The sequence below is a fragment of the Parasteatoda tepidariorum genome, chromosome 8 (assembly GCF_982258835.1).
Source record: "Parasteatoda tepidariorum strain Cologne lab strain chromosome 8, Ptep-v5.0, whole genome shotgun sequence".
Classification (NCBI taxonomy): Eukaryota; Metazoa; Arthropoda; class Arachnida; order Araneae; family Theridiidae; genus Parasteatoda; species Parasteatoda tepidariorum.
Window position 1 is genome coordinate 51,984,510 of NC_141762.1, and position 144,179 is coordinate 52,128,688.

General features: G+C 28.8%; 6 protein-coding genes across 11 annotated transcripts in view; 2 read left to right on the forward strand and 4 right to left on the reverse strand.

The window, feature by feature from the left end:
• The window catches only part of LOC107450231 (uncharacterized), a 15,633-nt gene extending 13,456 nt beyond the window's left edge, over positions 1-2,177 (forward strand). Inside the window, exons 4-5 of the mRNA XM_016065982.4 lie at positions 723-764; positions 1,837-2,177. Of these exons, the coding sequence (XP_015921468.1) occupies positions 723-764; positions 1,837-2,088 (294 nt within the window). The 3' untranslated portion in view covers positions 2,089-2,177. The remainder of the gene's footprint in view (positions 1-722; positions 765-1,836) is intronic.
• A 19,155-nt stretch (positions 2,178-21,332) lies between these two features.
• Positions 21,333-40,312, forward strand: mh (DNA-dependent metalloprotease SPRTN). 3 transcript variants are annotated; one of them, XM_016065987.4, is made up of 11 exons: positions 21,333-21,664; positions 22,435-22,530; positions 23,894-23,989; positions 27,254-27,343; positions 29,128-29,303; positions 30,385-30,493; positions 32,736-32,780; positions 33,586-33,660; positions 37,847-38,108; positions 39,209-39,664; positions 39,901-40,312. In XM_016065987.4, exons 1-11 carry the CDS (start codon positions 21,623-21,625, stop codon positions 40,149-40,151), a joined length of 1,698 nt encoding a protein of 565 aa, XP_015921473.3. In that variant the 5' UTR covers positions 21,333-21,622; the 3' UTR covers positions 40,152-40,312. The 3 variants fall into 3 exon arrangements, with proteins under 3 accessions (XP_015921473.3, XP_042900499.2, XP_015921474.3); XM_043044565.3 differs by having other exon boundaries at positions 21,473-21,693; XM_016065988.4 differs by lacking the exons at positions 21,333-21,664; positions 22,435-22,530; positions 23,894-23,989; positions 27,254-27,343 and adding an exon at positions 27,599-27,783.
• Positions 40,313-43,178: 2,866 nt separating this feature from the next.
• Positions 43,179-54,050, reverse strand: LOC107450237 (uncharacterized). Of its 4 annotated transcripts, none has more exons than XM_087150307.1 (4): positions 54,015-54,050; positions 51,871-51,938; positions 47,154-47,440; positions 43,179-43,585 (listed from the first exon to the last, which is right to left on the reverse strand). In XM_087150307.1, exons 2-4 carry the CDS (start codon positions 51,917-51,919, stop codon positions 43,262-43,264), a joined length of 660 nt encoding a protein of 219 aa, XP_087006433.1. In that variant the 5' UTR covers positions 51,920-51,938; positions 54,015-54,050; the 3' UTR covers positions 43,179-43,261. The 4 variants fall into 4 exon arrangements, with proteins under 4 accessions (XP_087006433.1, XP_015921477.1, XP_015921476.1 ...); XM_016065991.4 differs by having other exon boundaries at positions 54,011-54,050; XM_016065990.4 differs by lacking the exon at positions 43,179-43,585 and adding an exon at positions 44,722-45,151.
• A 7,266-nt stretch (positions 54,051-61,316) lies between these two features.
• Positions 61,317-70,430, reverse strand: LOC107450239 (uncharacterized). The gene is made up of 4 exons (XM_016065992.2): positions 70,325-70,430; positions 67,857-67,923; positions 64,080-64,372; positions 61,317-61,735 (listed from the first exon to the last, which is right to left on the reverse strand). Exons 2-4 carry the CDS (start codon positions 67,903-67,905, stop codon positions 61,415-61,417), a joined length of 663 nt encoding a protein of 220 aa, XP_015921478.1. The 5' UTR covers positions 67,906-67,923; positions 70,325-70,430; the 3' UTR covers positions 61,317-61,414.
• A 2,246-nt stretch (positions 70,431-72,676) lies between these two features.
• On the reverse strand, positions 72,677-82,319 carry LOC107450250 (uncharacterized). Its single transcript, XM_016066010.3, has 4 exons — positions 82,257-82,319; positions 77,923-77,986; positions 76,409-76,695; positions 72,677-73,087 (listed from the first exon to the last, which is right to left on the reverse strand). The coding sequence occupies exons 2-4, from the start codon at positions 77,984-77,986 to the stop codon at positions 72,743-72,745; spliced, it is 696 nt and encodes a 231-aa protein (XP_015921496.1). The 5' UTR covers positions 82,257-82,319; the 3' UTR covers positions 72,677-72,742.
• An 8,548-nt stretch (positions 82,320-90,867) lies between these two features.
• On the reverse strand, positions 90,868-117,597 carry LOC107450252 (uncharacterized). Its single transcript, XM_016066012.4, has 8 exons — positions 117,417-117,597; positions 107,640-107,839; positions 105,024-105,267; positions 99,755-100,054; positions 97,095-97,255; positions 96,383-96,516; positions 94,999-95,184; positions 90,868-92,173 (listed from the first exon to the last, which is right to left on the reverse strand). Exons 1-8 carry the CDS (start codon positions 117,496-117,498, stop codon positions 91,975-91,977), a joined length of 1,506 nt encoding a protein of 501 aa, XP_015921498.1. The 5' UTR covers positions 117,499-117,597; the 3' UTR covers positions 90,868-91,974.
• Positions 117,598-144,179: the final 26,582 nt, after the last annotated feature.

The window sequence follows — 144,179 nt, forward strand, 5'->3', positions numbered from 1 at the left end:
ATAGCAATTAAAAAGATTATTGCAGAAAGTAATACAGCCCTGTTTCCTCCTCATACCGTATTAAAATCAATGTACATTATGCAGCCTATTTGATTTTATTTGATTGAAGATTCATAGATTCAACCTGGGCCTGACTATAGAAAGCTCTAGCCAGACCATTCTAAGACAACCAATTAGTTTTTGACAAAATAATCTCTTTTTTGCATAAAATTTCGGAAAGGAGCCAAAACTCTCTTTGCAGGAAAACTGCATTCATTCTGTCATTATTTTCTCGTATTGGTCGCTGTTCATAATTCTTCTAATCAGAACTAGTGGTCATCCTCTATGGCGTGAAAATATGTCCAAAGCATTGGTTTTTAAGAAGTTAAAAAATACTAGAAAATTTAAACTTGATTCAATTTATCCGCTCGCTAATGAATAAAATTTTTCTTTCAATGGAGTTATTTTTTTATTGAAGTTCTATTTTTCGTTTAATTAAATGATAAACGCTGAATTTTGAAGTATTTTTTGTTCAAAATATGACCTTTTAGTAAAAAATTTTTTAAGAAAAGGAGAAAAAAAAGAAACTAACCTAGGAGGAAAAGACTTTCAAAATTTTTTATTAATATTACGCTAAATTATCACATACTTTATTTTATCGAAAGAATTTTTTTTATAAAAATGAGTTTTTAGATATTTATTAGAATTCACAACATTCCTAATAAAATTTAAATATTTTTCAGAATATAAACACAACTGTCGACCTATTTGAACTATTGAGAAACGTAAGTAAATTTATATTTATATTTTAATGTTTGAGAAAGTACAGTGCGCAAAATAAATAACAGACTTATACAACTTTTTTAACTCGTTTAAAACATAGGTTGAGGACTTTCTTCGATTCTCACGGTTCGGTTAAAGGGAAAACTTAAAATGTTAATTCTTGCATATTTCAGTCTAAAAATAAAATCCAGAAAGCGGATGAAAAAAGGAATAATAAAATGTGAGAACGCATTCAATTTTGAATAATAAACTAAGAAGGAGGAGATTTTAGATAATGAAATAACATTGAAAAATTAGTTACAGCTTTTTATCTTATATCTATATACATATAGCACAATAGAAGCAAAAATGATTAAAGAAAGAGAGAATAATGAAGAAAATTAAGAAAAATAATAATGAGTTTTATTAACTGCGCAAAAGCTTTCAAGTATATAGAACTCATAAAATAAGTTAAAAATACAGAGAAAACATGGAAAAAATCTAGTAAAGAGTAATCAAAAGAGAAGAAGAAAAATTATTAAAATAAAAAATTTTAAAAATATTCAAAAAAAATTTTTTATTGAAAAATAATATAAACAAAAGATATAATCTCGTCCTCAGGTCATACGATTATATCCACAAAGAGTTCTAACATCGTATTAGTATAGCCAAAGTCAAATATATTGATGTAATGGTGTGGGGAGCACCCCAAAAACTAAAACGAAAATAGGACATATTAAGTAAAAAATATACGAAATGATCTAATAATTCTATAATAATTATTTTAATAATAATTATTTTATTTTCCGACTTTTTAATGTCAAATTTTTTTTTGAATATTTAAAAAAATATTTTAGTTATTTTTCTTTTTCTCTTTTCATTAATCTTTATTAAATTTACCCCCATGTTTTCGGTACATATTGATTCATCGCTCAAATTTTGACTATCGTCGTACTTTTACTCTTACTGATACTTTTGTGACGTAAATCTCTAACTATGTACGATACAGTTCTTAGTAAGGATACATATAATTATTATGATTGTTGAAAGTAAACTTCTGAATAAGTGTTATTAAAATGATGGTATATATTGCAGTGCAGCGATGGCAAAGGACTTCTGTCAGAACTCTCGAACATTGATAAGCTAGTTCCTGAAATCGGTAGTCCACTTATCATTCCACCGACTACAAACGATGCACTCTGCGGAGCTGCATCATGTGTGTCACGTACTATCCCTGCAGATAAAGTGGCTATTTTAAGACATGCCAACAGTGCTCAGCGACCTCTCAAAAGCAGCTCCGGTATCAGCCAGGTTTGTTTGGAATCAGACACACACAAGTTACTTTGAGTAGTTGTTAGTACTCCCATGTATCAATCTATGGATAATGAAATATGAAAATTTTTCTGTAATTTAATAATGAAATTTGTAATAACTGAGCTGTCCTTGCTTTGTTTTCATTTATTATTACGCAATTTTAATTAAAAATAAAAAATCAACATGTCTATATAAGAAATGCACAATACTTATTCATTTATAGTAGTTTAAATTTCGCTTAATATCACATATCTTCATAGGTATTTTCATATGTATTGTTTCACTTATTTTCATTTGTTTTTATGCGTTGCTTCATATTTTTCATGCGTTGTTTGATCCCCTCCCAATATCTTTTCTCTCATTGTGTTGTTCATTTAGCCCATCGAAAACAAGACTTTACGTGTTGCTGTGGTTTAAACTAGCCTACGACTGCTAAGCTATTTTAGGCATGATTGCTTATGTTAGTTACTTAATATAAATTGCTTAGATAATTTTTTATTCTTGATATATTATACAGTGTTTCTGGAGTGACTGCGATCAATATGTATTTTAAGAACTCGCGTCAAAGTAAAAAAAAAATGTGCGCATTAAGACCTTCGTATTCATATTTAAGAGAAGAAAAAAACAAAAACGTTGTTAAAATCTAGCGAATTGTTAGTGAGGAAGGTGGTGAAATATTAAAACCTGATTGATTGCCAAAGGGAGAATAGTTGGAGGTTTTACTAAAACATTTTCAAATGTCATCGGGTAATCATTATTGTAATATTTTCGTCCCCTTCCTCTCTAGATATTCAACAGATTTTGAAAGCGTATATATATATATATATACATAAAAACAGAAAATGCCTTATAAGTCTGGGTTTAACATTTAATTCATTACAAACTATAACTTTTTTCGCGATATAGTTTATAATGAAAGTTACTCACACTATATTAAATTTTTGAGTAAATAGGTTGAAAATTGAAAGGGCAATTTAAAGTCTGCCGGAGACCATGAGTTAATGATTTTCATCAAAATCAGTTATCACTTATCTACAATTCACATATCACTTATTATAAATGCCAAATATCAGAATCACTTACTATAAATGCTTAATATCAAAATGTGTTCTGTATTTTTTGTCATTTCTATGATTTCAAAAACTGTTGTCGAATATGGAGATCTGCAATAATCAAAAATCAAATAAATCGCTTTAATTTTTTTAATTGAAATTGTTTTACTAAAACTGAAATTTAATTTTTAAGTTCCTCTTGGAGCAAATATCAATAAACATTTTAAAAGCTACTTTAGAAGAAACATATTGATTTATTATAACCTACAGTATCTTGTAGAATTATACGCACCAATATCTTACAGAATACGTACTCTAAATATATTTTCATCTCAATGAAAAAGCGTGAATAATAAAACTTTCTTTAGTAGTTGGACGTATTGTAGTTTCGTTTGACAAGTTCATTGACACGATTATGGGTAGAAGATGACTTTTCAGAAAAATAATTACTTTAATGCATCTTTTAAAAGTCCTATTAAAAAAGAGTAATTGGCATATACTTTTATCACAAAAAGCGATTACAGCATTAAATCTGTATTGTTCAGGGACAAAAAGCTTTTAATCAGAAATACAGATAAAAAAAATTATCCCGATAAAATTTTATTCATTATATATTTATCACATAATGCTTGATACAACTCGTTTGATTTCAATTACAACTCATTTAGTTAATGGGTTTTTTATTTACAATTTCGTAAGACATCTTTCACAATATTTTCCAAGAAGAATAGCCTTATAAAAATCATTTATCTTCAAAAATAATTAGTTTACGTTTTCAGCATGTGTCTTTTCTAAAAATTGCTTTTTCCAAGATATTCATTTGATGCAAAATGTTTTTATAGGTAAAACATTTAAAACATTGTTTGCGTTCATAATGTTCATCCGAATTATTAGCAGCATAGCAAACGTTAAACAAAGTGTACAAAATAGTTTTGATAATTACAATGCTCTACACCTTATCCTTTATTTATTAGGAATCAGGAGTTTTGAGCCAAAAGCTCCATCAAATTGTTTCAAGTTTATACAATTATCAACTTCGGTTTTATTCCATTTAGGCTTAATATATAAATTCATTCAATTCGGAGAGCAATTGCTGTTTCTTTGCGACGATTTTCAGTGCAAAAAAGCAAATTTCTCCCGAATTCTTTGGAGAATTGGCATTTATGGAAGCTGGTTATCGCTGCAAATAAAAAGGAATGATCTCATTAATGTATTGGCAAAGTTTCAAAATGTTCGAGGAAGAATTAGAAAAAACTATAATAGATGTGTAAATGTTGCATTATTGATAAATTCTGCCGTCACTCTGGCATTATTACTAACAATACTTTATGCAGCTATTTTTGAAGAAACTCTAGCCAATTCCTGGCTTTCGGAAATAATATTCTTGAGAAATATTACATTACGATCTCCATTGAAGGAAATTAGCATTATTAGCTACTATATACCAGGAAGAATTTTAATTACCTCTATGCTTTCGTTGCTCACAGTATTCTACATTGCATGGTGCATTACATTAGCCAAGCTCTTGAAAGAGTGTTCTTTTTTGGTTACTCATCAATCAATTGATTATTTTATGCGCCAGTACGAATTCGTCCACGATTTGGTCATTTTGTCTGAAGTTGCACTATCAATGAATGCTTTTTTTCTTTGTTCTTCGCATTTTATAGAACTGTCTCAAGTCTTTGCAAAGGCTCTTGGATTTTGGGCCTTAGCGTTTGACGATGTGCGACTTCATTTGCAGACACTAATATTTACAACACTGTCGTGCATTGGATTTTTCATCGTAGCTTACTCCGCTGCAAATGTAAGTAGAGAGGATGAGACTTTGAGAAAAAAAGTAAAGAGAACAGCTTTTCATTTCAGTTTATCAAATGATACCAAAGCTGACGGGAAAAGACTACTAAATTTTCTGAATTCTAGAGAGGAACTTGTACTAACTGCTTGGGGCATGCTTCAGTTTACAAAACATTTTCTCTTAGCTTCTATTGGTATCTTGAGTACATATAATCTCTTGATTTTACAAATAGATACAGATAAAAGTTACAGTAAATAACCGAATGTTACAAATACTGTTTTGTGAAGTTCAAAGTTTTTTTTATAAGTATTGAAATAAACAAAAAAAGTTTCTGCAAAATTGGCATGCAATTTCATTTAAATCTGAAAATTGTTCCTTACTAGCTTTATCTAAAAAGCAAAAAATTAAATAAATTCTTAGTATTTCAAAAAATTTGTTTTGCTTGAGAACAATTTTTTTCGAAAAAAGAAAATGACATGAAGCAATTTTCTTGATACGAGAATAAAGTTTTTGAGATCATTAATTTTTTAAACATTAATAGTATTATCTAAAACGACATTTTCATACTATGCTTAACGTTTTTCAAAAACTAAAATTCATATTTACATAATCCTCATAATACGTAATACATACATAATCTTCATTGAGATTGTATCTATGTTTCCTTGAAACATTTAAAAAATTTCACAACAGTTTCATTCACTTTTATTGAAAAGAGATATAAACATATACATGTTCTAAAACGACCGTGTTCAGTATATATTTTTAGAATCCTTGGAAAAAAAGGAAGTCAAAGTATAGATAGTTAGGATTGTAAATTATAGTTTTCTAGAGGTGAAAAACAAAAAAAAAGTATAATAACTATCTGTCGACCCACTAGTCAGAAAGGTGATATGAAAAACAACAAAATCAGTTTGAGGTCTAATGAAACTTCGATGGGATAATTTTAATTGATCTCAAATGTATTTCAGGGACATTAGAAATAAATAATTAATCACAGATTAATTTCCCTCATATATTCTATTTTTATTCACGTATTTTTTTTTACATCATCAAATCTTTTTATGAATATAAGAACAGTGTTTCTAACAATATTTATCTATTATAATATTGTAACAATATTACTCAAATATAATTTTGCAGCAATATTAAAAATGTCCGAGATTGAACCAGAATGTTAATACATTAAACTATATCGGCATGAAAATTTGCTTCACCTTAAGTGAGATTTTAAAGTAAACCATGCTTTTGTTAAATTAAACATTAATTATTATATAATTAGATACTGGATATATAGTTAAAAAAAATCAGGTACGAAGATATTGATCACCTTGAACCTTATTAAAATGGCAGAAACTTTGTGAAAAATTACGGTTTAAGGAGCAACATTAATTTTAACAGATCACTTGGATCTTTCTATATGGTCTGAAACAATATACAAAATTTACCTGCTTAAAAAGTTGTAAAAAAAAGTTGTTGTTGTCGCTGTTAAAAAAAATAGATAAAAAGTAAGCAACAGTCGACATGTTCCAAGCGCTTCAAAAACAGGCGCCCATTTTCACGACTTGCCAGACGTGAATGAAAAGAAACAAAAGTGACTTTATTTATTATACAAAAGTGTTCCTTTATCGCAGTCTTGAATATATATTTTTGGAATTTTTGTCATGAATGAACTAGAAAAAATAAACACACAAGGGGCAGCAAATTAATGCTGAATGATAATAGAAAAAAATATTACCAAATATCTGATGATCATTATTGAGAAAGGTTAGACTGAAAACATTAAAACATGTTTGATTGCTTTAGGAAACTTGTAGAAGCTGAGAAACAATTATTCGAAGCATTTGGCAATCCGTTTCGATACATCTTTCTTCAATAGTTATTATCATATTTTCATGGAATTTCTTTTCCCTCTTTTAAATAAATTTAAAACTCCTATTTTGTGCATGAAATTTTGACTTATTTTTTATAAATATTCTATAAGTACATATTTTATATATTGACTATATAGCCAATTAGAAGTGAAGTAGAAGTTTTTAATAAGAAGATAACCGATGAGAAGTTTTTAAAAAAGTGTTGCTTTCATATTGCCACACACACAAATAGTCTGCTTATTAGATTGAACATTAAACATCTCAGGCAACTTGGGCCAAACACAAGAACAAGTAACATCTGCATATTAAATTTGATTTATTATTTTAAGCTCATTTAATTTTTTTTACTGATTTTTTCTGACATAGGCTTCTTTAGTGTGATATCACAGTTAGAAGCAATGTGCAAAATTATTTCAGACGATAATTTTAAATTCCTTTCGGTCCATTTTGACCATTCGGGTGAAATCAATATCTCTTTCGCGTGAGCTGCTATGTAATCCAAGGCTGCTTTTTTCAAACATGTATGATTGACAATATCAGCAAAGTAGATCAACTCACAGACGTTTTCCTGAGATAGAACAGTCAATAAAAAAGCGTGACATTCATCAACCAGTGATTGCACTTGATACTTTTCGGCAGCTGCAAATAACTTTACTGCAATCTCGCAAGTTAGCTCATCCACTGTTCCAGTGTATAGATACTCCATGAAGGATTTCATAGTTTCTACGTCCACGTCAACAATGTCTACAACTCCTGTTTGATTTCCGACCATGTTTAGATCAAACATAGTTGAGAAAACAGGTGACCGGGCGATCAAAACAGTTTTGTGAACTGGTAACTCTTGATCGCCGATCCGAAAAATCACATCCGTTTGTTTCTTGCTAGCAAACAGCTCTCTGAAGTCCGATTTCAAAAAAGAAAGGGAGTCGGTTCCATTTGGAGAATCATAGGCATAACTCGATGTTGTTTCAGACACCACATCGTTTGAACCAGAGAAATCGAACAGCAATACAAACATCGCATCAGTCATGGAAATGCTTTCAGAACTATCTAACTGATCAATAGTCAAGGAAGGGAGGGACCAAGCTTCATCTTTGGACCGAAAGAGACGTGTTCCATGAAATACTGATACAGGAACTCCTTTTCGGTTCAAAAAAGATATTTCACAAACAACAAGACAGGGCACTGCAGAAGTACATTCGGTAAGAGAAATGTCAATGACCATGATACTATTCACTAATATTTGCAAGCTGATTTTAAATTGTAACTCTCCCAAATTAAAGAATCTTTCTTGTTCAGGATGATTTCTGCTATAATCTATTTTCCATTGAAAATTATATCTATCGCGATTGATCTCGGAGCAAGCTACACACGCTGTAGCCATTTTCATTTCGGTTCCAAAACTAATTAAACTTCGGATTATTAAGGTGTCTTCCTTTCGTTCTTCCATCTTTTCAATTATTTTATTAAATTCGCCAAATTTTTCGCAACCATTAGAATCCCCTTGATCAAATTCTTTATTCTTTTCCTGGAATGTTTCTAAAATGTCACCTTTACAGTTAATAACTTCCAACGTGTAGTCAACGGTGATATTTCTATTAAATGAACAATCTACCTCTCTTACTAAAAAACAGGAAATAAAATCTATGTTTTCTTTATCAACACCTCTCGGATAAAGTTCCAGATACCATCGACTACCACCTAAACATTCGGCCCCAAACGAAGGACTTACAATTTCATAACCATTCTGATGATAGCAATTCGGAAAGTTAGCAATTTTCCAAGTAAATGAAAAGATTTTTGGTGCTCTATGATTCGACATTTCAGTAAATATTGCTTTTCCCGGTAACAGAAGAGAACATCAGATGTAAGTTGAAATGTAACTTCGAATCGAACCCATTTCAACAGCAATATTCAGACGATAAATTAAACAAAAATTATATATCATTTTATTCAAAACATCTGACGATTTCAACTTGAAAAAGAAGATTCCCGTTATTGTATCACCTCTTAAGCAAAATGGCTTATTGCGGCAAGGCCTTGAGATTTCAACTGTAAAAAAGAAAACAAATAAAAGTTGACCTTATCTTTATTTCATTGGCGCATGTTGTTAATCTTAGAGATAGGTGAGAGAGATGATAAAGAAACGTAAGAAATAAATTGAAGTATGTCTTTGCTCAGAAGCAATTTATAATAATAAAAAAAATTCAAAATAAAAAATTATATTTTTAAAAACCACGTTTTTGTAGTGGAGAATAATAATTAAAAAAAAATTGAAAAACGAAAAACGTGGGGCGCATGAAATACATAACAGTAATGTTATATTAGTGTGGGTATGTGTGCTCTTGAGAATATGTGTATGTATATCTGTAATTGTAACTGTATCTGAATGTGTACGTGGAATATGTTTGTGTACATGCATATGTATGTGGATGTATATGTGGCTGTGCATGTGTATGAGTAAGAAAATGTGTATATGTATGTGTACTGTTATGTATTTCATGAGCCCCACGTTTTTCGTTTTTCAATTTTTTTTAATTATTATTCTCTACTACAAAAACGTGGTTTTTAAAAATATAATTTTTTATTTTGAATTTTTTTATTTTGAATTTTTTTATTTTAAATTACAATTTCTTTGATTTTTAATTTTTATTTTATATTTTTTAAAAATTATTACTTTTCAATTATTGTTCTTCACTACAAAAAACGTGGTTTTTAAAAATATATATTTTTATTTAGATTATTTTCTCAGTCAAGAGTAGTCAAGACTACTACAAGACCACTACTAAAATAATAGAACTTTCATTTCAAATTAGGGATACAAAAATCTTTATAGAAAAACAATACCTTCACGACTTTCATTAGTTTTATGCTGATGACAACCAAAACAATCTGGAAATGAATGAGGAAAAACTGGATCCTACCACGTGATTTTTCAGCCAATAAAAATACTCCGACAATAAAAATCTTCTCACCTGACATGTAATACTAATTTGAAATAATGGAATCGACAACAAAAGACAATCTCGAAAATAATTTTTTTTTTAAATTTTAATTTTATTTTACTTTGTATGTCTTTTTTCTCTTCATTTTCATGCATTGTCATCCAATTCTGAACTGTGTGCCAAATTTGAAGTTTGTAGCTAGTCGGGAAGTTAGTTTAAAATCGATTACAAAATTCCACCCGGACAGACATACACGAAGGCAAGTTTATATAAACGTGGTAAAAAACGAGTTCATTGATCATTTTCAGTAGATTACGGGAGTAAAGTGTAATTCACTCTAACAGTATGATCGAAATTAACAAACTGATACAAATTTGGTTTTATAAGTTCAACAGCGCGGGTACTAGTGCCTTTTTCTAGTTTTTATCTGAAACTCATATTTAAAACATAATATGGGTGCAAATTTATAAAATCCAGTAGATTTTGAATTACAGTTAAAATTATTTTGCAAAATATAGAACAGTTAAAATATTCTCCATATAAGAAATCCTAGAAATTTCTTATCACAATATGTATTATACTATAAAATTTCTTATTATACTCTCCAATCCCCATGATTTCTTCGCAATGATTGTTTTTTCTTTGCAAAAAAAAATTTTTTTTGCGAAAATGGAAATTATTAAATTAAACTATAAAGAAATTGTACTATAAAGAAATTTGCTTGTTTACGCTTAAGCCTCCACTTCCCATTAATTTTTTTAAATTAAATGTTTTCTTATGATTCAATTAAGCTTCATTAGAGAACTTAAATATTTTGCTTTGTGATATTTTTTTTAAATAGCATATAAAATTAAAGGTATATAGTCATAGCAAATTTGGTGAGCTCATAACAATAATTTAATATTTTCATTTATCAAAGAAGCAGATAAATTAAGTATAATTTAAGAATGCATCACATTGTGCATGCATCTGATCATTAAGTTCTCAATCATTTAGCAATAACTGTAGTTTATAATAGCATATTAATGTAATTTACACCAAAAAAATAATTATAAAACGATTGATAAGCTAAGATTTAAGCTAACTGATAAGCTAAGATTGATTAATTTTGTTTATCTTAAAATATAGTGTAATAAGATGATAATTTAAAGAAACAATTTTTAGCTTTAAATTCTTAATTTTGAAAATAATCAAAATAAAAAACATAATAATAGCAAGGTATCATAGGAAAAATAGATGTTGCAAATAAATACATTTAAATTAAAAGTGCAAAAGATATTTTACAGGAAAACAATAAAACAATACCTATATATATATATATATATATATATATATATATATATATATATATATATATATATATATATATATATTTTTATATATATATATATATATATATATATATATATATATATATATATATATATATATATATATATATATATATATATATATATATATATATATATATATATATATATATTTTATATATATATATTTTATATATATATATTTTATATATATATATATATATATATTTTATATATATTATATATATAATTATATATATATAATATATATATATATTTTATATATATATATATATATATATATATATATATATATATATATATTTTTTATATATATATATATATATATATATATATATATATATATATATATATATATATATATATATATATATATATATATATATATATATATATATATATATATATATATATATATATATATATATATATATATATATATATATATATATATATATATATATATATATATATATATATATATATATATATATATATATATATATATATATATATATATATATATGTATGTATATATGTATATACAGTCAAACCCCGCTATAGTGAACCTTCAAGGGACTGAAATTTTGGTTCACTATAACCGGGAGTTCACTAATCCGTTACGCCGGCAATTTAACTAATGGTTCCCAAACTCCTCCCTTTAAATACACATTATTCAGATAAATGACTGAAAAATATTATGTAGTAGCGAAAAATGTGTTATTTTTCATTACTTTTCGTCTTGCGTGCAAAAAAAAAAAATAGTAATTTTTAGCTGATGAGCAATCCTCAACATCAGATATGGAAACACTTCCTGACTCTCAGATAATTTTTCCTGAATTTCTGTTACTCCGCTTTTTAAACCTGTCTAATCTGCCATTCGAGCACATAAAAGTAGTCTCATAATATCGTTTAGCAAATTCATCGACATTTGTCCAGATACTGGATTTGCCGTCAGACAAATCGTGGAAGGTTTTCGTGATTTTGATCTCCATGTAAAGCAAATGCTGAATTGTTCTATCAAAAAAGTCCTCCACAATGGCAAATTTCTCCCAATACTTGATTCAGAAGTTCCCTTATCTTCTGGATTGAGTTCAAAATCATAAGGCTATGGAATTGAACATTAGAAGTCGTAAACCCAAAAAATTGTGTCTGCTGATCAACGACGGTTATAAAAATCAAGTCGTTTGTCACGAAATTCTAGAACCATTACGTACGCTATTTTAATAATTTTGCATTTAAAAAAAATTTAAAAGTGCAGAAAAGTATCAAATTTTGAGAAGGATGAAATGAATCTAAAGGCCTGGTTTCTTAGGACAGGACGCCTTCAGCTGGAAATCAGCGCCAACCTCTGATTGGTCCATTTGTGAGTTTGATAGTATACGTCATCGAACGCTCATCTTGAACTACAATTGCCGTCCAACTCAACTGCAGTTGGATTACAACGTGACGTTAACCACAGAAGCAATGGCGGACAACATCCAACAGCGCATTGAAATCAGCCAAGATTTTGATTTTGACATTAAACATAGCTTCTTCATTAAACATAGCACTCTTCATTTAGCTCAGCTATAATGTGTTTTTTCTTGGACAAAGTCATTATTTGTTCTCTAAAACACTGGTCGACAATAACAAAATCAATGCAAATTCAAAATAAATATTTGTTTACGTTATTAACGCATGCGCAATGAGAGATAATGTCTGCGTTAGACCGACTGCTCACGCTGAGCTAACAAAAAAGTATTTTTTTGGCGTCAGATCTACGTCAACTTTCCGCTGACGCCCAGATAAGGCGCTAGTTCTAAGAAACCAGGTCTTGAGCTAACAAACCAGTATTTCGTTGGCGTCAGCGTGACGTTGACGTCCCGCTGACGCCCAGATAAGGCGTTTGTCCTAAGAAACCAGACCTTGAGCTAACAAAAAAGTATTTTTTTGGCATCCGCTCTTCGTCAACTTTCCGCTGATGCCCAGATAAGGCGCTTGTCCTAAGAAACCAGACCTTCTGTCACTAAATGTATTGAAATAGCTATTTGGCAACGAGTGGTATCTTAATTCAATTAAAAAAAAGTGCGCTAATATGACAGGCTCATCTTCATATTAAAATTTCATACTTCCTATTAAAATTCAGCTAGTAAAATTTCATACATCAACTGAAGTATTGCTGGTAATCTTCTGTACCCATACAACAATTAATTTCCGAAACAAATTTAAACACTAAATTTAAAATGAGAAATGTAATCGTATTCTTTTATACCTGTGTCAATTTAACGATTGCAAAAAAGTAACCACCAAATAGGAAGAGGTATTGACTTCTACTGGGAATTTTAGTACGGGATACATCGGTGCCCAACGGATTATGTTTGCAACATAGTAGCAGAAAGTCTCAATTGACTGATTAGACTCTATTTCGTATTAATTTTTACGTGTTTTCAGTAAGGTCATATTTTTAAACTAGATAAATTTTTGCTTTCTTTATATCTCGGATTTATAAATTTAATTTAAAATCATTTTGACCACTACACTTAATACATGTATAAATCCATGTTAATCATACGCAAGTGTATTTCTGCTTTGACTAGATAAAATATTTCTACTTATAATTTGAATTCAATTGCAGTTTTCCTATTGCTCTAAGAAATACACCTTAAAAGCAACTTAATATAGATGTTTTAAAATAATAAACAATTTGCTCATTGAAATTAAATTATTGGTAATAAACAGAATTAGCAAAAATTATGATTTTTAATAGAAAATTAATTAATTATTTATATTTATCAATCAAAGCTTTACTGAAATATATTAATTCGTAATATTTGTACAAGCAATATTATGTAACTGAAATTCACAATATTTCTAACTTGAAATGGATAAATTTACCAGATAATTATTAAAAACTGGTCACTGAATAAAATCTTAATCGTCTTTATTCAAGATCAACACCCTCAGCAATTTGTAAAATACTCAAGTTAAATATCAAATGAATCACACATAGGAAAATTTATTATTATTATTATCATTTTTTGAATTGGTACAAATGATTGATCTTCATTAATTCGGGTGTATGAATTCCAAATCCGAAATTTGTTTTGTTCCTGAAGCTACAGATTTTTCTAAATGACACTTTTAGTCTAATTTAATTTTTGTCGAATTGTACAAGCTTAAAAATGTTATATATAACATGGAGTCGAGTAAAAAGATTGAGACATACTTCAAAGGGAGTTACGGCATACCATCAGAATTAAAAATGCATAAGAACCCACATCATCGTACGCAACTAAAGGCGCTTCTCTATTATAACCTGTTAAGAAGCATGCGAAGATTTTTAAAAAATTCCATGGCGCTTTCTTTTAGATCTAAGTTTAATGTAGTTTTCAGTTCCATACAGTTTCCTAGCGTAAAAGATTTTAATCTATTTGAAAATCAAGACATAATACAACTTACTTCCTTTGTCTATGACTATCCACACGCTAATGGGATACATGCAAGTGACGTAGTGTAGGTATCTCGATCCTTATTGGTTGTTGAAAAGTGGCATTTGTTTACATTAGCAACTGTTTCGGTGCAACGGTATCAAGTACCAATTCTCTTAAGTAACACAGCCTATATTCTTTCACGAAGATTTCAATTCTACCACTATATATTTACACAAAGATAGGCACGAAAGCATGTACGTAACAAACTTATTATGCATCGAAGTTGCCAGGTACACAAAACAAAAATATATCACGGTTACAATCAAATACATAAACAAATAATAAATTTAAGTTAAGTAAATAAGTAGACTGTAGACTAGGAAGAATTATATTTCAACAAATTCAATGTGCTATACAGCTCTGTATTTAGCTAACTTAACGCTAATTAACATTTTAAGTAATATGGAGAAACTTAGCTCAACTTTAATACTCCATATTGCTGATAAAGATTAGCTGGTGCTGACGTCATAGGTCACATGCGTGGGTATTGGTTGTCCTCTTCTTCTTCTTGGAGTGCAAGTACCCAATTACGAAAGCATACGAAGTGCTGCCATAGGTAGAGAGAGAGAATTCCCATAGGTAGAGAGAGAGTTCTACGCCACCTGTAACTCATTTCGATCACCAATACTGAATCAAATTTTGCTGCTAAACTTTTATACTTTTTGTAATGTATTGTTTTGCTGCAGATATCGATTGCTCTGCTATCTGAAAACCTATAAATATGGATCTCTCAGTACATCGGAATAAATGTAAATAATTGTTGTTGTAGTTCATTTACGTCGCACTAGAGCTGCACAATGGGCTATTGGCGACGATCTGGGAAACATCCCTGAGGATGATCCGAAGACATGCCATCACAATTTTGATCCTCTGCAGAGGGGATGACACCCCTGCTTCGGTAGCCCAACGACCTACACGCCAGAGATGGCCAAAAATGTAATAGATTACATTTTTTGATTGCAGTAATCAATTACTTGTAATCATGATTACAATTTTCAGAAATTTTGATTACAGCTGTAATCATAATTACAATATTGATTACAGTAATCAATTACTTGTAATCGTGATTACAAAGTTTGATTACAGCTGTAATCATGATTACATAGTCGATTACAGTAATCAATTACTTGTAATCATGATTACAACTTTCAAAAAATTTTGATTACAGCTGTAATCATGATTACAACTACAGCTGTAATCATGATTACAATTTTGATTACAGTAATCAATTACTTGTAATCATGATTCCAAGTAATTGCGATTACAATTAATCACAACAAAAACGATTACGAGTAATTATGATTACAAGTAATCAAAATATATGATTACATGTAATCATGATTACATGTAATCTAAATACACGATTACAAGACTATTGTATTCTTATAAATGATTATATTTTACAGTAGATAGTAGAATGTATTTTATAATGATACATTTTGCACGTATTAACATGTACTGCATTTTGTACGAATTTGTATACGTACAAATGAATGTAATTAAAATGTATGTACATATGATTTATCTAGTGCATATGTTCAGACATTTTAGTTTTACACACATGTACATACACTTATATTGTAGGTATAAAATATATGTACGTATGTATATAGATAATAATTACGTATGTATGTGCAAACAATGTAGACATGTACATTTATACACAATGAATATATGCATTTTATGCAAATATTTGTGTATGTAAAATGTATATCTATGTTCATGTACGCATGTATATACAAGTACTTGTGTTTGTACGAACATACATACATTGTCTGTACAATGTATGTCCCATGCATGCATGTGCAATTTATTTATGAACAGTATAAAATATGTATGCATGTACAAATATAGGTATATCTGTAGGATGTACAATATATGTATGTATACAAGTACATGTTATGCATGTCCAGTGTATTTATGTACATATACATAATATGTTCATGCTCAATGTATGTATCCAAATATGCATAATACATTTGTGTACGATTGTACGTGCATTGGGCGTATTTATATTTTACATATATTCATACATACATTCGACATGCATAACGTACGTACATACACACATTTGAGATGCATATATTGTACAGATGTATATACATATAGCGTACAGATGTATGTTCATATAATGTACATATGATGAAATGAGCATATAATGTTCATATAATGTACATATGTGTGTACATATACAGTACATATGTGCATATTGGGCATAATTCTTTCGTACAAATTTTACATGTGTACATGCATGTTATCCCTATCTATGCATACGGTGCAATGTATATATGTCCAATGAATGTATCCACACATGTACAATACAATACACGTATGTTCCATGTATGCATATCCATATGTACTATATATGCACGTACAATACATGAATGTATGTACATACATTGTACATGCGTACATACATTACACGTATGCATATGTACATTAGATTTATGTCTAAATATGTGTACAATGCAATAAATCAAATGCATGTAAGTTAACTTTTAATGTCTCAAGCAAGTTAAATGACAAAATCAAACGATATTTAAATTTAGTTTTCAGCTTTAATTGTTCTATATCATTTTGAAATTCTCTGAATAAAAAATTATTTTCAGGTATTTTCATGAAATGTTTGACAATACAGATTTATTTTTTTATAACATAATGCATGATTCATAGAAATTTTTTAAATGGTAAGAAAATCGGTAAATTTCATGTGTGGAATTTATTCAAAAGAATTAATTAATTATTTTAGAAATTCAATTAATTAATTATTTTAGAATTAATTAATTATTTTAGAAATTCAAAATAAAATTATCGTTTGCTTTCTAAAAAATATGAGGTCGAGTTTCATATGCCTTAGAATAAATTTTAAAACAAATTTTAATAACTTTACTCATATAATTTTTTTTAATGTATGCACAATGTATGCGTATATTGTAATTACATATATTTAAATGTACGCATGTATTTGTACATTACTTGTAATTATGCACATGTATACGTTGTATGTACATGCGTACATTGTGCATATAACTATTTTTTGTACATCCATGCATTACATGCGCATAAGTATTAACAAAGTATGTAGTTATACAAGTACATACGTAAGTTGTACAGGGGCCGTTCAAAAAGTACGTACACAAAAATGGAGAAATTTTAAACATCTCCCCCCCCTTCGTACATTACCGTACATAAGGTCTTACTCCCCCCCCCCTTAGAGTACGTACATTTTATTAGTCTACCCCCCTTTTTCATAAAAATTAAAATAATTATGTTTTAAATAAAATTAAATATTTACTTAAGGAGGGTGTAGGATAAAGTCAAATTTAAATTTGGTGTATGTTTATAAAGTACGTACTTTGTATAATACCTCCCCCCCTCCCCATCGTACAAAACCGTACATAATAGCAAATCCCCTCCCCCCCCTTCGGGATGTACGTACTTTTTGAACGGCCCCACATAAGTACATACTTTGCGTGCACATATATCGATGTACATATAAATATGCATGTATACATGTACGCATTTTATTTACGCAACTATGTGCATATATTGCACCTTTAAATAACATTCTTACACATTGTACGTAAATACGTATAATTTTATATACATGCGTATATTGTATATACGTGCTATTATCGTAAATTTATACAATATATGTACTTAAGTACATAAAAGCATGCAAACGCATAAGCATTATTTTCATATACGTTCATACATACATTGTCTATGTATACAAAGATACAAAACATTGCCTTTTTGTACAAACTAACATACATGCGTACATGTATCATAAAAGCATAATTATATGTACTAAGCATATGAGCATTGCATTAAGTATATTGCAATATAATTATGAATATTGTACGTACAAACAACGTTTGTGCATACATTGTATGTATAGGAATCGCAAATTGTACGTTCATGCGCGCGTACATTCTATGAACATAAAAATATGTAAACACATGAATACTTACATAAAAAATTTTACTATAGTATACAATCGTAATAACTTGTAATCGGATAGTTTGATTTCAAGTAATCACAATTACATGTAATCAAATTACATGTAATCATGATTACATGTAATCTTATATTTTGATTACTTATAATCATAATTACTCGTAATCGTTTTTGTTGTGATTACTTGTAATCGCAATTACTTGGAATTATGATTACAAGTAATTGATTACTGTAATCAAAATTGTAATCATGATTATACAGCTGTAATCAAAAATTTTTGAAAGTTGTAATCACGATTACAAGTAATTGATTACTTGTAATCGTGATTGCAAGTAATTGATTACTGTAATCAAAATGGTAATCATGATTACAGCTGTAATCAAAAAATTTTGAAAGTTTAAATCACGATTACAAGTAATTGATTACTTGTAATCGTGATTACAAGTAATTTATTACATAGCTGTAATTATCTGTAATCAATTACAGTTGTAATCGACTACTGTAATCATGATTACAGCTGTAATCAAAAATTTTTGAAAGTTGTAATCACGATTACAAGTAATTGATTACTTGTAATCGTGATTACAAGTAATTGATTACATAGCTGTAATTATCTGTAATCAATTACAGTTGTAATCGATTACTGTAATCAACGGCCAACTCTGCTACACGCGAAGTCGAGCACTTTACGGTAGAACAGTTTAACGAGGACCAATACCGCACACCCTCGGTCCCTACGCAGACTGATCCAAGTGGTCACCCACCCGCACACTGACCGCAGCCAGTGATGCTTGACTTTGGTGGTCTGCTGGGAACCGTGTCTTAACGATCAGTCCACTATGTAAATAATGAACATTGAGTTATATTTGAGAATTTTTTAAAGTTTTGTATTCTAATAAAATATGTATATCAGACACGAATTATTTTTAATTATCACTAAATTAAGCAATAAAAAGATTAATATATATAAATATATGCCAGTTCAGATTTCGTAAAAAAACGGAAAAAAAACGAACATTTGTTTGATAGAAAATTGACGACTTCAATACAATATTAATACACTGACTTCTGGAGATTAAAACTATTTTAGTGATTTGTGACGTATATACCGATCCAAGTCAACATGTTTCAAAAAGTATATTAAAAGTGGTGTTACGAGTCACCCATTTAATGCAAATCTGTAAATAATTTTGATCCATACTAACCAGAAAATGTCGGACAGATCACAAAATGAAATAAACTGCTTGAGACAGTTAAGGCCATCAACCAACAGTAGTACTAGCAGAAGAAAAAGAAAAACTTACTTGAAATAAAGTCTCATAAATTAGAAAACGCCATTGTTTATTTATTAAACTCTTTTTAATTTGAAAATTTAAGAGTTATTTTTTTCGGTTCAACGATTAGTTGACTCAGCCTCGGAAAATTTTTGTAATTTTAAAAAGTAAAATCTTTAAAAGATAACTAATGATTCAATCGGAGTTTTATGAATTCTTCTGGAACTTTATGCAATGTGTTTTCACCACTTTTAACATGCAATTTATAACCACTTATTTCATCATTTATCACCACTTTTAATATATATTTTTAGTCTTTTGAATGATGAAGTCAATAAAATATTGTGGAAATCTCAATTTAATATTTGCACTTGAAAAAAAAAAATTACTATCGACATCTAAAGATCTAATACTATTGAGTTCTGGTACATTACAAAAAATATTAAAACTTGTTTTTAAAAAAAAATGAAATTTTAAATTTATTTGCTGCCTTGCTCTTCTATCCCCGTGATAAAAAGTTTTCTTCTTCATAGAGGACTTCTACAGCATGCGATTCGCGCATGCATAACCATTTCATATTTTATGTAGTTTCTAAATATTCGTGCCATCCCCTCTGCAGAGGATCAAAATTGTGTTAGCATGTTCTCCTTTCTGCAACGTAAATAAAGTTTTAGTACTATTACAACTACTTTTAAACATTTAGGAAAAATCATTTATGCTGCACTGGAGCTGCACATTGGGCTTTTGGTGACGGTCGGGGAAACATCCTTGAGGAAAATCCAAAGACAAGCTATCACAATTTTAATCCTCTGCAGATGGGATTGCTCCTCCGCTTTAGTAGCCTCATGGCCTGCGATTGAAGTAGAGCACTTCACAGTAGAACAGTTTAACGAGGATACCCACACCCTTGGTCCCTACGTAGGTCGATCAAAGTTTTCTCCCACCCGCTAATTGACTGCAGCCATTGATGATTGACTTCGATTTTCTAGTTAGAACCGTGTATTTACTAGTCCGTATTGTCTGCCGGTAGTAGACTGATTATAAAGACACGGTTCCCAGCAGAGCACTGAAGCCAAGCATCACTGGATGCGGTCAGGAAGCGGGTGGGTGACCATTTTGAACAGCTTACGAAGGAACCAAGGGTGTGCGGTATTGGTCTTCATTAAACTGTTCTTCTGTAAAGTGCTCGACTTCGAGAGAAGGTTGTCGGCTTGCAACTGAGGGGAGCCCCTGCAGAGTATCAAAATTGAGATGGCATGTTGTCGTATTATCCTCAGGGATGCTTCCCTGACAGTCACCATTAGCATAGTGCGCATCTCTAGTGTTCTACCATAACTAAACTGTTCTACCATAAAGTGCTCGACTTCACATGCAGGTCATCGGGCTACCGAAGCGGGGGTGTCATCCCCTCTGCAGAGGATCAAAATTGTGATGGCATGTCTTCGGATTATCCTCAGAGATGTTTCCCAGACCGTCGCCAATAGACCATTGTGCAGCTCTAGTGCGACGTAAATTAACTATAATAACTGAAATGATAATAATAAAAAATAGTGTTTTAAAAGCGTTTTAAAAGCGCGCAAGTGTGAACTGCATTGATGTGTGATTGATCGCATATCCAAATTTATACAGTGAGAATGCTCCTGAAATTGTTATTTAATTTAATTTTATTTAAATAGTTTATTTTAACGAGAATTAGGTCAGACAGAAATAGGTAACATTAAGCGTAAATGTGATATTTAAAAATAAATTTTCTGTTCATGTAAAACTGTTATTAGTTTTATTTTAATTAATTGGTTAATTAATGAACAGTTTTATCTTAGAAAATTTTGTATGGGATTCGGCTTGCTATGAGTTATTTTACAAATGGACTTGTCCGATGATATAGTGTATTCCTTCCAGGAAGAGGTATTTACTTTTTTAAGAGTAAATTTATGGTATGAGGTTTTTTTATTTTAAGTTTTTTTGTCCTTTCAAATATGGATAAATTTTATCAAAGTAAATAGTAAATCTAAATATGTGTTTTATGGATGAGTATTTTCATTTTTGTTATTTGTGTTAATTAACTATGGGAATAGCTTAAAGTACTGCAGAATTAAAATAATTATTTTCATATTTTTTTTAAATCAGAAATAATCAGCCAATGAATACTTCCTAGAAGAAAGATGTCCGGATCGGTATCTATTCTCAAACCATCTCGAAGTTTTTGCGACATTCTGGTAGTGACCAAAAAAAATCTGGACTGTCTAAACTTTGGAAAAATTGCAAGTGACACTGAAGAATTTTTGTTCAAAATTGCCTCCATTTTGCCTTTGATGACAGTTCTTTTAGATACCACAATTTCAATTATAGAATTGAAATTGTGAGTCATAGAAAATTCATTGTAATTATTTAATAGAATATTACTTGAGAAAAATTTATCCATAAATTACTCTTCCATAACATGATATCTTCATTGAATGCATATTAGAAAACTGGCTGTGCCCGGAAGTAACAGTTAAAGAAAAGACAAAGAAACTTCAATATATGTGCATTGTAACCTTTAACTTGAGTTTTTTTTTTAAACCTGTGCAATTATCAACAAAAAGTCTTAAAATTATTAAAGTATTAAAGTTTTTTTTTTCGCTATGTGAACTGTTTAACTGATTTTATTTTATATTCATTTTTTCTTAATTTAGTCCGAAGCATTCTTCAGTGAAATAGATGATGTTGATTTAGATTGTGCTATTGCCTTATCACTCCAAGAAAATTGTGGAGCAGAAATTAAGAGAGAGGTAATCAAATAATCATTTAAAAACGATAGATTTATTTCTATATTAATAATTAAAATATTTATTGAACTCTGGATTTACTTTACTCATAAATAAAATTTAGATTATAAAACATTGTTTGACTTGCAAGGAAATTAAAAAAAGATTATTGTATTTACAACTAGGTTAAAACTATATATTTTTTGAAATTTTTTATTAAGTTCTTATGCCAAATTACTTTTTTGATCCCAAATTTTTTAATTGAACTTGGTTCTTAATAAATACAGTGAAAGCTCCAGGAAAGACATCTCCTTGTAACGATCTCCTCTAGTCATGACCACTTTTGGGTGGCATGTAGTTTTTCCCATAGACTTTGTGTTGAGGAAAACTTTTTGGAGAGACCATTAAAACCTCTCCCAGTTACCCGGCTAGCCTTCGCACCAAATGCGGAGAAAGTTAATGAAGGAAACAGGAAAAAATGTCAGAACAAAAAGTTTTAACAAAATTAATAAGTAGATTAAAATGTATTCAAAATATTTGTGCGAGACTTGTATTTTGAGTGCTTTTTTTGGCAATCTCTGAATGAGATCTACACCCTCATGTTGCAGTCAAAGTGTACTAAAGACAATATTATTAATGATTTGTTTTTAGACTTAAAAGTTAAATTTAAAAAAAAGTCATTTAAAAAAAATAAGCATCTTAAACAAACAAGCTTTAAAGCTAACTAATTTTTATGATGTAAAATTAAATGCAAACTTAAACTAAAAACATAATTGTGAATTCATTTAAAATGGTCCTATCTTTCATATTTGGTAAATTTGTTTTTACACATACCTATATCAGTAGTCATTCATTGATCCGGTTTTCATGGGGCCAACACAAGTGGCATTTCCGCACCAAGAGAATGACACTGACTAAAATTAAAATCGTTTGCGAAAAATCATGTACCTTCCATAATATTTTGAAACCTATAGAGGTCACTCTTGAGAGGTTTCACTGTATTTAATATTTATTTTGTGTGCCAATTTGTATTTCTTTAACCTATGTTGGATAAGTGAATTGTCATTCTTTATGAGTTGTATAAGTCAAGTTATTACAAGAATGCTTGATAGCAGAAAATATTTAAAACAAGACAATATGATATTTATATGATCATATCTGAATAGAATTTAAATTAATTAATACTTTGCCATCTATGAAAAATATCAGCAACTCTCTTTTTAAGCAATTATTTAGAATTCCTTTACTTTAAAAAAAAACATTGCAAAAAAAATTGATTCGGTATGCTTGTATTTTTTTATAGTGAAACAACCTATAAGAATTTATTAAAAAAATTTTTTTTCTTCTAGTTTATCTTAATATTTAAATTTTTTTTTTTATTTTTTAGTCTGATGCATCTTTTAGCAAAAGAAATGATGGTGATCTATATCATGCAACTTCATTATCTCTTCAAGAAAAATGTGCAGTAGAACTAGAAAAACAGGTATAAAAACAATTAAACTCATTTTTAAAAAATTTTTTACATTGAGTAAGGTATTTAGGAAACTTAAGATTTAAAAACTTAAATTGTTTAAACAAATAAAGTGAAGGAAAATTGTAAAGTGTTTTTAGATTGGTAAATAGATTTGATAAGAAAATAATCAATCCCTACATTATATTATTATTGTTTATAATTCAGTTTAGTTGTTTTATTGCATGCAAAAAGATTGTTTATGCATGCATTATTGACACTAATCGATGATTAAGTATTTTTCATATCTATATTTGGGTGTTGATTTCCAAAGTTTTTTTTTTTATTGTCATTTTTTTGAATAAATAGAAACGAAATTTGTATTGGGATATATAGTTTAACTTTTTAATAATAAGATAATAGTTCATTAATTCAATGAATGAATAGTTTATTTTTCTACTAGCTTAGTCATTTTTAGATACGTAATGGGCAATTCCATGAAAAAGGGGAAAAGCATTGGAAAATTCAAATAAGAATAATGTTATCATTTTGGATGTTTTCTGAATTAGAAAGGTTTGAAGTTTGATAATTTATAATTATTTTTTTTGAGAAATTAGTTTTTTAGTGTTGGTAACCCATTGAACATTGGCATTTACTTGTTCTGATTTGGGTAAAGAAGTTGGGTTAGCTTTTGAAAATCAGTTAGTTAACATTATTTTAATTTCAAAATGTTCCAAAGAATAAATATTGTTTATTACACTTAATAGAAATATTGTGCAGTGTCAAAATAAGTTTTTGTCGTTAAATTCACTTAATTATATAAATTTCAACTAAACATTAATGCATGTAACGTAAGTTACCAAAAACTAGAAAAAGTTTTTGTGTGTAAAAAAGAACAAGTGATACAAAAGTAAGAATAATATTTTTTCTTCCTTAGAGGCTAACACTAAATAAGCAGCAATAGTTTTCTTTTCAAATATTACTTATTTATTGTTTTATGCCCCATTCAATATGTGTAACGTAAGTTACTGACATGCATGCAACGTAAGTTACCAATGTGAAATGAGTTTATTCCTCTTGAAAATTGGCATACAAACTAAATAAGATGTATCCAGTTACAATACCAAAGTTTAAATAAATTATCACTGCCCTAAGATATTAATTTTAATGAAACTCTTTGCTTTAAGTTATTAATTTGGGTGTTGGCATTCATATGTTTTCAAAGTTGAACGAAATCTTTCGACAGGCACCGGGAGTTAAGGATGTAGTTATAATTAGAGATGCTAATGGTAACAAAAAGAAAGTACAAGCACGGCATCTTCATCATTCAGTTCGAGAAATGCACCAAATGTTTATGGAAGAAAATCCAGAATGCAAAATTGGAAAAACTAAATTTTTTTGATCTCCGTCCAAAGCATGTCTTGCTTAGTAACAAACTTCCAGGCAATGCTTGTGTTTGTAAGCATCATGAAAAGTTCGGATTGACTAAGGAAGCCTTCAGCAAAATTTATAATGTTCCATCTTACGAAATTCCTTAGAAATTTATTTTATGTTTAGAAGAAAAAGCTGAGTGCGAGTCTCTCGAACAGATGAGTGGAGTGTCTAGTCTATTCTCAAAATTTCCACAGATTAAAAACATTAAGCAGATCCACCATTTAAGAGTACAAGAAGGCATACCAGAAGAGCTTTTTTTAGTGAAAGATGTTGAAAAAGAAAATGATGAATCCAAGATAAATACTGGGGGTTGATATATGGTTAGATAGGAGGACATGTTATATCCTGGTGTGGTAATGTCTGTTGCAGAGAAAGAATTTAAAGTCAATGCAATGGCTGTTGTGGGAATCTATTGTAAATGGCCTGAAAAAAAGAGATGAAATATTCTACCAGAAAGAAAGCATGGTGAAAAGAATTGAGCCCCCTGTACTAGTTAATAACAGAGGACTTAATAAGTTTGCAGTTATGTGTGAATCAAAAGTATCTGAATTTACTTCATGTACACTTTTTCTCCCTTGCACTATACTGTTTAAATAACTTAATTTGCATTTGTACATTATTTGATAAAAGTTTGATACAAAGGGAATTTCGTAACGTAAGTTACTGTAACGTAAGTTACCCACTTAAAAAATTATATTTAATTTAACTTTTGAAATAAAATCTTAAATCTAGGCATAAGAAATATTTAAACATGTCAGAAAAATGATACATATAATCTTAATCATGAAACTTTTGTATAAGAACAGAATTTTGACTTCAAGTGTATTGCAAATTTATGCCATTCCTTTTTCGGTAACGTAAGTTACCACACTAATTTTAGGCTTTTACACTGTTTAAATTGAAAAATAATAATTATTTTAATTAAGATTCCTTTTGGTTTTGATTGTAATTTTAAGAAATCACTTTATTTTAGTATATGTATTCATATTATTTGCTTGCTTCTAAGTTCTCAAAGCAATAAAGTTTATGTGAATGTAACGTAAGTTACCGTGGAATAGCCCTAATACTGAAATTTAACTTTATCATAGAAGTTTTTTGAAGTGTTTCTTTATTTGTAAGGAGTGTTAGGTTATGAATGTAAATAAATTATACTTTCTCAGGGTTTATCTGAAATAACTGTAAAGCTGTTCACCCTGTGGCTTTATTTACTTATTTTGTGATGAAAAGAAAAATATTTTTTGCCTCCTGTTAATGATTTTCGGTGTATTTGTTGTACTGTAGTGTAAATAATTAGAATCTCAGGATATATGTTGATAATATTAATGCAACATTAAGAATAGATTAGACCTATGACTTATTTAAGTTTATTCCCTGTCATGCATGCAGACATATCAGCAACAGGATTAGAATCTATTTAATAGTTTGCTTATCAATATCTTATGTTAATCATTATAATGAACATACATAATTTCGTATATAATCTGTTATGCTGTAGTATTGTATTTCTACTGTCCATGGCAGAACAGATGACATGAGGGACCTCTTATTGCTTATCTACATTCAATTTTTGACCTATTTAAACTGAAAGGATAAAACCTTACATGTTGAACCTTTGTAATTACTTTTAAAAAAAAGGATAAATTTTTCTTCTGTATGTATGGTTAAACACCTGTAGCCTCATCTATCTTTTACCACTATATCATTTTTGAAACTTTCCTGATCTTCTTAAATTTAAAAAATAATTTAAATATGAATTTATGACAATAACTTGATCTTAGAATAAAAATGTTACAAACCGTAAAGTATTGTAATGTTTTCCTCTTAAAAATTTATATTTATATATATATTTTAATATTTTTTTAGTCTGAAGTATTCTTAGACACAATAGATCAAGATTATGATTATGCATTTGCTTTATCACTTCAAGAACTTTCTGAAGATGCAAAAGAAAAAGTAATTAAATTTTATGATTCACTTTCTTTTTTTATATGTCCTTTGTTGCCATTATTGTGTAAGAATTTTAAATTTTTCCTTCAGCTTTTGCTTTATTTATGTGAGCCTTGGAATGGAATATTAATAATTGTATATTTTATTAAGATTCCATTCTAAACATTAAATGGTAAAATATTTTAAATTTTCTTTTCCTTAAATGAAAATGCCAAATGTTGTGTCTATATTTTAAGAGTAAAAGGAAGACATTTCTTTAAATATATGTGTTTTATTTGGTTGATTGCCTATAATGCAGCTAATGAAAAAATAGAATTATTCTATTTTAAAACATGTTTTCGATGCTGTTTATTCAGGGATCGATTCTGAAAGTTTGGTACATAAGCTCATGAGTTGAATGGTGAAATATTTTCAATATTCATTATCTGAAATGAAAATGCTAAATGGTATGTTGTATTTCAAAAGCCAGTTTCTTAAAAATAAAAGGAAGAAAACTCTTGAAATACATGTGTTTAGTTTGTAGATTATCTATAATGCAGCTTATAAGGAAATAGAATTAGATATTCTATTTAACAATTAGTTTTCTATGCCCAGATCTTAAAGGCTTAGTACATAATCTTGCAAGTTGATAATCTAATATCTTATGCTACAGAATTCAATTTGATTCATCCTTTTTTTCTCCTTTGTATTCTTCTAACTGTAATACTTTAATTTCATTGCTTTTCAATTGCATTTTGATCTAGTTAAGTTCCATCGAAAATATATACATATTTTTTGTAACTGATTTTCTTTTTTCTTTCCGATTTCTTGTTTAAGATTGAAATTACAAAAATCATGTCAAGTATATCACCTATAGATTCTGTTTTTTTTATTTTTTTAAAAATTAATTTGCAAAATAAATCTATTTTTTAAGGCATTAAATTAACTAACATCATTTATAACTTAATGTGAATAAAATCATTCTGGAAATTTAAATTACTCTTTTCCTGCACAAAAGATATTTATTATTCAACTAGCTTATTTGGAGAAGTAATAAACAAAAATATGTTAAACTGCTAGTCTTCTGTAATTACTTTTTAGAAGTAATTAACAAATATTTATTAAATTGTTGCTGTTATAGGGTTTTGTAATTACTGTCTTTTCTTATGCCATGCAATAAAGACTTAGAAAAATATGCTAACAATAGTAAGTTTGTGGGTCTTTATTGCATACTTCTTTTCATAATTTCTTCTGAAGTTCAACTTCCTGAATACTAGCTTTTCAGTACTAGACTGCAGAATTAGCTTAAAATTTTTGGATTTAAAAAATTCTGATTTTCTAATTTAAAATAATCTAGTTAAATACTTTTTTGAATTATTAGGTCTATAAATCTAAGTAATAGAATCTTGATATAAAATACTTTATTGTCTAATCTTGTGAGATTATATTCTATTGTGTAATTTTTAGAGGAAATATATTATTGTCTAATTTTTAGAGGAAATAGTTCATATTAAAAGATGTATTGAAATTTAATTAGCATACAAAGGGAAACACCTTTAGAATATAGTGAAAGTTAGTGTTTCATTTTAACCCTCTAAGGGTTTAGCCTTTTCACAGAAATTTCCGCGCTACACGCTATTTTTCCATTTAACAGAGATTGTGCTTTGGAAAAAATCCGGATTTCCAGATTTTTCGCTCACCACTATCCAGAAGTTTCCAGAAAGCCAATAACATTTATGCATAAAAATTCTTATGTGTTCTATAGTTCTATGCTCTTATAGTGTATTTCATTAAATAGTTTTAATTTTTAGCCATTTCCAGTCTCTTTGCCTAAGTCCGCCCACAAGCCTATTGGCATTGTTGATGAGCAATGGGAAGTACTCGATCCTAATCCGGACATACATGCTTTATTTCTTCAGTATAATGTTCAGTTTTTTTATGGTAAATTAGATGGTGTCGAAGTGAAATGGAGTCCTAGAATGACACTGTAAGTAATTTTGAATTATATATATATATTGATTGACAGAGTGTTAAAGATATAAATCAAATAAGTAACTGTAATCAACAATTCAAATTACAATTTTAATCATTTTTTTTAAATCATTGATTTAAGTCATTTAAATAAACAAAAATTAAGCTTATATGTTAGGTTTTTAAATAGATTTTGTGTACTCAGAGCAAAAAACTGAATCTTTCTAGAATAAAATTAAATAATTAAAAGGTTTTTTACAAGCTTCATTGCATATATTTATTGTTAACAGCAAACAAAAGAGATTGCTAACTTTTTTAATGAAATAGGAAAAAAATTTATTGAAATATGCAGATATGTGCATTTTCTGATTTTATATTGAAATTTATATTTAGCACTAAAAGATATTTGTGTAAAAGGTAGTATTTTATTTACCTTGTCAGTCGATTATGAAATCATATATTTTCAAAGTTATTGATTCTACTTATTTAGTAATGTATATTTTGGTCTTATATCGCTAATCATTTTCTTATGATTTTTGTTTACTTTTTTCATAAGGTTTAGCTACATTCATGTAGGTAGGGCATGCATGTGAGCGATGATTTGATTTTTTTTTCATTTCTTCTTCAAGTTAGTCAATTATATTTCATAATTATATAAATGTAAACTATAATCTGTTGCAATTATAGTTCCTAAAATAATATAAGAATGATTTTAAGCAGTTCAATTCTAATTCAATAGTATATTATCTATTTACTAGTTCAAAATATCAATTTTAAATATTTTTTCCTTAAAAACTATGTTTTCCAAGAAATTTTTTTTTTTCTCTAAAATCTTTAATAGCCACTCATTGATCAAAAATGACCTCAATGTACAGTACAATTGGATGACTAGCATTTTCAAAACAATCTTTATTTTATTTTTATTTTTTAAATCTTATTGGTAATTCACATACTGATTGTGATTTATATACTTACGAACATTAAAAAAAGTTCCCCTTCTATAAGAATTGTCTGCTTGCTTCAAAAAATTCACATAATATCTGTTTGGCTGACTTATAGTAAATTGTGTTTATAGATTTATTTCTATTTTTTCGCAGGTGTGCAGGAGTTTGTTCCTATGAGGGAAGGGGAGGACTGTGTTCAGTGCGTCTCAGTTTGCCATTACTAAAGCTTCGTCCTAGACGTGATCTGGTGGAAACCCTTTTGGTAATCTTCCAGAATAATTTTTTTTTTTTAAGATTACATATTTAAATAGTTTTTTTTTTTATCAATAATTATTAAAATCAGAAATTTTTTGTAACTCTTCTATGCAATACTTGAAATTTATCAGCACAATTTTTGAAATCTATCAATTTTAAACTGTATGAACTTGCATTGACTTGAGAAAAATACTTTGTGTTTGTCAGGGTTGTACAAATCTAAAACTTTCTGCATGTTCAGATATTGGATTGAGTGCTTTCTACAATACAGTGCAACATCATGTTTAGGAATTAAAATTTCATTATACAGTAAGGAACCAATTATCCGGAACTATCGGGACCATCGCTATTCCGGGTAACTGATTTTTTCGATTTTCTGAATCGCTACAAAAAGCTGTTTTTTTATTGTTGAACCCAACTAAAAAAAAATTGGAAATAATCTTGAAAAGAAGAAAGAACGACGAAGTAATACGCTAATGATTATTTCCAAAATGATGGTAAGGTGAACATCTTTCAAAAAAGAAAGAAAAATCATAAAATCTTTTGAGAAAAAAAAAAAAAATTTTTTTAAGCGGCGGGAAAATTTATCGAATTTTGTTCAGGTTTTTTGGTTTTCCGGTTTTCTGATTTCTGGATAACGGGTTCTGTACTGTATATAAATATTATTGTTAACACATAACGCTATTTACATTAATACTGTAACCCTATTAAAATTGAATTGAGAATGAATTAAAATAATACTAATACTAAGGAAAAGCTGTTAATCCTTCACAGGAAAAAATGATTTCTTATGGATCAGTTTAATAACAGATTTATGAACAGTTCAATCTTTAAAATTGTTATCTCTTTGCACAAAATGCAAGTCACTCTACTTGAAAATATTGAGTAATTTGCTTCAGAACCAATGATTGGAGTTGTTTTCTTCAAAAGTAAAATAGAATTTCTTTAAATTTTTTTATTAGGACTTGAAAAATTTGTTATAAAGCAATTAAGACGTACTGCACATAGTGTTTAGGTATGCATCTACGTAATAGTTTAGTCTTTATTACATAGAATTTTTAAATTTATGTTTACTTTCTGTTTTGATATTCTGTTATACTGATAAACCAGCGATTACGTGAAAAGGTAAGTATTTGTTTCAACGGTGGAAACAGACCAGTCGATTAGAGGACAGAAGGTATGTGCTTTAAGATTGCATTGAAGTTATGGCCTTAATTTAATTAAGCTTCGTTTTAAGCATCATAAACAGAATTAGAAAACTGATTTTATATATATTTGTTGGCAGTCTTAAAGAATCATAGCTTGCTTATTAGCTGTATTAATTTAAGTTATGGTTTTTGGAAATTTCTTTTTCTTTTAAAAAATGCGTTTAGTGTAAATATTTTTGCATATAAACTATTCTCAGTGCTTAAATATTTTTTGCTTGCTTACATTTGTTATAGAAGTTATTTGTTATATTTTTTTGAGATATTAATTTTGAATTTTTTGATAAAGCTCTTGAACTATTCCATCATTCATATGTATTTATTTTTTTAAATCTTTTCTAATGCTAGTTCAAAAGCTAGGATTACTTTTGCTACTTTATTTTCACATACAATCACTTAAAAGTTTCACTTAATATAGTTACGTGTCTTTTTAAATTTGTTATGTTTTACACATTCATTTTAAATGGTTTATTTAGAATTCAGTGATTATCTCTTGAAATTTTCTTTTTTGATTGTGCAATATAGTTTTGTAAATTTTGCAAGTGCAGCACACAATATATTTCTTCAGTGTGCAATATATTTTTTACAGATCCTTAATTTTATAAATAATAATGAAAAAATAAAAAGGTTAAGTAATATTTGTAATTTTTTTAAAAAAATATTATTTATTGTTCTTAAATTTCTTTTCTGCTTTCTTTTATTATTTTTTTAAAAAATTTATTCCACTGAAACCTGTTAATTGGTCCAATATATTCCAACACCAATTTGGTTGAACAAAAAAAGCTTGATTACTTCTGTGTGCATTGGTTGTATCCCTAAGTTTATTAAACTGTTATCCTGTAGAAGTCAACTTTAACAAGCTTAGTTTTTAATCTTATTATTGTGAATTAAAACTGTTTTGTTACACTTTTTTTGAAAAAGAGATGACTGAAATATGTTCCTAAGTCTCCTGCATAATTTTGATGAAAAAAGTCAGCAAATTTGCTTGATACAAAATTTAAATTATTCAAATAAATTTATTTATTATTATTTATTTATTTGCAGCATGAAATGATCCATGCATATCTGTTTGTAACAGCTAATAATAAGGTAAGCATATTTTTCTTTTGGCTCTTAAATCTCCTCTTTTGCTCTTATAATGTAGAAGAACTTAGACTATTAAACATATTTTAATTAACTCTTTTTGCATAAAATTAAACAAGAAATTTTTATTGTCATGAAACTATTTATCTAATTTCAATCAAAATGTAGTTTTTTTTTTAAATTTAAAATTAAATTATTTAAAAGTATGCACAAATGTTTTTAATTCAAATTAATTTTGTTCAGTAATAGAATAAATAATAATTGATTATTAAAATTTATTCTTAGCATGGAATCACACTTTTTTAAGCAAATTAAAAATCAATGATAAAAGTTAAAGGTATTGTTATTTTTATTATAATTAATAAGAACATGGTTTTCAAATTGCAACCACCCATTTAATTTTCTTAGAGCCTGAAATTTGAATCGGTTGAAAATCGGTATATTTACCCTGTGAAAGTAAATTTATAAAAATGATGACCTGCAATGACTTATTAGCATATTTGAGAAGTACCTTTCGAAACATTATGAATTTTTTTCAAACATAATTGAAAATCTAAAGATTGAATCAAGGATTTTTTTTTTGGGGGGGGGGTAATCAGTTTCTTTAATTTGCTGAATGCATATAGAAAATCATTCTAACGTGTTTGAAATTATTAATAAACTTACAGAATTATTTTCAACTCTATTTGTAAGGGTTTTGACCATAAGAACATTTTAAAAATATTTTGAAGAATTACAGTATTTTTAGTTGTAAATTTTTTTAAAATGGCTTTGCGTTCTTTATTATTTATTTATCTTTTTATATTTGTAGGATCATAATGCCCATGGGCCAGAGTTTTTGAAACACATGCATAGAATAAATAAGGAAACTGGTACTCGTATTAGTGTAAATATTGCTTATATGTCATTGTTATAATAATTTTGCTTTCTGAACTTATATTTAAATACAAATTCCTTCAAAATGATATATTATTAAGTATTTTTTAACAATATTTATTTTATTGTAATAGTTTATAAAGTAACATTTCATTTTTTTACGTATTCATGTTATTTTCTTCTTTTTATATTTTTTGAAACAGTCTTTAAGATTAATTTCTCGTTTTTGAAGTTGTCCAGGAATTCCAGACGAATATACAAAATTGAAAATGCGAGTATTTCAAGTAAATTTGTACAGCTGTACTAGTTTATATATATATATATATATATGTATGTTACGCTTTGATAGCATAAACATTGTAGATTCATAGTGTGGCTGGTGCTTATTGAAAAAGATACAGGAACATGGAGAAATAATACAATTATTTTAAAGTAAGGGCCGAAGCCCCAAAAATGAGAACTCTACATACTGGTGGATAGATAGAGAAGAGCCAATTGACCTTGGAACAAGGGTTTTTATAACTTTCTGGACAATATATTTAAATATTAATAGGTCTTCGTAACGTGGGACTGATCAATTTCCCAAACTACTAAAGATGCATCATCACATTTTCTGAGATAATTAGATCAATATTATTATTTTCTTTGTGGGAAAGGTTTTAAACGATTGCGCATTAAATAAGTGGTCTGTTTATGGATTATATTTAATATATAATTATTTTAACATTACATAATATTATTGATCTAATTATCTCAGAAAATGTGATGACGTGTCTTTAGTAGCTTGAGAAATTGATCAGTCCCACGTTACTAAGACCTATTAATATTTAAATATATTGTCCAGAAAGATATAAAAACCCTCGTTCCAAGGTCAATTGGCATTAAAGAAATGGTCTATTTATGGATTATATTTAATATATAATTATTTTAACATTACATAATATTATTGATCTAATTATCTCAGAAAATGTGATGATGTCTCTTTAGTAGCTTGAGAAATTGATCAGTCCCACGTTACTAAGACCTATTAATATTTAAATATATTGTCCAGAAAGATATAAAAACCCTCGTTCCAAGGTCAATTGGCTCTTCTCTATCTATCCGCCAGTATGTAGAGTTCTCATTTTTGGGGCTCCTGCCTTTACTTTAATAAAATTATATGATTCCTGCATCTTTTCCTGTATCTTTTTCACTAAACACCGGCCACACTACAAACTTACAATGTTTATGCTCTCAAAGCATAACAAAAAGATGTGTCTTTAGTAGCTTGGGATATATATATATATATATACTACTGTAATGAAAATTTTTTTTTCATTAGGTTTCATTCACATTTGATTGTTGAATAATGGTGAATCACTTTTAACAATTTGGATTACAAGAAAATAGTCTCTTTGAAATAAAAAGAATTTTTTCTCTAATTGAATTCACTAATACCAAAATTTTATCTTCCCATTTCTGATAATAATGCAACTTTATTAATAATTTCAAAACATTTAAAATTTAAGGGCCATCCTTTAATCATGCAGATTGTTGCAGGTAACTTTGCTGAATTTATTATTTTTAAATTGTGAGTGAGTTATTTTTCAGAAGAAGTCTATAACTTCATAATCACAGAATTATAATATTACAAATTGGAGTAATAATTAGGAAATCAATAATTGTACAAAATTGCTTTTGGCATCATTGTTGAGTGTGTTCTTTGAAAATGTTTGTGAGTGATTTTTTGAAAAACTTAAAAATTTCCCTAATGCGAAAATCATTAAAATTACTAGTTGAGGGATTCTTCACACACATACTATTTTCAGCAAATGCAAAACAAATTTTGTTATATTGTCTTTGTTTTTAATTCTAAAAATGGAAAACATTAAAGTTTATGTAATTTTGGAAGTTTATGAGGATCTTGTTTTTATTCATTAGATTTTTATTATTATTATTCAAGTAAAATTGCAATAATTTTGGAATTTTCAAATGTGAATTTTGGTACACAATTGAGCTTTTATTTGGAAATTAGTAATATTGATTATTTGATTAGATAGGTATTGAACCCAAGTTTATAACATTTAAGTTTTTAGTATGAGAAATCATTTGTTAGTATTTTTTTAGATTGATATGTCTTTATAAAAACTAAAACTAATCGAAATCCAAAGTTTTAGTATGAAGAATCTTTTAACTAATTGGCTTTTTTTAGTTTTGATAATTTCTAAATTATTAATTAAAAAATTATAAGTGATGTAGCCAACTTGAATAGTTTTTAATTTGAAATAAGTTTTTTTTCGTTAACTCAATTCACAATCTTTATTAATCCATTATACAGACTTGCCAACTTTCCAGATTTCGAGCCTTTTGACTTTTATACTAAATTTCGTCATTTTGTCTTTTTTTTTAATTATTATTATTATTTATTTTTGATGTGAAACACAATTTGAGTTTTCCCACACATTTGCATGACCTGTTTATGTTTGTGTGTTTAAAGAAAAAAAGAAAAAAACAGGTGGTAAAATCTAGTCTGATTGGTTCAATTTTCAGACACAAAAGTAAGTAGATGCTGTGAGAATAATTCCTTAGCAGTGTGAATCATTCTCAATTGTGAGAATCATTCTTGAAAGAGGAAATATTTATAGATCATGAGCGTCAGGAAGTAAAGTGATTTCCTTCTTAGTTTCTGTAAACAAGCATATTGTGTGCAGTTTGGATAATTAAATATGGCAAAAATATATATATATATTTAACTAGAAGAAATATTTAACTTCTTTAATCTCTTATATTTAGAAGAATTTCCATGTATAATATGTTTCAAAAACAGAATTAACTATGCATTTGGCACTTATTGTTTGAATTTTTTAATCCTACAGAAAAAGGGACGTAACCAATTATTTGAAGCAACAAAAACCTATTGATCTGAAAGAGAAAAATTGTTAAAAACGAAACTATTATATTTTCTATAAAGTTATAGCAGTGACGTTCTCCAATTTTCTAACTTAATATGTGTGCCAATGTTAAAATGTTTTTTACTGGTAAATAAAAGTAACTTACTAATTTTCATTTTTTTTTTAATTTTTGAATTTAACTTTATTTCTGTATGTTTTTTTCATTATTAAGTAATTTGTGTTACTTTCTTCCTCGCTCCTTTCTGAACATGCATGAAAAAGTTTTGTACTTTTTCATTTTTCTCTGGTAGGCGCATCTGATTATATTAAATAATAATAATGTTTTTAACTGAAAAGCTGAAAATTCAAAATACTCCAAGTACCATGGCTTAAAGTTATTTTATCTGTAATTTTTTTTTCAGTTTGTAGTTGTGTTTATTGCATTGTAAACAATTAAATTACTTAACATATTTTTCACATATTTAGAATTGGAAATGTCTTTTATCTAATGAGTTTGGTTACGGTTTAGCATTTTATTAATGAACCACTCTAGAACAAATTTTGTTCCTAATTTACACTTTTTTGCTGTTATCTTGTGTCTTTTCAATCATAAATTCTTAAATTGTATTTGATAATAAGAAAAATATTAAAGTCTTAGTTTGTGAAAATTTTTATCTAAGCCTGAAAAATTCAATTCTGCATTTATTCTTTTAAAAAAACAACAAAGAAAAAGCAAACAAAAAAACTTGTACCCGTGTTCCAAGTGTGAACTTGTGGTCACTCTAGGTACATCAATGTTATAATCCAATTCCTGGTTGACTCTTCTCAACATGGTTCTATCAACCGTATTGTGACCACAAGTGATCCTTTCATGTTCTGGAAAATCATGCAGCAAAAGGGTAAGAAAAAGTCTTGTATGTAGCCCAACAAAAATAAATAAATAAATGAAATAAAATTTATTTACAAGAAAATGAATGTCTGGTTAGCATGGGGGCCATGGCAAGATAGGTATATTATCTTCAGAAATTCAGTAACAATGCTGTACCATCCCCACGGAAAATTCTAACCTTCTAATAGCATTTTGTTTGCCTTCCTGCACAATATGATTCATTTACTGCTTATAGTCAAATATAAGTCTCCACCTATTGCCAACTGCTGTTATAAAAAACTTGAATTGTGTCTGTATTTCGAGCAAGACTCGCTTTTGCTTTATTCAGCTTAGTTTTTTTACTGCAGGTTTCTGAAATCCTGGAGGGAATAATTATGAATAGCTGTGTATTTTAGGTTACATATTTAAATTTCTGATAAACTTTTTTTAAATTCTAGGTTTATCATAGTTTTCACGATGAAGTTGATTTGTATAGAAAGCACATATGGAGGTGCAATGGTTCTTGCCAGAAGAAATCTCCATATTATGGTTATGTTAAAAGAGCTGTTAATCGAGCTCCTGGTCCTAATGATGTCTGGTGGGCTCAGCATCAATCTTCTTGTGGTGGGACATTTACAAAATGTGGTGAACCTGAAGGTTATAAGAAGAAATCAACAAAAATAAGCCAAAATGACTCTGTAAAACGAAAACCTTTCAAAAGTATATTTTGCGCAATTTATTTCTTTGTTTTCAAATTTGCTAATATCGTTTTTTTTATTTGCATGTTTTACATTTTTTATAAGGCTAAGTTTTCTTTATTTCACTCTTCATGTATTTTTAATTTTTTTTATTGTCTGTATCAACATGGAAGGAATGTTTTAATTTTTGTAGCTTCGTTAGGCATTGATTTGTTCCAGGCATATACATCATTGTTAGAGTGCGAAACTATGCTATTGAGTAGAATTTTTTTAAATAGTATTAATTTCATAATTTTTCCTTAATTTTTTTCTTCTTATTTAATTTATTTGAATGTGAGTTTTTAATGTTTTGTTAAACTCTTTTCCATTTTAACTCAAATCTGAACATAAAGAAAATTATCAGTTATTTTCAATTTGAATTAACAAAAATGCATATTATTATTAGGAAAAATATATTTGAAATATAAAGTTGAACGGTGTTAATGAGGCTGTTTATGAGGAAATAAAACTCATCATAATTATAAAATTGATTTACTTTTTATAGCCAAGCAAACATCTAGATGCTAGTTTTAGCAAACCCACCACAGCATAAAAATTTTTTTTTCTTTTGCTTGCCTGTTTAAAAAATTTGTAATTTCCATTTTTGTTTTTAAACCTAATTAGTCATCAGAATTTATGTAGGTAAATCTTGTTAATTCATTTCAATATAAATTTAGCTCATGATGTATTGCACTATTCTTTGTGTCGCAATGTGATTGAACTCAAAAATTCTGTTGCAAAATTTAATCAGCAAGTCTTAACAGTGTGTATTTAGTTAAATATCCTTTTAATTAAATGGATTTAGAACTATTAAAAAAGTGCATACAAATTCAAATACATTTTGATCATGTGGCTGTTATGGTAGAACTTTAAAAGAATTAACTTATATGTTGTCTCAATTAATAAACTTCCTTCCAAAAAATGTTCTTTCAATTTATTATTACTTTTTATTGTCTTTTTTAATATCTTATGCTTGGTGAAATTAATAGATTGAATTTATCAAAAAAATTGTTTTAATTATTATTTTTCAAATAAAAGAGCATATAACTTCCAAATGTATTGACTTATTAATTAATTTTATAGATGCTGATAATCAACTGACAAATATCAAGAAATTTCTGAAAAATCCATCATCATCAACAGCAGTTTCTAAAAATGTATCAAATTTTATAAAAAATCGTATTGAATCTTCTCAAGGAAAAGAGGAGAACAATTTGACGGGACGTAACAAATCATTAAACACTCTACATGGAAATTCTGTGCCTGTTTTATGTTCTAATGAATCAAAGAATGTTGCAGTTTTTACTGGAAATGGTTTTTTGCTTGGTTCTTCTTCTGGTGCAGTACCTAAAAGTTTCCTAGCTAACTTACGTCGTGAAATAGCCTCTTCTTCAAGTGCTGCTCCTAAAACGATTTCTGTTCAAAGTGAAATAGCTTCTTCTGGTCGAAAGACTTTTACACAGTCAAGTAAGAATACAGTAAAAGAATCTTGTGTTTTGGGTGTTATCGACTCTACGCAGAATAATTTTGAATATAAAGGTATTATTTATTTTTTGTATAAATTATATGAAATAAAAATCATATCCCTTAATTAAAAAATTGTATTAAGTCATATTATTTACAATATCCTAGCTAAATTTTTTTTTAAAGCTAAGGGGAGCATTGTTAAAATCATTTGTTGTTAACATTTCTTTGTTGTTTTTTATTTATTAATTGATTTTTTTTCAAATTTTATCTACTGTAGTAAAGTAATTATTATATCAATTTTTTTCCAGCTAAGCCTGTAAATAAACATGGGTCTCAGAAAATCACTCTTAACACGTCCAAGAAACCAAGTTTTATTCAAAGCTCCATAGATAAGTTTGTAACTTCACCTTCAAGGCCATTAATGGGAAATAATAATATGAATGATGCAACTAAAGACAGTAATTCAAATACGACACCAAAGGTCAAATGTCCTGTTTGTTTTAAACCTTTCACAAGTTTTGAAATCAATGCTCACTTAGATTCTTGTCTCACATTATGAGGCTAAATTTGCAATAATTTTTGTTTTTGCATTGTATACACATTTGTTTTACATTGTATATTATGTATTTTGCATAATATACTTTATGACTGAATTTCAATGTAAAAATTTGTATATTTTTAGGATTTTATCTCTTGTAAATAAATTATTTTGCCTATGAATTTGAGTAAAGTGTTATTAAATTATATATTTAAGGCAAATTATATGTATATACTTTTAAAATTATTTCTAATAATTTCTTAAACTATTACATTTTAGTGATTTGTTAAGATTTAATTACTCTTGTGTAATGTTATTTGACTTAAATTTTAAAGAGGATTTTTAGTTCATATTATATTAATAATTAAAAAATTCTCATTAATTGGTATTGTCTCTCATATATATGGTAAAACATGTATGAAAATTAAGGTGTTATAAGCTCATAAAGGCATTTTTTTTCTTGCAAATTCTGTACATTAAATGCTGTAATGTAAATAAAGTATGAAAATTAGTAATTTAAATATCAGTTTTTAATTTAGAATTTTATTTTTAATGTTACTAATTTGTTTGTATGAATACAACCAATGGTAGCTCTTTCCAAATAACAACTATTCAACTAGGTTTGAAAGCAAAACAAAAAAATTATTGACATTAAACTCAAAAACTGAATTAATAGTATTTTAATGAAGTGTAGGAAATAGATGTGATCAGGTTGCTGGTAGTGAAGGTAAATGTATGTGATCAGAGGTCTGTTTAGAAGAAATTTGAGTCCTTAACGGACCCTTCGCGAAATAATTTATCTTTTAATCGGACCCTTCAAAAATTTATTTACCTTCATTATTGTTTTGTTAATCGAATAAACCCTCTGAGGGGGGGGGGAGAGACGGTTCGAGACAAACTAAGTTTCCCCAAGTTTAAATTCCAAATGTAGTATTCTAAGAAAATATTTCTACTTTTACAAGCATCGTGTGAGCATTCTAATTAATAATAATCATAATTTTTTTTTAAATAAATAATAGATCGATTTGTATTTATTCATAAAAATTAATAGAATATTATGTAAATACAAATTAATTTCTTTCCAATTTTTAAATAAAATATTATAAATTTAAGAATTGTTTAAGTTTACTTAATGCATAACACATTAAAAGTGATACATTACTAAATTGAGTTATTTAAAATATGTCAATTGAAATTATTATAAATGTGAGTGATTTTGTTTCCATTATTCGTCCGAAATGAATATTCTGTGTTGAGCAATATAGGCTAGATACCAAATATTTGTATGTTGCATCTCTAATTTCGTAGCAGCAATTGTTAAGCAGAATCTTTGCAATTTAAAAACTTCTGGAAAAGGTTTTTAGCAATTTTTGTAATAACAGGACCCTATTTGCACAAATTCACAAGAGCCAGACCCTGGTTGAAAGAATATGACTTAACGCTTTTTTTTATATTCACAAATTATGAATAGTTTTTTCACAATTTTACAAAAACAGGACCTTTCACAAAATATCTGGACAGACCCCTGGTGATGCATCTCTCTTTAATGTGCTGAAAAGCAGTTAAGCCATATCCCCTCCCCCCGTTGTGTTTAAAACTGAAATTAGAATTATCTATATATTTTTATTTGGTGTGCAGAATTTTACTGTTAATGTCAGTTACCCATTACTAATCAATTAGATGAACTATAACTATCCGCGGATGAATTATTTGGAGCTACTGAAATATTTGCACAATCTTAACCTAATATAGTGATTGTTCAATTAAGGTTTGAAATAATTGTATATTCAACAAAAAATACTATTTAAAAGCTAAGTGAGAATGTTTTTTTTTTAAATAAAAAACATTGAACTTAAAAAGAAAAATTTCTTGCATTTTTATCAATTGGTGACAGTCTATTTAACTTAAAAAAACTATGCCAGTTTTGATAAGTTGTGTGTAATTTGGTTATTTTTCTCCAAAATAATTATGTAAGTTATTTTATTTTACTTGTGAATATTATTAGCTTTGCTTTTGATCTTCAGGTTCGAATGCCCAGTTAGCATGTGGATTCGAATATTAAATTAGTATGTGCATAAAGATGGAGAACAAAAATCTATCTGTCAATGAAAATTATTTTTAAAGATCTAGATGAGAGAAAAAAATAATAACAAAAATTAAATATACTCTATAAAAATTAAGCGTAGTAAATCGATTGGAAATACAGACAGGCACCCGATATTGTTTCGTATTTCATCATAAAATATTTGTCTTCATATATTCTTTCAGATGTGACATTAGCAGCTTGGCTCTTCTGCAACTTAGAATTTTATACTTTTTCTCTTCAAATTTCCTTATTATTGTAGTTGCATCTTGAATTGTAGTATATATATATATATATATATAAATTGAATAATGTTATAAACTGATAAAAATATAGTTAACGCACTAATGAAAATTGAAACTGCCAACATCAACTTCTAAGAATTACGAAAATATGTGTTACTCGAATCAAAGTGTAAGTTACGGCCTTGAAAAAGGTTTTTCCTCGAATCTTGCAAAATTGTGTGTTAATTTTTGTGTTTTAAGGATGTAGCCATAAAACCTGTGTCTGTTCTTGTGATAGGTTAAATGCTAAAAAGTCATATTTTATTGTTTTTATGTAATAATTAAAAATGTTGACTTCAGTTAACGTGTTCCTACAAAATATCTCCCATGTTAAAGTCTCCTCTAAAAAAAAATCATAATAGACGTCGTACAGTTTGTCTACGGTAAGAACTCCCCACGCCGCAAAATCTGAGGCCGTATGCTGCAATGGAAGCAAGAATAACGTATTTCAGGGAGGGTAGCTGTTCTTCACTCTAGGGCTAACGCAATTGACCGGAGAAAAAGATTACCCTTCTCTCACCGAAACCAGTCCTAAACAGTGACCCCACATCCCTATTTGAAATAATTATACATCGTTACTATAGTCACCTCCAAAGGTCCATGGCTAGAGTTCTTACTTTTGATAAATTATAGTTAAATCATATTGGAAGGTAATCAATGCGAGAAAGAAGATTCATTCAATTAAAGTAAGTTATTTATTTTACATCTCTGATGTATAAGAATTTTGAATTACGATCCAAGAGAACCAATTTTTACTGAGTATATTATTCAATGTTAATTTCTCGCATTTCCCTCTCTAATGCTTCTGTCACAGGATCTTGAATAGTTTTGGCGATGGTTCGTTGGAAGATTCCTGAAAATTTAGTGGTAAGTTCTCCCAAAGCCCAACCAAGGTAACTAGCTCCGGAGATCTCGATTTTAACATCTTTAAATTTTTTAATCTCGAATCGTTGGAGGCGTGGATGTGCAACTTCCGTCGTGTTCTTCTTGATCAGAACTTCAATATCAGCTTCGAAATCGTGAGAAATGAAAACCACATTACCTTCTTTATTTGAATGTCTCTTCTCTTTGGACCATGTGTAACGACCCTGTGAAAAAGATACGGTTTCAGTTTGTTTTTGCTTTGATATAAAAATTTGTCAATTTAAAATTATCTAAAAAAAAAATTTTTTTTCTTTGAAATGCGGTATCAACTCGGATATCGAAATTTGGCTAAGTTAAGATGATAATATTAAGGCTTTTTAACATGCGTTTCAGGAAATTTGATGACTCATAATTATTTTCAGTACTAGAAATATTCCAATTTTGATGTTGTAATGTCAAAAACATCTATAGAACTTTCACTAAAATTTCATTTAAAATTACATTCTGCAATGAACTTTCCCAATTTGATAGATTTCACCATTTTTATATTTTAGTTGTAGAAAACTTTCGTCCCCTTTTTTTTTCTTTTTTCAAATACATAAAAGAAAATAAAAAAATACGTAAATGTAAGAACGGTGGACGGTAAAAAAGGTTCCGCCAAAAAAGGCCCATGGAGATAAAGGTCCCTAGAAAAAAAGGTACCGGTAAATAGGGTCCTGGTAAGAAAGGTACTTCAGCAGGGAAAGGGACTTTCAGTGGGACGTTTTTCTTTTTTTAAGAGATTAAGATAAAGATTTCTTTTTTTTAGAAACTTTTTTTTACTAATTGATTTTTAATGGAGGATATGTTATTTTAAAAAAATTTTTTGTAGAAAGATTAAATGTTTAGATTAGCTAATTGAAGGGGACTTGTGGGTAGTGCGTATTTTTTCTATATTTAATAAGAGGGAATTATTTGAAATGTTTATTTTTTGAGAAAGATATGTTGTTTTTTAAATGTATTTAAATAATAAAATTTTATTTTTAAATGTTGTTAATTTGAAATAGTTTTTTTTTCTAAATATTTGCTTTAGATTCAAACTTTGAATAAATTTTTAATGAGTAATTCTCATTAATAGGAAAAATTATACATTGAGTCAGTGCAACTACAGAAATTCGACATAAAATAAAACAGCGAAAAGATCTTCAGTTTTAATTTCGAATTCTCGTTCTCTCTTCTCATTTAAAATATTTTTCCCGACACAATTTTCCTGAAACTGGTACCCTTCTACCGGAACCTTTTTTGAATTTTTTTTTATCTACATTCGTCAGTGCATAACTAGCTATGTATTACCAAAATAGTAATAAATAAAAAAGACAACTTTTAAACAAAGAATTGAAAAAATTTATTTCCTCTCTGAAGTACATTAATAAACTTCATTATTCATGATTAAACTATAAGGCTATTTAATTGTAAACAATTTATTCGATGTTGATTTCTCGCATCTGTCGCTCAAGTGCCTCTCTAATGGGTCCCTCCAAAGCGTTTCCAATGACTCTCTGGAATATTCCAGATAACAGAGTGGTCATTTCTCCTAATGCCCAAGTCAAATATCCTAATCCAGTCATCTCAATTTTAGCGTCTTTGAATTTCTTGATATCGAACTTCTCGAGTCTGGGGTGTGTGGGCTCGCCTTCACCTTCATGTCTCTCTATGATAACTTCACACTCTGCCTCAAAATCGTGAGAAATGAAAACAATATACCCTTCCCTGTCACTGTGTTTTGTGAGTTTAGACCAGGTATAACGACCCTGTGGAGAAAAGAATGACCCTTTATTTTAAAATGCAAATATCTTTCGTTTTTTTTCTTTCACATCTGTTTACATTTTAAAACCAACTAGCTCAAGCTAAATGCGAATTAGAAGAAAATTAATGTTTCCAATTCATATTCATGGTGTATCTAAAATGTTGTAATATCTTTTTTTTTCCTTCGTAATACTGCCTTTTTCTTTCCAGAACAAACTCATTTAAAACTCATTCCGTCGGAAACTAATTTTTAATATCGGAATCTAGATTATTATTTTTCTTCTCGAAATCATTGATGACTTTTCAAGTTAAACTGAAATTTAAACCAATTAAAATAAACTCTGAAAAAAATTGAATCTATGTTGGATAACCGTTACATTCCTAATTATTACATTCTTAACACTAGAAAGACGGAAAATTAGGGTATATACCTACATTACCCAAAAGCAGTCAATATGACTGGATTGTGAATGCGTCAATAAATTTGTTTAAAATTAATTTTTATCATTTTTTATATTATTTCAGTTATATAATAAGTTATTAGTAAATATTAACAATAAAAAAAAATATATGTAGTGCAAAAAGTCATAAAATTCTAAGAAATTGTGTCATTATATACATCATTGTTTTTCGAATTGAAATTAAAAGCAGTCAAAATGACTTCCTTAGACAATCTAGTGTTAATCATAATTTTTGACTCCTTGGGTAGTGTAGGTTCTTAGAGGAAGTTAAATCGGTTTGTTATTCATAAGAATTTTAAAAATATTTAGGAACCACCCCTATGAGGATATCGCCTACCTTGCGATAACACCTCGGGATAACACCCCTAATATATATATATAAAGAGAGAGAATCAAAATCAGAGTTATCGATAACACTGAAAGATGTTCTAATAATCACCTAAGACTAATTACAGTACACAATAGGAATTAAAAAGAAACTAATCATTCTAAAATATGATAGGATTTTCACGTACTAGGAATCAAAATAAGGATTCGGAAAGTGATCTAAAACATGGTAATTACTGCATACTATATTTAGTTACATACTATATTTAGCATACTATATAAGTTACGAAATCATGCAAAAAAACGTACTTTCTCTAGAAACATACCTTTTTCGTCGGAATGGAATTTCTGACTTTTTAAATATAAGGAGAAGCCGGAATTGTTTGGAAATTGGAAATATATGGTCATAAAAATTTGGTCAGGAGAGTGGGCGAAAGTTTAGACACCTTGATGTTAATTTTCCTTTTTTTCGCATATTTTTGAGAAATTTTGAAATGCATCGAAATTTTTTTTCTTCTCCCCACAATTATAAAATTCGTTCAACAAATTCCCTACAAAAATTTTTAATAATTAGTTTTTTTTATTTTATTTAATAATAGTCGAAAAAAATTTGAATTGTTAGAAATACCAATTTTTACATTATTTTAAGAATGTAATTTTATGTGGCAATAAGCAAAATTTGAACGAAATCGGTAGAAGAGCTCCTGAGAAGTCGAATTTTAAAAAGCCTTGTATTTAAAATACGATTTCATTCGATCGATTTCGCTCGAATTTTGTTTTAGTAAATTACATTATTTACTATGATGTAAAAATTCGCATGTCTTGCAATTTAAATTTTTTCGACTATTATTAAACTAAATAGTAATAAATCAAAATTAAATTTTTTTTTTTTTACATGAAATTATATTTGGACAAATGAATTTTATAATTGTATGCGAAGCTTTTTTGATTTGCTTAAATGCTTTTCCAGACATGATGAAATGCGCAAAGAGTAAAATTATCATCGAGTGGTCCTAACTTTCAACCCCTTTCTTATCAAGTTATCAACTTTCTATAAGAATAATTATGTTTGGTTTTGTCTTGTCAATTTTAATTTTCTGTAATTTAATTTTGTTTATATTTGATATCTTGTACTAATTTGAATACGATTATGAATTGATTTTAACATTTAATGGAACAAAAATATTATTTATGGAATTAAGAGAATAGACTTGCTTACTTTTAATTCATCAGTAGTTATTTTTCCTTTAATGGTTATAGTATTGCCATCACAACTGACTTCAGTTTCTCCGAGTCGAGTTATGTTAGAAAGGCCCCAAAGAACACCATCATTCAATTCAACAATAGTTGATCTTGGAGGTAAACGCATAGGGTCTGGAAGTTCTTTTCTGGCTTTCTCGAGCACTCGATCCAAGTATTCATTTACATCTGTTTTCACACAACTAGTGTCTCGCTCTTTTTCACTGTCATTCTCGCCAAAAAGACGACTGATGAAGCCACATTCGCCTGCCAAACACATAGCACATGCAATTTAGAAAGATTTTTTCAAAATTTTATTTCATAAGTTTAATTGGATACCAGCAAGTAACGTCATCGTAGGTAAATCGTGGCATTTATCGATTCAGGAGTCAATCAGGCTTAACACACGCTGGTGACGTCACTTACAGGTATCCAGTTAAATATGATTTAAATCACATGCTCAGGCATAATTACCTCACGTATTCTCGAGTTGCAAGTAACCAATCATCATATTATTTGCTTAAATGTTAACATTTTCTGCCATAAAAACATTATTAATAATTTTAATTGTTCACATACTTCAGAAACATTCACTGTAAAATTATTTATTTTTCGAAAAGTTATGATATCTGAAAAAATTATCAATTAATCACGAGAAAACGATTTCATTAAATTGTCCGTAAAATCGTTTGCGAAAAAAACTTTTTTTTTCTTTCTTGTTTCCAGAAAAATTCTTTTTGGTTGTCTCTCTCTCTTTTATTATAACTCAGGATATTTCCGCTTCATCTTTTCTGATTTAAAGCTGACAGTTATAAATAATAATACGAAAATGCAAAAGTTTTTCAGAAATTTACTGGTGATTTCAGTTTTAACAAATCGTAAGTAAAAACTCATTTTTCTTGATTAAATTAAATTTACTCTAACTTTTTAATTTTAACTTTAGTATGACTTTTTCTCTAAAGTTGGTGTATTATTTCAATTGTGTAAGTTGAAATAGTAATAAAATTTTACTTTATATCATAGAATTTGCATTTTAAAATGTATTAAGCAATTTATTTTAAGAGTTAAAAAAATTTAAACCGAAATATCTCATAAGTATTAATTAGTAAGGATCAATAATAATAAGAATGGATTATGTGGGTCATTCTATCGTATTAATGTTAAGTACGAACATTCCCAATCAAGTTTTGAAGCGTTTTCTTTTTTTCAGTACAAAATAAAATAAGAAGAGTATCAATCATTTTAATATATTATGTGCTTATTCAGATACATTAACCTGAAAAAATGAACTAAATTTTTAAAAAAAATATTTAATCAGATTTTGTTGCGAGCGGGGATTTATAAGTCAAATACCGTGTTTTGCATATAGTGTCATAAAAATTAAAATTATTATTTTATAAGAAAAAGGACTAATATTTGTAAAACATCGTTTAAACATTTTTCTACAGTTTGGGGGTTTGGATAGAATTTTCTTATGAATTGATAATTATCAGGCTTAATTAATTAATTACTTGATAATTAATTATATAATTATATATTAATTATAATAATTATTAACTCGATAATTAATTATAAGTTAAATGACGAATAAATTCAAGAATACAATTTATCTCAAAAAATTATTCTAAATCATCAAAATTTACATATTTGTAACTGAATTTCAAAATATTAAACAACTTGTTCAGTAGGTACAGTTTAAATTTTTTTTTCTCACCAAAATAGATTTAAGAAGCATGTTTTGTCCTTAAATTCGTATGTATTAATACTATTTCATGTGTGAATAGTTTTATATGTTTGAATCCTAAATGCATTAGGTATATTTTTAAACTTTCATGAAAACCGATGTGTTATAAATAGTTGTTCGTTATAAAACGGAAATATTTCTGTACTTAAGCATGCTAAATTACAAACAGAATATTTTCGAATTGAAAAAAGAAAGATTATTTTGCTTCTTCATTGGGATTTTAAGTATAAAGCAAAATGCTTGAACTAGTAGGTGTAAGTGAAAATTCTTTATGAATAGTGCAGAAATGTAGGGTGATTCACATGCTTTTAAATTTTAAGTAATAAAATTAAAAAAACTATTTTACTATTTTTTCCGTGTAGAAATCTTCAGTCTAAAAGCATACGTTGAATAATTGTTTTGAATAATTATTTGTTTAAAATAAGGAGATTTTTTTTTTTAAATTATCAGAACACGGAAACTATACGATTCTTCTAAGCCTTTTGATAATTGTGTATAATTTTATGTGTAAAGAAAGATCTTTACATCCACTTTTAGTTATGCTAAATATTTTCACAAATATTTAGCATAACTAAAACCTACTTCATTACTATATAGTAATATTTGTACTAATTACCTAGTGTTAATGCTATAAAATTGAATGGGTCGCCATCTTGATTGATTGTTTTAATGAACAAAATGTCCTGTAACTAATAAGTAAAAAGATACTGATAATCAAGAAATGTAAATTTGCCATTGTAGAAATGGAAATTAAAAGTGAAAAACAAAACAAGAAGTAAGTAAGAGGAACGATGGGGCCAGGAAGAGGTAGATGTAAGATGCATTTCAAAAGTAGAATATACGTTATAAAGTAGTTTTGAAGGTAGGGTGAGAAACTGTTTACAAGGAAATCGGCATTTCCTTGCAAATTCTAAAGCAACAAGATTCCTGAGCATCAAGATGTGCTTATGTGACAGGAATGGGTAAATTCTTTGGTGTTATCGGTGGTTCCAACAATGTGCGGCAATAGATGATCTACTGAATTCTCGATGAAATACATGTTTGCCATGTTCCTCTAATCTAAATTTTAAAGCAAGCCTGGTTTACCCAAGCAAAAGTTCCATTGGCAAGGCATGAGGTAGGATCTCTAAGGGACTTGTTGAATTTTGTTAATAGGCTTAAAAATGACTCGATACCAAAAGTGGACAGGTTATCAGCAATTTAGTATCAAACAGAGGATTAAAACGGTAGAGTGAAAAGTTCACTGACAGTATTGAAGGAAGAAGGGAGTTTGGGTTTAATAAATTTATCAAGAACTGTAGTACATAAGAACTGTAAACTTTTAATTTGCTTATAGAATTTACCATTGAGTTGGGAAGCAGTTTGCAAAACACGGGAATTAGCAAGGAAAAATATATCCATAATTTCAATAAAATAGTTATGATATTCCAGTGACAATACTTATAAACAGTTTAATGATGTTTTAAATATTTTTTAATTGTGACTAATTACTGCAGTTGTATTTAAATTCAATTTGTGATAGCAATTTTGTTTGAATTCTTATGATCTCATACAACGGTCGGAAGTAGCGCACTACAAGGTAGTGAAACTAATGTAGTCACTACTTTTTTTCGTAGTTTGTACTGTAGTAGCTACTTTTTTTCGTAGTTTGTACTGTAGTCGCTACTTTTTTTCGTAGTTTGTACTGTAGTCGCTACTTTTTTTCGTAGTTTGTACTGTAGTCGCTACTTTTTTTCGTAGTTTGTACTGTAGTGTGCTACTTTTTTTTTAAAAAAAGTAGTGTATTGAGTAGTGAGATACAAAAAAAGCAGTTTGTAGCGATTCCTTTAACGTTTGTTTAGAAAAGAAGCATGGTTCTAACGCAACTAATTTTTCAAATTTAATGGTACAACTCTTCGGGGGACCGTCAATGGATACAATGAAAAATATCCTGTTGCTGTAGCTGAGCTTTAACATAAATTATGTATTTAAAGCCTCGTATAACTAATATTTAAACCAGCCATTGCGAAAAATAGACAATTAATCACTTTGGCCACACTTTCACATGCGAATGCACACTTGTGAAACATTGATGTGATTTCAAAGGAAGGAAACATGTTTTCGATGTGCTTAATATTTTAGAGAAAATAAAAGAGCATTAAAGACTTACAAAATTGTAAATATTGGATTATTTCTTAACATTTTTACGATTCGTTGTCCAAGAAGGCATAAATGATTAAAAGTTAGAAGAACTAATTCGAAAAAAAAAATGGTTTTAGAATAACAAACTGGTTAAAGTAAACATGAATAAATACTTCTTAATAATTCCTCATGCTTACATCAGCAAATTTTTAATTAAAAACAATATTGAATAAGGGTGCAAATTAAGTTAGTAAGCATAGTTAATCTCCTAAGTGTAGTTAAATTGTTACTACATTTCAAAATTAGTTTGTAGTCACTACGTTTAAAAAAAAGTAGTTGTAGTTAACTACGTTTGTAACAAAGTAGTTGTTGTAAACTACAAAAATAACGTAGTTTTTCAGACCACTGATCTCATGCATGCATTCACTGCAGTAGAAAATTAACTAACCTAGGTAGTAACATTACACATAATCGTAATTAGTCAACATCCGTTACTAAATGTTTGTATAACTGTTTTTAACTATATATTGCGGCTTCTTAAATTCGTCTGTTCCGTTTACAATCAAAGTAATGGCAAGAATACAGTTAATCTCATAAAAAATTTTGCTTTCTGGCCCTAAAGACTAGAAAGAAAATTCAGTGTGTTGTAAAATGTTCTCCTCAGTTTTTATCTTGATATTTTTAATTTTCAAATAAATATGAAACTTTGGATATGCATTTAAAAAAATATATTTCTGGTTTTAATCTTACTATCAAAATTATATAACTTGAGATTAGTACGAAAAGTTAAGTATGAAGTAAATAAATAAATATCAGTAATAAAAGGACTTACCGCTGCAAAATATAACAGCCAAAGTGCTGAATATTAAAAGTGTCTTCATGGTTTAAACTGTAGTTAAGCTGTGAAAGTTAAGAAACCTTTTTAGTATTTTAAAATCTTAAGGTATTAATTCTATTAATCACAGTATAATACATCTTTCGTACTGTAATATTAAGGATATAAAACTGTTTTAGACATTTAACTCATTTGATTAAGATAATCAATCGATCTGATTAAAATAGGAAACCTTTTTTTAATTGCTTAAAGTTACTGGGCAATTAAAAAAAGGTTTCTTACTTAATCGTACAATTGTTAATATAGCTTAGTTTGTGCTGATTGAATTTTCTTTTTGAGATATAAGCATATCTAAAGGTCATTTTAAAATAGCATTTATAATTGTTCTTGAGTTTCATGTACGGAAAAATTGTTGACTTATTTAATTCTATTTTTTCGTAATAACTATTAAAAAGTTTTTGTAATTTTCCACATTTCAAATAATGGCATTTTTTAAAATTAAAACTCTTTATAAGCTCTGAAGGAATCTATTTGTCGAAAACTCATGAAAAAAATTCGTTTGGGCTTGATTACCAACATGTTACGCATTTTGTTGCCTTTAGAGGGGAAGGTTTAAAATCCTGCATGGCTGTTACATTTTGAATTTCCTGTTTTCTTTTACTTCACTCTGTAATTAGTTAATTAGTTTTCTGAAAATAAGTTTGGAATTTTTTAGCGTCTTTTCTGGTATAATGTTTTAATGAGACAAAAAGTATAGATAAAAAAGTTAATACAGATGAACTAATATCGAACGCAAATTAAAATACATAAATTTTGATACTGGTTTATAATTTCACTTCTTAACTTTCATTTTGGATGAAAGTTATGAGGTTTAATAATGTTTATTGATATAAATCAAATTAAAAATTAATGTTTATTCCAGAAATGTTATCTTTTTTTATATTTTAAGTTTTATAGAAATATCTACCGGATGTTGGATTGTCCTCATATTACTGCATGAAAATTTACCTCAAATTGCGGATTTAATTAAGCAAGTAAACAGTATAATACTGCCATGTAATAGAATCAACCTAAGGCACAAAAGATTGACATTTTTATGCAATTGGCATTTTTGAATGATGAGCTACATATTGCAGAAAAAAAATAAAATAAAAAATAATAATAATAATTTTTTTTAAAAACACATTTTTTTAAAAAGTTTTCTGCAATTCTATTTCTTAGTTAGTATCATTAGCAATAGAAAATAAAGAAGTTGTCAAACCACTTTTCTCAATACGTATCGTGATGCACTAAGCTTTTTTTTTTTCTTCAGTTGCATGGTACAATACATGACTTTACATAAGTTGGAATATTTATTGAAAAATATGGTATAAACATTGATTTTTCCAGATAATTAAGTAACAGATAAGAATTTCCTTTTCTTATATTTAAATTGTGGTATTAGTTAAATTTTATGAAAGCACTATTTCTGAATTCCTATTAAATCAAATGCATTATTTTTATGATAAATGTAGTAATGTTTTGTAAGTAATATCCTTTTAAATATAAAAGCAATTTCTGTTATGACAACATATTTTATATTAATTACCTAATGAATTTTTTTTATTAATTTTTATCACATCTTTACAGGTTCTAAGATCACATACTAAATGTAGCCTTGCTTGAATTAATCTTTTTGGCAGCTAAATTTTTTCTGCTATTAAGTTTTTTTCATCTATAATTCTTAGTCTGTTACTGTGGAATTTCATAAAATTTCGATTTCTATAGAGTATTTGCTTTTCCATGAAGTGTTTTATTTTAAATTTAAGAAAAATAAAAATGCAGATAAAAAGTGACATAATATCAAGTTAAGAATAAGTAATATTAACAGATCTTGATCTTTAAAAAATGTTGTTCCTAAAATAATTGTGTTGCAAATATAGAGTGTGTTTTTTTAAAATTTATTCTTTATTTGAGTTTTTACGAGTATTGAACTCTGTTATTTCATAAACAAAAAATAAATACATAAAACTAAGTAAGGCAAAATTTGAATTGAACATCCCTTATGACCTTCGTTTAGTTAAAATCATAAACATGATTTAATTCATAGTTATCATTATCAATAATAATCGTAGTTAGAGAAAAAAAAATTACTTACAGACAAAGTGAACTCGTGTTCAAGTTCTCTGTGGAATCGTATCAAGCAAACTGTGGGAATTAAGTTTTTAATTCCACATGTAATATTTTTTCGATGGACCAGTTATCGATATAACAGCTGTTTATAAAGATAGTAGTTAATCTTGGTGAACTTTGGCCTTATTCAATTCCTGCAAAATTTCTTACAGTCACTTTATCTAAAGAAATTCATCGCCAATTACTTCGAAGAATAATTTCCAGAATTGTTTTCTCGGAGCTTATATAATATAAGTAACATCTTGTGAATAAAGAAGCTTAAATTCAACTGAAACTGTTGTGTAACTAAGCTGCATAAGAGAAGTGATGTAATTAATTTAAAGTATTATTTCTTTTCAATTTGGTTATAACGTAGTTTAATTTAACGAGCAAAATGCATAGGCTCCAATTATTCACTTGGTCTGTAAAGCAATGTCAAACACGCAGGTCCAAAATTAAATTTTTTATGCATGTAAACTTTGTAATTTTTGAACTATCGACTAATTTGACCGCATTCGAATTAGAATAAAAATATATATCCAAAAAATGTTTTTCTTTATATTTATTTTTTTTAAATTTTTTTTTTACCTTGAGTGAGGGGCAAACCATCTATTAACTATTTAGGAACTAGCCTCAAAGTTTAGGGCTGTATTGTATAAAACTAAATAACTTAACATTGACCCCTGCATTGATATTATTTCTACTTCTTTTTCCAACTATTTTCATGCTCGTTTACTTTTGGCGATGGGAGTCAGCTTCGAAAACATGATCAATAGTCAAACCATCAAACTTGTGCAAAACTTCACTTTTTCGCCATTTAAAGATCAAGTATTTTATTTTAATTTTATATTTAACATCCGTCGTTGAACAGCCCTCCCAATTTTCGGGTTTACGACTACTAATGTTCAACTCCGTAGCCTTGTAATTTTGAACCAATCCAGAAGACAAGGAAACACCTAGATCAGTAACCCCAGAGGTATTGATTAATTATGGGAACATGGAGGACTTTGAGAGTAAACAGATTTAAAGTGCATCAGTCATTTACCACACGGGGAATCTTCGGTCGGCGGGGATCGACTCCATGACCTCTTGGACATGGGCTCAGAGACCTACCAACCAGATCTTATATTAAAACCAAAGCACTACGCAATTTCATTTAGACCTACCTACCACAAGTACACCACTCACTTCTTGCACTTTTTATCGAACTTATTAACAAGCCTTCTCACGATCACACGCATCCAGTGCAATATATAACTTTAAGATTCACTGCTGTAACTTATAGATTTTGAGTGTCTAATCTAATAAAAAAAAACTTGTTTCGAAGATTTTTAAATGGCTTTTGTGCCAAAAGTCAATTGCAATTGAATTTACGGGGGGGGGGATGCTTTACGTTAATGAAATTTGATTTTGAGAAAAACGAATTTCAAAGTTTGAGAGTTTTCATTCGATTGAAATCGCAAAAAATTAAAATATACTCGAATGTCACATGTATTTGCATTTCCTAAGAATTTCTAAACTTAATTTACAGCTTTTGATGTTGAGAAAAATACAATTTTAAAATCGGATTGGACAAGAACCGTTTCACTTACTCAAAAAAAAAAAAAAAAAAAAAAAAAAAAAAAAAAAAATTCCTCCTCAATCAATACTTCCTCACTAGTCTTCCCTTGGTCTTCTTCACTATACTTCCTTTGTTCTTCTCGTCTACCTTCGCTTGGACGGAAGCTGCATCCCCCCCCCCTCCAACACATCCCATCTCTTCTACGTAATAACTCTCGGGGTTGACAGATTTTTCACGTTAATGATTTATTAAAAACTAGTAATTCTCAAAATGCATAAGATGGTGATAGTCAATTTTGTGAAAAATGAACATAAACCGTACTCCTCCTTATTGATCTGTAATTGTTTATATCTTAATAATTAGTGTGGAAATTGAAGAACATTAAAAAATTATTACGAAGTGATTCACTCTTGGGCCAAAAAATATTTCTAAATGTAAATAGGCGTGTTTTTTCCTTAAAAATTATACCTCATAACTTTCAATCCTGACCCCAAAGTTTTTAAAATTAAAAAAAAAAGTAAAGAAAACTCGTCTAGTTGAATATATTAAAAATTTCGATGAAATCAAAAATTTTAATTTTTCAGAACTACCCGATTGTTTAAAAAATTTTAAAGTTATCTTAAGTTATCTCAGATAAGAAAAGTTATCTTAGATGTTTAATCAGCATTAAAATGGTATCTTTTGAGATGAAAACTCAATCGTTTGCATTTTATTGTACATTAAAATGCAAACAATTGCGTAATATCTCGTTACGTAGGCAAAACGTTTAAACGCAAGTTTATTGTTTCGATGTTTTTCTTTAGATTAAGAATCGTTGTTTTTTATTTATAGGAAAGTATTTATTTTAAAAACTGAAATTACTCAGTGTGTTATTTTGATAAATGTTGTTCTAATTTTTATTCTGCTTAGATGAATTTAAATTTGGTAAACAAATTTTAAATATCTAGAAGGGTTATAAATTCAAAAAAATTAAGAATAATGCTTTTAAAATAGAACGAAAAATAATCGCCATATTTATTATTTCTTAAAATATTGATAAAAAATAGTGTTAAATTATTTATATATTTTTTTGCTTGTCTAAAAGCCTTTTAATTTAGGGATTTAATGATTTATCTAATATATTCTATTATCACTTTAAAGAATCTTAATGAGCTTTTTAAAATTAGTTTGTCGATGTGATGAAATATTATAATAAAACTTTAAAGCTTTATAAGTTCAAGTTTCCTAAAAATTTTTTGTTATTACCTAGTTTAATATTTTTAATATTTATCAATGGAATAAGACTAAACTGTAGATAAATTAAAGTTATTAATAATTGTTTATTCCAAGTATTATATAATCACAAGGTTTTAATATATCTAAAGCACATCATTCTAAATCTAATTTTTAGAATGTATAAAAAAAGAACATTTGCAAGAAATAGTGTAATTAGCTTTTCAATATATTACTTTCGCATTGTTAGCTAAGGGAGCCATGAAGATAAATGCTGCATATTTTCGTAACCAACGGCGGTATGAGTGACGCAGCATTACACACGAACCGCATTTACTTCCTTAGCAAATTGAGTATGTTTCAAGTCCTTCACAACGACAGATCAATACTTTTACTGTGTCATCATTAAGATTACTTATTGTTTTTTTATTATGAAATTTGAATATCGAGGTATGCAATTCCTTACTCTAATTTAATCTGTGTCATTTTAAAGGATAAAATAGGAAACTTGAAAGAAATTGAATAAATAGTTATTAAGAAATAAAAATTCTAGAATTTTTCAATCTTTATTAAAAAGAGCTTGTTTCATTTGTTTAATAATTCCCAAGATATGGTGAAATACTCAAAAAGTGAAGTTAACATTAAGGGGGCGAAGCTTTCAACCATTTTCTTATGTAAACTATTTTGGGACAATTTTTTTTCCAGATTATGGTCCCCCCCCCCCCCACTCTTATCTTGAGAGTCAAGAATAATGACATGTTTATTCAGAGAAAGTACATTTTTGTGGCTGATTTTTCGAAACTTAAAATATCGTTGGCGCTAATTAATTTGTACATTATAGGTTAGATCCTTGAACTATTGAGTCCTACTAGTACGCGAAAATCGCTCATTTAGATCAGAGGTGTTTAAAGTGTTTTCTTTTTTTTTCACACTCTGCACTAATTTCGCAACTCTTGTAACTGTTTTAATAACATCTACAAATAAGAAAGTTAGATATTTTTAATCAAATAAAACAATATTTAATATCCATCGAGCGATTTCTTTTTACTAACGTGTTTTTATGAACTTAAAGCAAAGTTTATAAACAAATTAAATACTGCCACAATAATAAATTAATGTTTATTTATATTAGGTGGCCATTTGATATGTGAATTTCTTTTTACAATTAAATTTTTGAATTCGGATAAATGCGAATCATAATAAATCGAAATTAACTCCTTCAAGAAGGAAAATTGCTTTCTTTCCAAAATAATTACTTCTTTTAAGGGATTTTTTAAAAGTGAATTAATTACTATTACAGGTTTTTCCTTTAAAAGTAATTTTATTGCACAATTTGATTAGATTCTACATAATCACGGTTACTATTAAATTATGATTAATTATATAAAGTTTAAAAATTTAATTGCAGATTAAGAATGTTTGTAACCACAATTATAGTTTATAAATATTCTTGTAGAACTTTAATTTCTACCTGATGATGAGACCTGTAAGTTAAGAGAGCCTCTCTCTCTTAACGGGGTATCTTAATCTGCATAACAATGTTATCCCGAAGGTGTCTGAATTTATGACAAATGTATAGTTCTGTTTCCTAAATGTCATGAAAAGAGATAAATGTTAATTTTCCATGACTTTTACATAAATTTGCATGGGAATCAAAGTTAAGTTCTTCGATATAATTTTTTCATGGAGTATCGAGTATTTGTGTCTAGAGTAATGATACATACATAGAATAAAATCATGTTTTTTGTTGCTTATATCCGTTTTTTGGACGTTATTTTTTTTAGAAATGATGTAAGCTTTTTTATAGTTGGCATAAAAGAACAAAAATAAAAATTATCTTTTGAATTATCATCCCGAAAATGATGTCACTACGTTGAATTCTGTATTACGGTATCACTCTGGTACACAGTAGTTTTTAAATTTTTTAAAATTCAAAAAAATTTATTTAAAAAAATATTTTATAAAACTCTTTATTTTAATCTATTTTATGGGTTAGAATTATTTTTAAAATGGTTAAGAAATATAAGGAAGGTTAAGACTTTTTTTGGGGAAAAAATAATTTTATTAAAGTAAAAAGTTTGTATTCGATCTTTAAGAGTATTGTAAGGGTCATAAAAATAAGGGCTAACCTAAGCAATAGCAAAATGCAGCGCAACAAGATGGATTAAAAAAGCAGGCGACATTTTTGGAATTCGTGATCGCAACGCTCGAGTACGCCGTCTAGCGGGAGCCTGTAAATATCGGACATTAATTTATCACGTTTTCATTTAGTTCCATCTAAATCATTGACTGAATCAGACGCCATTTTTTAGCAGCAAATAAGAAACAAAATTTCCGTAAGGAAAAGGCCGAAGAACTTGAAAAAAATCTCCAGAATATTAGTAAATCTTTCAGGAACAGAACACGCCAAACATTTGAAGAAAAATTCCTCAATAATTTTTAATTTCTATCATCAACAAACTTGCAACTGATGACTTCCGATTTCGGATACTGTTACAGATGTGTGTATTAAGGTAAAATGCATTTCTTCTGTCTTCAATTCATTACGAATTAAAGTGAAATCAACATTGCTTTCGTCATTCTAGTGAATAAATATGAATTCAGAACATACAGAATTGTAATAGTTATAGCATATTCTTCTTCGTTATGGAATAGTATATATTTCTGTATCCATATAATTCGGAAAACAACAATAAAAAATTATCCAAGTTACTTGAAACAGTGCCATTTGTGCTGATTCTTAATTAGTTTTAATCGTTTTCTTGGTAAGTATTTTTTAGTTTTGAAAGAATAAGTTCAACTAGAATTCAGTTATTCTGTTTTTAGCTACATATTCGAATTCATATTAATTAAAAAATTTTGCTGTGTAGTATGTTATCTAAAAGTAATGAAGGGATAAACTATGTATCTATTATTTGAGAATAAAGTTTTCAAACAAGGAACTTATCATTTTGGAATTCTCCGGGAATTATAAATCAGGTAAGTGCAATGATTTTTACAATAAAAAATTTGCTTGTAAATATTTTTTTTTTCATTTGATGATGGTTCTCTACAGAATGGTTTTTTACGTCTGATTAAGAACTATAAGAATAATAAAAAAAGAAACAATATGAAAGTTTTTATTTCAATGTAAAGAATTCTTAAAATCGTTTTTTTATCCTAAGAATTCTTTATTTTCCGTTTTTTAGTTTATAATTTTTTGATAAAAATTGTTCTCAAAATACTTTTTTTGAAAAATTAAATGGTATAACATTATGTGTTTACGTATACTTCTTGTATATTCCAATGTTTGAAGTAATATGATTCAGAAAAGTATGGAATAAAAATTCGGTTCTTACGTATTAACGCCACCGCCGCTACAGATTTGGCGGTTTTTAAGTGCCGCCAATCTACACTTAAAATTTTTGAGACAATTCATAAAATAAAACACTTTATTTAAAATCAAAATAGTCGATCGGATTTCGGTGGAAAATGAGCCGATATAGAGTTTAGCATAGATTCAAAGCAATCATATCGCCATATGAACTCTGATAAATAAGATTCCAAATGAAATAACATTTCCAAAACGTACGTTTACCAAGATAAAGTTTCATGGTGGGAATTGGTACATTTTCGTTTTTTCGGTAAAATATTTCCCTCCTGAAAAAATAAAATTGCTTCTTGTTTTGTTTTTGGCAAATCCCAAAGACGAATTTTCGTAGCACGAAAAATGGCGACAAAAAAGAATTGTTTTTTTTTGTTTTTGTTTCGTCAGCATTCTTTATTTTACGTTTCTTAGTTTCTAAATAATGATTTTTATTGAAACTTGAAATTTTTTGATAAAAATTGTTGTCAAAAAACTTTGCTTACAAAATTAAATTTCATAAAATTATGAGGCTTATGTATACTTTTTGTTCATTTTAATTTTTGAAGTAATATGATTCTTAAAACTATAGAATGTAAAGTTTAAATGGGCCTTTCATGTTATATCATTAAATTTAGAAATACTATTTCTCGGGCATTAGGTTTTAACTCTTATAAGAATATACATATTTTTTTCTGTTAATGTGCAAATATTTTTCCGATGTGTTTTGGATATTCCTTCTCTAATAAAAAGAGATACCATTTTGTTTTCGTTTGCATAAGAAAGAATATCAAGCATTTTTCTTTTTTAAATTCAATTAGCCACAATAAAGAAGGAACGTTGCAATGCTACGTGCTACTTTAACGACGTCTCTAGAGTAACTGAATGACTGTTCATATAGCAATCACAGGTATTAGTCTCATACAACAACGTCCCCTATAGTTCGTTGCGATCGCGAATTGTTTTTGGAGTTGACTGATTCAGGATTTGTGAGAAGGATTGTATTAAATCAGTTACGGAAAAAGATAGGACATTTTCTGTTGGGAAATGTGAACTACCCGTTACGGGATAAGAAAGTGTTAATTAGTTCTGATATTATCGAATGGAAAATCGTCTGTTTCAAAATAACTGGAATTTCATTTGCAACACTCTGATACAATATGAAGGAGGCATGGCTTTTTAAAAAAAAATTTTAGTTCAGAATAATGTCTATTTTGCATCTCAGTAAAATTTTGTTATACAATTCCAAAAAATCAGACTTAAGTTACACCAATTTATTCAATTTTGATTTCTCTCATCTCTCTTTCTAATGCTTCTTTTAGAGGATTTTGAATAGTTTTGGCGATGATACGCTGAAAGAAAAGCGAAAATCTAGTAGTAAGTTCTCCTAAAGCCCAACCAAGGTAGCTAGCGCCAGAGATCTCTATTTGTGGATTCTTGAATTTTTTGATCACGAATCTTTTAAGGGTTGGATAGGTGACTTTTCCTTTTTTCTTTTTGAGTACTACTTTATAATCTGCTTCAAAGTCATGAGAAATAAAAACCACATTTCCTTCCGCATTTGATTTCTTCTTTGTGGTCCATGTGTAACGACCCTGTGAAGAAAGAAACAGTTTAAGTTTATTTCTGCATCATAGGATTTAAAATTTTTCATGTTGGTGAAAAGGTTTTTTATTCGTATTCTCGGAAACTGGCTACTGTGGTTAAAGAGAACTGTCTTACATATACTGACTGCATTCTGTATTATTTTAAAGCAATTTTTAATTCATTAATCTAAAAATAAATAATTTTTAATAATAATAGTTAATTAAAACAGAAAGTTTTTATTTGAAAATTTGATTTCTTTAAGTTTGTTTGGTAAACCATAATTAAACCATTATTTTTATTGTACAGATTATTTGTTTTCTCAAATCGATGCAGGTATATGGACAAATAGTGAGCAAAATAAAAAACATACATCTTAATAAACTTTTGATTTAGTGATCGAATTTCTAAGCTGTAATCTTAATATTTTGAGAGATTAAATTTAATATTTTTATAATTTTTGAAAAGGAAATTTTAAGTTACGAAATCAGACACAAAAGCGTAGCTTCTCTGAATCTCTATTTTTGATTAATTTTTTTTTGTCAAATGCTGTTCTTTCACATGCTTAAAGTTTAGATAAAATAATCATATGAAGTTAAAAAAAAAATAATTTAATGAATAATTATTAATAAATAAAAGAATTATGCTTTTTTTCCTTTTATGTTTCAACTGTTAATATAGATCTCGAAATCAAAATGTTAATATTGATCTTGATTGGCTGTTCAATGTCTATTCAGTCATCAAAAGAATTTACACAGAATGTGTGTGAGCTGCATTTAAATATGTCTGCGAAATTGTGCACCGAGCAGTTCAGGATTAACAATTAAAGATGTTCAAGATGAAAGCGCAATAAAGTTTATTTTCCAAAAAAATTAGACAACAACCATTTTGACAATGGGAATCCAATGTATTAATTTTTTTTTAATGGCGGGCACTTGGGTTTGTCCCATTGGCCCCAGAAATGCCAGAACTGCTACTCTCTTCTCGTTACCCTGTGGGCACCTGTGGCGAAGCCACGGCTGCGGAGCAGCGTCGCCCACGTCACCCAACCACAAACGCGTTCATATGGCGGGTCACATTCACACACAAAGAGGAAAGGACATAGAACACAGAGAGAAAGAAACATCCAGTCTCTGAGCAGGATTCGACACCGCGGCCAATGGCTTCGCATCGCAGTCAGACACGCTAACCACTCGGCCACCTGATCGGCCTAATGTATTAATATTATTGATATCATTTTGTCTGTGCGTTCTCTATTGAGCAAAACACTATAAACTGAGTTTGAAACAACTGCTCCTTGGTAAAGATTAAGATGTTGAAAAATAGGGAATTAGTAGGATACAGGCATTAATAGTTTAGTAATTATAGCAAAAAAAATGGCGTTTCTTCAGATAAACAAAAAGCTTTGTATTGTTATTGAAAATGATACCTGAAAACTCCTCATCCTCCCCTGTGCTCTTCCTCCTTTTTTGATGGAAGTAGAGATAATTTCAAGAAGATAGCTGCTTTTCTTCTAAGCGGGAATGTGAAGTTTCCGTTGTAATTTTTACGCTGAGTAGAATGAGAGAAATTTCAAGACTATCGGAATAATGTTTTAGAAGTTATAATGGGTTTTTGTACAAAAAGTAGTAATTTTTATTTGTACCTATATATGCATCTGATAGTACTATCTAAAAAAAAATGAGACATTCATTCAATTGGTATACACATGTTTCTACGGAATTTAAACTTATATTTACTCAATATTTGAAACAGAGAACTTTTAACTTTTCTACAGTTTCATCCATTTCAACAGGTGTTCTGACATCAGGGATTCGCAGACGATAAGAACAGCTTTTCGTGTGTTACAAATTAGTATTGCAGAAATAATATGCTTAAGTGAATTTCACCCCTTCACGGTTTTCTAATAAATAAATTGAAGCGAAAGTGATTGTTTACCGTAATCGCCATAACAAAACATTGATAAACATGGGATATTAAAGTTTATTCAATGAACAAGATATGTATTATTAAATTTTTTATACCCGTCTTAAGGGGTCCCGCAGAAGGCTTAGCTCAAAAAATCGCATGGGGGTCACATGAATGTAGCAACAGGGATTAAAAAAATTTCCAAGGGGAAAAAAAAAGATCTTGTACTTTTTATATAAAAGCGAAACATCAATTTGAGATATTTAGCTCAAGTCTGATTGAGCGACCTTATGAGTTTGCGCAATACCTAAAAGTAGTTACCGTGATGAACAGTTTTGCTGCTCAAAGTATTCAGTGTTACATTAATTAAGACGCTAACTAACCATTAGAAAAGAAAATTGAAATATTATTTTTGAGAGAGAACTTACTTCGATAAATTGAACTTACTTTTAATTCATCGGTAGTAATTTTGCCTATAATGGTAATACTAGCGCCATCGCAGGTGACTTTCGTTTCACCAAGTCTAGTTATGTTAGACAAGCCCCAAAGACGACCGTCATTCAATTCAACAAAAGTTGATCTTGGGGGCAAACGCATAGGGTCTGGAAGTTCATTCCTGGCCTTCTCGAACACTTGATCCAAGTATTCATTCACATCTGTTTTCACACAGTCAGCACCAGTACCATGCTCGACTTCATTGCCGTCTTCATCAGAAAAACGACTTATAAAACCACATTCACCTGTAAAAAAGTAGAACGACATCGCGCAATTCATATACTGGGGTATATTTTTTATATTTAAATTTTTTTAAGTGTGAGTTTTTCTATCATGCGTTTACTTTATTTTTTTTAATAAAAAGCTATTGTCCTCCTACGTTAAATTACAGGGAAATTGTTGATAAATGTTCTCTGTAGGAAATGTGTTAAAACTTGACAGAAATCGTTTATTCTTTTCTACCTTAATTTTTGCTCATATTTTTACTACAGTAATTCTAATTTCATACATTATATACAATAATTTTCCACAGTAATCTAAACAGTTTATAAAATTAACTATCCTATATGGTGGTTTTGTAGTCAAAGTTGTTTTTTCCCTATCATTTAGTGCTGCCATCTGTCGACGAATAAGAGAGTTGCATATTTGTTGTCACCAATTAAAAAGAGAATGCGAATGAGCAATTCTGCTATTTCGAATGGATTTGAACTAGACACTTTTGTGTCTATCACCTGAGGCTTTAACCACCATGGAAAAAAGTGTACCACCTCAAATTGAGTTTGGAATCCTTACACAAAACGTTTGAAAATCAACTAATTAAAGTAATTTATTTCGCTTTGACAAAATATTGAGTCCCGTTTTGCTTATGAAATACTTTTAGTTTAGTATGAATTCAACTATAAAAAATTATTTTTTTAATGAATTAATTTTTAATTCTAGTATTTTTTCATCATAACGGGAATTGTTTCAGTTTCCGCGTAATCGTAATTTTTTTTTTATCAAGTTAAATCAGTTCATAAAAATATGTTTAATTGCACTAGGCGTTTTCTTACATAGCTAGTCGTTTAAATTAACAGTTAGTTCTGCTAACTTTCTGAAGTTTATCATAATTATGAGAACTGGTCTTTTTTATCTAAAGAATAATTTGACCGTATAAATAAATAGCCAAAATTCTCCGAATTTTACACCAAATTTTCTTTTATAGTAAATTCAATCATTAGTATATTTATGAAGATCTTTGAAAATGCACAATATTTTTTAATTAATAACGCTAGCTATCGAAATTTGTGTGACTTAAGAGTTGAATGGAGATTTTAGTGCACTTTATTTGAATTTTTGAATTTGTTTCAGAGCAGTGGATTTTATGTATTTCCGGTTATATGTATGCGCTCTTTCTGAATTTCTGTTTGCACCTTAGCGCTCTATATTTCTAAAGAAGTAAAAAAGAAATTTAAGTCTGACCTTTCTTTTTAGAGGACGTACTGGCTGTGAGGATAAGATCAAAAATTTCGAATTACAAATCATGCAATTTCGCTATCTAACTATCAATGCAAAAAGAAAAAGAGAAATGAAAAATGCTAATGTTATCAATTTGCAGTTAGAGAAATTTGCTTTATTCATTATTTCTAGAATTTTGCTCTTTGAATATAACGTTTGTGTGGATAGTAGTTATCGACAATGTCAACCTTCATCTATGCTTGTGCTATGCTACCCTTCCATATTAGGAGTTAACACGTTTTATATACTAGTGAACTGGAATTATATTTCTGTAGTAGTAGATACACTACAATGTTTTTTTGAGTCATGGGTGTAGACCGAAAAAAAAATGTAACGAACCATATACCTATTTATCAAGATATGGCGATTTAAAAGGTAAGCAATCAATATTTCCCCGGATGTTGTCTTTCCTGAGATAGTGAACTTGTAAAGGGAAAGCTACTTTTACGGTCCTGCGATACTCAGCTTTCTCAGGGACTAAGTTGTTTGACTTATTTAAAATTTCTCCTTAACGCAACATATTAGTTTAAATATTACTCGTGATACAAAGTTGTATTAACTTAATTTTTATTAAAGACGGTAAATTAAGAAAAAAATGTCTTGATATGTATAAAACAATTTAATTATCTATATTGTAAATTTTGTTCACTCAGAAAGAAAAGTAAAAATTTAATAACTCTTAATTTAACAGTCGAAAATGGAGTCCTAAGACTTAATTCTAATAATTCAAGTAGTACATCGCAACTATGTCAATTAATTAGAGTTATTTATTGCTTAAATTACAGAAATTAGGAACAAGTACTTTCAGTAAATAAGTTTAATGTTAGATTCGGATTTATAGCTTTTGAAATGAGGGAGAAAATGGAGGACATTCGAGAAAAGAAATCGTCAATAGTTTAGGAATGTTTTTTAAAGTCAGTCCTTTATCTTATTTTTTAAAAATAAAAACAATTAATGTTATTCTTACATTTATTGTATTTTACCATAACTTTCGAATTTAATTTTTAAGCAAATTAAAAATTTTATCTCAGTACTTTTAAATTCAGATTCTTGAAACTATTTCCCTTAAAATACATTTTAATCGTTATTATTATTTTATTTTATAATAATCAGCAAATTTGAATCAAGAGATAAAAATGTTTCCATCTCGTTAAAATAAGCAATTTAAGAGACAAAGGAATTTTAAAAGATCGATATCGTGTAGCTTCTGGGAAATGAAAATTCAAAAAAGGGGTTTTAATTTAAAAAAAAAAAAAATAGTTTCTTTAATTTTTTTTATACTATTAAAAAGGTGTATTCTTAAACTGAAATTGATCATTGAAAATCAAATAAATAACGCAATGTAAAGATTTACTTATTGTAAGGTTAAACTATCAAAAAATAATAAATAATAACAAAAAAGTCATGAAATCATTTTTATGTAAAAGAGTTATGCACTTACACAAATTATTTTATTCTTAAATTTGATTAAAAGCATCTTTAAGGAGTACTTATTCATTTTCCCCTAAAAACTAGAATATCCTCACATTCCATTTCTGTATTTTGTTAATTTGAAAATTAAATTCTTCAGAAAAGTATTTCTTTATTCAGAAAAGTGATCTGCCCCTCGTTTTAGGACAAACTTATTAACATATTTAAATTGTACTACCTAGATCATCGTTTCCTCATCATCAACTAAGTACCTGAATATGTTCTACGTCTCATTTCAGGACAAACGTGTTAACATATTTAAACTATTACTTAGATCATCGTTTCCTCATCATCAACTTAGTACAACTTAGACATGTTCTGCGTCTCATTTTAGGATAAACTTATTTACATATTTAAACTGTACTACTTAGATAATAGTTTCCTCATCACCAACTGAATATGTTCTGTATCTAACTTTAGGATAAACTTATTAACATATTTAAACTGTACTACTTAGATCATCGTTTCCTCATCACCAACTGAATATGTTCTGTGTCTCACTTCAGGACAAACTTATTAACATACTCAAATTGTACTACCTAGATCATCGTTTCCTCATCATCAACTTAGTATCTGAATATGTTCTACCTCTCATTTCAGGACAAACTTGTTAACATATTTAAACTATACTACTTAGATCATCGTTTCCTCATCATCAACTTAGTACCTGAATATTTAAATTAGATCAAAAAGCACTCGGTGTGATTTTTTTTTCTTTATTTAATGTAACCAGGAATATATGTAAAAAAAATAAAGACTTACAGTAGTAAAGTATAACAGTCAAAACACTGAATATCAGAAGCGTCTTCATGGTCTAAATGTGGTGTAGCTGAAAGAGAAAATCAGTCATTTTCTTTGGTAAATATTTAAGGAAGATGGAAACTTTAAAACAGTTGAATATTAATTCACATGTTAAATTTACAAATATTCTGAGAGTAACATCTTTTTCACAATTATAATAATGTGAGAGAGATAAAGCTTGTTCAAATATTATGTTATTTTTCATAGAATACGTAAAGAGAATCAAAAGATGTTTAAAGTCTATATTCAGCTACTCATCTCTATTCCAATTATTATTGAGATTACGAAGTTATAACAGATCAAGATGTATTACAGCCACAAACTTCGTATTGATATAATATTGTAGATTAGTAAGCCTGACAAAAAAGATGCAATTCACACATTTTTCGTTGCAACAATGCGCTTGAGTTATTCGGAAAAAATAGGAAAAAGTAAAAAAAAAATATTTAGTGGCCTTTTCAAGATGGCGGCGCACTGTCTTTGAAAATTGGAAAACTCTGACTTTTCCTAACTTTACCAACCCAGACAAAGTATTGAAAAAGATGAAACTGCCGTTGTTTTTGTAACCATTCGAGATTAAAGATACAGGACTGCATTTGGCTAGTTTTTAAAAGCAAATGAATAATAAATTAGACTGTTATTTGCTGTAACACCCATCAATAACATCTTCAAGTGAAATTGAAAACTATTTGTAAACTGTTGGTCAAATCTTTTGTTGCAAGATGGAATGAAAAATATCGTAAGCAATTTAAGTGCCTAGATTTTTTTCTAATTTTTGCCTTTTAACCCATCTCTGTTTCTTTCAAAAATAAAACAAAAATTTATGTCTTTGATTACACATTTTTCTGTAGTTAATATTGACAGGCATCAATATAGTTGCTTTTTCTTTCTTTCGTTGAAGTATCAATTTGTAAACCCAAATGTGTGTGTTTTTATGTAGTTTAAACTAGAATTTTAGAATATTAGGGGCACCGGAAAGTAATGTCGTTTCGGTGTATTAAATATTCGTTAGTCTTAAAAATCAATTTATTTTTTTCGATCCATTTCAGTTCATGTTCAATCTGGCATTGAATGGTTGTTGCTAACGAGGATGAATACATTATTGATTAAAAATAAAATCTTGATAGCAAATATCAAATGCACCGAAACGAAATTACTTTCCGCTCCACCTAATACAAGGGTAAAATTGCACTCTGTATAATTCAGATTTGAAATTATTTAAAATTATAATGATATCTAGTGCAATAAACAGTTAACTACACTTAATAATTAATTACACTCTTTACAAATTCATGTGCTTATCATATTTTCTTTTATATCTGTTTAGTTTTTAGTGCCCTTTATTGTTTCACAATATGATTTTAAACAACATACATGGTAAAAATTGAATATAAACATTTTATTTACAATAAATTGAAAAATGTTTATTGCTTAAAAAACTAAGTTTTGGAAAGTTTGAATAAAACTTGCTCCAGTTAAAAATGATTCATTGTAATAATATTTACAAAATGTTACAATTATACCAACTATTTCAGCAAAACACGTTTGCATACCCCTTAACCCCTAAAATCATATATTAAAATTGTAGATATGATACAGATTTGGTGCGGAGTGATACATTCTTCATTATTGCTACTTGTTTTTTGCTGGTCGTTAATTTTTAATTTGTTTTTAAAATCGTTATAATCATGCAAAGTAATCAGCATATATTTCTGTAGAAATTTAAAAAATAATTGAACTCAAAATCGTCAAGCTATCTTCAAATGATTTTGTACTGCTGAGTAAAAATACCTACTCTTAAAAATATAAAAGCTTTAAAAAAAGAAAAAAAAATTTAAAAAAAAGGAGGGAAGAACAAGAAAAATTTAGCCCAATACCTCTGTAGCCTTTGTACCTCTGATCAGAAAATGAGATAACCAAAACAGATTAATAATCAAGTCCGAATAAATTTTAATTATAGAATGAAGCATTAATGACATATGAAAAGGTGCTCATAACGTATAAAGGTGCTCATTACGCTATGTTATTATTCAAGTTAAATGTTAATAATTTTTCAGATGTGTTATTTCTTATTAAATAAAAAATTCTTTAAAATAAAGCGTTATGAAAAACGTATTTAACTCCTTAATTCGCAGTTTCTTTTATTTATATTTCAGGTGAATGTATAACGAAATATTAAATTTCAATAAAGTGAGCCATTTGCTTTTTATTCCATACTGGAACAGTGGATGAGTAATTTTTTCTATCATTTTTCAAAGAATTAGAGTATACATTGCTTGGGTGATCCTATTCTGATTTTACTTTACTCGGCCAACTTACTCTAATTGCTATAATACTCGAATCACATTTCTTTTAATATTACAGTTTCTTTGATAATCATCATCTTTTTTTAATTAATTGTCGTAAAAGCTCAAAAAGAATTTACTTACGGAAGTGAACTCGTATTTAAGTTCTCTGTGGAATTGTATCAAGCAAACTGTGGGAATTTTTATTTCAAATTTCGCATGTTATATTATTTTCCGTTGATCCAGTTATCGAAACAACAGCTGTTCATAAAGGTAGTTGTTAATCTTGGTGAACTTTGGCCTTATTTAACTCTTACGGTTTTTTCGAACGTTTATTCTATCTCAAGAAATTCATTGACAATTATTTAGAATATAGTTTATCATAATTATGTCAATAAAACGTATTGATTTTGTATGTTTTTTGAACTAGGAAATATAAATATGCCTATTTTACCAGTTTAAATTAAATAAGACAGAAACAAAGTTTGTAAATTTTTAAAATTTGAAAAAAAAATGTTTTTTTTTAAGGATAGCCTTCAATATCGAGTCAATTCTATCTAAAAAGAAGTATGAAAAATGGGGTGCATTGTTATTAATTTATCAAAATCGTGCCCACCTAGAGTATACTTTTTTCAACAGAAGATCATACAAAAAAGTATCTAGATCAGTAACGTAACCAAAGGCAAAATGATTTATACCAATTCAAATAGTGTCTACAGATTGTTTATCCATGATAAATGTAAATGAATCTCTGGCACTACCATGAATTGAGGATCAAATTACGGTAAAATGCATTTTTACCCTAAAATTTAAGGGAACAAAGAAATCTGATTTACCATATTTTTTGCAGTAATAAATATGAAAATAAAGAAAAATTATTGTGCATCATTTTCTTCTTTGGTATAAATTAATATAAAATTCCTGAATTGTAGTTAAATAATTATTATTGTAAAATATATGGTATTAAACGGTATATTTATTTACGGTAATATTTATTTCGTGGATGTTGCTTCCAGAGTGCCAATACTTTTAACAGTAATTTGATCCGGTACTTTTTACAGTGAGGAAATGAAGTCGCATAAGAAATGTCAATATTCAATTTGTTTATATAATGAACTGTTCAATAGAACTGTTTCAATATTTATCTCAAAAGAACTTCTTTTTTATAAGGTCAACGTGTATGAGAGCTCAATTCTCTCATTCTTTGCACATTGTTTTTCGGTGTTTTTCTGTTTCAAAATTTTGTGACTTCACATACTTTATCATGGCATAACTTCAAACAATTTTATGTCTCAGAAATTAATAAAACACATTAGAAGAAGCATACAATTTCTTTTGTTTGGTGAGAAGTATACTCGAGAGTTCGAAGAGAATATTTGGTAAATGATCTTTCGAAACTATTCCTTAGATATATTTTATGTGAAAAGCATGATACGATATTCATTTTTCGTGATCCCAGCGAAAGTTGTGAATCAAGCTTGAAAAGGCTGTTACTCTACGGGAAGAAAAGAATTCTGATAAAGTACTGTATGGTAATGACATTACTGGTTAAAAAACATAATTATGGTTAATAAAACCAAAATATACATCATTTAAACCAAACATTTGCAACTTTTCCGTTAAAATATTAAAGGTTAACGGAAATTTTTATTTTCAAAATTATAGTTCTTGTTACCAAACAGTTAGCAGAAAATAGAAAACTGAAAAAAAAATTAAACCGAATAAATGGTTTCTATGCCATCTTCTGAGTTATCATGATAAAAGTACAAAAGTTAATCATTTTTACCACATTCTGTAAAGCCATACTTTATCGCTAGTTTGACTAAATTAATTACCAAAGCGTTTCAAATAAAACACGTGCTTTTTGGTGTTCCCATAGACCCAGAAACACAGTAATTTTTACACTATTCTGGTATAGTTTTTGACCATAATTTTCTCTCAGTGTATAGAGGTTATAAATCGTTAGCAAAATTTATTAACTTTAAAAAAGTTATTTTTATTGCCTCTAAAAAAAGGTTACGTTTCTATATTTTTAAATAATATAAACAGTTTTTAATAAGAAATAATAACTTCTGATCTATCTTTCTGATATATCCAGTTTGATAACTTTTCTCTGTTTAAGAATTCTTTAAAACATGCTAAACTAAAAAGAAAATGTAACAAGATAATGATTCAGCAAAAAAAGAAATACCGAATGAAACGTTTTCTAATAGAATATATTACACTCGTGTAATTCGCTTTGCTTTTTAATGTGAAATTATAACCGTGAAATTAATGATTTTTAACCACGAAGTAATAATCTCTTTTAATAAGTAACAATAAAATAAAGGTTTTATGCTATAAAGAGCTTTTTAGCTCTCTTTTAAAAATCATATGTTATTCTATTTTTAGATTTTTTTCCGAAACAATTTAGGTAAAAAAAAAATTTATACTTATAAACATAAAGTGTAAGTTTAAAATAAAATCCTTTCATGCTCATGTAAAAATACTACACACTAAAATGAATATTTTTTATTACTGTACATTTCAATAATCTATTTACAGGTTAAATTGTTGTTTTTTTTAACAGTTATTATAAAGTTCTGAGGTAATATTTATTTCTCTCATCTGTCTCTGAATTGCTTCTATAAGAGGATCTTGCACAGCACTGGCTATTGTCCTTTGGAATATACCAGAGAGACGAGTAGTTATCTCACCCAAGGCCCAAGAGAGAAGACCCAAGCCTGTCATCTCAACCTTAACATCTCTGAATTTCTTGATTTCCAATCGTTCCAAATGAGGGTGAGTAATTTCGCTATTTTGCTTCCTGATGATAATTATAACGTCTGCAGCAAAATCGTTGCAGATGAAAGTGACATATCCTTCACGCGTCTTCCTTCGGTTCTCTTTAATCCAAGTGTAGCGACCCTTGAAAAAATGTGAAAATAAATATTACGTGTGGCATTGCTAAGAATGTAAATTAAATAACGATATTAAAATTCTATATTACTTTTGATTATTTTATCAAAAATATAATAAATATATTATCGATATGATTATCATAATATGCATTGAGGTTATGTAACTGTCGAAATTATTATTTCCCTATCTCCGACTTGTAGGTCACCAGCTTAGTCCCGCCACCATAAGAAGCCGATTGACATTTGAAAATTTAACTTTTATGCAGTGGTCCCATCAAGCATGAAGCTTTTTCTCGTCTACCATAAAATTCATTTTAATGAGTTTTTACGTAGCACCAATTTTAAATTGATGGGCTCGTACCATGAGTTGACGTACTTAAGTGAACTAATTTTAGAGTCTTAAGAGCTCTTTTTCATTTTTGAAGAAATGTTCTGCCTATACTGGGTGTTTCATAACGGCTGGAATTAATATATATTTTTTGGAATCTATTTAATGGATATTAAAAATTTTTTCACATTATGGAGCTAAATTTAAGACTTAGCCGAGAAAAGACAAAAATGCTTAGACATTTCGACCATTAATAATATTTGAATCAACAACAGCAACAAGAAAAAAGGCTTAAAATTATCTAGAACTAATATTTCATTCACTATTTTGGTTTTCCAAGCTCAATAGAGATTGATCAAAGCTTCAATTTTGTGAGTGTTAATGCGCTTAGTTTTTTTTCCTTCTTTAAATTTCATATATATACAGAGGCTAGTCAAAAATATGAAAACACTTCTATATGAAATCACTTTTTCATATCTCTCAAGAAATATTTAAATAATCTATTTATATTTTAAGAAGTGCTCAGGTTATGCGATTCAATGATGCTTAAAGCTTTTTGAGATTTAAAGGACCGACTATAAATTTCAGACTGAAAAAAAAGTTTTTGCAAGCATCCCATGCTAAAAAATATAGCAATAAGCTTGTAATTTGTAACAATTATTTCGGTTATAATATACAATATGTGTACGAAATTTTGTAAGCCTAGTTCTAATATTTATGGAGATATTGAATTTTTATACGAAAAAAAAAATCTTTTTTTGCCTCACGGTGTTTAGTTATAACTGCATAAATATTCATTAAAACTAAGCAAAATCTTTTGGTTCGTTATTTATAGCTGTGATCAAAGTAAAAATGTCTGATAAGCTTTTTTTAGTTGCTTTGTTAGCATTTTGTTCCTGAATATTAAGCTATCTGTTAAAAAAATAACATTAAAGTAACTCCTTTTATTTGAATTGATATCCATATGTCACCTTAACTGGGTTTGTCAAAAGTAGACAGCATAAGCTCTCTCTTAACAAAGTGAAAAGATATTTACTGTCTACTTTTGATAACATTCTTAAGATTGTCTGAATCTACATAAATTCAGTATAGAACATCCATGTTTTAGTCACATAAAGTCAATAGTTTTTAATCGCATCTTTGAAAATTTTAGTGAATAACAAAGAGTAACTAATAAAGTTGAGATAGCTATATGAAATGATAAGGAGATGCATGGTTTTAGTTTATTAGAATCATAAATCTATTTTAATCTAAAAAAGTTTTAATATATTTTGGATTTATCACTATGCTGGGCCATATTTTTGAAGAGTTTCAAAATGAATGCATTTTTAATAATTTTTTGTGCTGTTATATCCTACAATGAAGACAGAAATGTTTTAAAAAAATTTTAAACAAAAAAGTATTTAAAAAGTGATATTTCAAATTTTGGATAAAACTGAAAATATTATGCTGCAATTTTAAAACTTTTTGATATATTTTGAATTACGCTGTTTTAATATTAATTTGAGTTTAACCTGAAAAAAAATTGTGTTTTGAAAAAATTTCGTTTTAAAAGGAAATTTAAAGTTTCTAGAAATCTAAATTTGAAGTTGAAAATGTTCCTTTTCTATCATCTTAAAAATTATGAAGCAAGCTTTGAAGTATAATATATTAAAACAGGTATTCCGAATTTCCTGCAATTACAAGATTTGAGAAGGATCGTTCAAAAAAATATCATGAAGAACGCAGCCTTCTTAATTTCCGCGTCATTGTAAGTTTAACATGAGCAAAAATCAAAACTATGACCTATATTTCAATCTCGCGTTCACTGTAATTCAGGATCAAATTACGGTAAAAAAAACCGGTACTCAGAATGCCGTTTCAAAAAATATACATTCCATTTTCATAAGCATTTACAAATATTACTTTTACCCTAAAATCTATTTTTACCGCAACATGTTACGGAACAAAAAATCTGATATACCATGATTCATGCAGTATTAAATACCGTGAAATCATCGAAACATTTTAATTCAATAAATATTACTGCAAAAATTACGGTGTTATACTTTACTGTAAAAATGGATTTTTCCATAAAATGGATTTCACGGATGATGCACAATCATCCGTGAACCCCAAATGCAGGTCGGTTCTTTATACAGTAATTTGATCCAGAGATTTTTACAGTGCAGCGATGTAAAACATTTTCCTCGTTTAAGGTAATTAATGTAATTTTTTTCGGAGGAAAAACATTGACGCACTGTTTAAAGCACTGAGCTATCATTTTATACGATCGAGGGATCAAATCTATTCATTTTATAGGATCAAATCAATGGATTTTTTTGGGAGGAAGAACAATGACGCACTGGTTAAAGCACTGAGATGTCACTTTATAGGATCAGAGGATCAAATCAATTCTTTTCATAGGATCAAATTAATTGAATTTTTTTCGGAGGAAGAACAATGACGCAACGGTTAAAGCACTGAGTTTTCATTTTATGGGATTGGAGGATCAAATCTATTCATTTTATAGGATCAAATCAATAGATTTTTTTGGGAGGAAGAACAATGACGCACTGGTTGAAGCACTGAGATGTCATTTTATAGGATCGATGGATCAAATCAATTCATTTTATAGGATCAAATTTATGGAATTTTTTTCGAAGGAAGAACAATGACGCACTGGTGAGAGCACTGAGCTGCAATTTTATAGGATCGTAGTTTAGTTTTATTACTGGTGGGGGCTAGAAGTCCTCCTATCATCAGTTCGATAGGTACCAACTTGCCTGAGAAGTAAAGGCAGTAAATGTGTATTGTAGAATCCCTTGACCACATTGCTGCCCTCATGCATTGTGGTCTCGAAATTGAAGAACATGAACCTTTGTAATCTGGCCAATAACTGGATGGGAGTATTTTACTTGAATTCTTATTTTAAACAATGAAAATGTACCCAAAAAATCTAAACAAGTATTTGTGACTAAGATTCCCTTAGCGTATTGTTGAAAAAAATAAATTCCTTACTTTTAACTCATCAACTGTTAATTTCACGTGAATGGTGACATTTGCACCGTCGCAAGAGACAACTGCCTTCCCCATCTTCTCCAGGGAAGACAGTCCCCACATGACTCCATCTTTCAGATCAACAATGGCAGATCGTGGAGGCAGCCTCATCGGATCAGGAAGTTCTTTTCGGGCTCTCTTCAAGACGTTGTTTAAATACTCATCGATGTTTTTCTTTAAGCATTCAATTTCTTTTTCTTGGATTTTCGTTCCAGTTTGGGATAACGTCCCTAAATGCTTGCATTCACCTGAAATTGAAATGGGAATTCAAGCACTTCCTAAACGAAGCAAAAATATGTTCGTTTTTAATATAAATTCTTTTTAATATTATCTCTTAAAAACAATGAAAAAAAAACACAAATTTTAAAATTACTTTGATATAGTGTTATGCAAAATCTTGTTACTGAGTATTAGGGATGTAAGTATTTCAGAAAATGGGAGTTCATATTATGTTGATACTATCATGTTATTAAGCTAAACTTTATTTGAAAAAAGTGATTTTTTATATCTTATTTAGTTTAGTGTTAAGTGCGCAAAATCGGTCGAATAGTTCTTGAAAAATTGAGATTTAAAAAAGGTCGTATTTTTAAAATTTAATTTCTCAGAAACTATTTGACCGATTTCGCTCAAAATTTGTAATATACCATGTAAAATTACATTTCTTTAAAATTATGTAGAGAATTTACATACTTTACAGTCGAAAAGTTTTCGACTATTATTAAATAAAATAATAAAAAATAATAAGTATGTATTAAAAGTTTTTTTTGCCTGGAGTCATCTTTGGATAAATGAATTTTATAATTGTAGGCAAAACTTTTTCTATTCACTTAAAAAGTTCAAGAGATACAGCGAAATACACAAAAAGAAAAATTGACTTTAATGGCCCTCGCACTGGATCGCTCTCCTGACCAAACTATTGGAACCATATTTTCCAGATTGCGCTTACCCCCAAAATTTTTGGCTTTAGAAATTCAAATTCGTCAACAAAAAAAGGTGTGTTTATTTAGAAAAAGTATTGTTGTCCGATATCGTATCTTAAAATAACGTCTGCGTGAACTAATTAGCATATTTGAGAACATTCTTCCGAACCATTAAGATTGAGTCCTAAAACGTGAAGATCCGATCATTAGATCAAAAGTTACCCAACATAGTTCTTTTTGTTGCTGTTGTTTAGTTTTTTATGCACTGTACACACTCTACTTTATTATTCTAGCTATGTTTCACAATTTATACTAGTTTGATTAACTTGTAAGAAAGATAAATAACTTAAAACAGTATGCCATGAAACAACGAAACTCATCAACACCAAAATTTCGCTAATTTGATCCTTTCAAATTATAATTAATTAGGAAATAGTTTTCTTAAAACATTTCTCCACCTGAGGCATAAGTGTGCATGACATGTTCTTATGAAACATGAATGAAGACATAAACTGTATTTCATGTTACATTTATAGAATTTCAACTTAAACTTACATTCGTGAAAAAAAGCAGGTATCAGGAAAATGAATAAAATGCTGTAAATTCTCTGAAGACCCATCTGAAAATAAATTTTATTTTATAAGAAAATTTTAGTTAAAATATTTTTTAAATTACAGTTTTCTCCATATCTTATAAATATAATAGGAGAAACCAGATAAAATAAGCTCATACTAAAATATTTAATGTGGACTTATTTGAGTAATCAAATTCAGGTGGTCTAAATATCTAAAAATTAAGCAAATGTTCACATGTTATAATTCTAAGTAAGTTATGTGAAATATACAAAATAAAATCTTTAAAGCTTTTAATTATCATAAGAAAGGTGAGAATTGTTATAAATTTTATAATAAAAATCAAAAAATTACAAAAAATAATTCGCGGCACATTCAGCTATTGAAGATTAATGATTTAACAAAAATTTTAAAAGTGTAGATAAAAAAGGATGAAACATGTTTTCTTTTTAAATTAAGTATAATATCTCTTTTTTTGTACTTTAAAATTAGCTATCTGAGTACGTTTTCTTTTAAACCATCATTTTATAAAAAATAATTGTCATCATATTTCAGAAGATTCTGAATGACTTTACAGACAGAATTGCGATTTATATTTTCAAATTGATTCTATTTTTTTTCTTCTAAATATTTAAATACAAAGCATGCATGTTCTCTGAAAAACTAAACAATTTTGCTTAATCAATAAAAACATAATTTTCATAGCTTTTTTGTGAATCTTGTAAAAGATAATAACTATTCATTACGCATTAAAACCCATTAAAACATTATAATTTTGAAATACTTCAACTTTCTTCAATTTAAATAAATTGAAAAAGAAAGAGTACGAAATCAATCCGGAAGATATTTGCATATTAACCATTATTTATGGCATTTTAATGTATTCAGTTTGTGTTTGATCATTTTACTATTAATGAATATATGAATAATGCGATTCATTAGGAATTTAATTTAAATTATGCCATTATTTTTAAGCATACTATATTCATTATCAATTATTTATTAAAAATTACTATATATTTTAAAAAAATGTAAAATTAAAAGATTACTATTAATCAACTTATTTACTATCAATGAAATTCTTAATTAACAACAATTAACAAATTGTTTATTTATTCACAATAATAAAATTTTTCGAAAATTTCAATTGTACATATATTTTTAGACTAATAGATAAAATACAGTGGAAGTATTGCATCATTTCAACTCGAAATGTAATTAATTCAAATTTTAAAGTATTAGAAAATTTCAGATGCAATAGGAAAGAAAGGGACAGTTATAAAAATGAAACTTTAGTTCTTTTTCTGTGATTCGAAAGCAGCGAAATGTCTTAAATTCCTTGATTTCGAAACTATCAGAAAAAAATTAATAGTGATTAGTAATGTTTCTATTGACACTTAAGTTGAGTGTCATTTCTCCTTTTTCTGGATACTGCATAGATCAGAATAAGAATCTATTATATATAATTCTCTTACGTGGCTCCCAAATTTTGGCTGTATTTCTTTTCCGCCGATGGCAACGTTTGCTTTGTTTTGAAAACACCAAAGCATTCTGCCTTTTAATGATGTGTTTCTGATCTAATATATGTAATTCTCTTACGTGGCTCCCAAATTTTGGCTGAAGTACTTTGTACAACTAAATAAGATTCCTTTCACAAGAGTTAAATATTTACTTTATTTTCTTCATTCACAGAGAAACAAAGAATTCTGTGAGGTTAAAAAACATTTCGCTAAAAAATAACGAATTCTAAAAGAAATAAAATTAAACAACCTAAAAAATAAAAATGCTGTTGCCAGCCATAGAATTTTTTGAAAGTTAACTTAGCAACATAAATCAAAATGACATAGAAGCGCAACTAGATCAAAATTATGATACCTGAGCGCTTGCAGTAACAAATCCTTCAATTCTATAAGTGTTGTATCACCAAATGCCCAAATTAACAATTGTGTTTTTAAAGAAATTCTATAAAAAGTTTTAAATAAACAACCTACTTCTACAACTGCTTCTTGAAGAACTTGGCTCATTGATTAAAAATATTGTTTTAATTTTACAGTACTAACTTTACTTCTACTTTCATTATTGCTATGACCCTCTTTCATTACATTTTACAACTTCATCCTAAATTTGAGGACTTTAAGTTGTTTTGTGGTTGAATACTGACATTTAGAAATGTGTACATAAAAAAAATAATATTTAGAGGTTAAGAGTTGCCTCAGAAAAATTTGAATTGTTGACATTGAATTTAACAATGGAAACAATCGTTTTTGTGAAAAATTGAATTGTATTGTTGACATCAAAACTAAAAATATTGTGTTTCAACTTAACAATACTACCTTAATTTATACTTTAGAATTGCCTCGAAAAAATTTGAATTGTTAGCAATGACTTAAACAAAAAGTTTTATTCTAACTGACAAATACTATATTATAATTTTAACTTTTTCTATGACTATACTCATTTTCTTGCTCTATTCTTTGTTTTTTATACATTATATATTTTTGTGATAAAATAAAAAAACTTATAGTTCTTCTGCTTCTGAACACTGATGAAAACACAAAATGATGGGCTTCATCAACAATCCAAAATATATACATTTATTTTACAAATTCCATATTATTGGGGTGGCGCCCTTCAGAGAATTAAAAATACAAAATTATCTTCATCAAAGCCGATGCTTTACATCCGGCGTTCAGTGGCAGACTACTATTTCATATTGTTTTACAACACATGGCTTTAGCCCTCTGGTGGGAAAGACTTTAAAACAAAACTTACAACAGTTACTTTTCTCAACAACTGAAATTTAGAATAGTGTGATTAAGAAAAATATGTGAACTGTTTGCAATTTCAAATTAATATTGAAATGTACAGGTTTAGAATTTTCTACAGTGAAAAGTTTTCGGAACTTCAGTATTCAAAAAAGTATAGAAAAGCTAGACGTTAAGAACGTATCCAATTAGCGAGCAAAGCGAGCATTGGATTGCGAAGCAATCTGAAATGAACTGCGAAAGCAGTTCCGGGGGTTGGCGAGAGCCAGCGAGCAGGGGGCGAAGCCTCCTAGTATTTTATATTCTTGTTATAAAAAATTATTCCCGTGAAAATTTAAATTTTAAAAATTAAAATTGTCTTGTTAACTGACTTCTAAATTGTCCTCGGATTTTTTTAATCCTTAATTCTGGTAAAATTAACGTACTATATAGTTGGGGCATTTCTAGTAGCAAGAAACTCAATAATTTTGGTTAATAAAACCAATATATGAGGTGTTTAAACCAATCATTTGGTAATTTTCCATACATATGGTAACGGATTACCGGAAAATCTGGTTTCAAAATTATAGCTCATTTTACCACACATTTAGTAAAAAGTACAATACTGAAAAGTAAATTTAACCGAAAAATCTTTTTCATGCCCTGCGCTAATGTATCATGATGAAATTACCATATTTTACCACGTTTACCAAATTTTATCACAAATTATGAAGCCATTTTCTTAATTTTACAAAAAATATCTACCAAAGAGCTTCGTTACTTTTTGGGTGTTTTTATAGACCAAATGATAATTTTTACCAAATCATAATTTTTACCATATTCTGGCATGGTGACTTATTTTATTAGGGCATTTGATACTCATTGTAAAATAATTTCATTGTATACATGTACATTTTGTAAGACAGTAAACAGTAAGATTGTTAAATCATTATGTATAAGCCTGAAATTATATAAACTTTCATTTTGTTCAATTTACTATCTTATTGTTAATTTATTTTATAATGAATTTAAAAACCCAATATATTGAGATCAAATTCCTTTATATATATTAAAAGCAAACATAGTTTTGCAAATATGAAAAAATATTAGAAAATGCCCATGTTTTGATTATCATATAACACGGCGTTTATGAATTAGGAATACAGCATTAGGAACACAAGATTTAGGAATATTTTTGAAACAAAGATAAGAAGTAGAATACATTCCATTATATGTGCGAGAAAGGCGTACATTATACCATACGGTAACACGTGTGACATGTATTTACCGGTAAAGTATACGAAATATAATTTTAAAAAAATGTCTCTGGTATTAAAATAAAGCATAAAGATATTTCTAGAAGTGCATGTTCATGTAGAAATAATTATGAAGGTTCATAAGTAAATAATATATATTTGGTATACTGTATTAGGCGACCAGCGGAAATATTCTTGACAAAAATAATTAATAATACAACAACTTTTTTTATAAAAGTAAAATCTTATTTTTATAAATTAATTATTTAAAAAATCATCTGTAATCAAATTAAATTATGTAAGCATAAAATTATTACCTTTAGAAGTGTTGTAAACAGATAGAAGAGCTAGAGTCTTGAAGTTGAAACCTGAACAGGTGAAATATTAAAAGGAACGAACACTCTGCATTTTCCTATTTAAATATTTTTTAAGACTGATTATTTTCTAATTATCACCAATTATCTCTTCATATACTTTGAACTAAGAGTGAATCATAAATTAATCTTCTTAAGAAAAGTCAAATAATTCCAGTTTCAAGTACATTTCAATTCTTGAAGAAATTGACGTATTTAAAAAAAACAATTATTTAACTTCCGCTTCAAAGGTTCTTTACGCATGTCTATAAATAAAGAAATGTCTGAAATAGTATTTTAATGTCTGAAAATAGATTTTTGTTTGATTTATTTTTATTATTACTATAATTAAATAAAAGACCTTTGAAACTTCTTCCCTATCAATGCATTGATTGAACTTTGTAACTTATTTAAGATATCAAAAAAGCAAATTCAGACCTTAAAAAAAAACAAATTTCTGATAACATTTAGCATATATGTCAGACTAAAAATGGGTAAAGGTCCTATGATAAACCTCTTATTTAAAATTCAGTTTTTAAGTATATTCAAAGTTCAATGCGCAATCATTCTTTTATCCCACTCTAAGTAATCATTAAAAGAAACATAAAAAAAAAAAAATATAAGAATTTTCAAAATCATGTTCATTTTTATGTTTTAAACACGATTTTTTAAATAACATATCAACTTTCATTTGAAAGGAATGGCATTAAACCACAAAACTAGGGATTTTACACACTTGGATGTAAAATAGTTTCGAAACTTTTTCCGTTATAACATTGAGGGGTTTTATTTATCGACTATGTCAACCTTCATCAATCACAAGGTACCTCACGATAGAATCAAGTTTTGTCTTATATACTAGTGAATCAGTATTTAATATTTATAGTGGTATTTACGCCACATTACACCCCTTCCAGAATTTTTATCTGTAATAGAATTCTATGAACGAATATCACTAGTTGATTTTGCAGTTTATTTATTTACATCATTTTGCTCATTTTTTTTCCTTCATTTTTTTTGTTTATAGCATTTCACTCATTATTTTTTTTCCTTCCATATTGTTTATTGACCGGAAGACTTTTTTACTTACTTCACCGGATTTTTTCTTCTTCTTTTGCGCAGTATATTTTTAAGCAAACCAACTGTTTAGTGTGGACCAACCATAAAAACGCTAAAAATAATCATAATTACTTTCTTAACAGAGTAACATCAATAATTAAAACTGTAGTTTAATTAATCAAGTAGTTAATTGTCTGTGGTTCAGTTTAAATTTATTAGGTCATCGTATATGCTTATATTTGGTAAAGCGTTTCCACTTTCACATTTGGTAAAATATTTCTATTGTTCCCATAAAAAATGGAATCACTTTTTGAAGTGGAAGATGGTTCCAAATAGAGTTCTCGCTGCTAATCCCAAGTAGCACAGGGATATTGTAACAGCTTTAGTCTACATCGACCAACATTGTTAATATTGGCGAAAATCGACATGGTGTGTACGATATTGTACAATTCCCGTCGATTTCACATTAAAAGTCTGTGTGTAAAACTTTTCATTTTTAACTTTATTGTGTTCTTAAGTCAAAATTAATCATTCAAAAGACAAAAAATGACGTCAAATTGTTATAATTCCAAAAAATAAATTTAAAATATAAATTTAGTAGTATTTGTAAATACTGAGAGATATCGATCGACGTTCCCCAACGTTTTTACAATATCGAACAATATTGTTTCGCGATATTGAATATTCGTTATAAAAGGGGTCCATTTTTATATAGTACAATGTTTCGCTACGATATTGTACAATGTTCAAAGCTAAGTTTTTACGATATCGTTTTTGTGAATCGTGTTTCTTGGGATCTCCATTTTGCTAAATCGTGTCAAAAATCGTCTCACTTGGTAAAAAGATCGAACAACTAAATTCGCAAAATTATTAGAGCTGGAAAAAAAAAACGCATTTTCAATTGCATTGTCAATTCGCATTGTCAATTCCTACTTAGATCAATAAATAATTACAACATTTTCTCCCACATAAAACTGAAATTAATTAATTAAATTTAATTAATGAATTAGTATTTGAAAAAGCTGTATTAACATCAAATCTCATCCACTACAAGTTTAAAAAAATGTGTTTAAACTTGAGTGGGTGAATGAATTTTCCTCTTGACGACGAATATATATTCTTTGTATTTATGTGTTTTTGTTCCCAATAAAGTTATATTTGTTTGTTAAAAAAAAAAGAAAAGAAAAGAAAAAGTATTTTATTAACGATTGAGTATTTTATAAGCGATTAATAAATATATATAGGGAAAGAGTGAACTAATAGTAGGAATTGAAAGGGGAAAAAAGGAGTGTGATATCAAACAACTATGAAAGTATAAATCTGGTGACGTGGACCACACATGTTACCAAGTATTGTTCGTTATTCGCGATCGCAACGATCTATAGGGAGCGTTGTTGTATGAGATGAATTTCTGCGATTTCCTTATGAACAGTCATTCAGCTGCTCTGGAGAAGTCTTTAATGTAGCGTGTAGCATTGTAACGTTCTTTCTTTATTGTGGCTTATTAGATTTAAAAAGGAAAAATGTCTGATATTCTTTCTAATGCAAGCGAAAACAAAATGGTATCATTTTTTTTAGAGAAGGAACATCCAAAACACATCGAAAAAATATTTTTAAATAAACAGGACAAAAATATGTATTTTCTTATTAGAGTTAAAACCTAATGCCTGCGAAATCTTTTTACTAAATATAAATAATCGTTTAATGATATTACTTGAAAGGCCTATTTAAACTTTACATTCCACAGTTTTATGAATCATATTCCTTCAAACATTAAAATATGCGAAAAGTATACATAGGCCCATAATTTTATATCATTTAATTTTGCAAAAAAAGTTTTGACAACAATTTTATTAAAAAAATTTCAAGTTTCAATAAAAATCATTATTTATATACTAATAAGCACAAAATAAAGAATGCTTACGAAAAAACGATTCTGAATATTCCTTAAATTAAAATACAAAACTTTCATGTTTTCTTTTATTATTAATCGGAAGTAGAAAACCATTCTATAGAGAACTAAATGCAAATGAGAAAAAAAAATTATTTACAAGTAAATTTTTTACTATGAAAATCCTGATTTATAAATCCGGAGAATTCCAAAGTGATATGTTCTTCATGTGAAAACTTTATTCTCAAATAATATATACATAAATTATCCTTTCATTACTTTAATATGACATACCACACAATAAAATTTTATAATTGCAAGATCTAGATATGAATTTCAATATGTAACTTAAAAACATATTAGTTGAATTCAATAGCTGAATTGAAATTTATCATTCAAACTTGAAAAATACTTACCAAGAAAACGATAAAAATTTATTAATCATCAGTAGAAATGATATTATTTCAAGCAATTCGGATGATTTTTTATTGTTGTTTTCCGAACTATATAGATTCAGAAATATATACTATTCTCTAACTATTACAGCTCCACATGTTCTGAAATTACATTTATTCATTGGAATGAAGTAAGCAATGTTGATTTCACTTTAATTTGTAATGAATTGAAAACAAGAAAAATGCATTTTACCGTAATACACACATCAGTAATAGAGTCCCTAAATTAGAGCCTCAATCTGTAACAGTATGCGATCACGAAATCGGAAGTTATCGGTTGCAAGCTTGTTAATAATACAAAGGTAAAAATTATTGAGATTGTTCTTCAAATGTTTGGCGTGCTCTGTTTCAAAAAGATTTACCAATGTTCTGCTTAGTTTTTTTGAGTCCTTTCCCTTTTCCTTAGCGAAATTTTGCTTCGTATTTGCTACTGAGAAAATGGCGTCCGACTCTTCCAATAATTATGATAGAACTAAATGAAAACTTAATAAATAAATGCCTGATATTTTCAGGCTCCGCTAGAGGGCGTATTCAAGCGTTGCTATCGTGAATTGAATTTATCTGACACAGCGAATATAAAATAATGAAATATTTAAATGTGCCCAACAAACTATTTTTTGTGCATATAGAGCTATAAGTTAGAGATTATCACTGATGTTATTTATAAAATACGTGACAAAACTTAATCACTTTTTCGCGATCGCAACGCTTGAGTACGCCCTCTAGCGAGAGCCTGTAAATATCAGACATTAATTTATCACGTTTTCATTTAGTTCCATCAAACTCATTGGCAGAATCAGACGCCATTTTCTTAGCTGCAAATAAGAAGCAAAATTTCCCTAAGAAAAAGGCAGAAGAGCTTGAAAAAACTTTCCAGAATATTGGTAAATCTTTCAGAAACAGAACAAGTCAAACATTTGAAGAAAAATTCCTCAATAATTTTAAACTTATATGATAAACAAACTTGCAACTGATAACTTCCGATTTCGCTATCGCATACTGTTACAGATGTGTGTATTAAGGTAAAATGCATTTCTTCAGTCTTCAATTCATTACAAATTAAAGTGAAGTCAATATTGCCTTCGTCGTTCCAATAAATAAATATGAATTCAGAACGTACAGAGCTGTAATAGTTATAGAATATTCTTCTTCGTTATAGAATAGTATATATTTCTGTATCCATATAATTCGGAAAACAACAGTAAAAAATTATCCAAATTACTTGAAATAGTGCCATTTGTGCTGATTATTAATTAATTTTTTATCGTTTTCTTGGTAAGTATTTTTTAGTTTTGAAAGAATAATTTCAACTAGAATTCAGCTATTCTGTTTTTAGCTACATATTCAAATTCATATCAAGATCTTACAATTATAAAATTTTGCTGTGTAGTATGTTATCTAAAAGTAATGAAGGGATAAACTATGTATCTATTATTTGAGAATAAAGTTTTGAAACAAAGAACATATCATTTTGGAATTCTCCGGAATTATAAATCAGGTAAGTGTTATGATTTTTATAATAAAATTTTTTATTGTAAATATTCTTTTTCTCATTTGATGATAGTTCTCTACTGAATGCTTTTTTACGTCTGATTAAGAACTATAAGAATAAAAAGGGAACAATATGGAAGTTTTTTTATTTCAATGTGAGGAATTTTTAAAATCGTTTTTTTATCCTAAGAATTCTTTATTTTACGTTTTTCAGTTTATAATTTTTTGATAAAAATTGTAGTTAAAATAATTGTTTTGAAAAATTAAATGGTATAACATTATGTGCTAATGTATTCTTATTGCATATTCTAATGTTTGAAGTAATATGATTCAAAAAAGTATGGAATAAAAATTCGGTACTTACATAATAACGCCACCGCAACTACAGATTGGGCGGTTTTTAAGTGCCACCAATCTACACCAAAATTTTTGCGACAAATCATAAAATAAAACACTTTATTTTAAATCAAAGTAGTTTAACGGATTTCGGTGGACAATGGACAAAATATTTCGCTCCTGAAAAAATAAAATTGCATCTTGTTCTATTTTTGGCAAATTCCAAAGACGCATTTTCGTAGCACTAAAAAATGGTAACAAAAATCGAAGAACAAATCATTTTGGAATTCTTCTGATTTATAAAGCAGGTAAGTGTTAATTTTTATAAAATAAAAAAAGTAATTTTTTTCTTATTTGATTATAGTTTTCTACAGAATGGTTTTCTGTAGAAATCAAATGGTTTTCTGTAGAATTTTGATTCATAATCATCGATTATGAATCAAAAAAGAAAAAACATGAAAGTTCATTTTTCAATCAGTTGTTTATTTTAATGTAAGGAATTTTTAGAATTGGTTTTTTCTTCTTTGCTTTGTATCGTAAGCATTCTTTATTTTACGTTTTTTAGTTTCTAAATAATGATTTTTATTAAAACTTAAAATTTTTTGATAAAAAGTGTTGTCAAAGAACTTTTTGCACAAAATTAAATTATATCAAATTATGAAGTTTATGTATACTTTTTGCTTACTTTAATGTTTGAAGTAATATGATTCTTAAAACTATGGAATGTAAAGTTTAAATAGGCCTTTCAGGTTATATCATTAAATTTAGTAAAACTATTTCTCAGGCATTAGGTTTTAACTCTAATAAGAAGATAGATATTTTTTTTCTGTTTATTTACAAATATTTTTCAGATGTGTTTTGGATGTTCCTCTTTTAAAAAAAAAGAGATACCATCTTGTTTTTGTTTGCATAAGAAAGGATATCAAACATTTTTCTTTTTTAAATTTAATAAGCCACGATAAAGAAGGAACGTTACAATGTTACACGCTACATTAAAGACGTCTCCAGAGTAACTGAATGACTGTTCATATAGAAATCGCAGGTATTAATCTCATACAACAACGCCCCCTATAGTTCGTTGCGATAGCGAATAGTAAAATGTAAAACAATGACTAAGGCTTATACAATCAGAAAATTCCATTTCGTTGTTCGCTCATCCCTATTTAATTAATGAATTAATATTTGAAGAAACTGTATTAATATTAAGTGTCATCCCTTCCAAATTCAAAAAAATTTATTTGAACTTGAGTGGAGGAATAAAAACTATTTTATTAACGAATGAAAATTTGAACAAGATATAGGGACAGTGTGAACTAATAGTAGAAATTGAATAAAGCATTTTTTAATGTTAATTATTAGAATGTTAATTAAATTTGCTTCTTAATTTTCTTAACCTGCTGGTTTCAAAACAGAGTTAACTCGAGTCAGATATTTGTATTTCATTATTAGAATTTCTTTTTCTTTCTTGACATTCCGAAATTTCTGGAGAATAATTATTTCAGTTGATTCTATCACCAATTGTGGAATTCACCAATAGTTATCGTGAGGAGTGAGTTTTTATAATTTTTGTTTCATTTAGCTAATTTTTTTAAAAATTATCCAAGATTTTTGCGTTTTTATGAAGCCAGTGAGAAAGCTGATACCAAGTAAAATCGCAAAATACAGCCACGAAATCCTAACGTGCTGTTTTCAAAAACATATATATCTTTCGCATATATGTTGAAGCTGCTTATGTTGTAGAGACAACATAAGCAGCTTCATGTTGCTACTAAATTAACTAAAGGTTCTGAGTATCTTCTACTAAGTATTAAGTTTAAAATCATTGTTAATATGTCGCAACGATTTCAGAAATTAGGACATTCATATTAATATATATCAATATCGATCTATAAATTTGAGATATTTTAAACAAAAAAAATTTAACAACTATTTTAATTACATCCCTTAATCGCCGCGTGTATAACACATTTCTTTTTGTATTATCACATCGACGAGTTCGCTTAAATAACAATCTTAAGCTAGCAATCCAATAGAAGGAATTTACTTTAGTATTATGTAGTACTACTTAGGAAACTATCTAGTGGCATATTTATTGTAATATAATTTTTACAATATTTCGTAAATTTCCTAGCAATCAACGCAATAATAAAATAATTGGAATAACATTCATAATTTTTTTTTATTACCAGCATTGAATAGCTGACCCGATTCTGAGTATACGGTTATCAATGCTCAACTCCATAATATTGTAATTTTGAACCCAGTCCAAAAGACAAGGAAACTCAAGTATTAGGTGACATTTGCTTTTGTGGAACTAACCTGTACTTGCGTTGCATGGAGAGGAAAACCGCCCACTGTTAGTCCAGCGACAAGGGGAATCTAGCCCCTGATACGCTTACTACTGAGGATATTTTATGCCAGCACTGTGGTCAGTGCAAGCCTGAAGTAGAATTTGTATCGACCAAAGCTGGGATTCGAACTTGGTTCACCTCATTAGGAAACTAGAGCTCATAAAATTATTTTATTTTATAACCGCCGTTGAAAAGCCGACACAATTTTTTCGGTTTACGACTACTAATGTTCAATTCTGTAGCCTTGTAATTTTAAACCCAACCCAGAACACAAGGGAACTCCTGGATCAAATATAGGGAGTACTTTGCCTTCGTGGAGGACTTTTCGGTGGAACTAACCATCATGTGCATTAAACAGAGAGGAAAACCACAAAAACCTCCCACGGTTGGCCTGACGGCAAGGGGACACTAATCTATGATTCGTCTATCACTGAGGATATTTTACGTCAGCACTGTGGTTGGTGCAAGCTGGATGCAGAATTCATATCAATCAGCCATCGCTGGGATTCGAACCCAGTTCACCTCATTAAAAGGCGAACGCTCTATTCCCTGATCCATTAAGGTTTCATAAAATTATTTTATTTTGTTTTATAACCGTCGTTGAACAGATGACCCAATTTTCGTCTGTTAATGTTCTACTCCGCAGCCTAGTATTTTTGAACCCAATCCCGAAGGCAAAGAAACTCCTGGATCAGTACCCCCAGAGGTTTGATTTGTTATGGGAACATGAAGGACTTTGTGACCTGACAGATTTAACGTGCATCCGTCACCATTTACTACACTGGGAGTCCGGCGGGGATAGAACCCACGACCTCTTGGACATGGGCCCCGTGCTCTACCAACCAGGCTATCCTGGCCCCCATGAAATAATTTGTCGTTTTTTAAAAGTTCAACTGATAAGTATATGTTTTCTAAATAACTACTTTTTATAACTAAAGATAGTTCTTAAGTAGTCAGCAGCCGAGAAATCAAAATAAAAATATTTCATTTTTACATTTATTTATTTACAAAATATTCATTACAAAAACCACAAGTATGTTTATATTACAAGCATTTATACAAATGTTTAGATGAACCATTACAATATGCTCCACAACTCAAAAAGTTGAATTCATATTTACAATCAAAACATTCAACTAAATTGATTTTTTTTTCCAGATGTAATATTAATATTCAAATACATACTAATTTTCCTCCTTTTTAATTGCTTTTTAATGTAATAAGTTGAATTAAACACAATGATAATATAAATTAAGATTATGCTCGATATGATGACAATTAATGAAGGAATAATATTTTTATTTTTAAGAAACTGAAACATTGGAATGAAATGAATTGATGTGTGATATCTTAAATATGGTAATGTTTTTCGCAATAGCATTGATAAAAACTTTACACAAAAATATTTTTGTATATATAATTTTTCAATAAGCATTCTATTTATTATACTTTTAATAGAAATGTATAAAATGTATATTAATTATAATAAGATTAATTTTCTAAACCTACTTTACATATAAATAGAAATTTAATGTAACAAGCACAAATGTGGTTCATTGATATAATTAGTTGATAATCTTTATTCAATTGTTTATGACCAATTGTTTTTATTTTCTCACTATTAGTTTATAAATTTCTAAAAATCTGTTTCAAGTCACTCTTTTTAAATAGAATTTATTTAAAAAAGAAGTTATGTGTTCTTAAATTAAATTATAACTTTTTAAATTGGATACTTGCAAATGATGTCACGACTGAAGGTATCTGATTCGAAAATTTATTCAACGAAACCCAAGCTTTAAAGTGACGTCAAAACACCATGCACAAGCACGTGATTAGATACAGCCGTATGAATAGTGGCAAGTATCCAATTCAAATTATCAATTAAGGAATGCATATTTTATACTTTTAAAATATCATAGATAAATTTTGTTGACAAGTGAAAATGCTTAAAACAAAATTTCAGATGCTTGGATTATTAGAATAGAATTTACTTTCAAAAAGAAAGTGTGCTCGGTAGCGTGAAATGATGTCGCTGAGATAGCTCAAAATATCACAAGAATAAAATTTCATTCTTTTGACGGGAGTTTTGTTTTGTTGTTTTAAATGATGGAGAAGATCGGGATGGTGATGTTATTGAGCTGTTGTCTGATGACGTGAGTAATCTGAGCTTCAGCTATAGGAATAACAGCTTTGGGATCCTCATTGACTTGATGGGTGATCAGCATAGACAGAGCTGATGTTAGATTGCCCAAACCTTTCAGTCGCACTGTCACGTGACCGAGTTTCCATATTTTCAACCTGAAAACAATACAGAGTATTTATGTGCAATGATTGGAATAAGATGTAAAAAGAAATGCACTTAACTTAAATATCATCTCAATTTATTTATTTATTATTATTATTTATTCATTTTTTTATTAAAAAAAATCTGTTTTTAAATATTTTATGCCTGTTTTTTATCACTGAGGGTTCCCCTCAACAGAAAAGGCTTTTTATTTCCACCATGTTTACTTACGGAAAATTATATGTAAACATTTCCCTTACTTATTAAGTACTTAATGTTGGGAAATGTTTGGGAAATGTTATTTCTTGAAATACGTAAGGAGGCAGAATGAATGAATGCCAAATTTTAGATTTTAAAGCAGCAAGTATTTTTTTTAATTTTTCAGAACTGTTTTTTTAACTTCAAACGAAAATTAAAAATATTTACTACCTCTACATTTAAAGTTAGTTACTAAGTTTAATAGCATTTCAATCAATAAAATGAAATAAATATTCGAATATATTAAGTTTTTTAAATTCTTTTAATAGATGTGAAGTTAAGTAGATGTGATAGAAAGCGAATCAAAATCTTTTTCCGTCCTTAAGAGGACACTACTAGGAAAGTCTCTTCTTTTTTTTAAAAAAAAACTTTTAAAATTTATTTTCCTAATTCCGTATCATTAATTTAAAACAAAGAATAAGGTGTCATTAGTAATTTTAGAAGCCTGTTATGTTAAAAATATTTGTTGCAAATATATTTAAAATATATAAAATGAAGCACGCATAAACCAGAATTATTATTGTATTTTTTAAAGTAATTTTTCAACTTGTGTCAGTAGATTATACTCCAAAATGAAAGAGATGTATTCTTTAATAGAGATTCAAGTCAGAATAGTGTATTCCTTTTTTCTCTTTTTTTAAACGTTTCGCTTTTCTTTTTCTTTGAATTGAAATAAATAAAAATAACTTATCTAAAAGAATAATTTAGTTCATATATTAGGTTTTTTGTTTAATTAATCATGGTATGATTTTACATTTTCATTATATATAAAATTCTAAACTTAGTTAAGCAGTACATTAGTTCATTGAGTAATTCTATTTAAAATATAAAATATTAAGAAATCCTGCCAAGAAAAATCGCATCAGAAAATTTACAAGCAGTATACTTTAATATGAATAAGTAATCTAAGATTATTTACTCACTTTTGAAATATTTTTATTTGTTTCTGAAATAAAAGAAACTTTTTGAAAAAAATAAAATCATTTTTTAAAAATTTTTTGGAAAACTTATTTTAAATACTTTCTGAAAACTAAATAATATTTACTAAAGAGTAATTTTCATATGATGCAAACCTTGCAAATCCTTAGAATACAAACAAAAAAAGCATTTAAAGCATTTAAAATATATTTTAAACAAGCAAGAAAACGCCTTTTCTTTAAACCGCTTACTTTACAAAATTTTTTATGTAGGTTAAATATATACCATTGACTTTTTTTTAAATAAAATTAGCTGGCCAAAATAGATTTAAATTAAAATTATCAAATCAAAATTGGTATCAATATAAATTATATATCTATCAAGACCGATTCTTAATTGAGTTTTGGTAGTGTAGAAATGAAAAATTACCGAAAAATCATGATAAATAATGAGGAATAAGATTTTAAAATTTGAAACTGATGTGGAGTTTCGCCTAAATCTGATGTGGTTTATGCAAAATGCGGTAGCTACAATTTAATTTAAGCTTTATTGCTCCGTAAGCTCAAATGATAGTGTATCTACTTCATTTTGCCTAAACCACATTAAGGTATTTTGCAATAGTTGCTTCTGATATAAACTTTAAGAATATTTGTCTCTTATGAAGTAAAACGGTGCTTACATTCGAAACCGCAAGTAATTTTTAATCGAAAAGGAACCCAGAACGATATCGAAATCTGACGAACCACTAGTGAAGCAAGCAAGATGATAAACATCTAAACCAATTTGCAATTGATGAATCTTAAGCCTTTAACGTGTGCGCTCGAGTTATTTCGAGCGCGCTAAACAGGCCAAGCTGTACACACTCGAGATAATTCGAGCGGCGTGGTATTTTATCCTGCTATAATTTCTCACACTCAAATGTAATCGAGAATTGAAAATAACAATGTGAAAGCTAAGAAAAAAAATCGTTTTATTGATATTTATCATTTACATAGGATTGTAAGCTATAACACTAATTTATTCAAGAATAAAATACAGCTTTTTTCCATGGCGCAGCACATCAAAACTGTCCACCAAAAGAAAAGACTATGTTCTGAAGTATGTTTTTATACATTAAAAAAATAGATTTTTTTTGACCGATTTTTTTCAAAAAATCTGCGCGTTAAGGGGTTAAAGTGCTTCCAAAAGTCGATTTTAGACTTCCCTTTGTTTCCTCTTGATATAAGGCGGATTTTTGTTTTTTAAGTTTCACATTTCTTAGCAGTGATTTGTTAAATTTCGATAACAAAATTATTTTTCCATGTCTTAAATAATAGTTTTGTGAGCCTTGATTGTTTTTTTTACATAATTTTAGACGAAGATTCTCAAAATTTACACTTGGGGCGGCCACCACGAGTGCACGAGGTGTGGTTTACGAACGCCATTTGTAAAAAATATTAGGGGGACCAGAAAGTAATGTCGTTTCGGTGCATTAAATATTCGTTAGTCTTAAAACCAATTCATTTTTTTCCTATCCATTTCGATTCATTTAAATCCAGCACTGAATGGTTGCTGCTAAGGAGGATGAATATATTATTGATTAAAAATTAAATATTGATACCAAATATCAAATTCACGGAAACGACATTACTTTCCGGTCCTCCTAAAATCTAAGTAGTCTTACCTGTCTAATCTTTGAGTTATTTCTCCTGTCGGTGAAGTAATTTGGGTGAGCTGGACTAGAACTATGACTTCTCTGATACGAGTTTCTCCGTCTCCATTAAACAGCAAAAGTCTGTAATCTTGTAACACTCTGTATTTTAAATTTACTCTCAAGTTCTCCAATCGGACTACTAGACCCAAAGTTGTGCTTAAAAAAATAAAAACAAATCTGCAATTAATACTGCATAAATATGCTTATGAAAATTGAATTGTGCGTAAAAAAATTCTTTTTAAACATTTTAACGTCATAAATTTTATAATATCAATGTCATATATTTTGTAAATTTATGAAATTGTAGAAATGGCTCTGTAGAATTTTTTCTTCTGCAATTCCGCCAAAATTGGTTCATACGATCTTTCTTTCACATATGGAAAAAGGGACTAATATCTTCGCATCATAATGCGTCCAAGTAGGGAAAAGGTAAAGTTAAATCTACCGGAAAAGAACTCAGATAATGACCTATAGACATTAATATATGATTTCTGTACTATAATGAAGCACTTTCTTCATTGATGAATCAAAAAGTGAAACAGAAAAACACAGCGAGTTACAATAAAGAAAAAGAGGGGAGTCTATTCGATCTCGCTTGCAATACTCCTTTACTTCTGACCTAAATCTTTTGGGAATCATTTCCTCTATCAAAAAATTTTATTTAGTTCATAATTTCCCCACATCCTATATTTTCCAAATGTTTAGAAATCTATTTTTTTTAAATGCTCCCCCTAAACCAAGTCCAACCACAATTTTTTTTCTCCTAACTTTTGAAGTTGACTTCGTTCGATCTTGTTAGTTTTCATGCCATATTGGCCAATACTTTTTCCTCGTCGTAACTCGTTTATTATTTCCTTTATATTTCTGCGTTTCTTTCTTTCATTCTATATTCTGTCACTTAAGAAGATCTTTCAGTGTAGTATCAAAACGATATTATGCCTGTTTATGTAACATTAATTGTACTCTTTTCGCGTTGTGATTTCACGCTGTGTCACATTCTTTTCGCATTATTCTTATACGTGTTTTGTTAATCTTTTCCATTTGTTTAACTTAATTCAACCAACTAATGTCACAGCAAAATGAAGATTATTTTCCCAATCGGAAAACCAGTATCACATTCTTTTAAAAATTATTCACAAAATCATTGTAAAATTTTCCTTCCGTCAACGTATATTTATAGCTAAGTAAATTAGGTATAAGAGGAATAAAAACTCTCTGTATATTGCAATAACATGTTGCAAAACTCTGTCCAAAATATATTGAAAAAACTAATGTTGCCGTATATCAACATATGTAATCGCAACCATATGAGGCTGAACTAAAATCATTTTCTCATAGTTTTAAAGATACTTACGTGGAATTTGTGCATTTTACGTAAGCATTCTTCCTTCTAGATAAATTTGAAACTCCGCGGATACCACCATTGTATATAAATACTGTCAACATGTCGTCTACCTTGACTGTGGTATTCGGAAATGCAATTGGCTCCTGTTTTAAAAATTAGAAAATATATTAAATACTTTAAAAACTAACTAAATTAAATCTCACAAAAGTTTTATTAAACAAACTCTATTCTTACCAGTTCTTAAAATTTACAAAAACTAAAACTAACTCAAAACCTAAGCTTGCTATTTAAATAAAACATTTTACATTAAATATCATTACTTCAATCGTTTTTTTTTTATTTAACAGTCTTACTAAATATAAAGTTAAATTCAATAGATTATACAACACAATATGAAATCAATCTAATCATTTATTCCTGCTAATTTTAACATTCTGTATATATAATTTTAATGATCCTTTTTGTGAGCCTATTAATTCGATTGGATTAAAATAATGCAATATTATATCAATCCAATTTTTATTAACTTCTACTAATGATAAAAGCTTCTCAAAAAATACAAATTTAATTTAAAGTACCGAGTAATAAAAGAAATTATGTTTAAAATCCTGAAAAAAAATTATAATTATTTATTTTCGTAAATGCTTTTTTCTTTTTTTTATCAATGCTTTTTATTCTATTTTATGAAATATATAAGTAAATATTTCTATGATCCTCAAACCTGGAACCGAATCAGACGCCTTCCAAAACGCAACAAAGTGTCAACATAATCATCCAAGCCTTCACCGTTTTCGCATGGAACTTGTCTCTTTCTACGTGGACTCCTACCGTCAATGGTAGAACCATCTGGTTTGGCTTCGGTAATAAATGGAGACGTATCTTCTGAAATAAAAAAATCCTTCAGTTAAAAATTAAAACAAAAGCTGAGGGACAAAATAATTCATATTGGATTCTATTCCAAAATTAATCTGTAATGGTTGTTCTACATGGAAGTTTCATGGTAAAAAGCAACCTGCGAAGATATATCGCAAGCCGGGACATTTCTGACAGATTTTCCAAGTAGGATTTTTTGCATCTTTGCCATTTCTTGATTGAGTTTTCTCCTAACTGAACAGATTATATAGGACTCCGCATCTTGTCCTACATTATATGGAACTAATGCAATTTTTTAAAAATTTAGGGTGCAAAAAATCATAATTTTAAGGTCAGATAAATTTGGACAGTGAGTTTAATTTTCCCTGATTCATTATACAACGCAGTATTTCTATGAAGAATTTTATAATACATCTGAAGAGATGTATTGCAAACAAAAACAACTCTGCTTTGCTTAATTTATTTATTTATTTTGGCATTTTTGTAAATCTTTGCGCAAGTTGTTTTTCTAATTTGAGAGGTTTAATATATTCTCTATTTTACGGGGTTATTGTATCCTCTCAGAAACTTATGCTACGTCAAATATCATATTTTAAAAATTTTTACTAATTTACAGCACTCAAAATTGGTGCTAACTGCATGCTTAGGAAACAAAATTATAAAAGATTATCAGTAATGAGTATAGTTCTCTTGACTCAATCTTTAGAACTTCCATATATTGCAAAAAAAATGTTCATAATACACTCTCAAAATTATCTGTTGAACGATAATATCGGTATCATGAACTGTGATATGGTTCAAACTTGTTCAAATTGTAATAAAGTGACATATTGAACCATTTTCTCTTTTAAATTGAACCATAGTATAATGCTATAAAGTTTAAGATGTACATTTTATGGTTTAATAATCTATTATTTGGCAACAAGACAGAAATTTGGCAGTAACAATAAATTAAACTTAAAGTTTGTACTTCACCCTAACGACCATGAAAAGGAATGTACTCTGTTTCTATCTTTCCATTTCTTTCATTCTTTCTCTTTCTTCTTTTCTCTATCTAAATTTATCTCTATAGATTTCTCAGTATTCATTAATTGGAATAATTGAGCAAATATGAGAAAGTATTTTTAAGGGTCATTGTCATCTGATCTCTAATCATAGCCCACTTGTTCTTTAATCACATACTCTAACCACCATAGAACAAGCCCGTATATGCTCCATTTCAAGATAATTATAAAATCTTGGTTAGAAGAAGGCTACTTTGTATTTTGCCCAAACCTAAATTAAGGCAAAGTAGCTACCCGGATAGCTGCAAGATTAATCAGAAACTTATAAATGAACGTTAATATTAGAAAAAACTCTATTTTAATTCTTTAAATGATTTTAATGATTGTGAGACATTATTATTACATTTATTTCAATATAAAAATCATTTTAAAATACTTTTATAAATTAAAATTTTTTTAAAGTTTAATTTGTATGCATTTATTTATCACGAAATTCAATCCAGTTTTTTTAATTATTCCAGTTAAATGTCAGTCCTTCGGTAAAGTAAACTATATGAAGGTGCTATCATAATGCTATTTTGTGAAATAAAATGAAATGACCAAAAAACTCCAGTGAGGGGTTTTCTATATTTTGATCCATCATTTAGAAACGATCTCATTTTTTAATGATAATTAAGACTTTGAATAATGCATTACTTATTAATTAAAACCTAAATTGGGTTAAAAAAATAGTTTGAAAATTTATTTTTTCATTTCGTATTTATTTTGTCAAAATTTAATGAAAAATGTAAAGGAAAAACTACTCGTATTAGCAGTGTCAGAAATCTCATCCTTGAATAATAACGTTGGGTGCTATGAAAGCGAAGATATTCCAAAAGTATTCTACAGAACTACATTTGATAGTAAATCCTTTCTTTGACTCAAAACCCAGATCAAATTATAAACAATTTAAAATCTATTTTCGAAATGGTGCAAAATACTTAAGTTATCAGACTAGTGCAAAAAGATTATTTGGACAAAGTCTAGCTTTTAAAATTGAGTTTATTATAAATGCAAAATCCTTGTACTCTTCGCTTTCTAAAAATACTTTACTTTTGTTTGTACTTCAATTGCTTACAAAGTTTTAGCAGCTTTTGTGCAACGTGATAACAGTGGAAGACTAATGATTATGCGTCTATAAATGCGTTTATCTCTAAATCACACATTTTGCACCACCTTAAACAAGATATCTCATGTTGTTTTTAAAATAATTGTCTACAATTTTTCATGAATGTTTCTAATTATAGCATACATATATTGAACGACAGATTAAAAGAAAAAAGTAGAATTTAATTTTTTATGCACGTTTATTCGCAAAGACTAGTGCAGAAATTTTTAAAAATTTGCTTTTTAAACTACACTGATCCCTAACTCAGTAGTGTATTCACTTGCTTTTAAGATAATAGTTCAAAACATAGTTGATTACGTTTTTTTTTAATAAATATTAATCTCAATGCACTCTTACCTTCTAGTAATTCAAAATCTGGATCAATAAGGGTTGATGTGAGATCCGGAGCTACAGGTGGATACATTTCAAACCAGGAACTTGGTTTAGAACGTCCCATGACGTGAGCAATGGCCTGCTCTAACCCTTCTTCCGCTAGTTTTTGTACTTTTTCGACTACAGCAGCACTGACTGCCTGCAGGAGCTCTGTCGCTTGTTGCAAGGCTCCTTCGTTTTTCTTCAAGAAGGACGTGAAAGCATGCGTTGCCGAATTCCAATATGTCCTAAATGCAGCTTGACTCAATGATAGTATGGCGTTACCTGAAAATAAAGTTGTAATTATTCTTCTTTAAAGTAAATAGAGGAACGAATAACTCTAAGAGTGCAACTACGTTGAACTATATGTCTGTCCAAGATGAACAACAAAATTGTGCTTATAGAAAAAATTCTGGTAAAATTATCATGCTGTATCGTAATGACATTTGTGTTGAAAAACAACATAATTCTGGTTAAAACATACTGCAAATCTCTCCATTCGGTATTTCTCCCCGTTTATGTGATACCGGTTTACCGGAAATGGAAATCCTTGTTTCAAAATTACAGTTCTTATTACCTACCACATATTTAGCAAAAAATACTGAACTAAAAAATAAATTTAACCAAATAAATAGTTTTTATGACAAGCTCTAAGGTATCATGATAAAATTACAACAACTCTACATATTGTTGTTAATTTTACCAACGTAATACTAAAGCGCTTCGGGATAAATTACGGAGCTTCTTCGTTTTCCTATAGAGCCAGAAACACCGTCATTCTTACCATATTCTTATAGTTTTGACTATGATTTTTTTCTCAATATGTAATCAAGTTTCAGAATACGATATACCTCATCAAGGAAGCCGTGATGGCTCAGGGGATAAAGCATTCCCTTTCCAATGAGATGAACCAGGTTCGAATCCCAGCGATGGCTGGTCGATATGAATTGCGCATCCGGCTTGCCCCGACCTCAGTGTTAACGTAAAATATCCTCAGTGGTTGATGGATCATGGGTTAGAGTTCCCTTGCCGTCCGGCTAACCGTGAGAGCTTTTCATGATTTTCCTATCCATCTAACGCAAATCCAGATTAGTTCCATTAAAAAGTCCTCCACGAAGGTAAATTTCTCACAGTATTTGATCCAGGAGTTTCCTTGTCTTCTGGGCTGGATTCAGAATTACAGGGTTAAGACGCTGAACATTAATAGTTGTAAACCCGAAAATTTTGGGTTAAATGATGGATTTAAAATACAAAAAAATCAGCATTGAGGGTGAATCAAGTTTCAACTATATAGGGCCAAACGTGGCTCCATTACCTCCAACAGTGTAGGATCCAAAATTACTCAGTTAAACTTTTTTGGTGCTTTGGTGTTCATTTTTTCTGCAATATTCCTTTGAAATACACCACTTCCTTTTTGAACCGTGTTGTATGAATTTTGAAATGATGGTCATTTTAACATTTAAATCTGTATTTATAAAAAAAATTATCAACACGAAACAAATAACAAAAATATGACGCTGATATGCGTCTTTAAAAAAAATTACAAATTTTTGAGTCAATCATTTTGAAAGATGTTTTTATATTTAACCAATCATTTTTTTCTGCACTCTCAGCATCTTTATACATTTAATTTTCACGTGTATTTTATACATTTTTAAATTTGGCACAAGGAAATTTAATGTGTAAAGAGTATCTTTTCATTTTTTGTTCGTTTTATTCTTTCAATTTTCAATAATAAAAAGTTTGGGTTCAACTCTAGAAAAATACGGTGTAAATAGGTCGGTACAATTTAGTAAATAAAGAATATCTGTATGAGAAAAAGTATTACATTTCCTATATTTGTAAAACCACATAAACAAGAAAATTTTTAAAAAAAATTTAAAGCATATTACATCGCAAAAAAATTCTAATATCTAAGAAATTTATTTTTAAATATATATTAACAAAACATATATCTCTTACTTACATGATCTCTATTTATTCGACATAAAATAAAATATGACAGAGATTTTTTTACGCCTTATTTGTTATGTCATTACAATCATTTCTTTTAGCTCCCTCTCAATGGGTTAGACCACCCATAAATAGAAAGGATTGATCCAGTTTTTCTCTTAAATATTGCTAATAAAATAAGTATTTTATGATTGAAGTGAAAAATAATGATTTAAAAAGATTGACAAACATTATGAGCTATCAAATTATATCAACTTGGAAATTTTACTACGTTTCAAAAAAATGGAAAAATACTTTTTATAAAAAATGTTTTAAACCTCTCTTATTTTTTATACTTCTCTGAAAATATTATCTGACTACTTATTACGATCTCGTAGGAAAATTATTTCTCAGCAATCCCTCCTAACGCACAAAAATACTTAGCAATTCAAAAAACGAGAACTCCTTAATCAAAACAATTATTTAGTAAATATTTAGGGAATACGAGATAAATTGCTGAAATATATATGATTTTTTTTTAAATACGTGACTTTTGCACTTTAATAAGTTTCTGAACTAAACAAAATAAAATACAATTGTCTTTAGAACTTTTCAAGGAGTCAAAATCATATTTGCCTCGTTTTATACAATCTTATATTTTTTTTATTCGTGCTGTTTACTATTCTCTTCAGGTTGTATTTAACTTATACAAAATATAATGCATTTAAATAGCTTAAGTTTTGTAAGTAAAGAGTACTGAACACATTGTTTACTCAATATAGTCATTTCTAAGTGCTGTAGTGGCAATTACTTCGAATTATTTTTCTTTGCCAAAAGCGTTTTTTTTTAATTCAATAAAAAAACATTTAAAAATTAAAAAAAAGGAAAATGTTTAAAGTTAATATGAAAAACAAAATAGAAATGGTACTACTGGGTACTATACAACTATTTATAGTCCTTCGACATATTTAAGTCGAACGGGGGGGGGAGGGAATAATGATTAATGATTTTCATTCAATGTTGTTTTCCATTGTTCCATACTGGGTGTATCAAAAATGACCAAATATTTAAAAACCCAATGACAGAAAAACGAAAAGGGATAGAAATGTACTGTTTACGGTGTTACCTTAGGTGGCTAGTTTTTCAGTTTACAAAATTTCAAAATTAATTGCCAAGTTTCTCAAGAGATGGCGCTGTTAATTGAAAAACTATAAAACGAGTATCAATAACATGACACAATTTGAGAACAATATAAACCGAAACCCGTGCAAGTATTTCAGCTGGAACTGACAAGGGAAACTAGGGAAGTGTGACTCGCCAATTTTGAAATAAACTAGTGGGATGTATGCCTTATTATATTTTTATTATATAATACTTATAATTTTCGGGGGCAACATTCGTTTCGGCCCATAGAAGGTCCTGTGAGAGATAAAAAATAATTCAATAAATAGAAAAATCGATATTTTATTACTTCAATGCAGACTATTAGTTATTGCAATTGTCTCATACTCCAATTAATTTGTATGGTTAATTAATTAATTTTCTAATTAACAAATCAATTAGCAAATTAATTAATTATTAATTAAATATTAATTAATCAATTATTAATTAATTGATTGATTTGCAATTACATACTCCAATTAATTTGGTATATTTTTGGAAAAAAAAAGTAAAAAAATTTGATGTCAATTTTTTTTTAATTAACCTAACAGGTTTTTCTGAAAAACTACAGATATATAAAATTTTCAAAATCAATTTTGAGAATAAATATGCATTATATAGTAGGGGAGAGTTGGATAAAGCGGGATAGTCGGACAAAACGGGATACGTCGCCTTGGGACCAGACTATTGCAGCTATCTTGTGGGCAACGACAGAAACGTGTTATTCGACCGTGATTATATCATTCTCGGTGCGTCCCGCCTCGAAATCACTATTTGATAGAAAGTTATAAGTCTCAGAACTTTTTTACTCTATTTTTTAGCCATTTTCTATATTTACGTGCGTTGTTTTTTACATTGTACTGCCTACACATATGGGAATAAAATTCCGGTGAGTATTAAATTTAATTAATCATTTATTTACCAATATTTTGATGTGCAGTCTATCTAATTTTTTTTTCATATTTAGGCAGCAGCCATGTTTGTTTCAAAAAGTGTCGGAGTCGGACAAAACGGGACACTTGTGAGTTGGATAAAATGGGATAGAGTTTTTTTTTATGTCCCGTTTTATCCACCTATTTATTTGTTGGATTATTACCTTTTAAAATAGCCATATATTAATGTAGGCCTAGGCTTTTTAAACAACTTATTTATATTAGCTATATATATTTTTGAAAAATTTAGTCTTTTTATATAGTAATGCAAAATTTGTTTATTAACGTTCATTATTAAGCATTTAATTTTCGACTCTAGGATTTCACATCTTTCTTTAGAATTAATTGTAATGTATTTCTCTGATGAAGACTTGAGCTTTTTTATGTATAAACAATATTATTAATATATTCGCATTATTTAAAATTTTATATTTATATATATGCAAAAATTTAAACATTGTAAACCCTATCCCGTTTTATCCAACCCAGGTATGCTAAAACGGGATATGTAAGAGTTTGGAAATTAATTTTTTTTTCTACTTCACAGTCAGTAAAATTAGTTTAAAATATGTTTTTTGTGTACTTCGATAAATGTTGTAGCTACAAAAAAAATAATGTATGGTTTTCCTGAACAGATATTCCGTAGTAAATATAAACAATAATGGTATCCCGTTTTATCCAACTCTCCCCTACGTGAAAGTAAGTACCACAAAATTATTGGAGTATGAGATAATTACAATAACTAATAGTCTGCATTGAAGTAATAAAATACCGATTTTTCTATATATTGAATTATTTTTTATCTCTCACAGGACCTTCTATGGGCCGAAACGAATGTTGCCCCCGAAAATTATTCCTCATAAGGCATACATCCCACTTGTTTATTTTAAGATTGGCGAGTCACACTTCCCTAGTTTCCCTTGTGAGTGATAACTTAACTGAGTTCAGCTGGAACTGAGTGAAAACATAAATAGTTTTGTCCCGTTAACAGCGACATCCATTGAAGAGCTTTGCAACTAAATTTAAAAGCTTTATATACGCCAAAATGATTTCTAAAATAAACCTAAATGATTCCAAAATGACCTTCCAGGAATGAACGGCTTCATGCAGCAAACCGTTCATTTATATCTCCTTCCATTTTTCTTTAATACGCTTTTCAAATCATTAGTCATTTTTTGGACATCCAGTCTATTTTCCCTCATAAAGAAAAAGAATTTGAGAATACCTACCAGAATGAGATGCATCCTTCAGTTCAATTCTTCCAATCCAAGTTGCTACTGCATCGTTTACTTTGGCTTCATATATACCTTCATCCACTAAAGACTGAGAGAAGGGTGGATTGAGGAAACCCTTCAGTTTATAGCTGGCCATCACTTTGACTTCTGGGAATCTCAAAAGAACAGATGTTCTTAAAATATCCAGATTAGTTACGATGTCCCGTAGTTGAAAATTTCCGAGTCCCTCCACTGAGATCTGAGTGGATAAAGGTAACACAAAGATAACATTACTATGGTAAATCAATAAATTCATATACAATGTGTTCTGTAAAAACCACCCTTAATACGTATTTCTTAGCTCGCTGATCAAAATTACAATTATACATAACCGGGTTCGCTAATGAATATTTTAATGAAGAAGGAACAAAAACGCGATCGAAATCATATATAATACGATCATTCGATGAAAAGATATTGAGGTGTTTTTTTATTTTATTTTTATTTTAAACACTCTGCAGAACGTTTCGTAAGGAATAGTTATCAAAAATGAAGAAAAAAAGCACACATTCTGTAAATTGTAAATTATTATTAAAGAAGGGAAAAAGCAAAAACGCTACTGAAATCTGACGAATGACAGTTAAGGAAGGCGTGTGTACGTAACACCAAAACCTACTTTATTGAGGGATGAAACAATGAAGAGTCAAAAAAATGTAACTAGAAACACCTTCTCATTTCAACCTGCAACCAAAGAGTTTTAATATTTTCTATACCAGCCTTCTTTAATCGTGATTTGTCTGATTTCAGTAGAGCTTTCGATGTTTGCTCTCTTAATCATTGTTTTGCAATGTTTGATGGGTTACTATTTTTTCATTTTGTAAGGGGTCTGAAAATATATATTAGCTGGTCCATAGTAATAAAAAATATATATATATATATATATATATATATATATATATATATATATATATATATATATATATATATATATATATATATATATATATATATATATATATATATATATATATATATATATATATATATATATATATATATATATATATATATATATATATATATATATATATATATATATATATATATATATATATATATATATATATATATATATATATATATATATATATATATATATATATATATAAAAATAATATATATAAAAATATATTTATCTTTGCTCGGTAAATACCGGATCCCACGACCTCGAAGAGCTACAGTGACCCTTAATCTCTTTTTCCTCTATCGAACTTACACTACGTATTAACTGAAATGCTAATTTCAACTAAATACACTTATAGTGCTGAGGTAAGTTTATTTGATGAGAAAATTTTAAGTGTATGTCGTCACAACTAAGTGCTATCAATCGACCAATGCAAACGTTTAATTTGTATCTAGGTACCGCAAAATTTGATTGGTTTAGCTAGATTACGTTTAAGTTTAGTGATTTCGACTTGTGTGCTTTTAAAATGAATTCGATATCCAAGAAGGATGTAAAAACATACATAATGAAATTTAACTTATATTATTTCTGGATAAAGTAATTCAATTGTAATCTTGAAAAATGATACAATGTTTTATTTTCACTTAAAATAGATAAATAAGTATGACAAAGTGATAAAATTTACATTTTTATAATATTCAAGAATCTGAAGAAGCTGTGAAAAAGCATAAAATGTATTAATTTAAGTTAAACCATGCATGTAATTGTTTCAAATTGTTTGTCATTCTTTTTATGAATATCAGGTTATGGCTAAGCCTCGTGGTTAATCGGAATTGGGAAAGAAAGTGTTATTGTGAGTCATATTAACACTTTTTCAAGCTCCTCATAATACAGATGACCACCAAATAATTGTAAAGAAGTACTGTGAGAACCTCGCGTAACCTAATATTGGAATTCACGTCAAATCTATCAGATTTAGTCAGTAAGTTGTGCCACCTCCCGTTTAGCAGTCACTGCAAAAACTTAACAATCTTACAAAATGAAATCTTCCGCGTGTCTTTGTAATTCAGATTTTAGGTGTTGGCGTACTATCCCGTCGACCATTCTCGCCAAATCAGAAAATAAATTTGAATGTAGTTCAAATTTAAATATTTTCTCATTTATTTGCGTGCAATAAGTAATATTTATATTTTGCCCATTTCTTCATGATTAATTACTATGTAAAAAACTTGAAAGATACCAAAATGGCTCTTGCACAGTGTTGTCGAAAATGGTTGACGAGATAATATGTAAGTACCAGAGATTTTTATATTCGGAACGACAAAATAGTGAGTCAAAAAATTGTGGAAAAAATGAAAAACAATCTTTGCGGCTTTTTTTTATGACAAAACACACAATTACTGTTCAATATTTAAAAATATATATATAATGGTGTGAAATTAAAATCTGTTCCTGCTGCTTCCTTTGACGAAAATTCACGAAGTTTCTAAACAAAAGGGAATTCAAAAATGTGCTGAAAATAATGCTATTGATGAACAATACTTTTTTATGTATATGCACAGCATTCCATCTAGTTTCAAATCAGACACAACTTTTTGTAAACACATGATGTAATTATCAGTTTAATAATAAGTGGGGCAGTTAATATTAGAGAATTGCTGACTTACTTTCTTAAGTGAAACATTAACAAATCCTTTAGGTTCTTGAACTGTCAGAGTGAGTGGTTCCATTTTAAAAGGATCCAGAACTAAGATATGGCCAGCTGAACTACCGTGCAGGACTGTGTTTCTGGCGTCAGACATTTTATTGATAAGTACGGAATGAAGGCTGTGCAAAATAGGATCATTATCATCATCTTGCTTGATGTCTGAAAACACAATGAAATGCAATATTATTCTTTTGCTCCCAATCCATGACGCAAAATATAGATGCTCAAAATTCATGCCAAATTTATATACGTTTTTTGGTCATAACCTTCCCCTGGGAAATGCTCCAGGCGAACATTAAGTCGAAGTGAGAAAATAGATATCTTGAAAGGATATACATTTCAGAAAAGCAATTGATTAAAAATTACAACGTAAAATAAAAGGAGCAGTAGAAAGGTAATTTGTCTGCACCGGTAACTGAACCCGAGCTCTACTCTTTTATCCATCCCGCCATTTCGTGTTAAAGTAAGGCATTCCGCAGCAGCTCGTTATGGGTTATGGTTAACCATTTCGTGCCGAATGTCACAAATACTTGCCAGCATAAAACCGTATCAACCAGGGTAAAAAAGATTAAATTGGTAACCGAAGTAGTTCTTTAGCAGTTTATTTGTAGGCGGGATTATAATTGTTTGATTTATTTAATTCACCATTATTTAACAAAACTATGGTTCAAATAAAACTATTGAGTTATACTTTGAATTAAAGTAGTTATATTAATCATTTATATTGAAGTAAAAGCAAAGTAAGTCTGTCAAATTAACAACGCCTACATTTAAGTTACCGTTTTTTATTTATTTACATCCTGATTCTGATCTTGTACGAATGCTTTCATGAATACCCCCTCATACCCCAAGGGGTTAAGTCTCTAAAATTTAATGATAAACGCCATGATTGTTACAATGTAGTCAGCATCGCGCACAGGCCGGCATTACTACTCAGAAAAAACTGGTACCCATCGATTAGAAGCTGGGTCATACAATGTTAATGCTTCTAAATTCAAATAAAAACTGTTCTCCAATAATACATCGAGATGACAAATTTATGAGTAAGGAATGTTACGTCAAACATTTGAATCGATTCCTTTGATTTCGTAACGATATGAATGTCAAAAGTAAAGAAACAAATCTCAGGGACTGCTGAATCGTGAAAAATTAGATTTTCATTTCTAAGAATGATCTAGAGAGTTAATGTTTTTAACATTCTACACAAGAAAAACAACTTTATGAAGCATTTAGATACTATTTTTTAACTATTTCATTGCTATTTATATAGTTATCTTTATTTCTAAACAATTGCGACTTTTAAAAACTAATTTAAATTTGAATAAATATTTTAAACTAAGTAGTTTTAAATTAGCTAAAGAATTGAAATTGATTCTTCAGTCTCTCGGTTAATCTTTTTTTCAGTCTTATTAAAAATATATAGAGAGAGTAAAAAATGTGTCTGTACAAATCTGTACAAAATGTGTGCAAATCTGTACAAGTGTGTGTGTACAAAATGTGCCTGTACAAAAATTGTACAAGTTTTATTTCATCTCACACGTTGAAAAGACTGAAATGTAACTGAAAAAGCTGGAAAAATTTAACCAATCTTAACAATAATAAGGAAGTTTCATGAAAATAAAAATTTAGTAATTTTACTTAACAGCATTATCAATCAAAAGGCATTTATACTATATGTAGTGATGAAAATGAAAGGAAATTCTATGATTATGATCTATTTTTATTATAAAGAGGAACCTCAATGCATTTTAAATAGAAAATTTCGTACAAGTAACCATAATGGTTTGGATTGCTTTTAGAAATGCGTAATGCAGGAAATAGACATATCTTTAAAAGATTATTAAGGAAAATGAAACTTTTGATCTACTGTTATGAGTATTATGTTTTGAAAGAGCTGATTTGGAAAGAGCAATTATCCGTAATGTTTAAGAAACTAAGCTAATTGTTTGGTGTTAAAAATTGATTGAATTATTGCCTCCCAATTTGAAAGTTCCAAATGTTCCAATCTAATTACAAAAACGCACATTTTGAGCTTTTTTTTTCTTTCAAAAGTGCATTTTATAGTAACTCGCATTTTGAGCCAGCTGCGAAAAAAGGTTTAGCGTAGCTAAAAAACATTTCTGCACCATAACTGTTAACATATTTCGCGGAAGTGTATGACATTAATTGCAACATTTAAATTCGTGCTAAATTTTTATCAGACCAATATGTGGCGAATTTATAATCCTGAGCATTTTTTCCATGACGTCAGATCTGAAAATGTAATTTTTTCCCGGAAAAATAGACAACACATGTAAACTTCAAATATTTTTTCCATCAATAGGTATACCATATATTAGGTATCATAGGTATACCATATCATATATCATAGGTATACCATACCATATACTAATTAAAGAAAGCCTTGAAAAAATTGATGCGACGTCTTTAAAATATGTTAATTCAGTATGACACGAAACATTTTCGCTCTTTTTACTGTATTGTATGTGCATACATTTAGGAAAAATAAACGAGCAGATACGAGTGAGATGTAACAGAAAGGCTAATTTCGTAAAAACATTTTTTTCATTTGGATGTGGAGTATAATTAGAACAACTGTAACGGTTCATTAAATTCAAAAGAATTTTCTTTGTTTTTTTTTCTTTATCTATTGATCATTTATTAACGCTCCGCTGCATTCGGCCACTTGGAGTAATTCACGATTACACTTTTTTAAAATATTTTTTTTTATGGAAAGCATGTGTCATTTGTTTATACCTGTCCATTTCCTTTACAATATTTCCATATCATTTGGACGATCCACTTATTTTTCCGCAACGTTGCAAACACCATAAACTGGCTTTATTATCGCTTCTTTGGAAGTTAACCTAAAATTATTCCTGTTAATCCTTGGCACACAAAGAAAAAATTGTTGTGGGGCTTATTGCTTCATTTTATCTGATATGAAACGCTTCAGTTTTTTTCAGTTCAAAACAAGAAATATTTTATCTTCTTTGCTTTGATATTACGTTTACCAGTGTTGTAACGAAAAATATATTTACTAATCTATGTATGGGTTCATTTCATAATGACTAACGTAACAGTTACGGGTTTTTTGAAATATTTATTTGTTAAAATAAATGCAAATGAAAATAATTTTATCTCAGTCTTGAGTATTTATGATGTAAATAATGATTATCTATCCAAGAAAGAAGGAAGGATATTATTTTTAGCTATTAATTAATTCTTCATAGTGTGATTTTTTGCCCAAAAATAACTTTTACCTTTTTTTATTAAATTTTTCTTTATAGTTTGATTTCGAACTTACTTCAAGAATGTTGTGACTTATGTACAGTGTAAAACATTCCGGATCAAATTGAAATATCGGCACTTTGCTTGTATTATCCGTAAAATTACTTCACCGCAAAATCCATTTTTAACGTAAAATCATATTTGTACCGTAATTTTTACGGCAATATTCATTTCATTAAACTGTTTTAGTCATTTTACGGTAATTATTGCTGTAAAAATTACAGTACATCAGATATTTTTTGCTCTGTAACTTGATCCGGAATTTTTTTCAGTGTATCTTTTGTCTTCTCTACATGTTTTTTGTCTTTGTCATCCAATTAAATCCAAATTTGAAAGCCCTCACCACCTTGCAAGATATGATGTTATTAGCTTTTGTGTAAATTAATGATCTGACGCATGTTTTTTTTTTTTTTTTTTTTTGAAAAAGAGTTTAATCATCCCCAGCTGATACCCTTAAACTTGTCATAGTCCTTGGGGTCCCACTCAATATTAAACTCAACAATTCAGAATAATTACGTCGAATATTCTAACATCACATTTAGAAATCTGAGAATGGTAATTCTCAAAATTAGAAGACACCGTTGCTCCTCGTTAATGCTCGTCAACCTTCAAAAGGATAACTAAGTGCAATCTCAAAAGTATACCGAGCAAACATTGTTGAGAGCATAGCATCCTAACACAGTCATGGTAATCAAATATTGATCAATACAGAAAAAAATCACCTTATGTAATGTAGGAATTGTGAAGGCTAATAAAACAATTAGAAGAACTAAAGAAATTTCCGAGGAGTAAAAATTCTAATGTGTTGTTTAAATAAATTAAAGCAAATCCCCAAAAATTAACAAAATAGAAACAGCAAAAGAATTCAATATCTGCAAAATTTCTTCACTGTTTCTCCCTTTCAATTTCCAAGCTTTATATTTTTTTTTTATTCTATGTACTTAAATATTTCGTCATATGAGATATCATAACACACCACTTTCCCTTTCACTATTAAAAAAGTTATGAATCGTGTTGAAATATTTCTAACACTACTCATTAAAATCAAAAACTAATTGCTTTGAAGCATCACGTAAATGTACAGCATGATAAAAGTGTTAAAAAGGGAATTCTTTTCCAATAACTATTCCAATATGTGGTACAGGGTTAGTGCGCTCGCTTATCAAGCTTATTTCCTGGATTTGATTTCTAACTGTGACTGAAAACTCAGACTTTTTTTGTATTTTCTAATTAACTGTGTAAGTCTGTATGGTGCATGAAGCCGAATACTTTTGGCGAAATTAGTATTTGAACTGTGTAGAAACAAATAAATCCAATGATTTTAAATTTTAGCAGCAGGTTTTGCCTAAATTTGAATAGTGTAGAACACTGTGTTTCATTGAAACTATCATTGGGTATTATAGTATCTATCATTTTTATGCCATTTTTTTAATTAATGTTTCATTCTAGAGATATTTAAAAACCATTTGACGTTAGTAATGAACTTTCAAATTATAAATGAGATATATCATTTAATCAACTGCTTTATAGATTTTTAAAAACAAAATATTTAAAGAAATTTTTTCCCTTCCTTAATTTTCCAAGTTTAAACACTCAGGAAACCATACTAATAAACATTTAGAGGTTACAAATATGCATCAAAACTCTAAACTGTCCTTATTTTCAGAATATGGTTACTGACTTCTAAATAATCTTTTATACATTTTTATTTAAGTAAATGTATCCAATGTGTTCATATATTTCTTCTTTCTGGGATCACTTTGTTTAGATTTTGTGACAGATTTGGAAGCGAAAGCTCTTAATATCGAGATTTAGGTAATCGAAATTTTTATAACTAAGTATACATAGTCTGCGAAATATTAATTAAAAATGTAGGTAGCTCCTTAAAATTATAATACCCTTTATGGTGGTATCAGTAACTAATAGCTCTCATCCTCTTGAAAATTTACCACAGACGGCTTCTCAGTTCATGTAAATATCGCTTTAAAATCCTTTTTACATTCTTCATTTCAAGCATATGGCTTTCAAAGACGGATTTATATTTACCTTCTTTTTTTTCAAATAACGCACAGTCCGACAAAAACTCGTTACTCCAAAACCAATTTTGTCATTACGGAAAGACATTCTGCCAACTAATTTTCAGCATATTGAAGAAAAAAAAGAGAATTAAAACAAAATGGAATTTTTTTCCCAATGGATTGAAGAGGTAGCACAAGCTGACAACTATATATAATTTGCTTCCTCCTGTTTGGATTGCTTAAAAATGCCTATTTGTCCGTAACTTCTAATACGAGACATTTTCCGTCAAGTTCGCAGGTTCAGCATTGCTTGAAGTGTGTTTAAAAGCCAAAAATATGTGATTTATATATTATTAGACTTGGCCGAACAGCGATATTTCTTTCTTCAAAACCTAAGAGACCTGATACACTATTTATCATAAATTAAGGAAAAATTACGAAAATAGCAATAACTCTCCCGAAAATAAGCCAATCCCAATGAAGTTTAAATATGTTGTTAAATAACAGCTGCTAAGTAAAACTACAACATATAAATTAGTAGCAATGCAATGGAATGACGTCATCTGACGAGCATAAAATTGAATGTTTGATCGCAAGCCTGTACTTGGGCAACAACTTTTAACCACTGCCTAGGCATCCAGAAGATTCAGCTAAAGACGGTCAAATGCTACTAGGAGCGTCAATGACAGATATTTATCGCTATGTTCATGAAATTATAAAACCGCAACTCTAATCAGTTCAGATCCTCTCTTTGCTGCAGCTTCCGGAAGATTGGTGCTACCGTTTACTGTGAGTCGAAGGCTTCACGGAAGTCGTTTGTTTGCTAGTCGACCAGTTATTTGCGTGCACTCTCGTCACACCATAGATGGGAACGTTTGAGGAGGGCGCAGATCCTCTGGACCGCTAACCAAGGGAGGGCTGTTTTTCCCCCAGCTGAGTTCAGGTTTAGCATCCAAAGCAATAGTACATGTTGTTTGAAGAGAACCCGAAACCCATTATCATCCATCAAACATATGCGAAAGAGATGCATACAAAGGAGGCAGTATCTGTATGTGGGTTTGCATATCTTGGGAGGAGCTCAGAGACTTGTATGTTTTTCCACGAAGAGCCATGAATATTAACGGGTATATCGATGACATCCTTAATATTATGTGCACCCTTATGCTGGTGTAATGGATGATGATTCCATGCTACAAGACGATAACGCAACAACCCGCAGGTCTAGCGTCGTGGATGTTTATTTTCAGCAGCAAACAATTCAACGCATGGAGTGGCCAGCTCGATCAACGGACTTGAATTCTATTGAGCATGTTTTGGGATGCTTTGGGAAAATGTGTAGCTGTTCTTTAACCCTCCTCATATACCCTTGCCACGCTTGCAACTGTTTTTCAAGAACAAAGTCTCGCACTTGCAGTGGAACTCGTAGAACGCGTAATTGAAAGCATTACACATCGCTTTATATGATGTATTACTGATAGATGTGATCAAACTCCATACTGAAGTACTTTTTCTATTACCATCTGACTCATCTAATTTATGTTATAAATTATTATGTGTACTATGTTGTTTTACACATCATTATGTGTACTGAGTCAATTTCATTAAACTCTATGCGTAACTTTTTGAGCTATGGTCATTTTTAGATGTTTATTTATGATAACCAGTGCATATCACCAAGCTAGGCATACATCAAAAGATAACAGTAAATTTTGGGTAAAGAGATGTTTAAATTTATAAAATAGCAGTTTTAGAATAAAAGATTGTTCATATATTATCAAATATCAATGACTTAGTCATCAACCCACCAAATCTCCTCATGACTAAATAATTCTCTTTAAAAAAAATTCCAACATAATCTGGTAAAACTTAATTCGAAGGTATATGAGCATCAGACGAGAAATTTTTTTTTTTCCAAATTTGATTAGCATCACCTATTAACTGTTATTATGTGGTACAGGTATTTTTTGGCACAGATATTTAAATGTAAAAAAATAATCGTAAAATATTTATTAATATCCGTTATTTTCATACAATACGCCGTAAACATTCTGTTATGAACATTTTATTTATTTAGTAAGTATTTCTAGTCTGATAGTTTTTCAATAGATTTCGTTTCTATAGTACACACGCAAGACTTACACGCACTTCTGTGTAATAAACTAAAACAATTTATTTATATTTATTTTTAGTTCTAATTGACAGTGTCGACTTGGCATTAGCATATATCATTGCGATGCCTAATTTAGAAGGGAATAATTAAACTTTAATAAGACATTGTGGGGCATATTATGGTCGTATAATAAAAATATTCACCGTTTTTTTTTTTGATAAAAATTCTGCTAGTATAACGATATTCCTACGCTTGCTAAATAATTTTGTGGCGTCATGAATAATTTTTTTTCCAATGTTAATTTAATCTCGAACAGCAAAAATAAATTTTTATATCTCATACAGAATAGATCTAAGCAATTCTGGGATTACCAAATAATTGCAACTCGACAATAGATCAATCGAGTTGCAAACATTTATGGTTCATTTGTTAAAAGTAAATTTAATTCTTTCTTTTGTTGTATCCTTCATTATGCCTGCTCCGTTTCACAATACTTTTTCATGTTTGGCTCTAAAAATACAAAATCTATTCAAGCACAACACTAAAACTAGATAAAGCACGCAGCTAAAAAGGCCCTAAGAGACCAGCGTCTGCATGATCTACACTGTAGAAAATTCCGGATCAAACTACGGTATAAAGTATCGGCACATCATTCGTAAAATCCATTATACGTTAAATTCATTTTCAATATAAATTATTAGACTCGCAAGATTATAATTTTGAGATGAACGAGCATTAAGTAAATAGTTGGTCCCACAAGTCATCAAATAGAGATCGGTTCTTGTTTTTGGCAATTCAATTAGCAACATTATTCAGTGGTTAATTTAGTTAGTATGGCTTTCATTGCTTTATACATTTCCCAATGTATTAAAAGACACGAGTTCCAATTCTATAGATACTCAAAACACTCGGTACAGTGTTTTAATTATTTTAGAACGTTGTAAAATAATTAGTAATCATTCTCATCTTGTCCCCAGTAGTATCGAAGCTAAAAATTAGCCCCACAAAAGTCCTATAAAAAGATGCACCGAGAAGCCGAAACTTGTGTGCCTAGATATTGCTCAAATGAACCCAGACATGCTCCGAAAGTATACACAGTCTATCTAGACGCCTTGATGGATTAAAAATTAAATTCGAATTAGGACAAATCTATATAAATTCAATATAGGCTGAGCAACGACTACGAAAAATTAATTGAATCAGACAAATCTGTACAGAGCTTATCTGGGCAAAATATGGGTATAATTATATATCTGCAGATCAGCAAGCAAATTTTTTAAGAGCTTAACCCCTTCCTTCTCACTCCCGTGAAAATGACGGGGTGAGATTTCGCCCGTTATTTCTCACTCCCGTGATATTGACGGGTTGGAGTGTTCAGTAGTAACGCGCCAAGAAGAATAAAACTAATTCATTTCTTTTGCCCGGAAAACATTTTATTTCTCATTTTACACACCTGATGGCAGTACCAGGATATTTTTAAGGTAATTGTAGATAGTCAGTTTATTTTAAACTAGTTGCAGCACTAATCAAATACGTAATACAAATACAAGAGCCAAAAAAATAGGCACTTTTATGACCGTTTTCTTGAAAATTAACCGATCGATAAGGGATTAAACAAGTAGTAATTGAGTAAGTTAAGGGATTAAAAATGAATTTTCACATTCTCTTCTCAATTTTTTTTTTTTTTTTCGAAAAAATCTGAGAAGGCAAATAATCTTCAAATTCTATAAGAACTTTTTTATCTGAGTTGAAAAATGTTCTGCAGATGCCCTGATTATCTGCAATACCCAAGGCCGTGCTGGAGGATTTCTGTTACCGGGATCCTCTGTCGGTCAGAGTTGTATTGCTACTACGAATCATGTGCTTTAAATATTTTTAAACTATTGTACTACGTAACAGCTATATTAGTTTACTAATTGGCTAGCATTACAATAAATTTGTAAAAATTTGAAATACTTTTCAAGTTTATTATAATTCATAATTTTATAAATTTTTATTTTTCAATTGCATGTATAGATATTTGCTTGATAGGTCACGCAACTTTTAACTTTTGGCAACCAGTCAAAAATTTCAACAAAAAAAAACAAAAAGAAGAAGAAGAAAAAAGAAACATGCAGTGACTAGACTACAAGATCATTTTGAATATCAGTTTGTAAAGATTGAAAATCCGTTCATTCTGTTCTGTGACCGACCTTTCTTTAAATTCAAAATCATTAATATTTCATGTGTGAGAATAACAGAATGAAATTTTCTCATTCCAATGCGGGTCTATTGTCAAGGCAAAATAAAATAAAGAAGACATTTGAATAAATCTTACCTATATCTTTCGTCTCTTCTGAGAAAATCCCCCTACTGACTAGTATCACACACAATATGAGGTACAAAATTCTATTCCCCATGATGGGTAATAGGAACTGTTACTTTTTCGAACAACTCGCGAGTTCGGACTGAACCTCTTAAAAAAACAACTTCTAAAGGAGTGACCCAGTGAAATTCGGGAAGTGGGTCGTTGAGTCTTGCGGCCATTCACTTTCTAACGAGGAAAAAAGGGAAAGAACATTTGAGGAAGAAATATTTGATGAAACGATTTTTTTATTTATTTTATTTTTACGACACCACTAAATGCAACGACTCTTACCACTCCTCGTTTTTTTTTTTTTTTTTTTTTTTTTCTTTTTTACTATTTCATTTTATTCTTTTCTTTTCCCTTAACGAACTAAACTTTTAAGTTTGATTAAGGAATTTTGGCAACAATGGGAAAAACAGACGATTTGTTAATTTTTTTCTTCTTTCTTTTCGTCTCAATACGAATTTAGAAATTGGTGAAACATGAAATAATTGCAGTAACTGATGCGTTTGCTTTTTCACGGTAGCTGGAAATAGAATTTTTAAGTGACATAATAATATTTTTAGGAAGTCATTACAATGAAGAAGTATTATTTTCTCTTCGGTAGTTGTTGTTTGAAACTTTAAGGAAAATAATCAGTAACGTGATCTTAAAAAAAATTAATATTCTTGTGACATATATTTTCTTTAACGTTTCGACTAAGCAAAAATACGAACTTTACAAACTAATTTTATATTTATAAGAGATATTTTATTGCTATCATTTGCCACATTTATTAATTTCTTCCATAAAAAATAACAATTAAGTTTCATCGTTTTATTAAAATTAGCGATTAAAAAGTTTTAATAATATACATGTTAATTTTTATGGTACCTCTGAAGGCAACGACTCTTTACCTTTCCTCATTTTTTTGCTGTTTCATTTTATGCCTTTCTTTTACTTTAACGAACTGAACTTTTAAGTTAGATTAAGAAATTTTGACAACAATGGGAAGAACAGAAGAATTTTTTATTCGCCTTAATACCAATTTAAAAATTGGTAAAACATGAAATAATTTCAGTAATTGATGTATTTGCTTTCCCACGATAGCTGGAGATAGAATTTTCAAGAAACATTATAATATTTTTAACAACGTCCCTAGATTGAAGAAGTATTGTTTTCTCTTCGCTGGTTATTGTTTGAAAAAATAAGGAAAATAATCAGCAATATGATCTTAAAAAGAAAGTATTAATAATCTTGTGACATACATTATCTTTAACACAATCTTTATTTTAGATTAGCAAAATATATGCTAATTTTTTGCTTCCAAAATATATTTTATTCAATACAATTACCACAGTATTTAATTCCTTCAATAAAAATAATAATTAAGTTCAGCTTTTTATTAAAATTATCATAAAAAAAGTTTTATTTGAAATGCATGTTAAGTAAAGGATTTCATTAAATAAATACTTCGTTTAATTACTTACTGTTTGTTATTTTACATTTTAAGTGAACAAAAAGAAATTGTGTAGTTACTGCTAACTTTGCGACCGTGCATTTATCAAATATTTTTTCTGTACCTTTTACGTTTCAAGAAGGAAAAAAAAAATAGTATTTATAATTTAACTGAATATATATGCATATTTGTTGTTTTTTTTTTTTTTTTTTTTTTGATAAATAAAATGGTGAAGGTTTGGCAACAATCTAATTAAATCAAAACAATGCATTTCTTAAAATACAAAATTTTTTTGGTGATAAAAAATAATAATTTATCTGAAATATATATAATAAGCTTGCAAAATAAACTGTAGATTATTCAATAAGTTCTCATCTAAGTCATTCTACTTGCTTAATTTATTTAAAAAAGAAGTACTTTTGAATAAGTGAATAAGTGAGTAAGCCTAGTTCCAAACCACATTGCAACGGACGAGATAACTCGTCTTCTGGAAAACGTTGCTGTGTGCTAGAGACGAGATAACGAGTTGTCTATAGTATTTTCTATAGTATTCTCAAGTTTTTCTATAGTATTGAAGCATGTTAAGCAACTTATTTATCAACATTTAAGCATATTTTAGTCCATAATTTTTTGTTTTTCACTACGATTTTACAAAATGGCACCAGCAGCGCTATTTGTAGAACCTTTGCGATATTATTATTCTTATGTCTCTGAACACAAATAGGCCATTATAGTAATTATCTAAATACTGATTGCACTTTATTATTATTATTTAAAGTAAAATAAGCAAGTTTTATTGGAATTTGCATTTTGTTTCAATTTTGGTGCTGCGGGAAAACTCTTAGCGCAGTGGGTGGGACAAAGACCACTCCAGATCTGCGAACAGCGCAAGAGGCGTGTAGGTCGACCCATGTACAGAATTTTTAGACAAACCTCTATTCAAATTCTTCATACAATTATTATCTTCATTTATGATAATGGAATGATGGTAATGGCAGCAAACAAAAACAAATTCTTTTGTTCATTTGGAAGAAAAAGTGTCTTTTAATCGAATTTTGACTCATCTTTAATACTATATCCTCAAATATGCTTTACGACCTCAACTTTCAACAGCCAAAAGAACTGAATGATGCGTTTGTCAAGTAAAGACTTAAATGCTTTAAGTTACTACAGCAAATTATATTTACCTTTTAACATTATTAATTAAAATAAATTTGCTAAATGAATGTGACACTATGATCTTCTAACTGTGGATATCTGTAATGACTTTCGCTAATATTAATTTAAAAACAAAGATTCCAAAAATAAACACGCATTTTTAAGTTGTGAAGGCAAATTAGGAGGACAAGTCTTGTGTTGTCTTTTACTTTATACGATTTCCATTCATTATCCGATTTGCATTCGCTTCATTATATAATTCGCATTTTTTTCGTATACTGTATAGAAAATAGATTAAAAATATTAATTATTCAGCAAAGTAATTCCAATTTAGTTCCAAAATAATTCCAATTTAGTTACAAAGTTATTCCAATTAAGTTCCAATGATGTCATAGTTTTTAATGAAAATACTTAATAATCTTATATTGCTTTTTATTAATTCTTGTTATAAATATAATAATTGAAAATGTGTAACCTAAAACGAAATATTTATAGTGTTATCTAATAGTTATGTTTAAACAAAAAGAATACAAGTTTTAATACTTAATAATTTCAAGGTAAGAAATCTTCGTAAAAATCTTTTAAAAATCAAACAAATTTCAAGCATAAGATAGTTTTTTTAAAATTAAATAATAAATTGTTTAAGAAATATATACGTGTATAAAAAATTAATATTTAAAAAAAAATAATCCAGAAATTCCAATAAGACAAGGATAACTACATAAGATTTGCTTAATTTTCTTATAGTATTTATTATCTTATATTTCCTTTTCTTATATTAGTATTACATGGTGTTTTTTTAAAAAAAAACCTTCAAAAGTCAGAGTTCAAATAAACGAAAACTACAAAGAAATCGAAAAAAAATTATATGTAATTAAAACAACAATAACAAAAATAATGCTGTTTAACTGTCAATAAAATAAATGAAAAGTGAAAATATTATTAACTATATGTTAATATAAAAAAAAATATTTTTAAACTAACATTTGTATTTGTTTTTTAAAATTATATTTATTTTCATTAGTGTAAAAAAATATTCTTCTTTCTAACACGCCATAATATTACAAAGAATAATAAAATATATATTCATTTATATCAGCAATACAAAAGACTTAGTATCTTTAACATTTATGAGTATTTCAGTCTTTGCTTTTAGAAAAATCAGCAAACTGTCAAAATATGTAAAAAGGAAAAATTCGAAAATTTTAATAATGTTCTCTTTTTAAGAGGTTAGAACACTCATTTAGGCGATAAAAATCTTTTATTTTTTTATGCTTCCTATTAAAAAAAAATTTTTTTGAAATTCAAAATTTTTGCCCATTTTTCGCCGTTTATAACTAATTTAGTAATCGTAGATGAAGAGCTCAGTGGATGTTAGCTTAAGTGACATTGAGTAAATAGGCTTTATAAAGTTTATAGGTAAACACTTGGAAATAAAGGTTCTTCTTTGTCTTTATTGCTTATCCGCAAGCTTCCATAACTGGTGAAAGCCCTAACCTCTCTAACAATTAAGCAAATCTTCAGCATAGCGTTCCACTTACTGAATTTTAAATTTGTTGTTAAACCTGTTATGGAAAAAATTAGGATTTTCGAGTTACTCGTCATCCATTTGTTGTCAGATATACTAATTGTCAGAACCTTCTTCCGCTTCGAAAACACTCAAATATTACCTGTCAGTACCTTCACAGAAATTTGCGAAATTTCAACACTTGGAAAAATTAATTAATAACGTACACTGTAAAGAATTCTGAATCAAATTGCGGTAAAACGTACCGGTACATTTAACCATGAAATCCATTTTGCTAGAGCCTGTTACGGAACAAAAAATCTGATATACTGTAATTTTTACAGTAATAATTACCGTAAAACCACTAAATCACTCTAATTAAATAAATATGACTGAAAAAATTGCAGTATAATATTTTGCTGTAAAAATGGACTTTACAGACCCGGAAGTACCAAAATAAATGGGACTAAATTAAGATTTTCCTTTGAGAATATCATTTTTTTCCAAGAATGTTGTTTAGAACCTTCATCTATTCAGCTTTTCAAATGGGTAGTAAACATAAGTTTCATAACCTATAAAAGTATTTTTTATAGGTTATGAAACTTATGTTATTTAGAACCTTCATCCATTCAGTTTTTCAATTGGGCAGTAAACATAAGTTTGATAACCTATAAAAAAAAATTCTCACGCTGCATATCTAAACAATTTTTATCTAGCTGTTGATTCCATTTTCTCAAAAAATTCACTAAAATCAACTTATTTCTACCAACTTGAACTTATTTTTTGAATCAAAGGAGAAAATAATATTGTGTCCTTTTCCTTCATTTATCTAATTTTTCTTCATCCCATACTTATCACGGAATCTTAAACACGAGCAGAAAATTTCCCGTACTTAAAAGCTATTCGTAGACAAATATTACATACAATTTCCCTTCAGGCAAACAATATCAACCACATTTTTTTTTGTCATCTGATGTCCGGTCATCCATGAAAGCTCGACTTAGGTTATAAGTTACACTTTCTTCCATTATAATCCCATACTATTTTGCTTGCTTTGCATATTTTTAGTGAGAGTAGAAATAATACGGGATATTTTAATTTTAATGTCAGCTATAAAGCAATTTTTTATTTCATTTATTTATTTATTTTAAAACCTAAATTAATACACGATTTCGTTAATTTCATACTTAGATTGTGATCTTTTATTTTATTTTATAGCCGTCGTTGAACAGCCGACCCAATGGTTCTGGGTTTACAACTACTAATGTTCAACTCCGCAGCTTTGTAAATTTTAGCCCAATCCTGAAGACAAGGGAACTCCTGGAACAAGTATTGGGGGAAATTTTGGCTTCGTGACTTTTTGATGGAACTAACCTGAATTCGCGTTACCTGGAGAGGAAAACCATTAAAACCTTCCATGATTGGTCTGATGACAAGGGGACTCTAACCCATGATTCGTCTACCACTGAGGATATATTACGTCAGCACTGTGGTCGGTACAAGCTGGATGTGGAATTCGTATCCATCAGCCGGTTCCTTGGGGTATTCATCCACTTTTCCTTCGAGGTTAATATCTTCCTTACCTGTACTATGAATGATTCTTTATCGCCTTACGAGATCATCGCCAGCAAAACCAATTATTTTTATTTTTTGAAATGCCGGATGCTATTTAGGCAAAGTATGAAATAATCGTCCTGATGAGGTTATTATGTAATTACTGTGAATGATCGAAATCGGTGGTTGTTGACTTTCACCGGTGAATGTTGACAATAAAATTAGTCGCTTTGGTGAATGTCCGAAATATTTATTACATGGTGGAATATTTATTATTTGGTGAATGTCCGAAATATTTATTAAATAAATACATATTAATTTATTTGTGGACATAATTACATTTATTCGTTATTTTAATACTTACTGACGATAGATTAGAACAAACATCAGTGTTTGGAGTATCGGACAAATATATACCGGGCAATGGCACTTGACTTTAAAAAAAACATCAGTGTAGGGTATACCGGACAAATGTATACCGAGCAGTGGCACTTGACCTTAAAAAAACATCAGTGTAGGGTATACCGGGCAGTGGCACTTGACCTTAAAAAAACATCAGTGTAGGATATACCGGGCAAATGTATACAGGGCAATGGCACTTAACCAGACCTAGTATGACTAGACCTTTGGTAAATGTCCGTAATATATACTGGGTCTAGTACCACTTTTGCTATAGCTTAAATATTTTTAAAAAATTAACAAAGCGTTTGAATCAATTTTAAACTGATAGCGAAATTATTGCTTTAAAATTAAAAGAATAATAATAAAAACTGCGCCAGATAAGAGTAATTGAAGTAGTTGCTTTATACAGCGTATGTGCGAAAAATTTTTAAAAAAAAATGAATATCCCAAGACACCCCATCAGCCATATCTGGGATTCGAACCCGGTTCACCTCATTGGAAGGCGAGCGGTCTATCCTCTGAGCCATCGAGGCTCTGATTGTGATATTATGTGTTAGAATATTTAAGTTGCTTAGGTGTGAATAAGATGTCTGATTACTTTTACAAGAATTAAAGCATGCTAAACTAGATGCTGTTTAGCATGCTTTAAAACATGCTAAACGCAGTTTTAAAGCATGCTAAACTAGATGGACGCTCTATAAACTATGGGATATTTTTAAATACCTATAATAATTAACGTACATATATTACTTCTGTAACTCAAATTTGTTTAAGACTAAAACTAACTACCAATGTTTAAACAAATCTTCCAAAATCCTAATCTATATGCCCTAGCAATCGTCGCAAATACAAAATCGCTGTAGTGTTTTCAATTTTCGCACTATCTACTACATTTTTTATCTACCTATTTAATTATTAAATATCGTTTGATAACAAAAATTAAATGTTAACCATAAATTTATTTCTTAGACGGATAAAAATTAGTTTCATAAATTTCTAATTAAAAACCAATAATTTTTTCAGCATTTTACACGGAGAAAAATTCTTGTAAAAGTACCATACTGTATGGTAATGACATTTCCGGTAAGAAAAAAAATCATAATTCTGGTTAGTAAAATCAAAATATTCGGTATTTAAACCAAGCATTTGGTAACTTTTCCGTTCCTATGGTAACGGTTTACTGGAAATTTCTGTTTTCAAAATTATTTTTCTTTTTAACACATATTTAATAAAAAATACAACACTGAAAACTATGTCTTACCGAATAAGAGATTTTTATGCCATGTTCTAAGGTATCATGATAAAATTACCAAATTTCACCATATTTCTAAATTGTATCGCATATTATAAAACAATATTTTGTTATTAATTTTACCAAAATCCCTAATAAAATGTTTCAGTAAAATTACCGATTTTTTTAATGTTCCCATAAAGCCAGAAACGCGGTAAATTTTATTCTGGTAGTTTTAACCACACTTTTTTTCAGAGAGCAATATGGGGGTGCTTTTACACATTTTTTAAAAGGCCTGTAAGTACAACCTACACATTTACATACGACACAAATGTTGCCAAATTAGTTACAAAAATATCCGAGAGATATAGGTTCGATTTTAACAGCAGTAATTTGTCAATAATAATATTTCTTATAAAAAATATGAGTTCAAAGTTTAACATTTAGGTAATAAAGTTGTTATTACAATGGACCATTAAACATCCCTGTCCTTATCGATTTAAAAAGAAATTACACAAGTTGTATCTGCAACTCGAAAGGTGATGGGTTTAGTCTGAGAAAAAGTTCTTCCGGGAAGAAGTTCCATGAATTACACAATTGTGCGGACACTTCCTGTCGGCCTTTCTTGGGGTGTGGTGTCATGTTTGAGGAAAAGATTAAAACTGAAAAGTGTCGAAATTACGGATCGGAACACGTATCTGTTTGATTCTAATGGGTTATTGAAATAAGAAAAAAGAAAGAAAAATCAAGGAAGAAGAGAAAAATCTAAACTATATCTCATTTCAGTACATTTAGCATTTGCGCCTAATGGATTAAATCTGCATTATATCTAAGATTTTGGTTTCTGTAAATTAATATTTATGCATTTTTTGATTACATGTATATTATTCCTGAGAATTTTTTACAAACTTATAATTTTAGTTCCTCCAGAGATATAAATTCCTAATTATTTCGCTCATGGGCTGCAATAGTGGCACACAACTAAAAAAAACATGCGTTTCGGACTAAGAACAGGTGTAAATATGAAAATACGCGTTCTTTCAGCAACAATGCTAGCACAACACATAATTCAACTTGAAGGTAATCTTCGTTTAAGCAAACTAAAGCATTTCTTATGCATTTTGCTTAGCAATGAAAACTTTAAACCCACTTATCTCAAAACTTGATTTTTTTTTTTATTTTATTTTAGTTGTGCCGCTACTGCAGCCCATGAGCGATTTATTAAATTTGCTACATTTTCAAGAAAGATGTTGAAAACGTGGGAGATATACATTTTCATTTCTTCTAATACATATTTCATTCTATGTAAATATATAGTTTACTAACTACCATTTTATATCTTTTCCGAACGTTTTAAAATATTTTTTTCTATCGAAATGCATTTCAAAATTATTTAGATTTCTGACATTTCAAGACTACGATTAAAAATGAAAACCAATTTCCCAAAACTATCTAAAAAGATATCATTCAATGCATTTTCTTATAATCCAGAATAGTTAGTCTGAAAAGTAGTCTAGAATAGTTTGTTTTTCCATAAACATAAATTTTAAAAATTATTTATGCTTATGATATTTCAAGACAAACACTAAAACGAAATAAAACTTATATTATTTTAAAATTATTTAGGCTTTTGACATTTCAAGACTACGATTAAAAATGAAAACCAATTTTCTAAAACTATCTAAAAAAATATCATTCAATGGATTTTTTAATAGTCTAAAATAGTTAGTCTGAAAAGTAGTCTAGAATAGTCTGTTTTGGCATAAACATAAATTTTAAAAATTATTTATGTTTATGACATTTCAAGACAAATGCTAAAATGAAATAAAACTTATATTCATATCTAACGTTTCAATTTGACTAATTATAATTTAAAAGATTTTCCTGAGCGTTTTGTTCTTCTTACATAAACATGAATTATCAAATTTTTTATAGTGACGACACTTTAAGGACCAGCCTTATAATCGGAGGATAAAAAACGTTATGTAAAATTGCAAAAATTTGCAAAAATGACCAGCTTTTTTGCTGAAATATCATCTGAAAATTTCTTCTAACCTTGTTTTCTTTCGGCATAAAATAGTTGTTCTTCGTAAGATGTGAATTGTAACATATCAAGTCAACTACAGTAAACGCAAATTTTCAAATTATTTATATTTGTGACATTTCGCTTCAAACGTTAAAAGCGAGATAGTAATTAACATTCATGTAAATTATGTGTCTTATAATTTAAGCAAATACCATTCTACAGGTTTTTTTAATAGTTTAGAATAGTTCTTCCATAAACATGAATTCTCAAATCATTTATATTCATGGCATTACAAGACCACGAGTAGCAATTTTGGAGACTAATATACATTGGTATCATTTAATAAATCTAAGCCTTCAAATTCAACTAAAAATTATTTGAAAGATTTTCCAATTAGTTAAATACGTCTACTATTTAAACTTAACTAAGCATCATTTAAAAAAATTTCATTAATTATTTAGAAAAGTTCTTCTTTCATTCAAAATACCCAACCTGCTTTTATTTATAACAATTTTGATGTAACAGATTTAATTTATATAATATCTCTGGAGTTTAAAATATCATCTTTTTTCCACTTTTCAACAATGCTACACTAAAAAAAGTTACCGATCAAATTACGGTATATTAAATAGTGGTACTTTGGATGCATCATGCGTAAAATCAATTTTACATTAAAATCTATTTTTACTGTTAATATTTAATGAAAGACGCTTTTTTTTCAGATTTACTAAAAGCTTAGTAATTCAGTGATTAGGCTTTTAAGAAATTGGTTAAGCCAGAATGGAATTCCCTAACTAAAAACCTAAATGAATTCTCTGAATGTTACGTCATTCTGACGCACCTTATCATTGAGATGTTTTATAATTATCAGAAAATAGTTTTGTTAAATTTTCAGGTAACGCGCCATGTCTTTTCTTTTAGATTCGCCATTAGATGCGCCATGTTCATGTCTTTTAGATTCTAGAAAAAAGACCCTGAAATATAAATTTCTAGACATTTTGCCCGATTAAAGTTTTTGTTCATGCTGTCCATGATGTTAGATTAGCCAAATGGAATAGGAAACGGGAATTCACATTCAATAATGTTGTATATGGGTGATAGATGCCGATTTGGATTAAATTCGTAAAAAGTGTGCCTGTATTTTTTACCATAAAATTCATTTTTACCTGAGCATGTTGCGGGACAAAAAATCTGATATAACATAATTTTTGCAGTAATAATTACCGTTAAATCACTGAATGACTCTTATTAAATAAATATTATGCTGTAAAAATTAAGGTATAATATTTTAACGTAAATATGAATTTTACGGTAAAATGGATTTTACGGATGATGCACCCAAAGTGCTTTATATCGTAATTTGATCCGAATCTATTTTTTACAGTGTAGATAATGTGTAATGTTTTCATAAAATTTTATTGCATATCAACAACACTTTTTACTATGCATTTTATCAAAAAAACAATGCTGTAGACTCCTTAAAAATTCTTAAATAATTTAATGTTAACTCAATTTTAAAAAAACTGTCCCAGCAATTTTTAAAACCGAATAATTTTTGCAATGAAACTTTCAAAAAAAAACTGCGCGTTTAAATCTTTCATCAAAAAGAGATGGCTTAAATTTCTAACTGTAAGAAACAAAATAATAATATGGAAAAAATTTCTTATAGAATCTGTAAGGTCTTAGTAGAATTGAAAATATAATTAAAAAAAGCTAGTTTCGCTGGAGAGTAAAAAGACTAAAATTATTACATAATTTTGAATTAAATGCATTCACTACATTAATTTACTCCATTAAACTATAAAAGCTTTTTTTAAGAATTTTTAGCAACATTTTTTACAGATATAATCTTGTATAATCCTTAATAGAAGGATGCATTTTTATAATACATTCTACATAAATTTACTTGCTTTTAAACGGTCTTTTACTCTTTTTACATGTGTACTAAATTTAAGGTCCTTCTAGCATATATGGCAACGTTACTTTCAAAAAGTAACGAGTAAAAGTACAAGTATTTTTAAAAAAAGTAACGAGTGAACAGTAAAAAGTTCTTAGTTTAAAAAGTAACGAGTAAAAAGTACAAGTAAAAGTACAAGTACTAAACAAAAAAAGTAACGATTTAAAAGTACATTTCTAGGAAATCGAAAATTCAAAGTAACCTAAAATTTTATTGAATAATATTCTTATGTTCTTCAATGGTTTTGCAAAATTGGTTTTATTTATTTAATTATTTTTAATTTTGAAAGTTATGGACATTAATTTATTTTTAAATTCGGAGGAATATTATAATATAATTTTATGATATAATCGTATAATATAATTTTAAAATCAAGTATAATTTTAATATGAAACTTTTTATGGATTTGCACGAAAAAGAAATTTTATCTATTGATTTTAATTTTTAATTTATTATCTTTATTTATTTAAATTACCATTGATTTAAAATTGTTTTACTCTACATAAACGCGTTTTAAAAACACAAACATAAACAAAGCAAACACGGGGTTTCAGATAGCTTTGTGATCTTTGAGCTAATAAAAAATAATTGAATGTGCATCAGTATAAGTTGAAACAGAACAGTCTACAGTTTTATTTGTAACAATGGCTAATGCTGAAGTCATGCGAGAAAATCATTTTCCGTACATTTCTGCCAAACGGTATAATTAAAATTTGTAAACGAATTTTAGTATCTGCGGCTAAATTAATACCTTCGAGTTTTCAAGAGTTTAAATAGTAATTATAATAGTTTTCAGTAGCACAAATAGTTCCGAAGTTCTTAGAGATTTGTCTGGGCGTTGTTTGACAAGGTCGGGCATAAACATAATTTTAGTAAAAAATGTACTAGGTAAAAATGTATTTAGTAAAAAAATGTATTAAGACAAAAATGTATTATTAGTGAGTCCAAAAAGAAAATTAAAAAACGTAATAACAAAATCCAACATCTTTTTATTTAAAATGTATTAAACAAATGCATAAAACTCGAAAATGAATGAAAATAACTTCCAAATTAATATTTTTATTCATTTTGCAAAATAATTGCATTTTGACAGCATTTTTTTTTTTTTTTTTTTAATTTTTTTTTCTTTTAGAAAGTTTACCGAGTTTTAGAAAAAAGTAACGATTTCATTCAACATTTCCGTTACAAATACTTGTACTTTTTCCCCAAAAAAGTAGCGAAAGTACAAGTAAAAGTACTAAATTTAAAAAGTAACGAAGTACAAGTAAAAGTACGTACTTTTTACTTGTACCGACGGTACAAGTAACGAAAGTAAAAGTACTGCCATATATGCCTTCTAGTAACTATAAAATCTTTTTTTTTTTTAAAAAAGAAAAAACATTGTGTACAATTCATTATTGTTTAAAAAAAACATAATTGTTTATTTACTTACTTTGATATGTTTAATATTCTCTAAATGAATATTTCAATATATTAATACCCATTTTGCCATTTCTTGCCAATAATTTGTGTGTTAATATTAATGTCTCGAAAGCAATAGAAAAATTACCAAAGCCTAAAAGGTTTTCAGGGATTCATGAATGAAACCTTTTGATTTAACTGAAAAATTCTCAGAATTTTCGGATGTAATACAAAATATATAAAACCCAATAGGTTTCAAAAACAATTTATGTTTAAAAAAATTTGCAAATTCTTAAGAAAAAAGTACTATTACAATTCGTATTTACTAAATTATTAGCTAAATTTTTATAAAATAAGTAAAAACAACTGGCTTCGTAAAAAAATTTAAAGTTTGATTTATTAGTATAAAAAGTCTACATTATAAACCATAAGTTTTAGAAATGCTATCTTTGATTTAAAATTTTTTTTTAATTAATTTAAACCAGAGTAATTATAATAATTATAATTCTGAAGAAAACAATTTCTGCAATTTTCTGGTGCGTATTTAAACTACCATTAATTAGTTTGCAAAGATTCTTTTTTTTTTTCAAATGTTTCAGGATGGCATTAGGGGCCGTACACAAATGAAAGGAAGGAATTTTGAAATCACACAAGTTTGTGACAAAGAGGAGGGAGAGGGTAAGTAGATGTGCGAAACCAACAGCTTTGATTTACATAAAGACTTTTAGTATCCTATCATTGCTCATTTCTTCATATTTTTTCAGCAATTTCATCACAAACCCGATAATTATTATTACTGTTATGCTCACATAAAGCATTGAAACACATTGTTAAAATTTTAAAATAAAATTTTTAAGAAGAATATCTTTTACGTACACTGTAAAAATTTTGGATCTAACTACGGTAAAAATCACCGGCACTTTGAGTGAATCATCCATGAAATCCACTTTTTCCATAAAATATTATAGTATAATATTTTACGGCAAAAGTGGATTTCGCGGATGCAAAAATTGTGGTATAATAATTATACCATAATTTTTACAACAATTTATATTTAATAAGAGTAAGTCACTGATTTTACGGTATCTATTATTGTAAAAACTATGATATATCATTTCATAAGTATATCATATCATTTCATTTCATATCTTTTGTTCCGTAAAATTTTCTAGTAAAAATGGATTTTACTGCAAAAAGTACCGACACTCTAAATACCAATATTTTTTACAGTGTAGCACTGATACTGTACTCAAATAAGTTTGGGTAATACAGGTATAGCGTAGTGTAAACATTACTTAAATGGGTATGGGATATGGGACATACGGGAAGAGGGAGCCTCACAAAGTGGTATAAAACCCCTCCTACCCTTTGTGACATATGCAAGGAGGGGAGCCGAAAATATTAAAAAACAGTATGACATAATTTATGGACGACCCCTTAAGTCCAGAAGTCTGGATAAACATTTTTTTACTTTAGTAAATTGATAAATCCAGTAACTACTGATCTAAAAAATTGCTTCCTTATTTGAACTATAGTCAGCATAGTCAATGACTTCCATAAAAAAATAATAATAAAAAAACAGTCCTAATTAAGGTTAAAACTCGATCAAAATCTAAATCAATGCACTGTTGTCTTTTAAAAAATCTAAACACTTTTCTATCAATCAGAAAATAATTCCAAATCCTCCCAAAGGAAGAAAGTCAGCCTATCTATTAAAAAGTTGTTTTAACAAATCCGTTTCCTGCTATTCCACTGAAACTGAAGAGATCTGTGTCTATTTTTTTCTCTCCTTTAATACTCCCATAAAAGATTTGCAAAAACACAGTTCTCTTTCGATAGAAAAGCTCTCTAATACTCGTTTTCATTTTTATTTTTTTCTTCTTTTTGGAGTTTAATTGTTTTCACTTTTTTTTCTCCAATGGAAAAGAATTGAACTAGGTCACCCATGTTTGCATCTTACCCTCCTGACATAATAATTACTCTTCTTCCTGTATCTAACGAAGAAATATTCTTCCGGAAGACCCACAACAAGTTATAGAAATTATTACAAATCTGGTATTCATTTCCGATATAAAAATTATTTACTCCCTTCAAAGTAGGAAAAAATAATTCATCAAACATTATTGATCGAGGGCATTATATGAGGTCAAATTTTAATTATTATTGGTTTATTTATTTAATGAAAGAATTCGGTTGCACATGAACAGATAAATCATTCAGCAGTCAAATCTAAGATAATCTGAACTCGACTATGAGACCTAGAAAAAATTTAAGTCTTTCAGAACTTTGACAAAAGGATTTTATATGTAATGTTTTATCTGCTCATTGTGTAAGTCATGCCAAAGATAATTCAGAGTTAGAATGACTTGTTTTAAATAATTTTCTATAGAAATAATGTCTATAGAAAAAAACTGTTCTTGAATACTATTCAGATAAACTATTCTAGACTATTAGAAAATCCATTGAATGAATCCATGAATATTAATGAATAATATTTAATAATATGAAAGAAGAGTTTTGTTTCATTTTTAATCGTGTTCTTGAAATGGCAAAAAATTTAAATATTTTCAAAATGCATTTTGATGGAAGAACGCTATTCCACACCGTTCGGAAAAGAAATCGAATGATGTTCAGTAAATTATGTATGTTTCATTAATATAAATGATAATTATCTCACACCTTTTTTATCTCTTTCTTGAAAATGTTGCAAATATAATTAATAATTACAAAATTATGACACTGGAAGAACTAGAGTTATAAGTTGGTAAGAAATGATGTGCAATAAATTTAAAAAATGCAAGAATATTAATTTATACAGATCTAGATGTTATATATAAAGTTGATTTGATTCTCTAGGCACAAATTCTAAATTATACTGAAATGGGATACAATTCAGGTATTTCACTTCTTCCTCAATTTTTCTTTCTTTCTTCCTTTTTTGTTTCAAACCATCCACTAGAATCAAATGGATACGTGTTCCGATCTGCAGTTTCGACACTTCTCAGTTTTGATCTTTTCCTCGAACAAGACACCTCAGCCCAAGAAAGGCCGACAATAAGTGTCCGCACAATTGTATAATTCGTGGAACTTCTTCCCGGAAGAACTTTTTCTCGGACAAAACACATCACTTTAGGAGTTGCAGACACAACTTGTGTAATTTCTTTTTAAATCGATAACTCACGAAAAGTGATGTTTAATAGTTCAGTATAATAATAAATTTATTAAATTATGAAATAACTTTGAATTCATATTTTCTATATTACATATTATTATTTACAAATTATTGCTGCTAAAATCAAACCCTAACCTAATTCAAACTGCTGTAGCCTAAAATTTGTTCTTTGTTTCTGTAACCTAAATTTTGTCCAACCAAAATCACGGGTATTTCTCTAGCTAATTTGGCTACATTTGGGTTGTATTGTAAATGCGTAGACTGTTCTTATTATAGGCTTTTTAAGAAATATGTGAAATCACCACATATTAGACTAAGAATAAAAGTATGTTTAAAATTACCAGAATATAGTAAAATATATCGTGTTTCTGATATATATAGGTATAATATAGTAAATATATACTATATTATAGCTATATACTATAGTATGCTATGTATATATACTATAGTACACTCTGGTATAATATAGTAAAATATATCGTGTTCTATAGGAACACCAAAACCTCGGTAATTTTTTCTGAAACGTTTTGGTAATGATTTTAATAAAATTAGCAATAAGATATTGTTTTATAATATGTGATAAAATTTGGTAAATGTGATAAAATTTGGTACCTTAGACCATGGTATAAAAACCATTTATTCGGTTAAATTTACTCTTCCGTTTTGCATTTTTTACTAAATGTGAGGTAAAATGAAATAAAATGTTGAAAATCAGAATTTCTGGTAAACCGTTACCATAGGAGCAGAAAAATCACGAAATGAATGGTTTAAATATTGTATATTTTGGTTTTATTAACCTGCATTATGATTTTTTGTCATACCGGAAATGTCGTCACCATACAATACTGTAATTTTGCCACATTTTTTCTCCGTGAGAAATACTTCAAAAATTATTGGTCCTTATTTAGTCTTATTTTTATCCGTCTTAGAAACAAATTTATAGTTAATATTTTATTTTTGTAGTCCAAACATATTTTAAAGTCAAATAGGTAAGATAAAAATATAGTAGATTGTGCAAAAATTAAAAACTCTACAATGTATTTGTAACTATTGAACAGGTACATAGATTAAGATTTTGGAAGTATAAACATTGGCAGTTAGCTTTAGTCTTAATCAAATCTGAGTTATAGAAGTAATGTATGTACGTTAATTATTACAGGTATTTAAAAATATCGCATAGTTTAGAACGAGAGCATCTAGTTCAGCATTCTTTAAAAAGTAGGGGAGAGTGGGGTCAATTGTAACATTTTTTACTTAACTATTTTTAACTAACAAAAAATCCAGTATATTATTAGTATTAATTGACAGACGAGTAAAGTAGACTATCCTCTACTAGAAAAAAAATAAATACCTGATTTTAAATATTATTATATTAGTTATTAACAATTTTTGACAGTCGTGCAGTTGTTACAATTGTCCCCACTTACGGGGTCAATTGTAACAGTTCATAAATTCAACTAAAACATAGTTAATTATACATATTATCATAGTTGTGATATATTTTTTTATTGATCAAAATAGTAGTGATATTTTAGGAGTAAAAATAATAATGAGCAGAAACCTAAAGGGTTAAACTTTTAACTTTAAGGGGTTAAAAATTTTAATTCATGTTGTGAAAGGTGACAAATAAAATAATGCACATGCAACATAATATAAATGATATAGGAAACTATTGGTGGTTCTTAAAGAGTTAAGTAATGGTTTGTAAACATAAGATAATTTATTTTCAGCTGTTACAAACGTCTCTTTACTTATTGTTACAATTGTCCCCAAGACGCCATTTCAGCTTCATTTGTTAAAAACAATGCTAATTAATTAGCAAAACTAATCTTTTTTTATTGAAATGTTAATTAAAGTGTCCACTTACATATTCGGTTACTAATTTTTATTTGTTTAAACAAAATTAATTTGTTACAATATAATATTCTAATACCAAAAAAAGTACTTGCGTGGCGTGAAAATATCTTTTGTGATGTAACTCTTTCAAAAGTACATAAAAATGATTGCCATCAGGGGTGTACATGTAGATTTATTAAATACACCTTGTGCGCCACCTAGGAACCAAATCTAGAACCCGACACTCGAAATTTTTGCTCTGTTACAATCGTACCCTGTTACAATTGACCCCACTCTCCCCTACTAAGTAATCAGGCGTCTTATTCAGACCTAAATATCCTAACACACAATATCACAAACTAAATACAAATTATCAATAAAGAAATAGGGCTTTAATTTAGGCTTTAAAATAAATTAATTAATTAAATAAAATATATCCTTAATTTCTTTAGCTGACATTTTAATTGAAAACTTAAAATATCCTATTATTTCTACTCTCACTAAAAATATGCAAAACAAGGAAATTAGTATGGGATTATTATGAAAGAAAGTGTAAGTTAAGTCAAGATTTCAAGGATGAAAACCTCAGATAACAAGGCAAAATGTGTTTGATATTAATTGCCTGAAGGGATAATGTGCGTAATTTTTGTTTGTCTGCGAATAACTTTTAAGTACAAGATATTTTCTACTCACATCTAAGATTCTATCATAAGAATAAGGTGGAGAAAAATTGTGTAAATAACGGAAAGAGGACATAATAACCTTTTTCTTTTTTGATTCACATATAAAACGAATCGATAAAAATATGTTGATTTAGGTAGACTTTTCGAGAAAATGTTATTAACAGCTAGATGAAACTCGTTCAGATATGCTATGTAATAAAAAAATATACACTTTGAAAGTTATGAAATTTTCGTTTACTACTTATTTGATGAGCTTAATGGATGAAGATTCTAAGTTACATTCTTGGAAAAAAACAAATTAATAATTTTTCTCAAAGGAAAGTCTTATTTTAGTCCCATTTAATTCTGCGCTGCAAAAAAAGTTCAGATCAAATTACGGATCCGTAAAATATTATACCACAATTTTTACGATAATATTTATTTAATTAAAGTGACTCAGTCATTTTACAGTAATTATTACTGTAAAAATTACTGTATATCAGGCGTTTTGTGAAAAATTATTCAGATTCAGAAATGACTCAGATTTTGTGATTTGTAAGAACTACCCGTCACCCTGAGTGCAGGTACCTTTTACCAGAATTTGATCCAGAATTTCTTACAGTATATATTTTCTATAAAAAACCGTTAAAATCTTTTCTAAAAGAGTTATAGCTAAATTAATATACCCCCAAGCATTTTGTATGATATACCTTTACAAATATATTAAAAAATAGATGTTGCGTAATATTTGCTATGTTGAAGTAATATCAAATAAGCGCTGTGTAAATGTTAAAACTAATTTTCTTAAAATCCCTAAAATGTCACGTAGACCTTCTTTCCGCTCAATTCTTTTATTCATTTTAGATACTTTATGGAAAGTCCCTTTGGAGACCTTTCAGAGATTCATTTAAGAGACTAATAGAAATTCGATTTAGAGACCTTTCGGCGATTTAGTTTAGAGTGACTTATAATTGTATTAAAATCATGGCATTGTAAATAGCTTATAACAAAAGCATGAATCCATACTTTTGTCATAAACTATTTATAATAAAAGACTTGCAAGAAATCATTGAATTATGAATGGCTAATAAAAAAAATCAGGACCTTGTAAATGACAAATGATAAAATATTAGTAAGATAAATTGCTTGTAACAAAATTATGGATTTATAGAAGGCTTATAGCAAAATTTCAAATTGCTTATGACGAAATTATAGAACTATAAATGCCTCATAACAGTATTATGAAACTGATTAGCATTTAAAATTAATGAAAACTATTGCAAATTTAAGGAACTAGAAATAGCTCACTACAAAACTATAGTATCATAAATGACTTTTGATGAAATTTCAGTAAGAGATTGTTCAAAAAGTGGTTGAAAAAATTATATTAAACTAGTACAAATCAAATTAAGCAATTATTGAGCTACTTGTCTTCAGGTTAACCGTGGGAGGTTTTTTTTATGGTTTTCACCTCCATGTAACGCAAACGTGGGTTAGATCTACTAAAAAGAATCCAATTTCTCCCAATACTTGACAAAGAGCCGGGATGGCTCAGAGGATAGAGCTTTCGCCTTCCAATGAGGCGAACCGGGTTCGAATCCCAGTCGATACGAATTCCGCATCCGGCTTGCACCGATTACAGTGCTGACGTGAAATTTCCTCAGTGGCAGACGGATGATGGGTTAGAGTCCCCTCGCCGTCAGGCTAACCGTGGGAGGTTTTCGTGATCTTCCTCTCCATGTAACGCAAGTGCGGGTTAGCTCCATCAAACAGTCCTCCGCGAAGGCAAATTTCTCCCAATACTCGATCCAGGAGTTCCCTTGTCTTCCAGATTGGGTTCAAAATTACGAGGCTACGGAGTTGAACAGTAGTAGTCGCAAACCCATAAAATTGGGTCGGCTATTCAACGACGGTTATAAAATACTTGACAAAGAAATTTCCTTATCTTCTGGATTGGATTCAAAATTACAAAGCTACGGAGTTGAACATCGGAAGTCGTAAATTCAAAATTTTGATTGGCTGTTCAAATATTTGATAGTTGACTTATCATCCCCCCCCCCTCTGAATTCTCTTACCCTCTAGTGCGTGATCATCTACGAAAGAGCTTAGAACCCCTCATAATGTAGATCAGCACATTATTTAAATATGTATATATGATAAATAATATTATGATAAATATTATTATTATAAATAATATTATGGTAAATATTTAGATCGGCTAATTATAGTGAAATAATGACAAAATGAAAGGAAATGCACGTTGTGAAATAAAAACACCAATTTTATAACTTTCATTTACTTTCTAAACTTGGAACAAAAGCTTTGTAATCAGTTTACTTAACATTAATCAGTTTACTTAACACCGAAAAAAAAATCGCAAAAGAACGGCTTAAAATAGCAACGATTAAATTGAGACCGAATGAAAGTAAATTTTAGGCAAAGAAAGAGATGGAAAAACTAACAAATATGTTTGCGGCCTTATTTGCGGGGGCCCAATTATTTAGACATTGAGGTCACTCTTACTCCCGCTTCACGAGGTCAATCATTGGCGACTCCGAGATATAGGTTAATGTCATCCTCGATAACTTTTTGCGCTCTTTATTTAGAAAAGTTTGTTTACTTATTTTTCAATAGTTTCGAAAACTACACGTAGAAAAGGATTCTGGTAAAACTACCGTATTGTATGATTATGACCTTTCTGGTAAGAAAAAAACAATAATTCTGGTTAATGAATCAAAGTATAAGATATTTAAACGATTCGTTTGGAAATTTTTCCGTTCAAACGGCAAAGAACTGCCGGAAGTTCTGGTTTTCAAACTTATAGTTCTTATTACCACACATTTAGTGACAAATATCAAGTTGAAAAGTAAATTTAACCTTATTAATGGTGTTATTATGCCATGCTGTAAGGTATCATGATAACACTGCCAAATTTTTCCTCATCTAACCAAATTTTATCACATACTCTAAAACTGTATTTAGTAATTAATTTTACCAAAATCATTACCAGAGAATTTCGGTTAAAATTACGAAAATTTTTGGCTTTCCGATAGAGGTAAAAAATGGTAAATTTAACCATATTTTGGTAGTTTTGAGCATATCTATTATTATAATTATTCTTTTGCTTTTTACATTTTTAAATAAAAAAGTTAGCGCTAAGAACTTTCCGCTTTTTAAAATATTTTTATTTTAGTAAGGAAAGAGGGTCACGAAATAAGGGACGTCCGGATAGTTAAAAGTATTAAGAAAATGTGGGAAAAAAATACAAATTAATGAAAAGAGAAGAAGAAAAAATATTAAAATAAAATATTAAAAAAAATTAGGAGTACTTACAAATATTGTATAAATGTAGCCAAAACAAAATATACCAATACAATAGTGTGAAGAGAGTACTCAAAATACTGAAACAAAAATTGAGCACATTAAGTATTAAAAAAAATTGTGCTAATATATATATATATATATACAGTCCAGTCACATTAATGTGACCACCTGTCAAAAGCCGGAATAACCACCTTTGGCAGAGTGGACCGCTGTGAGACGTGCAGGAAGAGAGTCAGCTAGGTTTCTGAAGGAGTTCACTGGGATGTTGAGCCATGTCGACTCCAGTGCCATAGCCAGCTGCGCTAGATTACGCTGTTGAGGTATGTGGCGCGAGCAACCCGATAGAGGTGGACCCACAGATTCTCGATTGGGTTCAAATCCGGAGAGTTTGCAGGCCAGGGAAGTATGGTAAACTCATCCTTGTGCTCTTCGTACCACGCACATGCACTGTGAGCTGTATGACACCTCGCATTATCCCGCTGGTAGATGCCATCATTCTAAGGAAAAATCATTCGCATGTAGGCGTGGACATGGTCCGCAAGGGCAGATGCGCACTTGCGCTGATCCATCGCTCCTTCCACAATGATGAGTGCACCCAGTGAATGCCAGTAAAACATTTCCCAAACCATAATGCTCCCTCCTCCAGCCTGGATCCTTCCGGCAATAGTTGCAGGGGGTTTGCTTTCAGACGTTTCATGCTGTATACGCCAGCGTTCATCCGTCCGATGGAGCATAAAAAGTGATTCATCGAATAAAGCCACCTGTCGCCACTCTGTGGACGTCCAGTTGCGGTACTGGCATGCAAATTCCAGCCTTCGTCGCCGATGAACAGCAGTCAGCATAGATGCATTAACCAGGCTTCTGCTACGGAGGCCCATGCGCAGCAACATTCGCTGAACCGTTGTTGAGGATACACACTTGGTAGCACCTAGGTTCATCTGGGCGGTCAGTTGCTCAACAGTTGCACGTCTATTCACCCGAACACGTCTCCGTAGCTTTCCTTCACCTCTGCCATCTATAGCCCGTGGTGCACTGCATGTGGCACGCCGCTGATTTTGGATAGTGCCAGTTTACCATGCACAGTATACTTTCAACACGGTGGCGCGAAAACAGTTCAAAAAATTAACCGTTTCCGAAATGATTCCACACTTGGCCCGAAAGCCAATAATCATGCCCTTTTGGACGTCGGATAAATCGCTACGTTTTTGCATTACGCCAACGCTTGAAATGCTTTCCAATGCCCTAGGACATCCTTTATATACACTCTACTGTAATATGCTGCCCCCTGCCTTCTGTGATTGGTTATTTCACGTTGACGTCGAAGGTAGGTGGTGGTCACATTAATGTGACTGGACTGTGTATATATATATATATATGTATATATATATATATATATATATATATATATATATATATATATATATATATATATATATATATATATATATATATATATATATATATATATATATATATATATATATATATATATATATATATATATATATATATATATATATATATATATATATATATATATATATATATATATATATATATATATATATATATATATATATATATGCACTGAAGAGACGTTACATTATGACCACCCTCCATCTATAGCAATGGACTCGCCCAGGTTTTCATGGTTTCTCACCCAGGAACAATGTTTTCATGGGGCACATTAGGACCCATAATCCTCAGAACAATCCCTGACGTCTGTAAGCTACTTGAACATAGTTGCAGACCAGGTTCACCCATTCATGGCAACAGTTTTTCCTGCGGAGGATGGTGTTTACAAACGGGATAATGCACCATTTCATGAGGGTCGAATCGTCGAGGAACATTCCAGTGACTTTCAAGTCATGTCTTGGCCCCCAAATTCACCTGACCTTAATTCAATATAGCATTTGTGGTCCTACTTGGAAAACCAAACTCGTGCCGCCACGCTACCCCCTCGCAATGTGAGGGGCAGGACCAGTTGGTGAGCGCTTGGTACCAGATACCTCCGACCTATCAGCACCTTGTGAAATTAATGCCATGGCGAGTGCTAGCAGTTTTGAGGGCTAAAGGTGGTCCTACATGTTATTAGCAGTGTGGTCATAATGTAATGGCTCTTCGGTGTGTGTATATATATCAATTAAAATCAAAATGGGCATTTTTAGAGCAAAATATTATCTTGAGTTGATAATTTTAAAAAGTTTATTTTAATTAATTTTAAAAAGTTAAATACAATCATAAGAGGAACAAGAAAAAAATTTATGTAAAGAAATTACGCGATTGAGCAGAGTCTTTAATCTTTCCGATGAATATTTCCGACTATGGTACCTTGATACGTTGCTATAGTCGACCTATGATACCATACACCATGCTTCAAAGTTGCAAATCTATCTATATTATATAAAACGCTAATACGTACGTATGTATGTATCAATAAAACCGATGATATTTCTTTTCTCGCGTTGGCAACAGTTTTCATTTTTAATTGATAGGCTTCGGCGCGCAAGAGCACGCAGTGAGCATCATATGGCAAATCTATATTATATAAAACGCTAATACATTTTAATTAATAGGCTTCGGCACGCAAGAGCACGTAGTGAGCATCATATGGCTAATCGGGTGAATTCTCATCGAATTGGGTATAATATAAAAAAAAACACAACTACTTCCACTTAGTAGGAATAACATTTACCATAACGCAATGCTAAATTCTATGCCACTATCCACATAAATGCCACTATCCACATAAATCAATTATTAATCAAAAATCGAATATCAATTACTTTTCTTTATAATGCAATAAAATCTGGCGAGCAGCTATTTAAACGATCAAACACTTCGTTTGTTTATTTGTGGCTTGAAGTTAGGCTCGCAGAAAATGCCGTTCATGGGTTAAATTTAGTAGGAATAACACAACCTGTGACGTAGGCTGTAGTATACCCAATTATCAAAACATTTCTCACAAAATTATCTTCATCGAAGCCGTCGCTTTACATCCGGCGTTCAGTACTATTTCATATTGTTTTACAACACATGGTTTTAGCCCTCTGGTGGGAAAGACTTTAAAACAAAACTTACAACAGTCACTTTTCTCAACAACTGAAATTTAGAATAGTGTGATTAAGAAAAATATGTGAACTGTTTGCAATTTCAGATTAATATTGAAATGCACAGGTTCAGAATTTTCTACAGTAAAAAGTTTTCGGAACTTCAGTATTCAAAAAAGTATACAAAAGCTAGACGTTAAGAACGTATTCAATGAGCGAGTAAAGCGAGCATCGGATTGCAAAGCGATCCGAAATGAACTGCGAAAGCAGTTCCGAGGGTTGGCGAGCGCCAGCGAGCAGGGGGCGAAGCCTCCTAGTTTCTTTTAAAATAAGAGTCAAAAATAAATGTTACCTCCGGTAAAGAAAAAGTCGCCTTTATACAATGAACAATTAAAATTGCATAGAAAAAAAAATCCTCTGTGGAACTTTAACTGGAAACTTAGAACTTTCCGTTGGAACTTTGTTTTCTCTTGTGGTTATCTTTCTAACAGATTTTGATACACATTTCCTTGAGAATGATAGTAAAAAGAATATAAGTGTTTATATATCGGTGCAAAATTTACCTGATATTAAATGATAACATGAACACTTTAAAAATCTGCGCAAAAAATATTGAACTGTGAAACTTGTGAGTCTTTGAGATAAATAGTTTCAACTCGATTCAATCGTTAAAATAGTATCTCATACTTTGCAACTGCGTTCTAAATTTCTCTCTTAATACCTGCAAAAAAACAAGTTGTTACTCAAATAGTGAAGTGACCTAATAATGATTTAATAGAAAAGTGAAAAAAATCATTAAACAAAATAGCAGTGAGGACATTTAATTTTTAAGGGTAAATACTTTTCTTATGTCCATTGTTAAAATAATAGTGCTTTACGCTTAGCTTCCGGATAAAATCATTATTCTATTTCATTAATTTTTTTCAAAATAATTTTAAGAAGTTGATGTTTTTATATCTGGAAGTACATTCCTACCAAAGCAAATGGGGTTAATGGCAAGCCTTCAATGATTCCTAATTTACTGAAATTATAAAACGAGATTTGCTATTTTTCTTTTTTTTTAATTTTATTTAAATAAGAAGTTTTACTAAACATTGTGCAAAACTTTTACTTACTTTTGTTCGTAATAATTTGAAAAACCTCATTGTCAGAAGACGCAATTAACATTGTAAAAAACCAATCTTTTGTATAGCATACTCTTTTTAAGTTATGAGCTTTTGTTTTGAGCAACATGATAAATTGTTTAAGAAGTAAGAACACTCACTTACTTTGGTTTGCAATACTTTATAAACCTCATAGTCAGAAAGCAAAGTCAACATTGTGAAAAACTAATCCTCTGTGCTACATACTTTTTTTATGCCATGAGATTTTGTTTAGAGGGACATGATAAGTTGTTAGGGAAGTAAAAACATACTTTTGTTCGTAATACTTTGAAAAACCTCATTGTCAGAAGACACAATTAACATTGTTAAAAGCCAGACTTTTGTATGACATACTTTTTTAAAGTTATGAGCTTTTGCTTAGAGAGACATAATAAGTTGTTTGTGAAGTAAAAACATACTTTTGTTTGTAATACTTTGAAAAATGTCATTGTCAGAAGACAAAGTTAACACTTTTAAATTAAAACTAACTAACTCCCTGACATCACAGTCCAAGTTGGACCATGGCCTCACTCACAATTTTTCTCCAAAGTCGCCTGTCTCTTGCTCTTTGTTTCCAGTTTCGAACTTTTAAAATCTTATTAAGGTCTTTCTCCACCTCGTCTAACCATCTTTTGGCCAGCCTTCCTCTTTTCCTTTGGCCCTGGCACTGCCCCTTGAATATCTTCTGAGTGCAACATTGTTAAATACATTGTCTAAATACATAACATTGTCTGTTCTGTGTTACATACTTTTTTTATTCTATGAGCTTTTGCCTGGAGCAACATAATAAGTTGTTGGGCAAGTAAGACCATTGATAATCATAAATCAGCTTTATTATAAAAAATACTATCTATCGCAGTTATTTTAGTACTT

What these genes read in the sequence shown, in the direction of transcription:
- LOC107450250 (XM_016066010.3), bottom strand. Translation starts at nt 77,986, where the DNA reads ATGGGTCTTCAGAGAATTTACAGCATTTTATTCATTTTCCTGATACCT. An exon ending in ACCTGCTTTTTTTCACGAAT is followed by an intron (nt 76,696 to 77,922) that starts GTAAGTTTAAGT and finishes TTTCAATTTCAG; the next exon opens with GTGAATGCAAGCATTTAGGG. An exon ending in TAACAGTTGATGAGTTAAAA is followed by an intron (nt 73,088 to 76,408) that starts GTAAGGAATTTA and finishes CATTTTTTCAAG; the next exon opens with GGTCGCTACACTTGGATTAA.
- LOC107450239 (XM_016065992.2), bottom strand. Translation starts at nt 67,905, where the DNA reads ATGAAGACGCTTCTGATATTCAGTGTTTTGACTGTTATACTTTACTAC. An exon ending in GACTGTTATACTTTACTACT is followed by an intron (nt 64,373 to 67,856) that starts GTAAGTCTTTAT and finishes ACTTTTTTACAG; the next exon opens with GTGAATGTGGTTTTATAAGT. An exon ending in TTACTACCGATGAATTAAAA is followed by an intron (nt 61,736 to 64,079) that starts GTAAGTTCAATT and finishes CTTTCTTCACAG; the next exon opens with GGTCGTTACACATGGACCAC.
- mh (XM_016065987.4), top strand. Translation starts at nt 21,623, where the DNA reads ATGGACTTGTCCGATGATATAGTGTATTCCTTCCAGGAAGAG. An exon ending in GAGCAGAAATTAAGAGAGAG is followed by an intron (nt 22,531 to 23,893) that starts GTAATCAAATAA and finishes TTTATTTTTTAG; the next exon opens with TCTGATGCATCTTTTAGCAA. An exon ending in CAGTAGAACTAGAAAAACAG is followed by an intron (nt 23,990 to 27,253) that starts GTATAAAAACAA and finishes ATATTTTTTTAG; the next exon opens with TCTGAAGTATTCTTAGACAC.
- LOC107450252 (XM_016066012.4), bottom strand. Translation starts at nt 117,498, where the DNA reads ATGGGGAATAGAATTTTGTACCTCATATTGTGTGTGATACTAGTCAGT. An exon ending in TTAATGTTTCACTTAAGAAA is followed by an intron (nt 105,268 to 107,639) that starts GTAAGTCAGCAA and finishes TTATCCACTCAG; the next exon opens with ATCTCAGTGGAGGGACTCGG. An exon ending in ATAACTCAAAGATTAGACAG is followed by an intron (nt 92,174 to 94,998) that starts GTAAGACTACTT and finishes TATTGTTTTCAG; the next exon opens with GTTGAAAATATGGAAACTCG.
- LOC107450237 (XM_016065990.4), bottom strand. Translation starts at nt 51,919, where the DNA reads ATGAAGACACTTTTAATATTCAGCACTTTGGCTGTTATATTTTGCAGC. An exon ending in GGCTGTTATATTTTGCAGCG is followed by an intron (nt 47,441 to 51,870) that starts GTAAGTCCTTTT and finishes TGTGTTTGGCAG; the next exon opens with GCGAATGTGGCTTCATCAGT. An exon ending in TAACTACTGATGAATTAAAA is followed by an intron (nt 45,152 to 47,153) that starts GTAAGCAAGTCT and finishes TTTTCTCCACAG; the next exon opens with GGTCGTTATACCTGGTCTAA.